General features: G+C 34.8%; 4 protein-coding genes across 4 annotated transcripts; 2 read left to right on the top strand and 2 right to left on the bottom strand.

Annotated features, from left to right (window-relative positions):
* Positions 1-2,379: 2,379 nt before the first annotated feature.
* Positions 2,380-27,070, bottom strand: Smp_089200 (putative multidrug resistance protein 1, 2, 3 (p glycoprotein 1, 2, 3); the record flags this gene model as incomplete). Its single annotated transcript, XM_018793855.1, has 17 exons — positions 2,380-2,796; positions 2,946-3,284; positions 4,068-4,299; positions 6,733-6,873; positions 7,964-8,118; positions 8,924-9,151; positions 9,260-9,337; positions 10,853-10,960; positions 12,397-12,543; positions 17,104-17,181; positions 17,729-17,860; positions 18,899-19,102; positions 20,038-20,163; positions 21,984-22,097; positions 23,114-23,220; positions 24,356-24,788; positions 26,834-27,070. 17 exons carry the CDS (start codon positions 27,068-27,070, stop codon positions 2,458-2,460), a joined length of 3,198 nt encoding a protein of 1,065 aa, XP_018648325.1. The 3' UTR covers positions 2,380-2,457.
* Positions 27,071-44,623: 17,553 nt separating this feature from the next.
* Positions 44,624-111,182, top strand: Smp_170810 (putative amiloride-sensitive sodium channel; the record flags this gene model as incomplete). The annotated part of the gene is made up of 5 exons (XM_018793852.1): positions 44,624-44,915; positions 44,997-45,160; positions 104,516-104,821; positions 107,387-107,674; positions 110,775-111,182. The coding sequence occupies 5 exons, from the start codon at positions 44,624-44,626 to the stop codon at positions 111,180-111,182; spliced, it is 1,458 nt and encodes a 485-aa protein (XP_018648323.1).
* Positions 64,960-74,215, top strand: Smp_178830 (hypothetical protein; the record flags this gene model as incomplete). The annotated part of the gene is made up of 3 exons (XM_018793853.1): positions 64,960-64,992; positions 70,884-71,336; positions 74,132-74,215. 3 exons carry the CDS (start codon positions 64,960-64,962, stop codon positions 74,213-74,215), a joined length of 570 nt encoding a protein of 189 aa, XP_018648324.1.
* Positions 111,183-113,304: 2,122 nt separating the features above from the next.
* Smp_089180 (ubiquitin-specific peptidase 7 (C19 family)) lies at positions 113,305-133,644 on the bottom strand (the record flags this gene model as incomplete). The annotated part of the gene is made up of 10 exons (XM_018793851.1): positions 113,305-114,817; positions 116,192-116,573; positions 117,798-118,229; positions 119,389-119,794; positions 121,928-122,073; positions 122,194-122,439; positions 124,757-125,986; positions 127,451-127,477; positions 128,766-128,924; positions 133,480-133,644. The coding sequence occupies 10 exons, from the start codon at positions 133,642-133,644 to the stop codon at positions 113,814-113,816; spliced, it is 4,197 nt and encodes a 1,398-aa protein (XP_018648322.1). The 3' UTR covers positions 113,305-113,813.
* Positions 133,645-144,179: the final 10,535 nt, after the last annotated feature.

Below are 144,179 nucleotides of genomic sequence, written 5' to 3'. Positions count from 1 at the left end.
TATTGTAGGACTCCTCAGCAGTGCGCATCCACGATCCCACCTCGAGAGAGTCGAACCCAGGACCTATCAGTCTCGGGCGTGAACGCTTAACCACTAGACCATTGAGCCTTCATCCTGAGTTCAAATCTCTCGAGGTAGGATCGTGGATGCGCACCGCTGAGGAGTCCTACAAGAGAACGAAACGGCCGTCGAGTGCTTCCAGGTATTCCATGGTAGTCTAGCTTCAACTGACTCATGATTTCAACTATATAAAATTACTAAAATCTTCACGAAACCCCTTCTAATAATTAATTGTACCGTTTGGCTAGTCATTATAAAATATTTCATTAGTTTTTTTATTGTAATTTTAACTTTGTTAAAAAAATATATACATATCTATACATGGAACTTTATTATGTTTAATATTAATTATAATTAGTCTCAAAGTAGGTATTCTTGTCTTATATTTGTGAGACTCATTGAGTAATAATTATATTCGTTATGTACTCATGACGTAGCAGTTCAAATCGGATCCAATTGTCCTATCAGTCAGCTGATTCATACCAATAGATTGAGTTATAAATAATAGAACAAATGTTAATGTTAACTTTATTCTATACACATATGTTCTAAACGAAAGAGTGGGAAATGATCAAAATGAATATGATTAGCAAACACTTTGTTTTTTCAATTTCATGACCTCAAAAGCTAAGTTCCAATGAGAATTGTACGCTATTTTTCAAGTGTTTCTATTTACCTATGAAAAACGGTTATTTTTGAGTAAGTGTTTATGTTTTGAGCGTCGGTATTTATTGCTGATAGACAAATCTTGAGTGGAAAGAAGCAATCGTAGTAGGTCAACATAAGTGAGATTGCGTGTTAGTAGAAACTGATCAAAAATCCTGTCGGGCTTTCAATGTTTGTTCGAGGCTTTAGAACAATTACTTCATTAACACACTGGTTCTTTGATCTATTCATAAAATTTATCCAATAATGGTAGCTGTGACCTATGGATTTCGTTACATATTGCTGTAATCCTATTGAGTCAAGAGGATTCGGTTGACGTTTTTAAAAGCAATGGAACACTTACATGAAAAAACTTACATTTACAATTTCATTCGACATTAAACATACAATTCAAAAACAGTTCATCTTTGGAGACGGTTTGTAGTGTAAATTGGCTTACCCACCAGAAAAACAAAGTTAGGCTGTAAAATGTTATAGTCGGTAAGCAAGGTATACTTTACCTAGAGAAAATATTTGTGTCACAAAAGTCTCCGCTAACATTTCTGAATCTGATTCTATTTTTGTCCTATGTTATGGGTCTTCTCAAAGCTGTCGCTTTCTCCTTGCTATCCAGAAAGACGGCGAGATACCACAACATAATTGCTTAAGTTGAAAGCGTAGTTTCATCATGACAAAAAATTCGAGTACTATACAGACCATAAGATAAGACGTAAAATGTTCAGTGAAATTCGATAAGTGTAGCATACACATACCGACAAAAAACATTATGCATCAAGATTTGAAAGCAATTCACATTGAATTCCTCGTAACCATAGCCTAAACAGATGTAGACAATCAGCGTGTTTCGACAGATATGTAGTCCAGATTTATTTTTGACCATATGTGTTTTCGACGGTTTCGATAATCTCACTGAAGCTTAGGTCCAACTGACCGGCAAAATGTTACAAACATTTAATTTTAATTCCAGAGGTTTTGTAAATATTTAATAGCTTCGATCTTTATCATTGGTATGTTTAACAATAACCATAAAATAAGAGCTGTAGAGAATGTATGATACACAACTTGCATTTTCAAAAGCACATGTACAGTTTCGTATACTGTGCTGAAACTAAACTGATAAATGTATATTTTTGTCATATAAATTACTCCTGATAACTAAAAATGTATAAGGAGATTTCAGGAAGTTGTAGGATTTTTGGAGTTTAAAGAACGTTATCTTTTTTATTAGACAGTTATTGAAAACCTGGAAGTATTGAACGGCCATTTTGTCCTAATATTTGTTTATTATATGTATACAGGAATTTATGAAGAATTAAAAATTTTCATAGTTTAAATCGTAAACAGAACTTAGATCTTGGAGACCAAATTGGTAATGAGCACTAATGAGGAGTCCCATATTAGAACAAAACAGCCATCCAGTTCTTCCAGATTTTCAAATAATGATCTGACAATGAAAATTTTGTGATTCAAATTATAAATACTGAAAATGTACTCAAAGCGATTGGGAAAATTGTTAAAATCTTGATTTTAATAAAATCATAATGTAAACAGAAGTTTTGGCTTAAAATTAGAAAATATATAACAATAATAATCCAACACACGATACTTAATTTGCCCTATTTCCTATCGAACATCAGTTTAAAAAAAAGAGATAAATTATTAAAAATAATATTATATCAAAATTAAAACACCAAAAAGATGTGTAATGATGAACGAGTTTGATGAGTTGATTTAATTCTCCATGTGGTGCAATGCATAGAAAGCTCCTTTCTTAGCGAGCAATGCTGCTGGAGGTCCAGACTCTATCTTACATCCATCCCGTAAAACTACTACCAAATCAGCATTGACAATTGTCGATAGACGATGGGCAACAACTAATGATGTTCTCGACCCCATGGCAGCATCAAGAGCTTCTTGAACTATACGCTCACTCTCATTGTCTAAAGCTGAAGTGGCTTCGTCCAACACAAGCAAAACAGGTTTACGAACTAAAGCTCGTGCAATGGCTATCCTCTGTTTCTGTCCTCCAGATAGCTTTGATCCACGTTGTCCAACTTTGGTTTCATATTGCTTAAAAACAGTGAAAGTTGTAAACAGTTATTTAGCACATCTAAAAATATTCATAACAAACTGAATAGCATAAAAGCTGACAATACAGTGAAAATATATACCTGAAGCGTAATTTTTAATGAATTTAACAAACCGAATATTTCACTTACCTCTGGAAGTGTTGTAATAAAATCATGGATGTTAGCTGCACGTGCTGCCTCAATAATCTCTTCCATTGTCACTTCTCGACTATTGTCTCCATACGCAATATTCTCTCTTATGGTGAGATCGAATAAAGTGGGTTCTTGTGAAACAAGACCAATCTGTTTTCTAACCCAACTAGGTGCAATATTTCTGATGTTGATATCATCGAAAAACACACCATTATCGGAACCGTGATACAATGGATCGTAGAATCTCAATACTAACTGAAGCAGTGTTGATTTCCCACAACCAGAAGGTCCAACTAATGCAACCGTTTGACCAGGTTTAACAGTGTGTGAAAAGTTCTGAAAAATGTAGAAAATTTCCATAAACTCATTAGATAACTAAACAACCAGAATATTACAAATAAATATTAGAAAACAGGATCACATAGTCTCGAAAATCCAAAGTTGATTATCTTTAGCGTATACAGATTTAATCAATAATCTGGCTAGTGCTTACAGTGAAACACTTTTAAAGTAAAACCTTCGACTCATTTAGTAATTTATACCAGTATCTGATGTTGGCATTTGATATAATCGTTCTCTCAAATACAGTGTTCTGTGGTGGTGCTTTGTAAACTATCAAGACTTACTGTTTCTTTGAATACAACATATTGTTTAGTACAAAGTGTGGTAATGTCAAGTACAGTAATAGTTGTATTTTATTACCGGAATTTTCATCACATACAATTCGAATCAGTGGTTCAGTCGTTTAAGAAAGCTTTTAAAATTATTAATTAAACCTATTATGAATATGAGTTAAATCTTTATACTGAGTAATTACATTAATATACAAAGATCTTTATAACATTACATTTAAGTAGTTTACTACTTAGATTTAATGTAGTGTGAACAAGCTAAGTTGTTTGCATTCAGTATGGTTGCATTTGCAAGACATCTTCTTAGTAGGTTGAGATTTTCATCTAACAAAAACTAAGAATTTATCTTATTCATATCTTTTCGTTTACATGATGATCAAGTTCGAACTAAACATGTTCAGAGCCTCTAAACAGTGATGAAAACAAATTCAACTCGGAAATAAATTTCTGTAACACTGTATTATTTTTCCCAAATTAATAAACTTACCTTAAGAACCCGTCTCTCAGTTTGAGCGGAATATTTGAAATCAACGTTCTTGAATGAAATTTTCCCTTTGAATTTTTCATGTGGTACAATCCCTATGTTAGTTGAAATAAGAGGTTTTCTGTCTAGAATTTCAAGAATACATTTCGCAGCTGAACCCGCTGCCTTAGTACCCAAAACTAGTGTAGCTGTACGACCAAGAGATTGAGCACTCAAATGGATAGTTACGAAAACCCTTTTAATTGAAATGTAATAATAAATTATAATCAAAGTGATTGCATTGAGTTTCTGAGACAAATGTTTAGTAAAATATTTATGGAATTTAACAAGGAAAACATCTGAAAACTGTGCCACATTTTCATCTACATTTACCATAGTTAGGTAATTGCCAAGTGACTGGAATATTCTAATCCGATTGTGCTATTAAAGTATCCATTTTTAAAACACTATCCACGATTTTGGGTGGTAAGGCAGTAGGATTGAAACTGTGTGAGATCATAAATAAAATACCAAACATTTCAGTTAGTTTTTTGTATACCACCCTAGTGATTGTTTATTGATGCTATTTATACTTTATCCTTGCATCGTAGTACAATTCCAACGTTTTTTATATGGTATTCTAAACTTGAAGAAATGAAAAGTCACCTTAAGGTTAATAAATTCCACTTCAAATTTTCTAAAAAATATCTTTAAATGAAGCTATGCATGTTTGGTTATCCAACTTGATGTTCTGATTTAATTCAATGTAGTTTTCTAAAAACTACATGTACTACATGAATGCTAGTGATATCATCGCAGTAGGTAGTGTACTGGTCAATAATTAAATATCGTGATGAAAATTCTTATGATTAAATCTCTTAATTGGAGCTTTTAGCATTTAAACTAAAAGCAGGCTCTAATGTACTCTTCTCTATATTTACTTAGAATCATTACCTGTGACGGTTCATAGATTTACACACACATGTGAAATTTAGACCTGTCAACATCTGTCTAGTATAATATCAGCATATCTTTTATAAATCTTATCATATGTATCAGACAGTTTATCACTTCAAAGTAGACTTTTAGTAATTATAACTAGTTTTAATTTTTTCACAAAAGATGCATCCACAAGATTTTGTTTCTAATATAAAGCACTTTTAAAGAGTAACTATTCGACAAAGTAATCATTTTGATTTCATAGCAGAAAAACACTGTAGAAACCTACAAAATTCCTAATCATATTTGGTTTGGGATTTAAAATGTCACAATTTAAATGTATGATATTTGATAGCGTGCAGTGTTTAGTCTTATGTCAAAACTATATGGGTTATTCTAGCTTCCGTCTAGACCGACTTATCCACTCTTTTCAAGTTATATTTTGACCTTGTTACCTATTCACTTATCAACTTTGACTATTTTCAAACGAGCGCATGTATGTTAATAGCTCACACTAATCATTATGTGTCTGTAACTTATTTTTATCTGACTACAAATATCGAGACACGTTTTATCAACATAAGTTGGCTTACTTGCTTCCTTCGCTCTGCAAATCAAAGATATCAGAACAACAAAGATTCACTAGAAGGACAAATATTCAAACGAAGGGATTTCCTTTGTCTATTAAAATTAATTTTATTCTCTAGAGTGATTTGTGATGTTCCTCTAACATTCGTATTATTTCTTAACCTTCTTGACATACTGAAAACTTAAAAATAGGTTGTGATCCAATCTCTTTTTATTATCAACACATATTCGTCAAATAACCACAATTATAATTCAGTAAATGGTATAGTCGGGAAGAAATATTTTCAGTCGAATTTCCTTCGTCTTTTAGACGGTATAATGGGGTCTTTTTCGTTGTTTGAAGGTCAATTAAACAAATCTTTAGTTGAGTACTAGTAGCTTAGACGCTGTTAGGTGATTCGTAGAAGTTGTAATAGTTTGTCGATGAAGTTTCTAATGCGACTAAGAATTTAAGTGGATCAGTGCTCCAGTCCAGTCTACCAGATCTCAAACATTTGAAGGTAATAAAGTAGGTATGAGGGTTCTGGCACATGTAAACAAAAATCTGAGTCTGCAGTGAACCTAAATAAATCTGTTACAGTGCCTTTCAACTGAGCGTTTACTTATTTCTGGCTTCGGGATATCATTACCGAAGTAGGTTCACAACCAATAAACCGAAGCCAAGGAGTTCATACCTGTCACCCAGTTATTTTTCTTTATTTTAAATGAATGTGAATCATGAAGTACACAGATATTAAAGCAGTAACCATAATTTCCTTTTTCTTTTCGGCAACGAGAATATTTGACTCAAGAAAGCGGATCAACTTTTGGAGTCAGTGTCAGTAATGATACATGTATACATATTTCAATGAATTAGTGAGAAAGTAGTATCATAAAACAGAATAAGGACTAATATTTATCAAGTGTCATGTATTAGGATGACCCATATCTCAAGTCTCATTTTTCACTCATTCGAATGAATAGCATCCTTTCTTGATTTCGTTGAAACTCACAATGACAAGATAACTGATGCGGTAGCTAAATAGTGGGAGGTTTTGCAATTCCTTAATGTGAGATGCACTGTTGAATTATAGTGTAAGATCAATAAATTATAAAATAATTACATTCAATACTCTCATATCCATGTGGGTAACTGATCTGAGTTGAAGATGAAACAATTTACCTGAACACTGCTAAAACCGTTATTGTTTTTGTTGAAACCAAGTGTGCACCAAGTGAATACGCAGCAGCTACTGCGAAAAACAATACACTTTCTGCGATAGCGTACATAATGGCATTGAAAAATATCGTTTTCAAGTTTTTCCTTAGTGAAAAAAGAAAAGCGAAATTTATGGATAATATCTTTACTTGAGGTTTTCTACCAGATTTCTTAACACTAACATCGGTAAACTGTAAATGCTTACGGATAAATTATGCTTTATTCCTGCCAAAGTGATTTGAATTCATTTGAACTCAGTAGTTTAGTAGGAAGTGAGTTTGAGTCAAGTACGAGTTCTCCATAGAATATACACAAGTACATTCAACTAACTGGTCTCAAATAAAAATAAACACATGTCCTTTTTTCAAGTGATAGCTACTACCCGCCTCCTCTATTTATATGTAAATTTTTGTTTACGATAATTAATAATTAGTGTAGAATAATTACTCATACACTATGTATAAATATCCCCCACCTGAACATAATACGACTTCATTTTAAGTAAATAAGACACTATAACAAAGCATCAAAACCATTACAAAAGTGATTAAATATTTCTTAAAAATCATAGTGAAATGTTTCCATTTTTTGGAAACTTGTTTGAAAAAAAAAACGTTTTCCATCCACCTGAGATTTCGTACTGTCAAGAAACCCACACAACTGTTCTTACAATAATAGACATCAATAATGCAAGTAATTTCATCCAACAATATATTCAGTAGACTAGGACTGTTTTACATACTCTGTGTGATGTTTTTTTTGTTTTCTTGGAATAATGTTGATGCAGTAAGACATTAAAAAAAACTCAATCAAACTCAACTTGAACCCTTCGATCTACAAACTTATAGTGGAAAAAACATGGAAACTAGATATTTTAGAATCTTAAATTTATCAATATTAATTCCAGAAAATGAGTGACTTATTAATTTTAAAAAAAAACTAGAATATTAATTGACTACAAGAAATACGAAAATGGTTGGATTGTAAATGTAATTGTAAAACTACATATCGATCCATACACTGATCATATGCTGATTGTAAAAACACCTTTAGCACGATTCAATATATTTAATTTTGCTGGAAAGATGTACATTTGATAAGAAAAAGCTAAATTTCCTTCTTTTCTGATACAAATGCCAATAATAAATTTTGTAATAATCCCAATATAAGTCACGAGTATTGTTTCAAAACTCACTTTACATTTTCAACTGCATGAGATTCAAAACGTTTAAAGAAGTAATCTTCTAATGTAAATGCAGTAACTGTGTAGCTTGAGCCAATCACTTCTTGAGCAATTCTCATTGATTCATTAGCATTCCGAATACTACTGCTTCCTGAAAGTGTTCGCATCTGAATAAGATGATGAAATAAATGAATTTGTGTAAATATTTTAAACTTTTATCAAGTCATATCCATACTAAAAGAACAAATGCCGATTAATTGTATATGACTTCAGCCATTTACTTTAGTCTGACAAAAATTCTATATTGAGAAAACGCACATTTAGTTTGGTAGTTGTGTGCTCAATGGATGGAGCAGGCTATCACAAACTCTCAACTTAAGTGTGATGTGGACGTATACACAGTCATCACTAAGAATGAGTAATTTTGGATGAATCTGTCACAAATATTGACGATTTGATTTTCACATTACATCTCTGAATATTGTACGTATGGTAAGTGGCATGTATGAAGAATATTTTACAAATTATATTTAACTTTCTATGATGGTAAAACCAGGTGTTATATCGTCAGTGTAATCTCAGATGAACGTCTACTTCAACGAAGATAATGAGTAATACAGAGTCCACACTTTGTAGAAGCCAATAATCAGTAAGCTATTCAGAACATGTGATGTCAGCTTGTAGCATTCGTCTAACTAACACTACATGAAATAATGCGTGTGTAAAATTGTAGATTGATGGAATATAAATTGGTCCCGCCTATCCAAAATATGTTACTTTAGCTGTAGAAGTTTTAATTAAACCATATAAATATATTTGTCGCTATTTAGTCAAAAATACAATCATAACGAAGTTTAGTCAGCTTCTCTATCAATCATGAACTAATCTCAACATTCTAGTAAACATCAATGGAAACCTCTATCAAACATTTCTTGCAAAACCTTAAAATACTGGTCAAATAGAACAAATTACCTGGAAAAATCCTCCAATGACAATAAGTGGATAGAAGACTAGTATCAGAAGAGTCAGTTGCCAACTGTAGACAAACGAAACCACAAAAGACATAGCCATCAATGCTACAGCTTCTATGATAAAACCCAATTGTGAACCTGAAATCATTGTCACTCTCATAGCATCATTAGCCAGTTTTGCAGCTAGTATTCCTGGTTGATTTTCCGGTTTATCAAACCATCCTACTTCCTAAACAAAATATTTCGAGTAATTAGAACCATTCATTTCTGACTGTTTCATTTGATTAAATTAAAATATAAGTAATTATGTAAAACAAGAAAATCACCCCTATCTTACCTGATTTAGCATGCTCTCAAAAACTTTTAATCGTATGCGACTAATTAATATACCGCCTGATTTTCCAAAAAATAAGCTCTAAATAAATTCAAAAAATACGTACATTTAAAGTTAATTTCATTTATTTTTAAAAATGAGCTTATTAACAGTTACTCTAACAATTAGTTCACTCTGATTTGGTCACTGCGAAGTATAAATTTCTTTCTAATTTCATACTATGACTAAAAATCATTATGCCAATAACATCAATGCAATCAAGACAAATTTGTTTTGGAATTTATATACAGGGTAACATATTGTCTAGTTTCAAGAGAAACAAATTTGATCAGAAGGGGTTTTTGTGGATATTTCAATATTTTCATAGTTGAAATTATGAGTCCATTGAAGCTAGACCACCATGGAACACCTGGAAGCACTGGACGGCCGTTTCTTCCTATTATGGGACTCCTCAGCAGTGCGCGTCCACGATCGCGCACCCGCGAGTTTCGAACCTAGGACCTACCAGCTTCGCGCCGGAGCACTTAACCTGCCGTCCAGTGCTTCCAGGTTTTCCATGGTGGTCTAGCTTCAATTGACTCATGATTTCAACTATGAAAATATAGAAACAAATTTCCCCAACGGAATAAGAAGCTGTAATGTTGGTAATCAGGATTCTGGAGACATAATTACTGGTTGTCTGATCCAGAAGCTTCAAAATAACTTTGGTATAGAATAAAAGGTACTATGAAAAAGTGATCTTCAGTAACTTTAGTTCAATCCTGTCAAAATTCAAAACAATTATACTGAATAACATTCAGCATGGGCGGATACAATTAAGCGATTACATTAATTTATTTGAATAAGTAAACATGGTTCCCTGACTTTTCTTAAAATTATTTAGTCTTACATATATAAAAAATTAATGAATATGGTAATACCAAATAATTTGATGAGAAGTGTAAATATTAGTCGGCCTGTCTATTTACTCATCAGTTGGTTTATATTCCACTTGAAAGAAGGGCTAAGTTACATAAATTCAGAAAGATACGTAACGCAATTTAACGAATTACTATATTATTGAACTGAAATGTGAGGCGCGTACAAGCTCAATAGAGAATTCAGTCAATTTAGACTTTACGGAACTGAGTTGTATTATAACATAATGCAGCTTTATAAAATCATGGTTAGATTTCACATCAGTTTAAAAAACACTAACTTTAATAAAACCAGAGGTATTCAAACCGAAATATGTACTCCAGTTGAGCGGTAAAGTTTTAGTAATATGAATAATTAGTATTTCATTATTTGAGTGAATAGACACCGTTTCAAAATTATAATGTCTACTGTGTTTAAAAAAAACAACATTATATTAAGGATATTATACTTGTAGAATCAATCGTATAATGGTAAGTTACCATTGAACTACTTATTGAGAAAAAACTTATTTTAATTAGATTTCTATGATTGGTAGATTCAGAAAATAAATGGTACAAAGGTGGATAAAGACATTCAACTTACAAAATAATATCAATGTCAATTTATGTTATTTAATATACATAAAAAGAAGAAACGTTTGTAATAAAACAAACTACGAATTAAAAAACCTTGAGTTACCTGACTGATGTTAGCTACGAAACGTAGAACGCCAATCACCAGCATCATCCCACATACAACAGTAAGTCGACTAAACAGCAGATCTGGATTAGATCGCAAAGGAAAAATCTAAAACGGGTAATTTCACAAGTGTTACTGTTCCACAATGCAACTGAGACTATTCTCCAGAAAAGCAATATTATACGTATATTACAAAAGGTGTACATTTTTCCTAATAAATTTATATTCGCTAAATTAATCGCAACTTTCCATTACACCGAAGACGATTTGTCTTGTAACCATGTGCTTCCATTCCATGAACAATGTCAGCTTCCTGTTACATAAGGTTTACGTTAGATCAACTTCACCTATGCCCAGTAAGCAGTTATATCCTGATGCGTTACTCTTATGCCTTAATGAGTTACTACAGTCAAAAAACATCACATTTATCCGAAAACGCATATTTTTTGACAACTGATAGTGAGATTTCTGTTGATTTCTTTAGGTTGAATCGTATTTTCGAAAGATTTAACAATGGATTTAGATCCGAATATTTTTTTATTAATCACTGAATTATTTTCTATGATAATGTGTCACCTACTACCGATTTAGTCAATTGTATTTCATCCAACCGGACTCTAATCCTTTATCCATAAGTGTTTACCGATTCTCTTAGAAATCTTCCGGATAAGATTATCCAGTTAAAAATCTACAAAGTGGAATGATTTCATTTGTATATTTATGAGGAAGAAAACTGACTGAAATTGCATCTTCTTCCTGTTAAAACGGAAACAATAACTGATGGAATGTTACGGAAACGTGTACAAAAAAGCCGTTAGGAACAATAGGTTCAAAAGAGACTCTTCAGCTCGATCTCAATCGGCAGAAAGAATAATTAATTTGTTTTTATCAGCTTCCGATAAACACATTTTTCCATTCTCGACATTAGTGCTGAAGGCCCTTCTCTTTTCAAACAAATACTAACTGGAAACGTGTTCTTATCAGTATTTGTCGGTATGAACATAAAGTCAAAACCTCCTAAAATTTATTTTGCCATTTTGAGCAATCCATTTCCATAATTATTACCTTCTATCTAGATTTCCATCACATTTTTAATTTCTTCGTTTTTTTTAACCTTTAAATACGAATAACAAATTCGAACTTTCAGGTACTTTTGTTGTTTTGTTTGACTTATTATTGTCTCGAGAATGTACACATAAATGCGATGGCACAATATGAAACAGGCAATATCAAATTAAGCTCATTGTACATTTAATGTCATCCAACCATTATATTCATTAACTAATTCATACAACATCAGATTCATTCGTTTCTAAAACCGAATCATTCCCTTAAGCCAGAAATAAGTATGCATATAAAATTAGGTTATTATGAGATAAACGGTTTGTGATGTCAATTTTACAAAACATCAACTAATTTGGCAATCACATATCTCATCATTACAACTAACAACAATCGAAATACGTTAGAGATGGAATAAAAATTTATTCACCATTTGGTTTTATTAGAACAAATATTAATCAGTGAATTCTAAGCGTACTTACGCTATACATTTCAGTATACAGAATCGCAAAAGCTGGTTGAGTGGTCCCACTAATCACACAGCAAATACACCCCAAAACTATCAGAGGTAGTTCAGGTCTATTAAGTTTTAAAATCCTTAATGTTGGGGAAATTTTGATACCTTTTTTCTGAAAAAAAAGAAAAGTTGAAGTTAGTCATGTATTAGTCATGCTTCATGACGTACAACTTATTCGTTGACAAACTGGTTACCCGAAAGCTGAGAGAAAAAACGCCAATTGAATAAGTATATTTATCTCAGCGTATTATACTGAAACCAATGAAAAATCATTATCCTTAACCACCTCAAAATTATGTTGACCTAAATTTTAGCATTGTAACTGATATAAATCTTTAAAGATGGCTTATATAGTAAGAAACGAACACGAAGGGTAAAGTATAAAGGCTATTTTCTTTGAGGTATACGTGTCCTGACTCCAGCTAAAGTCCTACTAATGTTACCACAGATCCCAAGACCGTATATAAAAGGGTTTGGAGTAGGATTTTTAACCCATTTCCCAGAAAAGAAACTCACTAGGAAAACGATCACCAGAGATAATAAATGTCCACATTTAAACCTTGTTTTAGTCGTTCAAGGGTCTTCATATAGAAGGGTTATGACGCCTCATAGTGATAACCACGACTCCTTGGAAGCCACGAGGCCGATGTATATTCTGGCAACTAGGGCAACAAATAATGTAGGGGCGTGGAGTGTCCGAATAATATAAGAGAGCTGGAGGATCAAATAACTATGTAAACTTTCAGACATATCCTGACTTTGATTAGGACAAGTGGAACTAATTGAACACAATCTGAACAGAAAAGACTAATCTCATGAGAGATGTTGTATTCTAGTCATCCGGAATAAAATGTACGACATATACAACTATTGTGCTGATACTGTCCAGGGATTTAAAAAAGGCCTATATTACAAAAACCATGTTTTCATGATAATTAAAACCTTCTTCGGACAGAAGAAGGAAAGGATTACAATGAACATCATCTGGTGTTATTTACCCAGCAACGATATTAGTAAAGATGACAAGTAACGGTCTTGTGAGATGTAGTAAACTCTAGAGAAACGCTCAAGAAAATCCTTGACTATCTTGATAAGGATGATAAACGCTGTGGATAGAAAAATCATAGAACAGAATGGAGTGAGGAGTGTGAACGAGAAAGGTAAGAGACATATAATTGTGTCTGTTTTTAACAGCATAGTCACAGGTGATGAAGATTCCTCCTCATAAATTCAAACGCAAAGCTATATCATTTTCCTCTGATCGCACGAAGTAAACATAGATCAATCACATCTGCACCGAAAAACATTCGGAAGGTCCATTTAATTTGTAAGAACACATAAAAGATTAGGTATTGCTTTAGATCATCACTTGATGGCAGCCAAGCTAAAACCAAAACAAGACATTTATTTGGACAAGCAGAACTATGAAAGTTTAGCACAATCTTCTTTTAAACAGTTAGCGAGCTCAGCAATTTTAAGTCATCTTTCAGCAACCATCCCCGAGCCTTGCAGGGTCTAGCAAAATAAAGAAAAACCACGATGGAGAAAACTGGAAATTGATTATTGAATTACTTTAAAATGCCAGGTGTTGAGCCCCGAGTTGCTACATCACAAAAAATGAATCTCTATATATAACTTAGGCAAAATTCAAAGAAAAATGAGAAGGCAGCAGTCAGCTACAGCAGAAAGAGAGCAGAGAAAGCCAAGGCATATGCTGGATATACAGAAGCAAACAAACAAATGAAGAAGAGTATGAAAGGTGACAAGAGGAAATATGCTGAAGGCCTGGAACCGACAACAAAAATGTCACGAATGTAAGAAATACGAGAGAACTATATTATACATGGAAGACCTTAGAAGGAAAATACAGTAAACCGGAATGACCGTCAAAGTAGAAAAGACAAACTAATCACTGACGTTCATGAGCAGTAGGACAGACGAATAGATTTCTATGAAGAGTTCTTGAATAGACCGGCTCCAGTGAGTCCCTGAGAAATCAAAGTAGCATGCACGGGCGTCTCTGAAAATGATATCACATTAACTATCGAAGAAATTAGCAAGGCCATCGTACAAATCAAGAGTGACAGTGCAGTAGGAGCAAACACCATATCAACTAAGAGACTAAATCATATACACAGGTAACTGCAAACATGGTCCATGTACTCTTCGGAAAGATTTGTGAGGAATAACGAGTATCAGTGGACCGGAAAATGGAATACTTCATCAAAATGAAGGAAGTAGATTACAATAATCATTAGACTTTATGGAGAGGAAATCCCTGTGAAACCCCCATTCACATTATGGAGTATCTTAAAAGGTCGCCACCACCATACGCAACTTTTTCGACGGGTTGTAGTACAAAGTTGTTCATTGGGCGTGGCTCACGGGCAAATTGCAAGTGAAGGGTGCTAATTTATTGTCCCTTCTCTTTCCTCTGGTTATTGACTGGACTATGAAGACCTCCAAATTCCGGAAAAGCACAGAATGAAGTGCATACCCTGGACGTATTTGAATGACTTGGACTTTAAAGATAAGTCTTCCTATGTCGTACACAGAGTCAACTGTAGACAGAAATAGCCAGCGTCGCAGTGGCTTCCATAATAGTAAGGCCCAGCGAACACAATTGAAAAACCAAGATCCTGAATTACGATATAGTGAGCACTAAACAAATCACATTTAATAACAAAGCTCTGGAAGAGATTGAATCCTTCACGTACCTAAGCATTATCATCAGTAAATGAGGAGAATCCGATGTAAATATCAACGTGTGAACTGACAGTACAAGGGTAACATTCCTACAACTGAATATCCAGAATTCAGAACAACTGTACCCCAGCACTAACGTAAAAACAGTTTTATTATACGTAGATTAAACCTGAAGAACTAACACCATTAACAAATAGTGAAAATATACGCAAACAGCCGCAAAATACTTTAGATCCATTCTTCAGAAACTGTCTGTAATAACCATTTTGGAAGACAACAAACCTGTCACAAGTTGAATAAAAAGTTATGAAAAATCTCCTGGATGAATGGAATACACTTGGGGGGAAACGACTAAACTGCAGCAAAAAGCAAGCCCCAAATTACAATGCACAAGGGAACAGGGAACGAGATAGAACAAAGAACACATGGTGCCGGGAATGGAGACAGGCACCAAGACGATGAATAGCATTTGGTAATATCTGGATAGAACAGCAAAGGGTAGAGTTGGTCGGAGATTTCTGGCTGCCTCATATGTCACTTGAGAAAAGTAGGCTTATGCAAATAGGTAATGTTTTCCCTGTACTGCTTTTGGTAAAATTAAGATACTCTTTGTTACCTTTCACTGCATGCAATAGGGATAAATTATAGCTACTTGGGATTCGGGAATATATAAAATACTTTGTCAATGATATTTCTACAAGTCAGATGTATCGTGATCTTAAAATGACTGTGCGATTCCTACTTATGAAGGAAGTAGACATGATAATTAGAAGTATGAGAATTAATGTGCTAAGAATTCCCCAAACAGTTAGCCTAAAACTTGTGAATAGTGATTGAATACTTTTTTATTGTAGAAGGAGTTTTATTCAGACGGTTCCCAGTTTCAAGTTAAAGCATTGTTGAGTTTTAAAAATGTATTAAGTCCAAAAACTTATTGGAAGTGACTTATTGTTGTATCTGTACCACATGGTGATTCCTTTGTATTCTTTCAACAGCTAATTCCAATTCCAAATATATAATTCGTTCACTTTTCCTCGTCGAGTTCTATCAGTTTTAAATTGAACTTTCGTGGGAATTCTTAGTTAGAACATCAGTTCGATTACTTCAAATCATCATACCTAATTGACAATTCTCGTAACATATCTGCATGAACAATAATTTAAATTATGGCAGAACTATAATAAAACGACTATCGCCTGAAATAAAATGTGATCTGTAGAGAGTTCAAAATACTGACTGAATAGCTAAACGTACTTATCACTTTTGTCTTACGTTATTCTAATAGGCGTACTGCATTAATGTCGTTAACTGAATATATTTCAGCATAGTTCCAAAACTTTCTTATTGTGATGCTTATGCAGAAAATGTCAAGACCTTGGAAACAACAATCATTCCTTTTACTAGTGTAAAATTCAACGGCCCGTAGACGATAGTGTCTAAAATCTTTCTGTACAGAAATGACAAACCTCAAACAAAAGGAACAATAACAAAACTACTTAAACAAAAAACTCGTTCGAATATGGACTTTTTATCTCTCTGAGATTTACTACACTAGTACAATAATATGAAAATAAGACTGATCTGTGTGACCGAGTTTATAATACTACTAGATTGGATACTGGTACAGTCCACTACACACAGAACAGAGACTAGACCATGTTGTATTAAATACACCATTGACGACCAAAAATAGAGAGCCAGAGTAACGATAGATAGTACTTTATTTCACACAGTTACAAGCAGTCATTCTCAGTGTGTACCACATGAAAATCAATAAGTGGGAAAAAATCACATATTTAACATCAGTATGGGAATTCGTGAAGATTACAATATTTAACGGTCAGTAATTCGAGTGCCTATTTGTCTACACTCAGTGATCAGTCACATTTGCTTTCAATACCACACATTGATATTACACTAAAGCATCCTAATTATTAATCTAAACTCTATTTAATATAAAACTTACTTGATTACGTAGGACTGAAATTGTTGAAATAAGGGAAAAATTTCCATAAGGAACATTTCCAGTTGTTTCAGATATACTCTACACAAACAAATGAAATAAATGACACACGCATGTGAAATCATTTGAACGTGATATTCTAAAGCATTGTGTTATGCTTGATTAATTATAACTATTATTCCACCAGACCACTGTTACTCAGAGGTTTGTTCATTAATTAACTGTAGTGTTTGAAAATATTAGGTTGATATAATTTTCATCAAAAACTGAGAAAAATTACACAATCATTAAAAATACACGTTCGTAATACCATGTACATGGTCGAACAGCCTCAGATCAAGAAGAAACAACTAGTACTCACTATCTTATAAGAATATATGAATTTACACTTACACCACTTTGTAACAATCTATCACATTCTGTTTAGTAAGTGCAATCTTTAAACTATACATACGTTCAGGCAATTCGTAAAAAAAAGTCAATTTTAAAGTATGTTCGCCATTCTCGTCTCAATGTAACTTTAACGAAAACAATATACTGGTTTGAATTATGTATGATTCCTGAAGAACATTTTATGGCTGAACAAACATATTAAAATAATAATTTTAATTTTTAAAACGTTACTTACTTCCTCACCATTATCCATTTTACAAATATTGTCTGATTTTGTCAACAAGTCTTTTCCACTGACGACATATTTATTTTGAGATCCTTCATCAAATAATTCACTATCATCGTTCTCAGCACTTTCCAATATTCTCTGGATGAAATATATTTAATGTTTAATTATTTATGAAAAACTATCAAATACAATAATGAAGTCCTATGGTAAACTCTTAGTTCAGTATGGTCAACTTACATAACCCACAAAAAGTTATTACTCTCTTCGTAAATATTAGCAAAGGTTGCATTTCTTAACCCCAATTTTAAAAGGCATATTCATTTCAAACTTCTTTCAGTTGCAAGTTTTAAAACAGGATAACAAAAATGGCACTAATGTAAACCAGATCATAGTTTTATGAACTATACTTTCGGGTTTCAATTCCAAACTTATGCATAGTAGCCTTAGTTAATTTAATAGTTAATTATCTTTCTGTGCAACACAAAACGTTGTGCTTAAGAAAAACACATCAGCTTACAGATAGCACTCCAATCCAAGTATAATTTAGCCTTATTAGTTTCAATTCCAAATAATAAAATGAAGTCTTCAGAATAAAACCTTTAAAAAGTACGACTTCCTAGACAAATATATAAGACGTTCCGTTATTGGTATCAACCAGTTTATCATGATAACAATCTATCGTAAAACAATTCAAGCACACTCAAAAACACTTTAAGCAACATTAGTCTGGAGAAAGTTAAACGAACCTGGTTACTAAGCATCGCAGCATAAAGACCCTTTTCAGCCACAAGTTCATCGTGTGTCCCAGATTCGCAAACTACCCCCTTATCAAGCACGACTATCAAATTTGCATTACGAACTGTTTTAAGACGATGAGCAACGACTACCACAGTCCTCCCCTCAATAGCTCTATCCAAAGCCATTTGGAAAACACGTTCTGATTTCGCGTCAAGTGAGGACGTTGCTTCATCCAACAGCAGCAACTTTGGCTTTCTAATCAGAGCTCGAGCAATTGCTATACATTGCTTCTGACCACCTGACATTCCGCCACCTCGTTCACCCACAAAAGTGTCGTATCCCTGAATTCATAAAATTATAACAGTTCAACTTTTAATTGAATAGATAATGTTACTGGTGGCAAATGGCTTAAATTTCAACACTGTTGAGATGGCTTACATCTGGGAGTTGTTGAATGAATCCGTGAGCGTTGGCAAGCTTCGCAGCTTCTTCTATCTCATCCTGAGTAGCATCAAGCTTTCCTAACCTTATATTATCACTGATAGTTCCTTCGAAAAGTACCGGTTCTTGTTGTACACAGCCTATCTGATTACGATAAGCTTTCAGGTCCACATTCTTGATGTCCTCATCCTCAATTAGTACCTAAAAAACCAAATATAATACAAAATGTTAAAATTAAAGGGTTACACCAAAATTACATACCGATAATTAAATAACGAAACAAAACAAATTTTGTGGGAAATTTTGCCCAGATCCAGAGGATTGGTTTCACAGTAGTCGGAGAAGTGTGTAGAAGAAATTACAGTGAAAATAATATTAGCAAAACTCCCAGTGGTTGAAATTTAAAATAGTTCCAGTATCTAGAACTCTAGACTGTTCAGGAGAAATTTGTATCACGTCTGTCTCTTCCTTGATCGAATAGAACGTCACAAACGATTTTGTAACTTTTAACACCTATTATCTGTTTGTTTTTCTTTACTCCCTTCCGTATATATTTTCAACTATCTGATTAGTTAAACACTTATTATTATTTAGTTTTGTTGACGTTAATCTTAAAAGCTATTCTTCCACGTCTTGACCTACAACCAATATTGAGACGCTGATTCATACTTCTTTCGAAATTACCATTCTTATTAATACTAATAAACCTATCAGCTAACCATAAATTCGTACTTTTGGCTATGTAGTCTATTTTATTTTTATAATTGGCTCATAAACTCCCTTTGTATGTATGTTGTTCAATGAAAATGGCCAACCAATTCAACTATCAATAGCTAATTTATCACAGAATATGTATTGAGATCGTTTCAGGGAGCGATTCGTGAAACTATATTACCGTGGATAAGCAGTTTTATTAGTGGAAACGCACTAGTCATTTGGATAAGTCTTTTGTCCTTTAGTTATATGTACTGATGAGATGAGTTGTGTCTTAATTTTATGGAATATTCCAGTTATGAAACTCATTGTCAGGGTGTGGAGTAACTACCCCTGTTTAGAAAGTACACATGCTGCATAGACACATCTAAGGAAACTTGTAAAAACAGATCAAAAGAAAAGTACTTCAAATTACTCCATACCTTGCCTTTCGTTGGGTCATAAAATCTTTGCAACATATGAATAACGGTACTTTTCCCTGAACCACTCGGTCCAACCAATGCCACAGTTTGCCCACTTTTGATGCTTAAATTAAAATTCTTTAAAATCTACAAAGTAGAGTTATTACACACGTGTATAGCTAATGGCGCACTCAACTTAAATAAAACTTAATTGAATTTAAAAGTAAAGGGATAAACGTTTTCTCATTGACATCCCATATGCTCTTATCGCCAACCGGTGTAAAACGATGAAAGAGAATATTTCTGGAGTTGCTCACTAATTAATACAGGACATAATCCATGCTAATTCGTGATATGAAACCTACAAATGAAACATGGGAAAAACTACTTGCGAAATGATTGTTCCTGTCACTAGTTCACTGTCATGTTAATGCAACAATATAGGTATGTGTAGAATGAGTGATGATACTTGAATCAGTTTAGTATGAAAACTTAGATATATTTTCACCTTTATCTCTATAATATTTCCTAGAAGATCATTTATAACCACAGGCTGAGAAAAATCGGTGAGACACTCAAGCATATCAATAAACTTTAGATCTGACATTGACTTAGTGAGTGATATGTTTTCAGCTGAAGAGTACCCAAGAGGGTGTACACTTATATTATTTCAAAAACATGTCCGTACATCCAACTTGCGATTTATACAAACATCTTATGAAAAAACTAATAATGTAGTTATGTTTGAGCATTTTCTGGATGTTTCAAAACAGTACGAAATCTGGACGAATATATTTTCAATATCTTTTCATCCACGACAACTTATTTCAGAAACCTTCTGAAAGTCGCAAAACTGACACATTAGCAAAGATTCTGATTTACTCACGACAGTATCTGGTCGACTTGGGTATGCGAAAGAAACATTGCTAAATGTGACGTTCCCAGAAAAGTTCGGAATGAGCCTCCCGTGACAGTTTTTGTCGATTTCTGGGGTCTGAAATAAAGTAGTGGATATACAGTAGTTAGTGACCTCTTAACAAGCTAAAACAAATCCGAATGATATGTCGGCAGTTTACCTGGAAGTAAAGCATAAAGTGATAAACATTTCAACCCAGCTGCATACTGCATGAAACTGCAAACAAGTTCATTAATCTACAACACTGTTTCATTAAGGTTCAGAAAACAATTCACTTCAAATATGGATCAACATTTCAAACAACTTAACAGAACTGCACAATCAACTATTCAGTAATCCATACTTTCATTGTAATGGGTATTAACATCAGTAACTGTTATCTAAAGACTTATGTGAAGTAACAAATGATCAACAATTGTTCTATTCATGACATACATGCTTTCGTCATTTGTCTCACTAACTTCCTGCTGTGATTTCATAAAATCTCACGCCAATTTCGTATTCGTGACACAGGATTGTAACTACATTTTCCACAAACCCTGTGTTTTAAACAGTTAGAAACGTTGAGCCTCACAAAAAAGGTTGTTTCAAAACAGATGTAGATGTCCTTAAAGTTTGAACTCCAGTTTTATCGCAATTCCAAATATGGAGTTACTGTAGGGTAGGTGACTGTTTCCGTTGTCAGATATCCAAAAGAAAATTGAATCACTTTCAGGGAACAAAGGTAGTCACAATCGACGTACATTTTACTTTCAACACTCAAAGCTGTTATTTTGATCTACTATTGTTGAATAACGTTAACAATCGGTCTGCTATTTTCCACTTTATATTATTATAAATGCGACATCATAGTAGCTTTTATCTGGAAGACTGTGCTGTGTTACCGCCATTAATTTAAGCTTGAAATTGTAGATGAGGAAGGACATCCTCAACATTTCTCAAATGAATGGCGATTAAACATGTAAGGAAATATTTCTTATGAAGCTATCATAAAATAATTGACCAATACCATCTAAACAACTTTAGGAGACAGGTCGTAGGATAAACTCACACGCTCGATAATACTATAGATTTCAGTAGCTGACGCCTGTGCGTTCATAAAATATTGAAAACTTGGTAAAGCGTTACCCAGAAAAACGCTTCCTAAAAGAACGTTCACGAAAATCTGGAAAGGCATAACAATAATGAATGAAAACTATGAAAGTTTTAATTTAATGTGGTACCAAGAAATACAGATGATGAATATATTGAGCGATCATTTTCAAATCTGAATTCTCACCCATTTCTTCTTAAAATACATGCAGTCACCTTGTAAATACAAGCTTTAAATGATTCTCTCATCACATTACAATTTAATAATTCCTTTACCGTAAATTATAAGCGTACGAGGTAAAATGTAATTTGTCGTTAAATTTCCAGCTCTGTAAAGTATAATACGTAAATCAAATATTTACTCCTTTCAGTGCAAAATTGTTAGCCGGCAAAAAAATAAAGCGTACGAATAATATATCTAAGGATATGGATGTGCCAAACAAACAAATTTATAGTACTAGTTATTTTAAACATTGGACATCACATATATTTATCATTACGAATAATATGTAAGTAGCTTGGTTTGACGTTAGTAAAGAAAGTAATTAGTGCAGATGTTTACTGTTTCGTGATTTATAACAAACAAATACATTTATTTGCTTTACAATCAACAGGTTACGTTGCTTTTATTAAACAAACACTCCCAAACTCTTTGGTGGTTTTACTCCGGACCACCTAATGAGATTCATACCACAAGTTTTCAAAGGTCATGAAATTAATTTGATACCAAAAGTGAAAAACAGTAGACCACATGAATTGTTTTATCAACGGACCAATACTTTGTGATTATTAAGGGATGATATTTACGAAATTCAGTTCACCTTGAAAACGACAACTTTTCATCTCAAATGATATTTCATAAACTTTATCAAATAAAAGCATTCCTGAGCAATGGTCTTCCATTCAATATATTGTATAGGAATCTAAAGATGTGTGAATAAAATGCCAATCACACTGCTTTAACAATGACTGGAATCGAAATTTTGTTTCAAGCAACTTGTTCTTGCAAAGCCTCCCCTTAATCTTATCAGAGTAGATTTTAGGATTTATGACAAATCACTGTTCGGCATAAAAACAAAAATAACATACCGTCACAATAGCTCCAGCATCATAATCTTCCTTTACTATTAATTTAAAGCCATACCAAAATAGTATGGCAGTAGAACAAAACACAGTCAGTCCAATGGTCCCATTGACTAAAAGTATAGAAAATCACAAGACGGTAAGTAATAGTTCATTATTGAACTGAGTAACATGTTCACATTTGCTTCTCCTCCTTATCGCAAACAATTTAAATTTAAATTTCTTCCATCAAATGTGTACGCTTGAGTGGTTTTAAAATAATTTCCTTATTCTGTATAGTTTTATCCGAACTTTTCCATAGATGTGGAGTACCTACTTTTCAATCACAAATATACGAACCTATAAAACCTCAATATACTTGAGCATCGTTCGGTTTTTGATTTGGAGTAAGTCAGAACATATTCACTTCTTACGAATTTCACTTGGATAATTATGCCGACTTTTTATGTAATTCTGATTAGAAAATGAGGGCGCTTATAATAAACTGATGAGAATGTAGTGAAAGAAACCATCAAAGGAAGTAATTGCTTGAAATAAATTGAGTCCGCGCTAGTTTGCCAAAGCTTTATTCTTGTTACTTGAACTTTGATGTAACATACGAATGACAATTGTGGTATTTGTAACAACTGATGATTCCTTTGTACTTGATTGCGTACTGAGTGTGAATTTCAAATACAATACGTTTATTTGTGTTCTTTCATCTCTACCTAACTTAAATTACACTATTTCGGGAGTTCTTAGTTAGCACATCATTTCAAATACTACCAGTTGTCATACAATGAAACTTGCATTCCGACAAAATTGATCTGTTGATGACACGCTTGATTTACACGACAGGTGAGTCAGGCTGTTCAATGAAACGTTTGACTTTTGATATTATTTCTGTGCTGCAGTTGGCAAACAGTAACACAGATAGACACCACTGCATTCTCAACAATCTAGTTATGAAGGATAGATGAAACCATAAATATTTAAGCCTGTAATGTCATCAAAACATTTTACCTAATACTTTCATCCTTTATCTAGATTATCGAATACCTGACATTTTCTGTCTGAAATACATACAAACAAGTGCACATTATCCTTCAAAAGGATGGGTTATAAACGAGAAGAGTAAGGGCAGATACTTCATCCAGATAACCGTTTCCTTCGTGAATTGAACACGGTAACTGAACAGACTAACGATTCCAAATCTTTTCAGACGATAACAAACCGAATTCTATGGTTAATACACATGCCGATACTTACCTGCACCTGATGTCACTACCTTCTTTAGCCCAGCTTCTTCTGCCGTTCCCAGCTGCTCTCGGTATCGTTTCAACTCCCTTTTCTCTCCACCAAACGCGACAACAGTGCGTATAGCTTCTAAAACTTCACTGGCAACAGCACCAGCACGTGCGTATGCAACTGTTTCCTTATGGGTGAAATATTTCATCAGAAAACCAAAACACCCAAAAACCGCACCAATGATAGGCAGTATAGCGCAAGCAACCAAGGCAAGTTTCCACCCCACTGCAAAATTAATTATAATGCCTACTATGAATCCAGACAAGTTTTTCATGAAATCAGTCAATGTTGAGCCCATCCCTAGTTGAATGTTGTTTATATTGTGAGATAGTGTGCTGATTAGTGATCCAGCTGATTGTTCATCAAACCATGCAATGTCCTGGCGTAAAATGCTCTAAAAAATAACAGTTGGAAACGCTTGTCATTAAATATAAACTGATTGGAATATCAAACAACCGAAAATTTACTTCTGTGAGAAATAACCAGAATGTTTGATGCATCGGTTATTCAAAGTATAAATCTTTACTTCGAGACAAAATAGATCTCACCTAGTTTGCATCCTGATATTTAAGTTTGTTCAGAAAAAATTACTATTATTTTCTTAATCACTTATTTTCTGCACGCCTCTACAATGTCATCGTGAGTTGTTTATAGAGCTTGAGATTATACTGACTGGTTTGAATAAGCTCAGTTTTCTTACAGATATTTTCAAATCAAACACCTGACACAAGGCTAAACAATGAGATAAAGTGTGTTCGAAATACATTTCACTTAACAATAAGCTTTTTATTATTCAATTATAAAATAGGCTATTTCGAATTGTCAACACCTAGTATATTTAAGAATTTATAACTGCAATGAGATTGAGTAAAAACAATCCCACGATTTCACAAACCTGAATTTACGTATACTCACTTTCATATGTTTATGTATAAAACACTATTTTTTGGTAAAATCTACTGATATCGTTATTTGGATCTGCTCAAACCCCATTTGTAAAATTACACAAACATAATATCAATGAATCCTATCTTCTACTAGATACGTTAGAAGACATTAACAGAGTTACAGTTTAAAAGTGTTACAGCCCAATAAGTTTACACCAAACGCCTCACATAAGCAACGAAATCCTAGGCATTTTTCAGCACATTGTTTGAACGAGAAAATGACCTACAGTTTTAATTGAACTTACCGTTAACAAAACTACTGAATGAAAAGTGGGGGAGATTCCGGAACGTAAAAACTAGATTATCACGTCTCAAGATCTTTTATATGGCCCTAACATGGCTACAATAAAAGTCTTAACACTTTGTCCTCCTGGCAATGGATTTACTGGTTTTTCAATCATCAAGAACAGTAATTTTTTCTCGAAACCATTATGAACTCCAGAACTACCCAATTTCTCCATTCTGGGGAATTTCGGGTAAATCTTGGGGTTTTTCCCAAAGTCGTGAGAGGTTTGTTAGTTTTCCTCCAAGTTTGTGGAAATTTTGGAGTTTTTCTGTCATTTCCCAAAGTTTTCTATTTCGCCCCCCCAAAATAGGGATATGGGGTATATGTAGCATTATTTAGTAATTACTTATATCAATACCTTCCTTATAAAATACCAACTCTGTGTTAGAATGCTCTGGAAAATATTTGCTGTACATTTAGCTGCTCCTTCAGTGTCGTTTAAAAACTAAAATCAACTTTCAAGAAATATTTAAGTAAACATACTTTCTTCAATCTCATAGAGATTAACATCAAAAATGAATTCGTTCTGAGTTGCATTATGGAATGAGAAATGCGATTCTAGTAGGTCTTCATCAAAACTATCATTCTTCCTTAATAATACGTTATCTAATACTAATATGTTTTATGTAAACAATAATTCCTGCAACATAATGCTCCAGAAAACGTAAATAGTAAAAACATAGCCGACTTACTGCTAGCACTGATGTAATTACAAAGTTAGATTAAATAGCTGTCGAAAAAACAATCGTGTTGTGAATTGTTATTACGATAATGGACCATGTTCATTTATTAAGCATTCACTTTCATTCGTTTTAAGTATAACATTCTCGCCAAGTAAACTATGTAGGTGAGTTAAGATAGACGTATAGTTACACAAACCAATAATATAACTCGATATTTGCTTTCACTTTATTCCATCCTCAAATGTATTGAATAAACCTAACAACGGTTGAAGCTAGTAGATGAATTTTAAACAAAGTTACGAATTGACTAACAATGGATAGTTGTAAATTATACGTTAGCATATAGCAATCTCTGAGACATAAACCTTTATGAATTCGGTTGAAAAAAGCAAACATCCGTTGATTTCAAAGTAAACGTCAACCTAGATACTAAATCAAGATCAGCTGAAACGAATAATAAACTTCAGTGAGAAAATTATTCCGAAATATTTATAATTTGGAAAGACTGGAAACAATACATTACTCTGAAATACAGCAAATGAATTCGATTAATTTGCCTGATTGTGAACAAATTGATCAAGAAGTCTTGACCGAATGCTAATAACAATGCTGTAACACCCACGAGAGCGAACCATTTCGAGTATACATAGATGCTTTCTTTTCGAAAAATTTCCTCTGTGAACTCATTCACTACATCTCTCAGTATAAGAGAATGAACAGGTATTAAAGCACCACCTATTGTGGCGAAAATAACTGCCATGAATAATGCGCAATACTCGCTTTTATTTGTATTTCTGAACTAAATGACTTTTATTAAACTACATTTTAATATGGATCCTTTACCAGTGCCCATTGTTTACTTTTCCGATACATTTGGACTTTGTAGAAGATAACTTAATCACAGTTAGCGAAATACTTTACCCTCGATCACGATATTCAATAGTACCAATCGAATAGGTGTAGATGATCTGCTTCAAACTGCGCAACTAAACAAACTTCGATATTCCACAACTGTCGAAAAACCGGATGTTTCGATACATGTAGTAATCTGGTAATATGATTTTTTCGAAGATACCAATGGAGTATGACCATATTTTTAGTTATCTATTCAATAAGTACCACTTACATTTGGTTGTATCCTAGGTAGATAAGACCAATAGCAGAAGAAAACAGATGTACGGAAAGGCTGCAGACAACGACAGATACACCAATTCATCACCAACCATCTGAGCTATACGGAAATAGTGCAACTTACTCTCTTTGTGATCATTTTGAAAGTCACGAGGAAATTTCATTTGCCACTTATGTATCCGTGGTGTTCGTGTGAGCTTGTAGTGACCTATTTTTTAAGATGGGAACGCGATTGGCGTAATGGAAACAATTATTATTACAACCAATTGTATCAGTGGTTGTTTTACTTTACTTGTTTGTTTAACTGTATCAAAAGCACTTTTCGTTCCGTTGTCCATCTTGTTCGTGCGAACGCTCCGACGCTCTGCTATTTTGCCCGTACTCTTTGGCACGTCTCGGTATTCTTTCGATACCACGAGATTGCCAATAAATATATCTTATCTGGACCAATAAGAGCCTTCTGGTCTTCGGCCTATCGAGGGATCCAAGTCGTTATCTGGCGCGTAATCTTATTGTAGTGGTGATCATAGTCAATCGCGACACGACACCATCTACAAGCTAACGATTCTTTTGTACCTGATGCGTGCCTGATTTCGAGTTCAAAATACAATATATTGGGACGGTGAAGAAGTCAGGCTACGGGTTCTCGCGCACATGTGGCATGTTGTCGAGAATTTTGGTGTCCGCTATTTATCAGCTATTAACAGAACTTTTTCCATCACATGTCACATTTCGTAATGTTTGTGCTTGTTACATAACTTCCAGTTTATCAGTAGTTTGGCGTAGTTGTCGCTCACAACCTGGGTGAATTTTTAGTCAGCCTAATGTGGTTATTTGTATTAATTCAAACTCAAGCAAATGAAAGTCACTATTTATCAAGTCAAAAATGGACCGTAGTCAGATTGTTAAGCAAAAATGAGCTCTAGAACCTTTTGTATGTGATTAACCCCCCTAATTCTGGTGGTGATGAACATGGATGTTGGTAGTTCTTTATAAGATGTAAGTTGAAGCAATTCTGTGTTGAACTATTTTCGAGCATTTTATGAGTTGCTAATATGCAGCCACGAAAAGTTCTATTCATTGTTAATATAATCGTTTTTTGACTGAGCTGACATATTATGTAAGGTATCTGACAAAGATAACTTATATGGGTGAACCTGACTTTTTCACTGTCCCAATCGTTAAATTTGAATATACATTTAATAATTCCAGAAATTTTGTTTCGGGTACCTAATGCATTCTTCATACAACCGTTATTAGGTGAATGCTTGGTCGACAAAGTTCGTACGAAATTGTGCGTGAAATCAAAGTAACATTGGATGCAGTGTACAACTGCGAAGTCATAATAAGATCAATAGCATTAATGGAGTACTACTTGCGCAAGCATTGGGGGTTATATTTTGACAATACATGAACACAACTGATCCTTTGTGGCAGTCGGTAATGGGATGAGTGTTTGCCACGTTTGCGAAATCCCTCCTTATGGCCAGTTACTTTGGATTTTACGCATTTATGTTTATTGAATGGACGAAATCGGGAATAATGTTCCTTGCACCAGTGAGAGACCTTGTAGAGCGATGTGAATTGAAATCGTCTACATTATACTGTAGACCATCAACGTTGATGATCTGTGTTGAATGATTGGAGGCCTGCTTGAGTTAGCCTGTAACGGTGTAAAAAACAAACTAACTTCGAAGTCACACCTCGCGATCAGCACCTTACGTGGATTGCCCCATCGACATATGGAGTGACCATGGATGCTCTGAAGACTGTGCAACACAAAGGAATATATTGGTTAAAGTAGATACAAGCAAAAGTAGAACCACTGCCACATGGGCCAGTCCATGGCATATGATTAACTGATGCGCGTTGATTGTCCTTGACGTTGACGGGGATCAATGATCTGTTCGATATTTAGTGACCAAACTGCCGGATGATTTGGCTAGAGTTCCGTGACATTTCACTGGCCCTACAATACATCCGATTCGGGTGAGGAAAATTTTCCGGATCATGCTTTGGACTATTAATGGTGAGATCCGAATGAGAATGTGTCATCAAACTAAATGAATTAGGATTTGGAGGTTCAATTATTTCAGTATCATTCTTCAGATTCATAATATGACTACATTTATTAGTGAAGGCAGGTAGGAGCAGATGTGCACAAATGAACGTATTATATTTGAAATTCGTAATCAGCGTGCAATCAAGTACAGAGGAATCATCAGTTAATACAGATACCACAACCACTACAACTTAAGTGGGGATTCACACTCACGTAATCTATCGTACTTCTTCTCCTTAGATCCATCATATTGTAGTGCCGTGCTTCAATAATAGTTCACTTCGATAACCGTTATTATGCCAATCTTAACGGTGTATAAAATCAGAAGGCAAAAGGAAGCGGCAACTACATTTTTATTGATGAATGATGCAGATCAGAAAGCTGTGGGCACATGAGCAAGTGTAAGCGAGCGAAGCAAATCTGACGCATAGTGGAGATGGCTGGGAAGCCAACTCGTGAGCGAAGCGAAAACAATGCTTATTGGAGATGGCTGGGAAGCCAACTCGCTATGAGCAAGCATTACTCAACATTTATAGTCAGACAAAAATGAATGACAGACATATGATGAATAGGATACGAGGGGTACACATATACGCTCATATAAAAGTATATTCAAGATCAATAAGCGAATAATTAACAAGATCAAAATATGACTCAATGTATAGGTGAATTGGCTTGGCCAGTAACTAGAATAAAGTATATGGACTTAACATATAAACCGATACTACATAGCCCCCTTGTAGAAAATAGAACATTTATAAAAAAATGTCTGTTTTCCAAATATAACACCGAAGTGGTATGTGGATAACGTCAAAATGTGGAAAAAATGGTACAATATCTGGTAAATTACAGTGTCATGTGAGGGGTGAGCGTATTAAGCGAAAGCGTCATACTTATGTAAAAAGGTACATGAATATTGTCAAAGTGCGGAAAAAAATAGGGATGCTAGCATGTGATTATGAGTAAATTAGTAAGCGTACAAAAAAATTTAACATGCATTTATGTAGTGACTGTCCGAATGATAAAATAACATGTTCGTATGAGCGATTCGAAATATCGTGAAAATAGAGTAATAAATCGTTAATGGGTATGACAGCGGAATAAATCGTGGAAATAAGTAATGTAGAATATAATAGAAATTGGTCTGCAGTGCCGATTGAACATGAGGATAAAGAATAGCGAAATATATTCCGATAAGCCGCAGTAAAGTAAATAGCGTCGATCAGCGATTAGTAGATCAGAATTCACATGCCTGAAGTTCATGTGGGATAAAAAACAATCCAGCCGTACAATGATGACCGCACCAACGGTTGATATTCATTGCTGTGCTGCTATTGATAATGATCATGAAATGCAAAGTCAGTGTACGTCGACGCTTGCGTTGAGTTATCGTTAAATATGTATTAGTAGAATGACCAGAGGAACAGGATAGTGACTGATGAGACGAGATATGCCTAGTCGTATTCCTTTATGGTCGTAAAGCCTAGAGTGGTTTGTGCAGTTAGAGAGATAGGCGCTCAACCTCGTTTGTTACGAAACCGTATTAAGGCGTGATAAAAATACCAATACATATGATTATCGATGACGGCGAGTGAGACTGACTTGAATGTGACGAACAAGAGTGTAACTTTGAGAGATTAGCTCTAAACTCTATGTTCTGGAGTACAGTGCAATGGGAATAAAATATTAATTGCAGTAATCGAATAGTATTTATGGGTAGTGGATGATGCAGCATTCAGTTATACATGTGAATGAATAGATAATATGAACATAATCATTGCTATACGGCTGGTAATGCGGCGTGGAATACTTAATTTGTGTATAGACATCAAAGTAGGGATTATCGTGAAATAAAAATTGCGGAAGTTCGGTTTAGGTTGTCGATGAAAATGTAGGAAACGACGATTGCTGCGTACCAATGAGATGAATGAACTTTAGTTGTATCGAGAACATAAGTTCCTACTATCGGGAGTATGACTCCAAACTTATGTCTATGATAGAGTGTGACATTAGACCGAAAATGACATGAAAAAATGGAACGAACTCACCTAAGCCAGGAAAAATTTACGTCATTGGCTAATAAAAATAATCCAGTGAGTTTCGAATATCCTAACGTGTAATGTCCATATAATTGTAATTTGTTCGATTAGTGATTCGACTGCGTAAATGTCATAGGTAAATGTCAATACGAACAAAAATAATAATTCCACGCTAGATGATGATATAACATTATTGTAATAATGAGCATATGATGATTATTCGAATCATAACAGAATATGTCGTCGGTGGTTCCATTTTTGGTTTGTGTTCGCTCGTTGCGGTCGCCAATTCTGTTGCGTGTTTCAAATACGGCTTGCCAATTATGTTGTGAGTTCGTACGTTGACGTTGTCGATTATGGTCCATGTTCGTTCGCCGAGGCCTCCAATTATGTTGAGTGTTCGCTAGTCGGAATTACCAATTATGTTTTCGCGTTCGTAAGTCGGGGTCGCCAATTGTGTTGCGTGTTCGTACGTTGGGATTACCAGTTATGTTGAGGCGTAAATTTGATTCCTTTTTGATCGTATGAATGATTGTTTGTTGTCAAAATATACGTACTGTCTATCCTGGTATGTAATAAATGACTTTATTCCGCGTTGGTGAACAACAGAGTTAAATACGTCAAATACGAGACTGAATTTAGAATACGTATATTTTCTATACTCATTGATCTGGCCAGAGAATCAGAGTGGTGAAGAGAACAGAAGAGAGAGAAGCGTGAATGATGCGTACTTTGGAGATGGCTGGGAAGCCAACTCGCTATGAGCAAGCATTACTCAACATTTATAGTCAGACAAAAATGAATGACAGACATATGATGAATAGGATACGAGGGGTACACATATACGCTCATATAAAAGTATATTCAAGATCAATAAGCGAATAATTAACAAGATCAAAATATGACTCAATGTATAGGTGAATTGGCTTGGCCAGTAACTAGAATAAAGTATATGGACTTAACATATAAACCGATACTACAATATATCTGTGTATTAGGTATAGTCTCTATACGATCTGGAATACACTGGAATATATCATTGGAATAACACCGGAATCTGAAAGAATCCATCTTGGTCCTTGTAACGTATTCGATTGTTGTGACTAGCCTGCATATAAACCATAGATTTATCATCCATTTTAGCAGATCCTTCTTAGACTGTGAAACATCAATATTTGGACGGTTTTTTCCAAGCGATTTCATCATTACTTTCTTTGAATAAGGCACGACAAAGCTGTACTAAAAAACCTTATCTACTCTACTCTCCCGTTCTTTAAACTTTGCAGCAGCTATAGAAATTATGTCTGTTTTAAAGGTTGTATGGATAAATGAATCACCAAAGACGATAACTCTGTATGTCTTCGACATTTGGTTCTGAACACATTAGTTTTAAAGGACTCATCCAGCTGAAGGCGCTAGGTCACGCATCCGCACCAGATCACTAGTGGAAATGACGTGCTCAACTTCTCCTGCGATCGTTAGCCAGTTTGGATCAGTCACTTCTCAATATATTGATAATCAATCAAATGTATCTTCGAACTTTTTCGCTTCTGACTTTTGATTTCTCTAGACGGGCACGTTTCGACTATAGATGTTACTGGTAAAGTGTTATCAAACTCCAAATACTTGTGACGTCTTCATTGGTGAGCCCGACGTGATTTGGTACACCAACATTTGGACTGTGAGTCTGTTGCTTTTTGGAACTCCATATAACATTGTTTAACTTTAACCTTTTATATACTGTGATATTTTTTTCCGTATTTTTGAATATTCTTTATCACTTGTTCATCCTTGTAAATTATATTCTGCATGACAGGATAGACTCCTAAAGTGCTTAAGATCAAGACCATGACACTGCCCGCACTCCAGCTAATGCCATGCTGACCGGACCACATCGCAGCCCGGTTCTGTTACCCAGAGTCTGACCGATCCACATGTGTAGTGAATGTTCTTCGGGATCTCTGAGGTCTAAGATTAGTGACTGTTCGGCATAGGTTTTATTCACAGTGTTGTTGGCCGCGACGAGAGACAATTTAGTGCACTCAGAGTGTCGTCGTCGAGAGCGATGTAGTGGGAGGATGCTGATTTCGCCTCCAGTATCGACTAAAATGTCGGGGCCAGAAATTCGATCCTTGATATGGAAGACGGCTTGGATAGTGCCCAGAAACAGGCGCCGCCATCACTGTCTGACCGGGGCGTCGTGTACAACACCGTGCTTTAATGTCGAATTTTTTGTGATACCAACAGACTTCGGACGTTTACCTAGGTAAACGAGACTGCTGTCTAGAAAAAGATCTCTATCTGGAAGAGGATCTTAGTTTTCTAGCTTGGACAGTCGCTAGTTTCGCCTGTAATGACGGTAGTTGGCTCGTCAGTTGTGTGCTTTGGAGAGAGGCTAAGGTACTGTTGTCTGCTACTCCAAATGGTTTCACAAAATTTACGCAGTGATTGTCATGGGATACTTCCATCATTTTGTCCGCCATGTCGACTAAATCATCTAGAGCGATCGATTTTTCCGAGACACTGAGCATTTGTCCAACAATTAGAATTGTAGACGCGATGCTGGCGATCCCAGAGTCTATGTGGAAACTATAGTCAGAACAAGGACAACTTGGCTTTAAACTTTATCTGTTTCTGAACATAAAAACCATTATATCAGTACAACAATTAAACAATTACAGTCATTAAGTGAAACGCACAAACATACCGACCAGTATTGTGTGTCATATGGAAATGAATAAAATTTATGAGTCACATTAATATAATAGGACAATAATGTCTTTTAATTGTTAGGTGAGATGCAACAGGGATAATTTACAGACATATCAGGCTAGATTAACGTGGTGGGAGCTTAAGCAAAGATTTGATTGGTTAGTTATAGACATAACTAACAAGGATACTGGTCGGCCTAATAATTGGAACTATGTATTTAGTTGTGGTCGATGCCAGAAATCAGCCTTGCAATGCCGCCCACGACAACTAAAACAATACAGCTTCTCTGTGAAATTTTCTTTCGAAAGGGTATACCAGATGTGATTGTATCTGACAACGGGTTGCAATGTACCTCCAGCCAATTTCAAGCTTTCTGTCAATGGCTAGCGATCAAGCACTTACGCTCGCCATCATACTACCCGCAGTCGAATGGGCAAGCAGAAAGGCTTGTGGACAGGTTTTATAGAGCGTTGTTTAGGTCCAAGGAGGAGGGGACATCAGCGGGCGCGTTACAAAATTTCTTGTCCGTTGATCAATTAACACTAAATGAGGCATTACCGGAGCAAAAGTCCCCATCAGAAATCCTGATGGGAAGAAGACCGAAAACGATCTACAGCCTGATGCATCTCAGCAATGCATCAAAACTAGTACAAATAAAGTATGAAAAGCGATCCACATACGAAGTAGGATGTCCTGTGTTTGCTCATGACTACAGAGCGACCCATGGTCAATGGATAGAAGCGCGAGTAGTCAGAAGAGTAGGCCATGCCATTTACGAAGAAGAGGTAGAAGGCGATAGACGGTTACGCCATCGAAATAAGATAGACAAACGGCTAGCACCAGATCATCCATCAACAGGAGTAAGTCTTCCCCTTGACATCCTTCTTGATACCTTCAACTTACCAGCAACATCACCACGAGAAAATGCTCGACAACCAGCTGATCTCCGTTCCAGAAGGTGGCCTCTCCGACAGCGGTGAACAACAATCAAGATGGAGATCGACCCTAAGGAAGTACGGTATTAAAAACGGGAGGTGTGTTGGGGACGTTAGATCCCCAGAACTCACTTGGAAAAGGTAGTTTGATTCTGAAATTTTGAATTTTATGTTTCCGCACCAAGAGACGCTTAGTTGACCTACAGCTTACATTTCTCACTCGGAATTCCTTGGCTGTCATTGGTTGACGGATTATTTCAGTACGCTATTTTGTGGCTCTCCCAAGGCCTTTTCTATCATTGTATAAATAAGCTTGATTTGTGTGGCCTCGTATTTTGTGGGTGCTTGTAGAATACATTCTCCACGCCTCATCAAGACTTCTTGATCTAGTTATCAGGGCCGGGGACAACGGATTACAACCAGCCTATCGTGTCACAGTATCACTGACCTTCGTTCCGTTTACCGAGTTAGGTGAACTCGTAATAGCAACGAGCATATCAATCAGTAATTTTTTAGTTGTGTTAAATAAATCTGACTAGTTCAAAAGAATATGTTTGTCCTCAATTGATAAGATTTGTGAAAGAAGAACAACAAAGTTTGGGGAATGAAGTAAATTCATTTCAGTCCATGTGATCCACCTCTTTCACAAAAAAGTAATTTATATCAATAAATATAAAATACTATACATATGAACCAGAAGAGGAGCTGATATAGCATTCGATCACCATTTGCTGGTCGCCAAGATGAAACTAAAACTTAAGAAGCACTGAACAACAGGGCAGACAACACCACAAAAGTTTAATACGGCTTTTCTTCGAGATGCTGACAAACTCAACAAATTCAACATAGCCCTCAGCAACAGGTTCGAGGCCTTTCATGACCTACTTAATGGAGAGGGAACTACCATGGAGAGCAACTGGAAATGTTTCAAGGAGGCAATCGTTTCAACATGTCAAGAGGTTCTGGGCCAAAAGAAGCACCACCACAAGAAATGGATCACTGTTGGTACACTGGATAAGATTGAAGAAAGGAGGAACAAGAAGGCAGAAATCAATACCAGCCGAACAAGAGCAGGAAAAGCCAAGGCACAAGCCGAATACACAGAGGCAAACAAGCAAGTGAAGAGGAGCATCAGAACCGACAAACGTAAATATGTGGAAGATTTAGCAATGACAGCTGAAAAGGCTGCAAGAGAGGGAAACATGAGGCAACTGTATGATACAACAAAGAAACTTGCTGGAAATTACCGTAAGCCAGAACGACCAGTGAAAAGCAAGGAAGTCAAGGTAATCAGAAATATTGAAGAACAACGAAACAGGTGGGTAGAATACTTCAAAGAACTCTTGAATCGACCAGCTGCACTGAACTCACCCAAAATCAAAGCAGCACCCACAGACCTCCCAATCGATGTTGGCCCACCAACAATTGAAGAGATCAGCATGGCCATCAGACAAATCAAAAGTGGCAAAGCAGCGGAACCAGACAACATCCCGGCAGAGGCACTGAAAGCAAATGTAGCAACAACTGCCAAGATACTCCACATCCTCTTCAGTAAGGTTTGGGACGAAGAACAAGTGCCAATAGACTGGAAAAAAGGACTTCTGATCAAGATTACCAAAGAAAGGCGATCTCAGCAAGTGCGACAACTACAGGGGCATCACTCTCCTCTCAATACCAGGAAAAGTCTTCAACAGGATGTTGTTAAACCGAATGAAGGACTCCGTAGACGCCCAACTTCGAGATCAACAGGCTGGATTCCATAAGGATCGATCGTGTACCGACCGAATCGCAACTCTACGGATCACTGTGGAATAATCAATTGAATGGAATTCGTCATTCTACATCAACTTCATTGACTACGAGAAAGCATTTGATAGTGTGGATAGAAAAACACTATGGAGGCTTCTTCGACACTCTGGCGTGCCTGAGAAGATATTCAATACCATACGGAATGGCTATGATGGATTAAACTGTAAAATCGTGCATCGAGGACAACTTACTGACTCGTTTGAAGTAAGGACCGGTGTCAGGCGAGGTTGCTTACTCCCACCCTTTCTCTTTCTCCTGGGTGATCGACTGGATCATGAAGACGTCAACATCTGGAGGAAAGCACGGCATACAATGGACAGCTAGGATGCAGCTGGATTATCTAGATTTCGCAGATGATCTGGCTCTTCTATCACACACGCAACAACAAATGCAGGAGAAGACAACCAGTGTAGCAGCAGCCTCAGCAGCAGTAAGTCTCAATATACACAAAGGGAAAAGCAAGATTCTCCGATACAACACAGCATACACTTATTGAATCACACTTGTTGGAGAAGCTTTTGAGGATTTGAAAACCTTATATATCTGGGCAGCATCATCGATGAACACAGTGGATGTGATCCAGATGTGAAGACGCGGATCGGCAAAGCAAGAGCAGCATTTTTACCATTGAAGAACATTTGGGACTCAAAACAACTGTCTGTCAACCAACACCATGATTAGAATTTTCAATACAAATGTCAAGACAGTTCTACTGTATGGGGCGGAGACGTGGAGAACTATGAAAGCCATTATCCAAAAGATACAAGTGTTTATTAACAGCTGTCTACGCAAGATACTTCGGATCAGATGGCCAGACACTATCAGCAACGAGCTACTGTGGGAGAGAACAAACCAGATTTGAGAGGAGGAAGAAATCAGGAGGAAGAGCTGGAAGTAAATTGGGCACACTTTGAGGAAATCATCCAATTGTGTCACAAGACAAGCCCTCACATGGAATCCTGAAGGTCAAAGGAGAAGAGGAAGATCAAAGAACACATTACGCCTTGAAATAGAGACAGACATGAGAAGAATGAATAAGAACTGGATCAAACTAGAAAGGAAGGGTGAGGACAGAGTGGGTTGGAGAAAGCTGGTCGGCGGCCTATGCTCCATTGGGAGTAACAGGCGTAAGTAAGTAAGTAAGTAAGCAAGTACTATACATATGAGATTTTGTGCATATTCATGAAAGGTTTTTCTACTATGAAGCTGTGTAATTTGCAGTTTTTCATCAATAAATTGTTTTCATATATGTTCTGGGACTTTTTTTAGATAAGTTCTGCACTATTTACACAAAGTACCTAATACTACGAGTATATGTAAGAAGGGGAATGCAACTGTGGGAGGTCTGCCATCTGCATTAAACTCTCTGAGTAAGCTTTCTGTGTCCGTTTAAAATTAAATTCGGATTGACTAATTTTCTGTGAGCTGGAATAATCACTTTTGAATGAAAGTTTTACTAAAACACATCCACTTTAGACGAGTTAGTATGTTGTCCGTAATACTTTGTTAACTTGAAGCTTTTATTGATAAACCTTATAAAATAACTCTATCCCTCTCTATAATTTTTGTTTCTTCATTTTTATTTATTTAAACACAAATATTGTTACAATGGGGCACCAGATATATATGCGCCATACAAATCTCATTTCATTTGTGTGAGGGCTGTGATACTGCCCAAACTGAAGCAGGTGGTTTTCTCAGGGGGCCAAACCCAGAGCATTTGACCTAATGGTCTGATCCACAAGGCAGTGGAGCATCGTGAGGAGATACAGTCCCATGGTAGCCGGTGACCAACGATTGATTCATACGCCATTTGTTCCCTCAGGATACTGGAGCCCATGTGCACCATTGGTGTGAAATCAGGGTTTTCCAACTCCCCTAGGAGGACTTTCCGTGTCCACCAACCCGGTTAAAGCGCAGGACATTCGCTTTTCATCCTCTCGATTTCGTAAACAACAGTAATTCCACGAGAAGGCAGTGAGTAGGACTTCCTTGACAGAGGCTATATATGCGTGGCCATGTGAGAGCATTCTGAGAGGGAGAGCGGAATCTACCCACTCTCGGCCATACCAGGGCATTTGAGACTGTTCAAAACTTAGTCTATTTACTCATATGAATAATATCTTAGGAAGATGTTTTCCTAGATGAAATTGGGAAAAAATCTAATACAACCCAAATATTGATACATCCATACAGATTTCATACGGTAGATTGAACATTAATTGATACATTTTCGTTTCTTATAATCTTTATTTTTAAAAAAAATTTGTTTTATTTTTATAATTTATCTTTAATTATGAATCTGACATATACATAAGACAAATTGAACTATCAAAATAAAATTGATCAGTATAAAAATGTTATTTTGGAGAATATAATGAGTTTATCAAGTACATTGGTTACTTCATTTGTATATATTCACTTAGTCAATAATATTCAGAAGGGGTTTTTTGGAGATTTCAGTATTTTCATAGTTGAAATCATGAGTCAATTGAAGCTAGACCACCATGAAAAACCTGGAAGCACTGAACGGCCGTTTCGTTGGATGCCGGCTTATTGGTCTAGATTTTAAGCGCTTGCGCACGAGACTGATAGGCCCTGGGTTCGCGAGGTGGGATCATGGATGCGCACTGCTGAGGAGTTCCACAATGGGACGAAACGTCCGTCCAGTGCTTCCAGGTTTTCCATAGTGGAGAGCTGCAATTGACTCATGAATTCATCTATGAAATTGAAAACATTGAAAGAAGATATGAATAATTCAAATTTAAGAAGAAAAAACAAACGGAATTTTTTTCACACTTTTTAAAATTCATAATTAGCGCAAAATATTTCAATGAAATTTTAGTCAGATTATTTCGTAGTGTGATTTTACTGTTTTGTATTAAGGTGGATCCCAGCAAAAGAGCTTGATCAAGATATGACAATACGCAAAGTTACCAACAGTATACCAAAAGAAATAACACTACAAATCTAAGCGTATGTCTATGAGTAACGCAAAAGATAACAAATTACAGTGTAAATGTAAAATAGTATATTGAACAACAAAATGGCAACAGTTGTTATGAAATGAATGTTACTTGTAAGCTGCTTTCTGAGATAACAACCATAAATAAGTTCACTTGATTAACAAACGCTCCTCTGCACCAACGGCAAAATGAAGAAGATTAAATCCTGTAGTATTATTTAATAATGATCCAGGCCAAAGCTCCAAAATAGTGTGAAAAGGCCTAAAAGGATGCTATAATACTATTATAATCTTCAATCAAAGGCCGTGGCCAATAAAGCAGAAGAATAGACGATAAAAAAATTCAATTGATATAAATCGTTTATCTGATGATACCTAATAACATCATTGTCAATTACTGATTACAAACTATCCACATTTAAATTCCATAGTACTGCAATGAATACAAATATATTAAATTAAAACATAAAAAGTAATGTTATACTTCCAGGTTTTCCACGGTGGTCTAGCTTCAATTGACTCATGGTTTCAACTATATATAATGTTATATTTATTAAGAAATAGGACTGTATGGATGGCTCGTTGGCAAACTCTAGGAAGCCTCAAGAAGCCCAGAAAGAGCCGAAGACATTCCATCCAATCACCACTAGGGGAACATTCTAGAACGCTCACGTGCAGCTTCCTTATTGGATGAATAAGAAGGACCCCCTATGTGCCTATTGGCTGTCCGAAATGATGATTTACTTTCAGCCAAAAAACTACAAATACATGAGATTTCTGTATCATATTTGACACTGTTTTGGGGAATAAAATTCCTACTTACTAGTCTTCTGTCTTCTCTCTTGCGGCGTTGCGGGTTCGATCGTTCAAGTAGTCTAGTAGTACGCGGCATAGTAAGAATCAAAGCTCTAGATATAACAAGGACAGTAAATTATTCAAAATACATTTCTTTCAAAAGCTGAAGGTTATACAAAATAAACAAAAAACGAACAATGACATGTCTGTTAAGTCTGGATATAAATTTTATTTCAAAAAGATTTTAATAGACGGCGTATCTTGAGAAATAATCACCAGGTCACACAATTTACCAAAAGACTTCAAATTCAAAGTTAAGATGATCAAAAGTAATCTTTACCTCTAGTATGAAGTGAAATTTATTACTATGGAAACAAGATGAACATAAGAGGTTAATAATCTACTTGACGGTGATATAGTTCATCGGAAACAATAAAAGGCTGAAGTTAATGTAATCAGATGTTGTTGAAACATGAAATGTTTAAACTTGGTGGATTTGATTATGATATTATTAAAGTAGTATTATCTTTCTTGCCTATTAAATTCATTCAGCAGATTCAATTAATAGCATCGAAATAAGATATGAAAATGTCAAGCTGTACAGTCATATATATATATATATATATATATATATATATATATATATATATATATATATATATATATAAATAAATAAAGAACTAGTTCCGTGAGGATATGTGAACGAGGAATAGACATGATAATGTAATATAAATGTTACAATACTAGATTACGTAATGTGAAAATCAAAGTTACAATTTAATTTAGAACCTCTGAACTCACGGTGATCATACACAGCATAGCCCATGTGCTTTGTACACAAAAGACATACATTTATTTATAGATCGTCACATTGACTTGAGATTCATATATTTTTGTATCAAGTTAATTTCAGTCTGAAGCCTTTAACGACATTTATTAACTTATAACTTAGTAACTTTGGCTAGCGAACATTAAGAAAACAAACAAAACTTCTGGTAGACTATTTAATATTTATTTTGACAACCACCAATTGGAACAAGAGATACTTATTATATGTTCGACGTGCATATCTCAGTCGCACTGTTAATTGATTAAATTGAATTAGAAACTCATTGAACTACTGAGTCTTGAAAGTAAAATTAGACGGCAGTGGGATCGCAATCCCTGAATAGTAATTAATTTCTAAGAGCTTGAATCTTACCGTTGTCCCTTCTGGTATATGTGCATTTTAGGCAAACTGCCTAGGTGTTAATATCAAACGCAAGGATTTTTAGGCATTTTAATGCCGTTGACGAGTCCTAAATAGGATGAAATAAGATTCCTGGATTTCATTACTAGCCACAATCCAGCTCCGCTTAAGTAGAAATATTTAAAATCCAATGAAGACCATGGATATCTTTAAACTCCAAATATCAGTTTTACGATGTTTTTATTACTTATATTATTATCCAGAAAATATACACCATAAATAAGGTAGCTACCAACTACAAAACCGATGTTTCTTCTCATTTGTAATGTTCAAAATTGCTGTTTTATTCAAGTGCAACAAGGATTTTAATCCACATGTTGTTGTTTACTTGTATCTTGTATCAGGACTCAGTAGCGAAGTGGATATTGAGAGGGCGTTTCAAGCGAACAGTACACGGTTAGAGTCCCAGAGTGAACATCAACTCTGAGATGCAGTTATATCCAGCTGACAAGTCCAAAATAGGACGAAACGCGCGTCCTGGATTCCACTGCTAGCCACTATCCATCTTTGCTTATAATAATAAAATGTCTTCAATGTAATAAGAATAAAGTGAGAATTTCTTTAATATTAGAATAGACTAAAAGTTCTAAATTAATTAAATTGATAACCGATTTTTATGATGAAAAATAGGGTACTATATTTTCCGTAGCATGAAAATTCTACTTTTTCAAGAACAATTCACATTTATTGAGATTTTAGTTATGGTATTGTGGTGTTGTTTACTTAAATCCATATAAGTAGTATATGGCGATGGTCAGACATTGAATGTATTTAGGCAGAAGACCGATAAGGAAAGAACTGAAATGAAGCGCAATTGGTAGGACAATGCATAAAAATCAAATCAGAAACGATGGATTGATATTTACAGAAGGAACAGTCAAGATTGAGACAATTGATTGATAGTTTGGAAATTAACTGTTCACTGTATGGTTACCATAATTTAGTGAGATAGTCTGTAATCTGTGCTTAAGTACATTCGATTGTCCACGCCCGTGTTCTCGTACACTAAAGTATTACGTTTTCAGATGGTTTTCATAGGTATAAAGTCTAAGAATTAATCCATAAAATTGTTTAAAATTCTCATATGTCAAAATGATTAAAGAATGACTGTGTTTATACAAATTTAGCGGTTTATCTACTTTAAGTTATGTGAAAGTTATAAAACCTGTGATGACGGATTTATGTATAAAAAAATCATTGAAATTACATTCGATATCAAAAGTTATTAAGAATTTTTCAAAACCTGAGGTTAAACTGTATATTATTTTATTACATCAGTTAAACGTCAATAGTAATGTTTTATGATGTAGAAGACTAATGAAAGTTTTAGTGTGATATTGTGGTATGGGTTACTTATATACAAATAAGTAGTATATGGTGATGGTCAGGCATTGAATATATTTCAGCAGCAGATCGATAAAGAAAGAATGGGAACGGAACGGAATCAGTATGAAAATGCATGAACAATGAAATCAGAGACGATGGATTGATGTTTACAGAAGGAACAGTCATGATTGAGACAACTGATTGATAGTTTGCAAATTAATTGTTCACTGTATGATTATCAGATTTTAGTGAGATAGTCTATAATTTTGTGCCTGAATACATTCGATTGTCCCCACTCGTGTTCTTGTTCACTACAATATATTTATCATTTCTGAGTAACTATTTTATGATCAATAAATACTTCTCTAATAAGTTTCATTTATTTCGATAAGAATGAGCCCTTAATAATATAACGATTTTGTTCTTATTACCTATTCAATGGAGATACAGATTCATTTCCCTAACCAGTAAACTTTATCAACATAATCAATCATGAGCTTATTTTTCCACTTTCATAAGCTACTGAACAATATTAATTCTTTTAAAGTTTGAAACGTATTCTAAAGTGATTCACTTTTCTAAATTATCCCTTATATGCTCATTGGTAACATAGGTCAATTTATATATTTTTTTTTTAAAAAAAAATTAAGATACGATCAGTATTCTAGTTTGACAACTATTAACCAGTAACACCTATATTCGAATCGTCTCCCACTTGATTAAAATCAGAAGTCAGATGCGAAGAGGTAGGAAAGATATATTTGATGCGTTATCATTATATCGAGAAGCGGTTGCTCTAATCTGGGTAGTGAACGTAGGAGCTGTTTCCCACGCTGAGTTGTAACGTGATCTGGTGCGGATGCATGACCAAACGCCTTCAGTTAAACAAGTTCGTTTAAACTAATGTGGTCAGCATCCAATATCGAACACTTAAAGAGCTATTGATTTTGGGGAATTATTTACAGCTACAATTATTACTGTAACCCATATGTCTTGTAAGTAATCTGTTTAAAAAATAGAAAATTTTTGCATGTTGTATGATTAGGTATAACAACAATAAAGTTTATATTCAATCTTTTTTTCTGTAAATGACTATTTATCAACCATTCTAAATTCTAATTGGTTCATTCTTGATCATCTCCCAACCATTCGAAAATGACCAATCCCATTCTAGGTATATATTTCTTATAAAATTTAGTTACGAAGGTGACGATTTCACTTAGCCTTCATATACTCATTTATCTAAATCTTTTAATATTCAATTATGTAAATACACTTTTTGTGAATATCATGACTAAAAAATCAAAAAAATTAATTACCAAAGAAGAATTACAATTAAGAAAAGGTTTAAAAAAAGAATTTTTATATTTTTGTCAAACAACAACTATACGTGGTGTAACAAGAGTTGTAAATGCTCGTAATAAAACATTACAAATATTATGGATAGGATCAGTGATATTATTTTTTGGTGGATTATTTATTTGTATGTTTATATTAACACGTCAATATTTAGAATATAATGTAATACATCCACCACAAGTATTACGTGATACACCATCACCATTTCCATCATTAACATTATGTAATTTAAGACCATTATCATCTGAAGCCAATATTATATTAAATAAATATAAATTAAAATCACCTAGACAATTTGCTATAGATTTGAATAATTTTGCAGCTAAAGCATATTATTATAGTAATGATATACATTCATATCAACAAGTTACTAGTGCAGTATCAATGGGTGGATATTTAGAAAGTTTACCTCAAATTGTTGTACCAAAACTTGGACATAATTTAAGTCATACAGTAATTCATTGTATGGTAAGTTATATTATTAATTAAATATGTCTATCAAAATCAGTATCATATTAGATATTTGCTTACCTGTAGAATATTTATGCTGCCTAAAAAACTATCATAGTATGTTTCAAATTTAACATTCATACTAATAACGAGAAGAGAATGGGGATTGCACCGATATCGTCATAATTCACAAGCATTATAAGCAGGGATAATGGATGGTAGCTAGCGGTGGAATCCAGGACATGCGTTCCGTCCTATTAGGAATTCGTCAGCTGGATATACATGCATAGCGGAGTGATTATCAACTCTTCGATGCAGGTATATCCAGCTGATTAGTCCCAAATAGAACGAAATGCGCGTCTTGGATTCCACTCCTGGCAACCATCCATCTTTGCTTATAAAGTAATTCTGTTTATTTTTCAACAATTGTATTACATTATTGTCATTTGTATAGTTGTATAAAAATGAAACAAATATGATGAATATGGTAAAAGATTTGAGAATCAGTTATCCGTTAAACACTGTTCTACCAACAAATGTCATCTTTTCATTTTTTTTTAAGTTCAACAGTTTGATTAATAAGGAAACAAGAGAGAAAAAGATTAAAATAACAATGTTGGCCTCGTATCTATATATTCTATTAATCATAGAGATACTTCACATAAGCGTAAATATACATATACTTTTTTCTAAATTTAGTTAAAAGTCTACTAATGATAGATAAGTATTTTACTTATGATTTTCATTACTGAATACTAATCATATTTTCGTCATCAACAAATGTAAGCAAAGATGGATAGTGGCTAGCAGTGGAATACAGGAAGCACGTTTCGTCTTATTTGGGACTCATCAGCTGAATATACCTGCATCTCAGAGTTGAAGTTCACTCCGGAACTCGAACCCAGCACCATTCACTTCAAACACCATCGCGTTATCCACATAGCTACTGTTGTATCCTGAAGGAAATTGTATTGTATAATTGTTAAGTAACTAACCTAATCATATTCGTGTTCCTCTTATCATTAGCTTTATTTTGACCTTTGAACTATTATTATACGATTCTTGAATTATCATCAGTTTATTGATTACTATTCACATTCACATTTGGCTAAATATTATACAAATGTTATTTTCTATTTTATGGTACGATGTGATCAGTTTGTTTGGTATATAAACCCGGTATGTTTGTGAATAATGATTCATACCACAGAGGCTGTTATTGGTGTTTTGGACTTAACTGGCTGGGCTAGGCAGAAGCAGGACCGGTTAGCGCTCCAGACTGTTCGTACAGTTTCGCGTGTCACTGTTCCAATCGATAATTCGCTGCTCTCTGATTGGCGGTCTCATCAAGTCATACATTAACTAGGCATCCACTCGGCCACTAGATATAACAGCTACTGAGTCCTGATAGCCACTTGCTTATCCAATGGGGTGATGTTTAAATTGACTTGGTGTTGTTTACTTGGATATATAGTATTCAGAAATTTCGTATTTCACTTAATTTTTTTCCTACAATCGTTTACATGTTCATTATTCAGTACAGTTAGTAAGTATACATAGTAATCGAATGATTCTAAAGTCTATGAAACATTTTGTGATACAAGTCAAGTTTTGATTTAGTGTTATTTTGAAGTTTGTTCTTTTAAAAAAATGTTTCTTTCCTCACTTTTCTGCTATTCACTTCAATTACACAGTGTTAATTTGTAGATCATACAATTGACTTATTAAACCTATACATAACTTAGGTAAGCAAAGAAAATACAACCAACTGATTCCTTAGTAATATATGCTTTAATTTTTCTTTGTTATACTAATCTGTCGTTGAAACTCTATCTGTTATTGATGTATAGCATTCAATACGATTGAGTAAAAGCGATGAAAAACTTATACCACATAAATTTCTTTTTATGTATACAAATGTTACCAACTTAGATGTTTCCATAGTTTTACATCACTAACTGGATAGCTATTTCGTCCTAGTGCAAGACTCCTTAACAGTCCGCATCTACGATTAGATCAAGTACCGAGTTCAGGACAGTTAGAGATCATGTCTAGAGCTTAATGTTAAAACCATTGATTCAACATTCAATGGTCTACACTTTTTAACTACAGTCAATTTGTTACAATGAGAGACTATCACCCATTGCCAATGATTATATTTGTCTCATGCCTAGCAATCAAAACAAAATACTGAATAAAAGGTTGTTGATGTAGTTTTTTTATTAAACTACACTCATAAAAGTGATAATCCTAAATCAGTATGAATACAATGAATATCCATGTTAATAAACAATCACTGAGGTGATAAAACGATAATTACTAGATATTACAACAAGATGGAACTTTTGATTATGAATCTTATATCCAATATTAATGAAAGGTTTGTATCCAATTGTTGTGAACAAGAACACGGGTGGGGACAATCGAATGTACTTAAGCACAAATTTAAAACTATCTTACTAAGATCTGATAACCATACAACAAACAGTTAATTTGCAAAACAACAACCAATTGTCTCAATCTTAACTGTTCCTTCTGTAAATATCAATCCATCTTCTCTAATTTCATTGTTTATGTATTGTCCTACCAATTGCGCTTCATATCAGTTCTTTCCTTATCGGTCTTCTGCCAAAATACATTCAATGTCTGACTATCATCATATACTACTTATGTGGATATAAGTAGATCACAACACATTATAAGTACTAAACAAATTATGATCAATTTCCAATGATAACACGTAGCCCTCTTTAGTTTGATAAAACCATAACTAATTATTAGAAAATGTATTACAGTCAAATCAATAAAAGACTTGTATGTAACAATAGACTGACAGTGTTTATACTGGACAATTTATTCGTTTATATTGTTTCGTTGTCGAAAGCAAAATACCTTAAATAAGATTTACCATAATTATTGAGGAGTCCCACAATAGGACGAAACGGCTGTCCAGTGCTTCCAGGTTTTCCATGGTGAACTAGCTTCAATTGATTCATAATCTCAACTATTAAGATTACTATAATATCCACAAAACCTTTTCTGATACTAAAAGATATTGTTGATATATATTTTATAGCAGCTCACTTGCTCTTCGGCACTAGTTTTTTATTCTTGCTTCATGCGCCTGAGGTTTTGGTGACTTGTGCATGGTGGAATAATAAACGTGATCAACACTTCGTATTTGCCTTCTGATTTAAACACCATTGAGAGCATTATCCAGTAACGGTTATCAGGACGAACAGTGTACGAAGTTTCTGAATAATACCGAATATCGACCACAACCATTTTTTTTAAACTTTGCATTTAAAAGACAAAATTATATCAATCATAGAAAAATACATAACATAATAGAATAAATTAGGTGACCTAAAAAAATTTGTCAGTTATGTCATCAATAAGTAAATATTTCATTTCAGTTATTGTGATTTTATTTAAGAAATGTCATTTTTCTCTAAACCTTCGGTCATATCCCGATGGGAAATATGATTGATAACTAATGGAATCTATTTGTGGAATAATACTATACCTATATTTCCTACTGTATAATTGTTAAGTAACTAAGTTATTCATATTCGTGTTCCTCTTATTATAAGCTTTATTTTGATCTATGAACTATTATTATACGATTTCCCATTTTTGAGTTATACCCAGTCTATCAATTACTGTCTCCCACATTCATAGCCACTTTTGGATAGATCTTGTACAAATGTTATTTTCTATTTTATGGTGTGATGCGGTTTTGTTGGTTTGTATAAAAACCTATTATGTTTAAAATAAATGATTCATACCACGGAGGCTGTTGTTGGTGTTCTGGATTTAACAGGTAAGGCTAGGCGGAAAGCAGTACTGATAAGTACTATAGACTGCTCGTACGGGTTTCATGAGTCATTAGTTCAGTCGATAATTCCCTGTTTTCGAATTCGCAACATCATCACGTCATATATCGATAGGAGTACAAGTTTTTGTGATTTAACAAAGCACAACATTTTGTTGTGTTAAAATTGTTTCAGCTAAATGATTTAATTATCAAGTTTACATTGTAACATTGAACACTATCATAAATGTCTACTTTTATATGAAATAAGTTCTGTACAGAATGATAATGAAAACTTTGTAATGAAATGAACCAGATTCTAAAGTATAACAATAATTGGAATCATTTCAATTCGGTACAAATCTTTTCCACCATTTCAAAAGCAGTAAAATAAAATAATAAAAAATTTGTTATATTTCAATGAATAGGAATTTGAATTGATGACGTTCCGTGACTTGACGTCAGCTACTTATTCATAGTAACAATAAAAATAATACAGTTATGAAACGTCAGAAATTGAAATTTCTACGTATTGTGATATCCTAAGTATATAGTTATTTTATTATTGGTAACTCTCTACCAATACCCAGAGTTATATGTAATTACTAAGTGGAACTCTGATACTAATACCTAATAACTTACAATTACTTACAAATTTCTATTTGTGGACATTGTGATTGTATCTGACAACGGGTTGCAATTCTCAAACTGATTAAGATCTATAGTTAAATGATTGCATTTATTTTAGAACTATATAGATATATGATAAAACTATAGTCATTTAAAATGAAGCATATCATAAGGATTAAATGAAAATACTATAATGAGAATAGGTGTTTGTGATTTTAATAGTTGAATTCATGAATCGATGTAAGCTAAACCACCATTGAAAACCTGGAGGAACTAAACGTCTGTTCATGCTAGTGTGGGACTCCTCAGCAGTGAACACCCACGATGCCGCATTCGGGGCTTGAACCTAGGGCATTTGGCTTCGTGTGAGAACACTTAACCTCTAGACCACTGGGCCAGCCGACATCCAAAGGTGTTAATGTCTGTAAACAGTAAGTGTACAATCAATATTTCTTAAAATTATATAGATAGATCAATTCAGCAATTCACCGTCAAATACCTAGTACATTCCTCTTTTCCCACTTTTTCCAAATAGTAACCTACAAACTGTTAGTACTAGAAATTGTGTACCATAGTTATATGGAGATATATACCAACAAGTGGAAGCAGACTTATCAACCGACTATTTTGTTTACATATGAAATACATAAATGATTTGATAAAATAATTAAAATACTAGAATACTTGAATTTTTCGAAAAATATGTGTTATAGCAGACTGATAATGAATCATTTATTATGGCCTTATAACACCTAATGTAAATTAAGGACATTAATCGTAAATGATCACTGGTTTGCTAAAGTTGACAAAATTGACTAAATATTTACGCAAATTAGTCTAGTGAATACCCTATACCATTCGGATGGTTAATTGATGAAAGGGTTTACTTAAGGAAGTTTATATAGTGTTTTTATTACTTGTCTAATATAGATTGTTTTCATTTTTTCTTCGATAATAATTACGTCTTACCTAAAACCCCGATTAAAACAATCAGACTGAATAAGGTTTGTCTTTTCTGATTGGTAATATTCAGGATTGAATCTAATCAATATCTTTTGGTAAGTGAACTGATAGATAGTATGTTGATTAAGAGTAGGACGCAGGAACATTCAATTAGTAGGTCTCAAATCAGGGAATCAATAAACACATTTATAATTCGAAAGTTTCAAGGATAAATATGAACATACAGATTTTTCCTACTGTCTAAAATATGAATTAATTTCTAATGAGACCTGGAATATACTTCAATATAATTTGTACCATAATTTCCAAGTTATTTCTTTTTGTGTTATTAACTTGGAATAATGTATAACTGGCATATAGATCACAGGAACTATTTTTTTATGATAGTTTTTCACTGAGTCATACTGTAGTGAACAGAACACTAATGAGGACAATCGAATGTATTGTAGCACAACATTACAGAATATCTCATTAAATCTGATAATCATACAGTAGACAGTTCATTTTCAAACTATCAATCAATTGTCTCAATCATGACTGTTCCTTCTGTAAATATCAGTCAATCGTCTCTGATTTCATTGTTCATGCATTTTCATACTGATTGCGTGCCGTTCCCATTCTCTCCTAATCGATCTTCTACTGAAATACATTCAATGCCCGACCATTACCACATACTACTTATGTGGATGTAAGTAACCCACACACAATACTACTTAATCACAAAACTTTCATTTTTATTGATAATTAAGTTCGAAATGATTATGAAACCTTGACAGTTGAACCAATAACATTAGAGAACACAACATTATCACAGACATTGACTTTATTCTAGATATCTCCTTAAACAAAATCTATTTGTTCTTCCTAATCAGCACTTAATTGGTCCATTTTTATTGAACTGATGTAAATAAGAAAGTAATTGGATCAGGCATCCTACAACTAATCAGTAAACTGTCAAAACTGAGAAATCGTATCTTTATTCTACATTGTTTTAGTAAGGAAACCAATTTCTTATCATTTGTCGTTTATCTCTTATATAAATAGAATAGAGAACGCTTTGTTTTAGCAATAGAATAAACTTGTCCAACATTATAATATGAGTTTGAATCAAATTCGCCTTTATAATATCAAAACAGAAATACTTCAACAATAACAATAACTATTCCACGATCCAATATTTTAAATCAATATATTATCATTATTACTATTATTACTTGTTATAACTTGTGACCAGTGTGCCCTGTTAATTTACAGCATAATAATACCGCCTATTAGAGAGCAGTGAATTATCGATCGGACCAATGATACACGAAGCCCGTTCGATCAGTCTAGAGTATTTATAGGTGCTGCTTTCAGCCTAGCCCAGCCAGTTAAGTTCAGGACACCAATAACAGCCTCTGCAATATGAATAATGTATTTAAAGCTGTTATGTCTCGTAGGTTGAACGCTTTATTCGGATCCTAGCTATTCGGATAACCCCAGGCTAGCACTACTCAGCGACTTGAAAGACCAGAGAGAAGACACGAGCATCAGAGAAGCACTTTACTACAAGGTTCAATTAAGGTTCAATTATGTACAGAAAAACAGGGGTTTTATAGTAATTAAAAGACCTTGAGATCCCATAGTAACAGTATGTTAACAGCCAATCAGGACCTTGTTATTTTAGTAGCATTTTAGTAGCACGAAGCCCGTTCGATCAGTCTAGAGTATTTATAGGTGCTGCTTTCAGCCTAGCCCAGCCAGTTAAGTTCAGGACACCAATAACAGCCTCTGCAATATGAATAATATATTTAAAGCATACTGAGTTAATATACCAAACAAACTGACCACATCGTACCATAAAATAGAAAATAACATTTGCACAAGATTTGGCCAAATGTGGCTGTGAATAGGGGAAACAGTAATCAATAGACTGGGTATAACTCAAGAATGGTAAATCGTATAATAATAATTAACAGATAAAAATAAAGCTCACAATAAGCGGAACATGAATATGAATAGTTTAGTTACTTACCAACATGTATCATATTGATCTATAAAATAATTCTCAAATGGTACCCCATTCATAATTCTCTTCGGGTTAGTTTATTTGTATTTTTATATTCATCTTGACAGATTCACGCAAATGGATAATTCATTAATTTTTTTTTAAAAAAAAAAAAGAAAATTTAAATTTCACAATTCACTTCATTCAATTTTTACTTCGAAAAAAAATTTGATTAATTATTTAAAAACGTGTTATTATCAGGTCAAATTAAAAACAAGATTTGTTTTACTTTAGTTAAATTGATCATAGAATCAAGGTTAATTTTAAAGGATTTAATTAATTAATCTATATTAAAGAATTGATCATATATATCCATTTCAATATATACATGAATAGAAGTGAAAAGAACAATTTATAGGATAAGATAACAGACATAATATGAAGGAATCAAAGGTGAATATATTGTTAAGATGGTTTGTCAATAATAGGTTATAAACTTAAACAATAATATTAAATATAATTCATTTAACATGTACAGATAGGCGAATTCAATTTCTAGATATATGATCTGTAGTGATACTGTAGTGAATGAGAACACAAGTGTGGACAATCGAATGTATTCGGGCACAAAATTACAGACTATCTCAGTAAAATCTGATAGCTATACAGTAAAAAGTTCATTTGTAAAATATTAATCAATTGTCTTAATCTTAACTGTTCGTTCTGCAAATAACAATCCATCGTCTCTGATTTCATTGTTCTTGTGTTTTCATACCAATTGTATTTCGCTTTCATTCTTTCCTCATCGATCTTCTAGTGAAATACATTCTCTGTCTGATCATCGTCATTTGCTAGTTATGTGTGTTTTAAGCAACCGACACCACAATACTATATCAGTGCTCGACCTGAAGTATATAGAGAAAAGTTCTCGCGTCTAACTTAGTGGTTGAAAATTATTGCTTTTATTATTAAATCATCTTAGTCACATTGAGTCTCTTTTTTTTTAGTTTAATTACAATGAGGAAACGTAACATGATAATGTAAACAAATCATGAACACGAATGACGATAAGTAAACTGAAAATCACAACTGCTAATTCTGTACACGTGAAAGGATCAAGATCACGTATGTGAGACTATTAATAGAAAGACCTAAAAAATATAGCAATACGGTAATGCCAGAATTATAAGGAATTGAAATTTTTAAAATATGTTGTGAAAAAACCTCGTATACTTAAACAATAATATTCAATACAATTCATTTACCATGTACAGAAAAGCGGATTCAATTTTGAGATATATTTTAAGTATGATCTGTAGTGATACTATCCCAATGCTCAATCTGAAGTAAGTAGAACAGAGTTCTAATGAGTAACTTAGTGGGTGAAAATTATTGCTTTTATTGTCAAATCATCTTAGTGACATTGAGTTTCTGTTTTAGTCAAATTACAATGAGGGAACTGTTATGTCCTAGTGAAGATATAAGTAAGGGTAACTCCCAGGACCTATTAATGGACTATTATTCTATATATATATATATATATATATTCTTATGGTTTAACTATTGAGTAACTAGATTGTATATATTCATATTCATCTTATTACAAGCTTCATTCTGACCTATGAATTATTATTGTACGACTTACTGTTCCCACATTCACAGCCACATATGACTTGATCTTGTACAAATATTATTTCCTATTTTATGGTGTGGTGAGGTCTACCTGTCTGTCTGGTATATAAACCAAGTATGCGTGAAATAAATGATTCGCATAGTAGGAGCTGTAATTAGTGTTCTGGACTCAGTTAGAAGGGCTAGGTGGACAAGGGACTGATAAAAACGCTAGACTGCTCAAACCGGTCGAAGTCATTGGTTAGCACAGTCCTAAGATTGGAAAAGTCGTATTCCGATTGGTGAATAATTTACGTGATAAAAAGCGGGACATAAAATCGTAAGCGAATTGACATACGGCCTATTTTTATAAAGTCATAACAGAACGTAACATAATAAAGCGAACAAATCATGAACAAAAAATGACGATAAGCAAACTGAAAATCACAGTTGGCGATTGTGTACACTTGAAACGATCAAGATCACGTATATGAGATTATTAATAGAAAGACCTAGTGATGTGGTAATGCCAGAATTATAAGGAATCAAAATTTTTAAAATATCTTGTCAAGAAAATATCGTAAAAACAGTTCAAGGGTTACCAAAAAAATGATGAGTAAAGCATTTAAAAATCACTAATTGAGCTCAAGTGTGGTCTTTGAAGTAAATCATATGTGAAATTAAGACATTATAATTATCATTAGTGATAACTTACCTACTTACGCCTGTTATTCCCAATGGAGCATAGGCCGCCGACCAGCATTCTCCAACCCACTCTGTCCTAGGCATCATTAGTGATAAACCAATAATTATATCTTTCTGAATATATTAATGAAGCCTGTAGAAATTCTGGCATTATTGATTATTTTAACAACCATGAATTCGTAGACAGTATGATTTTAATTTTAATAACTTTTGTACTTTTGAGTCACACGGTTCTTATAACATTTGAAGATATGTACTGAACCATCCACCTTGATGTTTTTAGAGTATAAATGGTAAGACAGTTGTAGGCAATATTAAAGAGGTCTAATTGACTGATTATTTGAGGTATTAGTTCGTTCAATGTAAGATGATGAACTGAGCAGCTAGATAGAAAACCTTTTGCATAAAATATATTATCTGACCTATCAAATAGATGAAATCATTATCCACAATGCTGATTTTATATAAATCAGGTTTTGTTTGTAATTGTATCACAATCGATACACTTGGTTCGTACTGTCACTTAGTTAATAATATATTTTTACGAACATTCATGGAATTTTAAATAGCTTTATAAACCTTCCGATAACTGCTTAGATATTCCTTATTTTTATGCATATTCGGACAATGTCGTATTTAGATTATACACTGATTGACATTGTACTGGGTTCGAGTCCCAGAGTGAACACCAAATCTGAGATGCAGGTACATCCAGTTGACGAGTCCCGAATTAGACGAAACAAGCGTCCTGGATTCCACTGCTAGCCACTATCCATCTTTACTTATAATGCTTGTGAACTAGAGCTATATCGAGGCAATACGCACAGTATGCACATATGTTAATAAGAGACTAACCAGTTGCATTCCTAAGCATCAATGGGAAGATTCAAACAAACAATACTAAGTGAATTGTAAATTACAGTTATTATTTCAAGTATACATGCTTGAAAGTTTTCAATTATGCAAACGATGCGATTAAGATGTTGATCAGCTGAAAATAGTTCATAAAATATAATACATTTATATTATTCTACTTTTATTATTATCTTAAACTTACTTATGCCTGTTACCCCTCGTGGAGGAGCATAGGCCTCCTATCAGCACTCTTCATACAATCCTGTTCTGAATAATCCTTTCTAGTTCTTTCCAGTTGCTATTAATCTTTTTCATATCTGTTTCCAATTCTCGACATAATGTATTCTTCAGCCTTTATTAATTTAAAGAATATTATAAATAATGTTTATATATTTCACCAGTATATGTAAACAAATAATGATTGCTTCATTATACAATTCAGCATGTCCCCTTTACTTAATAATGACATTATATTTCTTTTATGACAAAAAACAAATGAAGTACTGTTTTCTTCTTTTTTTATTATCTTATAAACATTTCATTTCTATTATAAGACCAAATTTTATAAAACCATAATAAATATCTCATTGAATTCATTGTTAATGAAAAGTGATTTAATGACTATATATATGGGGCGGTCAGACCGAAACGTGGCACAAGTCCATGAAGTCACTGACAATTGGAATGAGCCATGTTGGTAGGTGTAGACTACCTGTTTGGGATCAGCGAGATGATAGCAACCGATGGTTAGAGACCTTGAATGGAATGGCTGAAGATCGTTTTCAATGGTGAAGGTGCATTCACTATTTGTGTTCTCCCAAATTCTAGTCATCTGAATTCTCCATATTCCTTCCTTTTTTCTCTTTTCAAATTTATTTCACTGGATTATACTCCTTGAATAACATCTTCAAACCCTAATCTTTCGGATTAATGCTTATACTCTTACTACTTCTACTACTATGAGATTTGAATCGACAATTGTATTTTTGTGCTAATGTGGTATGGCAACTCAAACTGATGTACGTACGCACGAATTTCTACGTTGTGACTGACTGACTGAGTGATATATATATATACGCATGTTTCTCCTATTTTCTTGTTATTTACTTCTATGTAAGATACAATTAGACCCTTTAAAACAGTTTCAATTATATTATATATGTTTTATTTCCCTAATAGCAAATTAAAGTTTAACTAAATTAATTTATCTTAAATAAATTTGATAGTTCATAGTTCAACAATTTAAAATAGATCACTAATAGTCAATTGTGCTTTTGATAATTTTAATTTATCTAAGTGGTAAACTATTTAATTGTGAAAAGTTTTTTGTTATCCTGGAATAGCATCATCAAAGTTAACTTTAAAGTCATTCAAACATTTAATAATTCTATTATTTTCATAGTTTAAAGCATGAGTGAGCTAGACCACCATGGAAAACCTGGAAACACTGGACGGCCGTTTCGTTCTATTGTGGGACTCCTCAGCAATGCGCATCCACGATCCCACCCCGCGAGATTCGAACCCAGGACCTATCAGTCTTGCGTGCAAGTGCTTGAAATTTAGATCACTGAATTGGCCGACATCCAACGGTGTTAATATCTAACTTCAACCAATCCACGAAGTTGAGCATAACTTTGTATGGTTTGTAAGCTGTGAATTTTTTCTTTAGAAATGAATACCATAACTAAAAAATTTGTTACATAATTTCGAACTAACAATGAACTTTGAATGAATAATGCATGCATATTAATAATATTCATGTTCATAGCTTTAATAATGTACAACCATGGCTGTTAATTTCATGAAACTATCTCAGGTTTATATTATCATTATGATTATGTTTTTTTCTTGGAAAAGACCTTTGACATAACTTTTTGTGGCCATGATATTTCCATTATATGAAGACGACATCACTGATAGGACTGATTATGACAACACTGGTACAGGCCATCTGATATTTTAAAATTTAATGTACACAAATAGGTGAGCATGTGACTAATAAACTGGATATTAAACAAACGAGAAAGATATCTTGTACTGCAATGCTTCGCTAATCTTTCACCTCGATAACTGTTATAATACAAATCTCAACGGTGCATGAAACCAGAAAGCAAAGAGAAGCTGCAACTACAGTTTATTACCAAATAACTCAGGCCACAAAGCTACAAGCACATGAGTAAGTATCAGCAAGCAAGCGCGAGCAATTACATAGGCAAATTTGTAGCTAGATTGTATAAGGACGCAGCAAGACAAAGCAAAACCTGATAATAGGGTTTGAGTGCATACATATATGGAGAGGAGGATGAATCATCGAATGATATTTAAGTTATCAACATTTTGGCTAGAGCCTGTCATGTGCTCCAGTGATCATAACAGTATCATAATCGAAATTGAGCGTAGGATAATTGCTATGATCTTTATTTAAATAGTGATCTACCTAAAAGTAATATGCTTCCTTCGTAGTATTTCTTCAGTCAATCATATTCGATTTAAAAAATAATAAGATCAGTATCAATCTTTAATGCTGGCTAAACTATCAATTTAAGGGTATCACTTTGTTAATGCAATTGATTTACCTATATCCAAATTTACCTTTAATTTCATAAATTAGAACAAATATTTCTTTACCATACTCACTATAACTGTTATTTATAGCTTTATATTCAATTCGAAAGAATTTTATATTTGCGTGAGATTTTCTTTGTCAGCAATCTATAAGACCATTAGAAATGCATTCATTAAAATAATGAAATGACTCTCGTTGTTATAGTTAAGTGTTATATCTTGTGTATCTGCCTGGATGCCTTATTGATGATTAATGTGATAATACTGCCAATTAGAGAACAGTGGATTATCGATCGGACCAATAACACACGAAACTCGTACGAGCAGTCTGGAGCACTTGTCAGGATTGCTTTCTACCTAGCCCAGCCAGTTAAGTCCAGAACACCAATAACAGCCTCTGTAATATGCATCATTATTCTCGAACCTACTGGGTTTATATACCAATCAAACTGACCACATCGTGCCATAAAATGGAAAATAACATTTGTACGAGATTCATCTAACTGACACTGTGAATGTGGGAGATAGTAAATAATAGATAGAGCATAATTCAGGAATGGTCAATCGTATAATAATAGTTTATAGTTCAAAATAAAGCTTATAATAAGGAGGACACGATTATGAATAGTTTAGTTATTGAGCGATTATACGATAAAAAATATATGCATGGTATTGGTCGATAAATGGATCCCAAAGTTACCATTCATTATTGTTATCAAGACATAACATTAAGAATGAAGATTTAATGCCAAAAAAACAAACAAAGATATATTTCAGAAGGGGTTTTGTGGAGATTTAGTATTTTCATAGTTGAAAGAGTGAGTCAATTGAAGCTAGACCATCATGGAAAACCTGGAAGCACTGGACGACCGTTTCGTCTTATTGTGAGACTCCTCAGCAGTGCGCATCCACGATCCCGCCTCGCGAGATTCGAGACCAGGACCTACCAGTCTCGCACCAGTGGAGTTCAAACCACGTCTGTTGTGAGATATCAAATCACTGAAGACAATTGGTGAACGGTTGCTCAACTTCGTGGATTGGTCGGAGTTAGACATAAACACCATCTGATGCCGGTTCAGTGGTCTATCGGTTAAGTGCTCTGGAGCAAGACTGATAGGTCCAGGTTTCGAATCTCGCGAGGCGGGATCGTGAATGCGCACTGCTGAGGAGTCCCACAATAAGACAAAACTGCCTTCCAGTGCTTCCAGATTTTCCTTGGTGGTCTAGCATCAATTGATTCACACTTTTAACTATGAAAACACATATTTCATATGTAAGAAAATCTGCCAGTTATGTTAAAGAGATGAATAGAATAAAAATTAGATTATTAATCTAATTTACCTTAATCAAATATATATATACTTATTCATACAAAGGTATCTAGGCCATGTTCTCTAATCATAAAATGTTTTAATTAAAGAAAATTTAAATAAATGTCCTACAAAGCAAAAAAAAACCATTTAAATATCGTGCTGAGAATAAGGATATTATAAACTCTATAAGAATAAGCCTCTATTTTATACTTTGAACTGTATAGTTAAGAATTAGAATTAATTATAATATATAGTATTGATAGCAATAAGATAATTACAAATAATAATAAGTATTCTGAGGTAAATCTTAGTAGTGTTATCATTATTATTGTTAGCTTTATTCGATATTATACATTTAGTATTCTACTTAAGAAGAACACGAGTGGGGACAATAGAATGTAGTTGACATGGAAATTACAGAGTATCTCATTGAAATCTGACAACCATACTGTACATAGTTAATTTGCAAACTATCAATCAATTGTCTCAATCTTGACTGTTCATTCTGCAAATATCAGTTCATAGTCTTCAATTATTATTGTTCTTGCATTTTCGTACCAATTGCGTTTCGTTTCCGTTCTTTTCTTATCGGTCATCTGTCTGACCATTGTTATATACTACTTATGTGAGTATAAGCAATCCACACAACAGTATGACATAGAATTCTCAGCACAAATTATTTCAACAAGTTTCTGTTTCTTACTTCTTTATCGGTCCCGACGATAAATATTGAGTGATCACCAGTTGGAAGTCAGCATTAATGCTAACCTTCTTACTTTAACAAAAACTAATAACTCAATGGATCGAGTTGAGAATTGTATTGATATAAAGACAAAGCCCACATGAAACTGTTCTCCGCTATTTATCTCTACCTCTGTTTGAATATATTGCTAATTCAAAATCTAATCTTATTTTGTCTGTTCTCTAGTTATCGTTATTTAGAATTTTGATAGTAGCATCCTCGATTTTTGCTGGTTTCCATGACATCTTTAAACCGATACATTTCTACCGATGATTTGAATTTACAAGGTCATTGAAAGATATGAAGGTCTGCATTTTAATTTCTGATGATGTTCCAGATGTAAATTGCTGAGAATTTGTAAACCACCATGTAACATGGGAAATATACTTCATGGTTTTCAAACATTTTTCAACTAGTTTGACAATATGACAAAAAGTACTTTAAAATCTGTATTATTCTTTTCAAACTTAAGACTATTTAAACACTCATTCTTACTTACTTACTTGCGCCTGTTACCCCCAATGGAGCATAGGCCATCGACCAGCATTCTCCATTTCACTCTGTCCTGGGCCTTCCTTTCTAGTTCTATCCAATTTTTGTTCATTCTTCTCATATCTGTCTCCATTTCAAGGCGTAATGTGTTCCTTGGTCTTCCACTTCTTCTTTGGTCTTGAGGACTCTAAGTGAGGGCTTGCCTTGTGACGCAGTTAGGTGATTTCCTCAATGTGTGTCCTATCCACTTCCAGCGCTTCTTCCTGATTTCTTCCTCCACTGGAATCTGGTTTGTTCTCTCCCACAGTAGAATGTTGCTGGTAGTGTCTGGCCAACGGATTCGAAGTATTTTCTGTAGACAACTGTTAATAAACACCTGTATCTTCTAGGTGATGGTTTTCGTAGTTCTCCACGTTTCCGCCCCATACATTAGAACTGTCTTGACATCTGTATTGAAAATTTTGACTTTGGTGTTGGCTTACAATTGCTTGGAGTTCCAAATGTTCTTCAGTTGTAAATATGCTGCTCTTGCTTTGCCGATCCTCGCCCTCACATCTGCATCTGATCCACCGTATTCATCGATGATGCTGCCCAGATATGTAAAGGTTTCCACATCCTCCAAAGCTTCTCCGTAAAGTGTAATCCGATTGATGCATGTTGTATTGTATCGGAGAGTCTTGCTTTTCTCTTTGTTTATATTGAGACCTACTGCTGCTGAGGCTGCTGCTACACTGGTCGTTTTCTCCTGCATTTGTTATTGCGTTTGTGATAGAAGAGCCAGATCATCCGCGAAGTCTAAATCGTCAAGCTGCATCCTGCCTGTCCACTGTATCCCGTACTTTCCTCCAGATGTTGACGTCTTCATGATCCAGTCGATCACCCAGGAGAAAGAGAAAGGGTGAGAGTAAGCAACCTTGCCTAACACCGGTCTTTACCTCGAATGAATCGGTGAGTTTTCCTCCATGCACGATTTGGCAGTTTAGTCCATCATAGGAATTCCGTATGAAATTGACTCATTCACATCCTAAATATTCTCATTTAGAATAGAAATAAGACCATAATTAGATAATTTGAGATAATAGAAAATAAGGGAAGACGTTTTGGTTTTTTGGTTTTTAGAAAAAAATGCCAATACCATGTTTCAACAATAATTTTATTTTCATAAAAAACGGACTGAAAATTGCCAAACCAAGTTTGCAATTGTAGCGAACTAATTATCAACACACTAAGCATGGTGTTTAAATGTACTTTATTTAAATGAATGAAAGTGAATAATTGCTAATCACTTAATGAATTTCATCATTCACCTTTAATTATTATTATTATTATTAATAAAAAACAATTGGGCTTAGTGTTTTTGATTGAATATTTTATGAATAAAAAGTAGCTTCAAAACTTCTTACTACTTATAAATTTGAATAGTAATTATCTACTGGTTCTATTTGTAGGGCAAATTATGAATCAAAACATATGTTATAAAACTCTCGCGAACCTAATAGCTCGCTATTGATAATTTTATGTATGACAATTTGTAGGTCTTTCTAGAGAATAATCTGGACTTACTAACTTAGTTAGGCAGACGACCAGCATTCTCCAACCCACTCTGTCCTGGACCTAACCCTCCTTCTTTATTTGGGCTTGGGACCGGTAGTAGCCCCCGGAGGGGCTACAGGTAGAGTTAAAATAATCTAGAAGTACTAATCAATTGTTTTTTTTATGTTTTTATGAAAGGCAGGTGGTTTTTCAACTTAATACTCATCTAAGTTTAGGAATTTTTTCAAGAAATATAAAAACCCTGAAAAAGTAAAACCGTTAAGAGCTAAAGCTCAATCTTTCACTGTAGGATAGCTTTCAAACGACTTTATTAAATAACTTCTGAAATACATTTAGCCAAATATTTGTAACAATTCATGTCCATGTTAAGAGTTTGAACAGCACATGCATCACATACACTAAAATGAAATCTTTGAAAATGGCATTCTACTCTTAATTCCATAATGATCTAATTATGCGATTTTACACATAGAAACCATGTTTTAATCACCTAGTGATGAGAATTTTTATAAAAACCAAAACCTGGATAAAAGCTATTGAGTAAAGACATATTACATCGGCCCTAAAAATACTACTACTCTTTGGAATATTATTCATTCATATAATTATTTTTAAATGTTTCGGATTTATTTCTGATCTAGTGCATTATTCTAGATTTTATTCTCAACTAAATCATTAGTTGTGAAAAGATGCAACACTGATAAACAAACATTTTGTAAACTGAACTCAATTAAAACACAATAAAAGTTTAAAACCATAAGTTGTAGTCTTGTCGTGGTTTTTATACACCCACAACTTACTAATTTACGCCTGTTACTCCTTGTGGAAGAGCATAGGCCGCTCACCAACATTCTCCACACAGCTATGTCCTGGGCAATCCTTTCCAGTTGCTATCCATTCTTTTTCATGTCTGTTTCCAATTCTCAGTGTAGTGTGTTCTTTGTTCTTTCACTTTCCCGTTTCTCTTCAGAATTCCAAGTTAGCGCTTACCTCGTGATGCAGTTTGATGATTTCCGTAATATATGTCATATCCACTCCCAACTTCTCTTACTGATTTCCTCTTCATCTGAAAGCTGGTTTGTCCTCTACGACAGCGAAATGTTTCTGATGGTATCCTGCCAATGGATAATGAGTATCTTGCACAAACAACTGTCTATAAACAATTTTGTAGCAGTTCTCCACGTTTCAGATCCGTACATTAGAACTGTCTTGACGTTCGTATTGAAGATTTTCACTTCCATATGTTCCTCAATTGTAGGAAGGCTGCCCTTGCTTTTCCAATCCTCGCTCCCACACCTGCATCAGATGCCGCTGTCCATGTACCTGAAAGATTCCAACTCTTCCAGAGTTTCTCCATCAAGTGTGATTGGGTTGATATTCTCCGTGTTGTATTTGAGGACCTTGCTTTTTCCTTCGTGTATGTTGAGGCCTACTGATGCAGAGGTTGCTGCTAAACTAGTTGCCATCATCTGCATTTGTTCGTGTGTATGAAATAGAAGGACCAGGTCATCTGCGAAGTCCAAATATTATCATTGATTCTGAGTTGTCCATTGTATTCCGTGCTTTCCCCAGATATCGAGGTCTTCATAATCTAGTCAATCACCAGAAGAAAAAGGAAGGGTGAGAGTAGACAGCCTTGCTGGACTCCGGTTCTCACTTGGAAATGCATCTGTCAAGTGTCCTCCATTCACGATTTCGCACTGTAGTCCATTGTATGAGTTCTGGATAATGTTGACAATCTTCTCAGGAACTCCATAGTAACGAAGTTTCCACAATGTTCTCCGGTCCACACTGTCAAACGCCTTCTCATAGCCAATGAAGTTGACGTATAGTTATGAGTTCCACTCAACTAATTGTTCAACGATGATCCGTAGTGTCGTAATTCGGTCAGTGCGCGACCGATCCTTATGGAATCCAGATACATCAACAATTATATTATTAGCATATATATATACGGTATATATTGTTGGCACTACACTGAAGTTTGAATCAGTAGATACTGGATTTAAGTTCCCATGTATGTGTAACTTATAAATTGGTCTCTACGGGAATACAGTTGGTGAGATAATGAATGGATCTAAATGGATATTTTTGATTTCATTGCAAATCACAGTTCGAACTTCAATATCTAGGTAGTTTAAAATATTCATCCCATATCTCTTTCTTTTCTTTTGTTATACAAAATGAAAACCTGAATACAATGTTTACTTTAACATATTATATTCTATTCAGTTCATAAATAAAGAAAAAACATTGAAACATAATTATCCCTTTCCCCTTACTATTTCCTGAAATTCCTCAATTGAAAACGAATAGTCAGTAACTTTGACTAGTTAGTTACCTTATAGATGAATAATAATCATGATATGACCTAAAACTTCAAGGACAAAATTGTCTATACAATTTTAGATATCATCAGGTGAAATAAAATTTAATATTATAAAACAACAGTTATACAGTGACAAATGTTTTACATATTAAATAGGACATTAGGGTAATTCAATTTTGTTCTGTATATATGTAAATTTATATAGAGCAATAAATTTTAAAAAATGCTGGGGGGACGAGAATCTAAGTGAAATATCTATGCGATTTGGCTCAGGACAATGTACTGTTGAAGTAAGTTAAATTTTGAACATAGAAAATGATTACATATTACAGTAATGTCTATTGACATTAAGTCGATAACTTAACAACGTTTACATAATGATTTGAGCTTTCTTTCTCTTAATAAGATATGAGTATTTATGAATATATAATCATATATTCACTAGTGACTGACTTCGAGAAGTACATCCAGGAGTTCTAGTGAGAAGCAGTGACCAGTGGAGTTCAAACCACGTCTGTTGTGAGATAGGAATTCACTGAGGACAATTGGTGAATGGTTGCTCAGATTTCGTAGACTGGTTGAAGTTAGACATTAACACCGTTGGATTTCAGGCGGCTCAGTGGTCTATCGGTTAAGGGCTCTGGCTTAAGACTGGTAGGTCCTGAGTTCGAATTTTGCGAGTGCGGGCTCCTGGATGCGCACTGCTGAGGAGTCCCATAATAGGACGAAACGACCGTCCAGTGCTTCCAGGTTTTCCATGGGGATCTAGCCTCAATTGATTCACGCTTTCAACTGTGAAAATACTAAATCTCCACAAAACCCCTTCTGATAATTAATATAGAAATCGTTTAATATTTATATAGTTTGACATTCATAGCTTCATGAATTTGCTTTACGCCTGAATGTTTACTCTAGTCAGTCGACTGTATCCTTTGTCTGAGATAGATGATTACCAAACAAATAAAGACTCGTGGGTTGTACAAATGAATACATAAGCGTATATACACAGATCGAGCTGATAACCGAAGAACGTTCATAAAGTTACACAACAGTGAATAAAACCCAACACGAAAAGTTGGTAAACCAAGATCGAAACATATTTTCATTCTATTGATGTTCAAAAGTAATCATTTTGTTAGGAAAGATAATCAAATACTCAAGGCACTTATTCTTGAAAAAGTGTGTTCAAAATCTTGCTTCCTTTGGTATTTAACACATTTCCTATTCGATATTGCATAAGTGATGTAAAGTATGGTTGAAGATATTCAACAACAAACGCTGAACTTCAACAGCAGTTCTTACCCACAATTTTTATGGAGCTGATAGTCTCTTCTAGTTTTAAACTTATGTCACCTTAAGTATTTAGTATTCATATTAAAAGACAAAGTTTGAATAGACATTAACAAAAAACAATGATAACTCTGACTAAATGTCTTTCAATTGAATATTATAATAAAGTCAATATTCGGATATTTTATATATTCAAATGTATTTCTACAGAATAACATTTCATCCTATTAAGGAGGAAAAATGATGTTCACTCTGGGACTCGAACCCAGTAACATTCGCTTCAAACAATACCAAGTGAATTTAAACTTCACACCATTGTACAAGCAAATGGCTATCAGGACTAAGTAGCTAAGTGGATGACGCGATGGCGTTTGAAGCGAACGGTACTGAGTTCGAGTCCCAAAGTGAACATCAAATCTGAGATGCAGTTACATTCAGCTGACGAGTCCCAAATAGGATGAAAGGCACGTCCTGGATTCCACTGCTAGCCACTATCCATCTTTGCTTAAAATTACACTATGTTTTTATAAAATATGAAAATCATACATTAAATAAATTATTTGCACATACTTCATGATTCTTCCGATTCTGTTGTTATTCCAATTCTTCTCTTTTTCCCTTCCTGTTCTCTTCGGTTCAATCTTCTGCCGGCAGGCATTCCACATCTGATTAGTGCTACATACTACTTCTAAAGGAATTCATCAGTCTGTATCACAGCTTCTCATCAACTTGTATACAACCTAAAATTATAATTCTTAATAAATAATTAACATATATTCAGTTTGTGAATTTTAGATAAATTTTTCGGAACGTAATCAGAATCATAATAATAAGAAGAATGCCCCCAAATGACCTGGTAAGGCCGAGAGTGGGGAGAGTTCGCTCTCCCTCTCTAAATGCTCTCACATGGCCACGCGTATATAGCCTCTGTCAGGGAAGTCCTAATCACTGCCTTCTCGTGGCGAGGGTGTTTTTTACGAAATTGAGAGGATAAAAAGCGAATGCCTGGCGCTTTAACCTGGTTGGTGGACACGGAAAGTTCATCTGGGGGAGTTGGAAAACTCTCACTTCAAACCAATGGTGCACATGGACTCCAGTATCCTGAGGGAACAAATAGCATATGAATCAATCGTTGGTCATATATATTCAATATGTGAAGTTTAGATAAATGTTTGGAACGTAATCAAAATCATAATAATAAGAAGAATAGTGATATAAAATGTATGAGTAAACATAGTTAAGATCAATTTTGCTTTGCGTGTTGAATGTTGAATTGTTCTTTTTCATTTTTTATAGAAGATGAATGAAAGTGAAATACTTTTTTTTGGTAGCCATGGAATATTTGCATAGGGAAGTAAACATACCATCTAACATATAATATGTATAACTTTATTTCATGCTTCTCTTAAATTATTCATATCAAACTGCATGTATGATTATGTAGAAAAGTGAATTTGAATCAGGTATAATTCTCTTTCTCACTCTTTCTGTAAGCATTACAATCGATTTTCTGTAGTTCTCTTGGAAACAATAAGATGCCAATCTTATCTTAACTTATTTTTATTTACTTTGTCTCAACTATATATATATATTGGGCGTGTAGTTCTTTTTTCCTTGTTCTTTTATTATGTCAAAGAATTCATTTTTCAGATATTATTCAAACGAAACTTCTTAAAGTGATTCTCGAATATATTTGCAAACTGACTGTAGTTTAACAAACCTTATAAAACATTGGAGTGATGATATGCCTGAAGGTTGCGTACTTATAAACATTGGATTTGTGATATCATAAGACAGGAAGAACTAGACATTCTTAATCTCAATCTTATTTTGATGTTTCAATTGTGAGAAATCTTATTTTAGCATGATTCAACTATACGTTGCTTCTTAGTTTCCAAGGCATATCTAGCTGATGACTAATAGTGATAGACACTGTGGACCATCAACGTTGATGATCTATGTCGAATGATTGGAGGACTACTCCAGTAAGGCGGGAACGGTGTATCTAACAAGCTAACTTCGAAGGCACACCTCGCGACCAGCACCTTACGTGGATTGCCCCATCGACGTATCAAGGGACCATGGATGCTCTGAAGACTGTACAGCACAAAGGACGTTATTACAGGAATATATTAGTTAAAGGAGATACAAGCGAAAGTAGAACCACTGCCGCATGGGCCAGTCCATGGCGTATGATTAACTGATGCGCGTTGATTGTCCTTGACCTTGACAGGGATCGATGATGTGTTCGATATTCAGTGACCCAACTGCCGGATGATTTGGCTAGAGTTCAGTGACATTTCACTGGCCCTACAATACTAATCTTAACTTATTTCAAGAAAATTGTACTTCATATTACTACATACCTTTCCCTTATTTTAATACTTATTAAGTACGTAAAATGTAGTAGTAAGCAGGATAAATGTGACAAGCCAATCTATATGTATAGTTTCCTGTGGGATATTTTTTTCATTTATAGGAAAGGTGATTTATCAATTTTGACCAATAGGTGATAGTATGAACTTGAGTAATGACAAAGATAAATTGATCACTGGGAAAAAATTTGGAAGAATTCATTGTGTTTAGATGCTTATTTTTCTCATCCATCAGAATTATACCTCACACTTTTAGTATTGTCCTTATAGAAAGAATTATTTTTTTCATTTATGAGCTTCATTTATAATCTAACTAAATAGACAGTTGTATCTGATAGGATTTTTTTTTACTAATCTGAATAACTATCAAAAAATAGCTACTCAATATCAGATATACTGTGATAATGATGTCATGATTTCAAAGAATTAATTTCTATAGTGTATGATAAATATTAGAGAAAACTTGGAAGCAATGGACAGCTTTTTCATCCTAGTATGAGACTCCTCAGCAGTGAGCATCCATGATCCTGCATGTGAGACCCGAAACCAGGACCTTCAGTGTTGCGCGCAAACACTTAACCTCTAGACCATTGAGACGATTCATGAATTAAACTATTTTTGAAAAATTACTACAATCTCCACAAACTCCATTCTGAAAATATCAGAGTGTCATTTTGTTTTCTGTGAACAACCTCTTCATTAATGTATTCAGACAGTATTTTCTAGAAATCGTTTTTGTTTTGTTTTTTTCATTTTTTTAGATTGTATAATTCAAAATGTATGAAACAATTTTCAAGTTGTCATTGACTAGTTAAAAACTATTTCTGGCGCTTCGTGAATTAATGTTAGCCGAAATAGCCGAAATAAAATTAATACATATTTAAACCGATGTCAATTTTATCTCAGTTATTTATTTACTCTGAAGAAATGGCTTACATTAAGTCACGAAACATCAGAAATACAATTTTTCTACTCATTGGGATATAACAACCAAAGATATATTTATAAGAAAAGATGGATAGTGGCTAGCAGTGGAATCCAGGACGCGCGTCATCCAGCTGACGACTCCCAAATGAGACGAGACGCGCGTCCTGGATTCTACTGCTAGCCACTATTCATCTTTGTTTATAATGCTTGTGAATTAAGGCAATATCGAGACAATATGCACAGTATGCACATACGCCAATAAGATACTGATCAACTGCAGTCCTAAACATCAATGGGAAGATTCAAATAAACAATACTATGTGAATTCAATACATTCATTGGTTGTGAATTTCAATGTTATGGATGACTTGAATTAGTAGAGTTTAGTTTAGTCAATAGAAATATATCGATAATATAGTAAAATATAAGATGTGTATTCGTTAATATTTTGTCGAAACTATTTCTTTAATCAACCCAACTGAAAAGATTCAGCATTAGTTATAAAAAGTCTTTTCTAATAAAATATAAGGAAATAACTATAGTAAACGGCGAGACTATAATTTATGGATGAACCAATCAGGAATGAGATAACAGGTCTCAGATATTGGCGCGAAATTCACTTGTCAATTTGGCAAAATAGAGTTTTGGCATTATAGCCTATGTCAGTTCATGATGAAAACCCTAAATTTAATTTCTAACCTTAATCATCAACTGTAAGTCATAATTTTCATACCTCACATCGGTTTATAACCGTCGTTTGGTACTGTTTATTAAGTGAACACTTTCAAGGTCAGTCTAAAGTTGTTCAAAAATCGTCCATAAATTATAGTCTCACCGAACAAACAGTTATCTGTATGAATTGTTTGTAAACAAAGATTTGCATAAATAAATGATTTCAGTAAAACGTTAAAACTTTCAATTAGAAAATAACATTTCAGCTATGTAATATGATGTACAAATGGTCTACAGATCATTACTAAAGATGATAAAGTGTATAAAACTCCTCCAATTTTAGTTTTTTTCCATTAACATATTTTCCTAGTGAATACTTTTAAAATAAAAATCACTTTTGTATGATTTTAACCCAGGTGATCCATCAGAGGATAAAGCTATGCTGTACAGATTGTAAGCAGAATGAAGAATCTAGAACCACTTTCTTGAAGAATCCTCAGCAGAGGATATAGATGACCCCACCGGTGTTTGAAGACATCAAATCTAGGTTATGTACATGAGGGCTTAACTTTTAGGCTTCCAAGCTGATATCCAGTGATGTAGTGTAATTTAAACTCTAAACGTTCGTTTCATGACCTGGAATTCCGGGTTTCAATATCTGATGGGATCATCAATGAGTGATGTTAAGAAATATCACACTAGCACAGAACACCTATTCAGTGCCTCATGGATTTTAGCTATTGTCAAATTAATATCAGTTGATGATCCCAATTTATGAGAATTCGATAATCTCCATAAACCTTATTAGCAAAATTGAATATATAATTATCTATATGGATAATAATCATTCATAGACTATTCTTGTATTGATAAACTGACAATTCGAGTTTTTTTCTATTTGTTTAATTATACATTAGGTAATTCATGCCGAAGGTAGTAAACGTGTTATGAATGAATGTATACAAGTTGGAAGATGGCGTCGTTTTGTTCATGCACAATATTTAAATTGTTATACATATGATATACATGAAATCTATCGTAATCATGTACGTACCATAGAATTATTTGTTTATTTAGATGAATCAATGAATATTACATCATGTTCTGATTGTTTTAGTTCAGAAATTAAATCACAATTAAGTGGAGCTGTAGTTACTGTACATAATGCAGAAACTTATCCAGATATAAATCAAGAGGGAATAAATATTCAACCGGGTAGTTTAACTGAAATAAAAGTTAAAACTATTAAACATACACAAAAAACACCACCATATGGACGTTGTTCACCTGATACTCCAACAAAAATAAATCTTTACGGTTCGGAAGTGTATGCATATTCAGAACATGCATGTCGAATGAGTACTATACAAGTAAGTTGGTAGTTTAACCAGTTCTTTGTTAATTTTTTCATTGAAGGTTAGATTTGCTATAATATGCTGTTTTTTTATTACGTCTAGAAAAGTGTTATACAGAATTTGATTTTGTATTTGTTCCAATGTTTCAAGTGGGTCTCAGAAAAAGTAATTAAAGCTAAGTGTTCGCGCACGAGACTGAAATTATTGAGTTCGAATCCTACGTGCAGGATTTTGCATGCACACTGTTAAGGAGTACCGTACTAGGACGAAACAGCCGTTCAGTGCTCTCAGGTTTCCAATGGTGATCTAACATCTATCGATTTATGGTATCAATCAAAAATTAGCAATCGCCACAACCTCATATTAATAATTAAGAAAATATTTTAATAGATCATTATCAGATATTTTGATCTAGCGAAAAATGTAGTTGATTCTTTGTGATACAATACTTACTTGAAATAAATGGTGCAGGTAAATGACTTTCATCTAGACTAGTTCAACTTAGTTATATATCAGAAATACGAACAATATTATAGGGAATGTCTAATTGATGAAGCGTCACGTTAAAGTGATATGGATTTGATTCGACAATAAAGTATCATTAATGTGGGGTTGTAGAGATTGTTAAGTTCTTGATTGAGATCATTAATTGATGAATGTTAGACAACCATTCAAAAACCTGGAAGCACTGGAATTACAAAAGTATTGTGTAGATGAATCCAAACAAGCATGAAGTCCAAATCATGTATTTCCTGGAAATTTTCAGAACTTTAACGTACTACAGAGTTGTATAACATAATAACTTTGATGTCCAAAATGTTGTTAACCAAGAATCCGTTTGAATTCAGCTTTCTGTTAGGTCAAATTGATTAATTTTCAAAATTCCTTATATTGAAGATCATAAAAAGAATTTCACTGACTATCGAATTCCCAAAATATTCAATTTTCATACCTAAATGGTCAGAATACATCACCATCATTTTATATAACACAGTTTGTGATGTCATCAGGTATACATTTGCATACAAAGAATTGGATACTTAAGGTGAACATAATTAAAAACATGGAAGATTGTAAAAATATGGGTTTCTGTTAGTCAACTACAAGCTAATGATTTTCAAACTTAATTAATACACTTAATAATCTGTTTTATTGAATCCCCAGAGGTTAATTATGGTTCAAATCATCAGAAAAATGTAAGAGTCTGAGTCCAAACAACTGTGAAACTTTAGTCAACTAGGGATTGATGATGTACATCTTATTTTTAAGTAAAAAAATGGGTGACATAATAGGAGTTAGATTTTTAGTTCTGTATTGATAAATAGCCTAATGCAATGTTTTAAACAGTAAACAAACGTACGTGGTCTAATAAATAAGTGTAGTGAACGAGAACACAAGTGGGAACAATCAAATGTATTTGAACACACAAATTACAGAATCTCTTAATAAAATTTGAGAACCATACAGTAAATACTTCATTTACAAAATGTCAATCAATCGTCTCAGACTTCATTGTTCTTTCGTTTCCACACCAATCATTTTTCTGTTCTCGTTCTCTTTCTTTCGATCTTCTTAACCTTCTGTCACCAGGTATTTCCCTTTCTATTGATGATACATACTACTTCAGTAGCACATCAGTAGCACACATCACATAAGGACTGATAAACTATGAATTTTAGGTATAAATAAAACAGTTCAGAATGACAAACTGAATTATACTTAATTATTTACTGCTTTAACTTAATTTGATTTCGGTGCTGTCTGTATTCAACTACTATTTGAGTCATTCTGGCAAATATCCATCACAAAACGACACTGAGCATGCACACTGAATAGTAAGTGAACATGAGTAACTGAAAGGTATTTTTGAAACTATGCTAGATTGTTCATCTACTTATGAGATAGTCTAGTATTATTTATTTTTGTCTCAGAAATGAAAATTAGACAATGTAGAGAAAATAACACATAGGACAAAACCTGAGAACTTCCAAGGAGTGTTTTAAAAACAGAAAAATCAGAGATGGCAAAAGTGAACTGATACAATTAGGAAGGATTTTGAAAAGAATAAGCTTAGTATTTTCTAAATTTGTTTGTCATAGCTCCTCATTTATATTACAAGAAACGATTATAATTCAAAAAGAGAATGATCATTTGAGAGGATATTCTGAGAAAGTTCAAAAACCGAGATCAAATCGTCTGCATCTGGAGTTCTGTTTCTCGCACTGAGTAATGAATTACTGGAATTCTTTACCAGAACACTTAATATCAGCACCTTGTTTTCATGTATTCAAAACGAGATTGGAGATCCACAGTGTTACAAACTGCAAGGATTAACACAGGTCGATAGACCTCCAATCCTTACTACTGAAGACTGAATTCACTCACCTGTAAATGAACTTTCATACAGTATTGTTGGTATTTAGTGTCAATAACATTTCTGGTGTAATTTATGTAGCCAATAAAAAAATATGAATAAGAACAAACAGAAGATTGAATGTAAAATATAAATTCAAGAATAACTCATAGCATAACATTTTTGTTCACTGACCTGTATGTTTTTACAAAGGGATACTTTATTAAGATACTTACTTACTTACGCCTGTTACCCCTCGTGGAGGAGCATAGGCCGCCCACCAGCATTCTCCATCCAACCCTGTACTGGGCAATCCTTCCCAGTACTTCCCAGTTAACTTTATTAAGATAACAACCTATATTTGCTAAAAAATTGAAAATTTCTTCTTCATAACCTGTCTACCGTATTGTAAATATCTTTATTACTTTGTATCACCATATTTCAACTACTTTTGAAGATTCTAAGAAAACAAAAACAGGTGGATATAATTGACACTTCGAATAAAATGACCAATAGAAATCGATCGAATATGACTAAATGATGACTTCAAAAATTTTAAAAATTCCCATCTTCTGAATTTGAACAACATATATAGGCAAACAATATATTGGTAAGCAAAGATGGATAGTGGCTAGCAGTGGAATCCAGGACGCGCGTTTCGTCCTATTTCGGACTCGTCAGCTGGATGTACCTGCATCTCAGTGGGAAGATTCAAACAAATAATACTAAGTAAATTTAAACAATATATTGTTTTCAATTAGATCCTCATCAGGCTTTACTCTAATATACAGTAATACATTTATATGCATATACGAAATTATTTAACCAATCGAAGCAGTATACGAGTCAATAATAACAGTGGAATAGATTACATAAGTAAAGAGTACAAATTGATAGTGTGATAACAAGTTCATTAGTCGTAATAAGAATAATAAAGACTTGAATCAATGTTTTATGGTGGGAATTAGGTCAATGATTAGAAAAATATAGACACTAAAATAACAATCATAAAAATTATAAGATTACGTAATAAGAAATGTTCAGATAATTGGGCAATGAAGCGTATATTTGATAAAAGAAAAGGGTGGAAGGGAGTGGAGAAAAATAAAAGAAGAAAAAGTATGGTAAATATTAATAAATAAAATCATTTATTAAAGTCAAGGGAGAGATAAAGGTGTTACACGTTTCTTATGAACAGTATGACTTGGATTGTTAGCTCGAATTCCTGCAGCTTCTGCTATGGGTAAGAGATGAGATTGAACCCCCTGAAGGAAAACTAGTAGGAATACGATAACTCACTTTAAATAACTTATTTCTATCTACTACATGACCGCTATCGACCAAGAGTGATCCAATAGTGCTGAGTATTGTTTTGGCGGTACCCTTTCCTAACCACGAAAGGAAGTGTTCACTAACTCGTTGACTCAGTTGTCTGGTAGTGTACTTAATATAGCTTTCTCCACAGGAGCAGTTGAAATCTTAGATACACATAGACGTAGTAGTACCACGTAACTTATCTTTTAGTTGAGGAATCACCACAGATCAGGTTGAGTATGATAGACAGAGGTTTGTGGTATTAAAAGTTCCTTTAACTGCTCTAATCAGTCTATCCCGTAGCATATCGCCAGCTACATCTCCATTGAATTGCAGCGTAAGAATGAGATATTTCTTACTAGCCGTTTATGTCGCTACTTGCTTGTTTGTCACGTGCGAATGTTCCTTCAGGAAACCTTGTAGATAATCTATCTCAACCAACATATTATTCATAAGCTATAGTTCCTTGTCTATAATATCGACCGAGAATATATTCGTAGCTCTATTTGCAAGACATCTAACTAGGTTTCTCTTATAATGAATGGGTACAAAGCTCAAAAAATGTGTGTACTGGCTTGTCGAAGAACTTTTATTATACACACTTCTACTGTTAGAGTCACTTTCTTTTCTGTTTAACAGAATGTCAAAAAATGTAGTTTATTATCAAGTTTCTCTTCACACGTAAATTTGATTGCTAAGTGTTTATTGTTAAATATCTCTAAGAGTTCTCTTTTCCAATGTTCTGATCGATGATAATGAAAGTATCATCAATGTAACGATAACAGAAGTCAATCTTATCGATAACCTCTTTGAGAGGTCCATTTTCTAGTTTCATTGGAGAAAAAATTAGCAAGGATAGGACCTAGAGGTGAACCCCATAGCTATTCCCTAAATTTCTCTATAATACGTGCGATTAAAGACAAAATGGACATTCGTTGTACATTTAAAAAGTAATTTTTTGAGTCTAACCTCGGGAATCCCGATATTGGTCTATTTTTCAAGTAGTTGTTGGCACAAAAAGTCAAATAGCTTCAGTTAATAGTACACTATGAACAAGGTAGCAACATCTGGCAATATCATCCGTTTCCCATTTAAGTTCTCATGTTCCACCTTGGAAATGAAATCGAAAACGTCTTTAACGCTTCTGTGGACGACCAGTTTGTGTACGTTTTACTTATTATGTTGATTTATGTAATCTATTCCACTGTTATTATTGACTCATAAACTGCTTTGATTGGTTAAATAATTTCATCTATGCATATAAATGTATTACTGTATATTAGAGTAAAGCCTGATGAGGATCTAATTGAAAACAATATTGTTTGTTTATATATGTTCTTCTAAATGATGACTTTTTATAAATCCCAATTAATTAAATGGGAAAAGCAGAACACCTGATCACTAATTGTAAATTGAATTATATAAATAATTACCAATGAAATATGAACCAGAAACAGAAATACGTAAAAGAATATAAAGGTAGAAACATCTCTGACAGAGGGAGGGATGAAAGTGTCCACTGTGAACAATACATAACGAATGATGGAAAACATCGTCATTTAGTGCACTTGTTTTCTTTATTCATGATTTTGTAATAATATATATATTCATTGAATGTTCATTATCTAGATCAAAATATATCTTAACATTGTTATCCAGTGAATAATCAGACTTGTTACTTACAGTCATTCTTTATTGACTAACTGATACTATTCAAATCAAATTAATGTAACGAATATAAAAGAAAGGAAATTACTTCTTGGAACATATGTTTTCCTTTCTCATCCAGTTTTTAATGAATTATCATAAGAAAAATAAAAGATCATACCATACTGTCGTGAATGAGATCACGAGTGAGGACAGTTCAATGTATTTAAGCATAACATTACAGAATATCTCATTAAAATATGAAAATCATATGATGAACAGTTAATATGCAAACTATTAATCAGTTGCCTCAATCTTAACTGTTCCTTCTGTAAATATCAATCCATCTTCTCTAATTTCATTGTTTATGCATTTTATCACTAATTACGCTTCATTTCACTTTTTTCCCTATCGGTCTTCTGCCAAAATACATTCTATTTCTGACTATCACCATATACTACTTATGTGGATGTAAGTAGACCACACCACAATACGACTTTCGAGTTAAGTAGTTATTCGATTACTTTATATAAATATCAGAAGGGGTTTTGTGGATATTATAGTAATTTTAATAATTGAGATCATGAATCAATTGAAGCTAGACCATATTGAAAACCTGGAAGCACTGAACGGCCGTTTCGTCCTCTTCTAGGATTCCTCAGCAGTGAGCATCCATGATCTTTTCATCAGAATGATTTGTAATTATTTGAATGAATCAATCCAATGGAGGTTTTTTTATAACACCAAATAGCTTTAATAAAAGATTTATTTGAAAATCAAGAAGGACTGAACTGTGAAAGTGTATTAAAAGGACGAGTTAATTAGAATAGAGAGAAATTTAAAAGTGATTCAGCTTTATCTAATATCATTTAAAATAAACAATGGAAATACATTTTTATAGTGTTTAGGATGTTTAAATCTTGGTTTGTCGCTGTAAATTAAAAGGGACAGTAGTAAAAGTATCAAATATTCTCTTTTTTTTTATCTAGATTTTATGTAATAAGCAAATGAATCCCGTACCTAGATTTTAGCGCTAAACCCTTAGACCTAATTATCAACAATCTTAAGTGAGAACAATCGAATGTATTCAAACACATAAATTACAGAATCTCTTAATGAAATCTGAGAACCATATGGTAAATACTTCATTTACAAAATGTCAATCAATCATCTCAGACTTCATTGTTACTTCGCTTCCACACCAATTATTCTCTGTTTTCGTCCTCTTTCTTTCAAGCTTTTTAACTTTCTGTCACCAGGTATTTCACTTTCTATTTATGATACACACTAATTATATCTGTCGACATCAGTAGCATACACAACAATACAAGCCATTTTAACTAATTATGTATTGGAATTCAAATGATCACATCTAAATTCATTATCTTTCAGTAGACTATATATATACTTCTTACAATATAGTCATATTATATGTTGATATTTTGTGATTAAAGCAGTCATTTCAAGGATAAAAAAATAGACAAATGAACCGTTCGAACTCAATCCAATGAATAACATGTCATACATTGTTACTTATCAGTAATAAATACTGAATAAAATAAATATCAACATAATGAAAACCATTATTACTATAATGATAAGAAACTAATTCATCATAGTATTTTTAAATAAAAATGTAGACATTTTGAAAAGGATTCATAGCATCAAATTTACTAGATTATCTGATAAAATCCATGGAGAATTTCAAATTAATAAAATGGTTTGGTTAAAGTTAGACATTTACACTGTTGGATGTCAGCCAGCTCGGTGGTTCAGAAATTAAGCGTCCTCATACGAGACCGAAAGTCCTCGGTTCCAGTCCTTCAAACAAGATCATGGATGTGCACTGCTGAGAAGTCCCATACTATGACAAAACAACTGTCCAATTCTTCCAGGTTTTTCATACTGATCTAGCTTTAATTGACTCATGAATTCAATTATTAAAAAATAATAATTAATAAATATTTAGAAGGGGTTTTGTGGAGATTCAGTATTTTCATAGTTGAAAGCGTGAGCCAATTGAAGCTAGACCACCGCGGAAAACCTGGAAGCACTGGAAGGCCGTTTCGTCCTAATGTGGGACTCCTCAGCAGTGCCTATCCACGATCCCGCACTCGCGAGATCCGCACCCAGGATTTACCTCTCGAAGTCACTCACTAGTGAGCATATGATTATAATCAGAAGGGGTTTTGTAAAGATTTAATATTTCCATAGTCGTGGATGCGCACTACTGGGGAGTCCCACAATAGGACGAAACGGCCGTCAAGCAGTACTTCCAGGTTTTCCATGATGGTCTAGCTTCAATTGACTTACGCTTTCAACTATGAAAATAAATATTTATTTTTCAAAATCTTTTTAAAATAAATTTGACCTTAAACTCAAAAATATTTTAATAATCATAAAATCACTAATTACATTACATGAATAGATCTTTTAATTTTTCATTTATAATGTAAATGTTACGTTTGCTACAGTTTTCAATATTTCGAAAAAAAAATTTATCAGATTATATTTCAAAGCTGATAAGTTTATTTATTGGTAACTCATCATTATTAATGTGAATAAACCAGTAAATTTCAGTTCAATAACAAAATATTTATGTGAATACTCGAACAAAATAGTTCAGTTAGCTGATTATACACGTTATATGTATTGAAATGCTCAATGTAGTATAGTAGTAAGGGTAGTTGATGTGTGGGCGAGAATGACAGTGATTGGTTGTCTTGATGAGTCAGACATTAGATAGGATGACAGGTGTTATGTGTTATATATATTCCCCTATCCTTATTATGTATTAACTGTTCCTTGTTGATGGACACTTATTGATTGACTGTTCTTTGTGTCGGATTTGGTGTGGAAATATATTGACGTTATAGTCAGGCTCATCTCGTGTTCTTGATCTGAGTTCTGTTGAAGTCCTGTAGAATAGACACTGGGTGGGAATCTAGTGTGGATATTCGTCTAAGGTAAATTAACGTCCCACATACATGTAAAAAGTGAAAGGACTGTTATAACAGAAACCCCCAAGTTATAACAAGCATCCCCTCTCTCCTACGTTTATAACAATTGGCGACAGCATCTTATCGTTTATAACAGTAGTGAAACAATATTAGATGATTATAAGCAAAGATGGATAGTGGCTAGCAGTGGAATCTATCAATGGGAAAATTCAAACAAACAATACTAAGTGAATTTAAAATATTAGATGAAACCCAGCCTAAAACTCTTCGGTGACAAAAGCTGTCACGGTAATAATTACTTTTTTAAGATGGGAGTTCTAGCTTCAATTCTGCAGGAATTCTATGATACTTTAAATCTTTTATTATAAATTAAATAGTCACTCACTAATCACTAGTCATTATATATCATTTTATAATCAAGACATTCGTAGATGGAACGTGACTAACAGTAGATTAAAGTACATTCGCTTTGTCCTATTTGGGATCACTACTAAGTCACAATTCATCTATTCTATACAAACTTGTGATATAATGAATATATCAGATTAGTTTATTGCAGATCCAAAAATGTCGACCAAGACTAATCAAGATTCAATCAAGAATACCAAAAATAAAATAGTCTTAGTACTACAAAATGAATTAATAAATAAATTGTTTCGTTTTTCCAGGCTTAATTCTGAATAATTTCGCTTGCATTTCATTTAGAAAATAATTATCACTGGTTTAGCAAATTTTCTGTAAACTATCTATCATTATGTATTTTCAATTATTAAATAATTTAGGATAATATATGGGTACTGCACTGTTTGTAGAGAGAGATGGAAATAAATGCTTAAATATAATAGTCAAATTATGAGTCAATCTAAGATAGACCATCATTAAAAATCTGGAAGCATTAGACGTCTGTTTCATCCTAGTATGGGACTCCTCGGTGGTGCGCATCCGCGATCCAACATTCGCGACTCAGAACCCAGGACCTTCAGTCTCCAACATGAACGCTTAACTTCTAGACCAATGAGTCGACATCCAACGATGTTAATGTCTACCTTTAATCAATCTGTGATCTTGCGCAACCCTTCATCAATTGTCTGAAGTGGATAACTGTCTCCACTCGACACGGATCGGACTCCACTGGTCAAGGTTTCTCACTAGAACTCCAGCAAAGCTAACTTGAAGCTAGTCACTAGTGAGCACATGATTATTATCAGAATGGGAAATATAAACAATGGATGGTGGCTAGCAGTGGAATCCAGGACGTGTCTTTCATTCTATTTAGGGACTTATCAGCTGGATGTGCCAGTATCTCAGAGTTGATGTTAGTTAGTTTATTCATTCAAAATATATTTTATTGCATATTTAATCAGTCTGTAAAGAAGAAAATAACATTGTTTTTTTCGGCATATCAACCAACTTCAATAAGTCAATCAAAATTTTCCAACGTTTATCATTATGAGGGTAAGTAATTAGACAATGAATTATTGATTTAAAAAAATTAACTCTATTGACATTTATGTTGGTACTTCATTTGTTAGTATGGAATTGTTTGAAAGAGGAAAACTTTGGTTAGCTACTTTTGCTTTTTATTATGATTTATTCATGAATAACCTGTCTGAATATCAACATGATCATTGATTTTGAGTAATGTAGTTCCATTGATATCTACTCATTAATTATCTATGTGGTGTGTTTGATTTAGATTTTAAGTTGATTGTCTTGTTCAATTTCAGTTGATCATGTAGATTAGAATTCGTTTTATCTTAATATAAACTGATAAAACTTATTAATCAACTTCACTATGCGGTGTATGTTACTTATGTCTGTCGACATAAATGGTATGCAACACTAATCAGAAGTGTAATTACTGTTAAAAGAAGGTTAAATAGATTGAGCTGAAAAAACAGCAATGGATATAAAGGCATTAAGAACTGAGAGAATCATGAAGGATGTAAAGTAGAATTGATGGAAGATTTGTAAATAAAGTATTTAATGTATGTAAGCAAAGATGGATAGTGGCTAGCAGTGGAATCCAAGACACGTGTTTTGTCATATTTCGGACTCGTCAGCTGGATATACCTGCATCTCAGAGTTGATGTATACTCTGGGACTCGAACCCAGTGCCTTTTGCGATGGCATTTGAAGCGAAAGGTATTGGGTTCGAGTCCCAGAATGAACATTAACTCTGAGATCCAGTTACATCCAGCTGACGAGCCCTGAATTGGACGAAACACGCGTCCTAGATTCCACTGCTAACCACTATCCATCTTTGCTTATAATGCTTGTGAATTAAGGCTTTATCGAGGCAATATGCACAGTGTGCATATATGGCCAATAAGAGACTGACCAGTTGCAGTCCTAAACATCAATCGGAAGATTCAAACAAGTAATACTCAGTGTATTTAATGTGTGGTTGTTACATTTTATCAAAGAACTCTGTAATTTGAAATCAATAAATAGATTAGTTGTCCCTACCTTGGTTTTTATTCACTAAAACTCAATAAATTGAAAAAATTCCTACAGTCTAGCTACATGTTCATCTCATAAAATAATTCATCATTCCATAATAATAACTATGCCTTGACAAGTGACTATAATACAATAGTACAATTTAATATTCCATTATTATGAGAGAGGTTTGCCTATATTGTTGAATTTTATTGTTGACTCTGGAAACTGACCTTAGTTAAGCAACTGATTTCCAAGGGTAAATGCTGAAATTCTATCCAGAAGCCGTAAACAGCGGGGCTTAACTATGCAAAATGTAAGACAGTTACCCACCAATGACACTGGAAGACAAGGAGTATCGTAAATTGATCGAAATTAAATACGTAAACCATTTGATGCAAACTCAATGAACTGAATGTTGAGTATTAACTATGAAAATTGTAGGTTCTGGGTTTAATCTTCACTAACCGTGTACTGCTGAGGAACTACATACTTGGAAGAAGCAGCTTTCCAGTACCTTCTGGTTCATAATGGTTATCTGACTAAGACTAGTACATGACATTAACAATAAAAATATTTCACCATTTAACGAATACGAACATCTTGATATATGTCAACATCTGCATTCGTTTCAGCTGCTGATTAAGTAATGATTCAATTTTAGAAGGATCCATGTTTCCAAAACCGCCGTTGCCCAATGAAATGCTTGATGCCATTACAAGTTCACCTAACACGTTAAACGGAATGACGGTCAATGACACAGTGACACAGTAAGCTGATTCTAATCCGTTGTCCGCGGCCCTGATAACTAGATCAAGAAGTCTTGATGAGGCGTAGAGAATGTATTCTACAAGCACCCACAAAATAAGAGGTCACTAAGCACACGAATTAAGCTTATTTATACAATGATAGAAACGGCATTGGGAGAGCCACAAAATAGCATACTAAAAAAATCCGTCAACCAATGACAGTCAAGGTATTCCGAGTGGGAAATGTAAGCTGCAGGTCAACATGAAATTCAAATTTTCAGAATCAAACTACAAAATTAGGACCTTTCCCAAGTGAGTTCTGAAGATCTAACATCCCCAACAAAAGTAAAATGTGTTCTGGACAAATGAAACCTCCTTTTTTGAATAAATTTGTTTCTTCACAAGTTCAATTTCATGTTACTTAACGTTTCTACGGAGATTACATAAAACCCTGTTTTTCTTAAGAAAAAAACAGACATTTTCTATAGCGTTTTTCCTTCATTTGTGTATGTTGGCTCTTTTTAGTAAAAAAGAAAACAATACTGTTCTTCTGTTAGCTATTAACTGAGGCGATAGATTTTATAACAAGAACAGTATTTTTTACAATTGATTTATGTAGTGAATTTTGATTTTATTCAGATAACGACTGAAAACTGAGATTTACAGAACATATATCATGTTCTAGTTTGGAATATTTCAACTGTAAGCATTCAGTAATCCTTTAGGGGCTTATATATATTATCTTTTAATGATTGTCTAGCTATTATCAATTTGTGATATAGACTGAACAGTTTTTACGAACATATAATTCTAATAAAAACATATATTTTTATATATAGTTGAAATCATGAATCAATTGAAGCTAGACCACCATGGAAAACCTAGAAGCACTTCTTGACGGCCGTTTCGTCCTATTATGGGACTCCACACAGATATTTTTTAATTTTCAGATATAATAAATTTATTTATTTGGTGTTATTACACAGGAAATATACCTTTTCTTTAACTGACTTTTTTTATGAGTAATGTAAGTAAATGTACATCTTGTCTAGGTTGTCTTGATAAAGCCATTTTGCTACCAGTTAATCAGAAAAAATGGATAGCAACTAGCAATGGAATCCAGGATGCGACCTCTGACACCCACTTATGTATTTTCTATACATCCAAGTGATGTAAGCTGGAAAAATAAGTTTTTGAAAATCAATCCAATTGTTTATGACGCCTTTATTGTCTCTACAGTGATGAATATTAAAGACAAAATGAATACTATAAAGTCCCCAAGAAATGAACACCTTTTTAGCATCTTTAAAAATAGAAAATTTCATTTCCATCGTGTATAATCCTGTTCTGTTGTCAAAAAGACCTTAATATTAGAACGAATAGGTTGACAAAAATTGGGCGCCGAGTATAAAGAAGTCATTATATATGAAAATTATATTTGAAATAATCTCAGCGAATGAAATTTAAAATAATTCCAACATTTCATCCCAGAAAACTGACTGGAAGAGTACCAACAAGTTTGCTGACGAACGCGTGCGGCTATTTATAATTTCAATCGCTGAGATATTTTCAAATATCATTTTCAAATATGATGAGATAGTATGTTCTACTGTTTGAGGCTATTAGGGGAATATATAATCTCATAAATAGATTCATTCTTATTATTGTTTGGTTGTAAATCATTTTATAGAACAATGGCATTGCATGCAATAGCTTAAGATTAATGAATAATCTTTTTTAAATCCGATTAACTTCAAAGAACTGACGAGTTTATAATTGATGAAATTGATTAAGAGGTCAAATAACTGTTAGCTGATGGAAATATAGCTAACCAAAAATATCCTTGGTGGATACTTGTTTAAGGAATTCAAAAACAAAGTTTATTTTCACAAGCATTATAAGTAAATATGGATAGTGGCTAGTAATGGAACCCAGAATGAGCGTTTCATTTCATTTGGGGCTCGTCAACTGGATGTACCTACATCTTAGAGTTGATGTTCACTCTGAGACTCGAACCCAGTACCGTTCGCTTCAAACGTCATCGCGTCATCCACTTAGCTACTTAGTCCTGATAGCCATTTGCTTGTACAATGGGGTGAAGTTTAAATTCACTTAGTATTGTTAGTCTGAATCTTTCCATTGACGTTTAGTACTACAATTGATCAGTCTCTTATTGGCCATATGTACATACTGTGCGTATTGCCTCGATATAGCCTTAATTCACAAGCATTATAAGCAAAGATACAGTAAATTATCTTGCACTCAAAGTACTGACATTAATGTTATTTGGAAGTTCAATTAAATTTAAGACTAAATTAATTATCTAACAGTATAACCTAATCAGTTGAAATATGGTCTGATATCTTTGTGTAAAATTTGTATTTTAGTCAGGCACACGCACATACAAATAATATGATATAAAAAATAGACAACGTCATTTCATTATAATAATAAGGAAACTCATTTATCAAGTATGCATTTATTTTTTGGAGGTTTTATGTTCTCTGGGTCTAAAAAGAACAAGCTGTCAGTCAGTGATAGAGAAATTTTAATAGTTCATTTCTCTTTCAAGTACATGTTTATGTTGTTATCCATAAGCAGGATGGAAAATTAACTAAACCATCCATTTTCGACAACTAAACACCTCCAACATCATCTTGAGTAACAAAGATTTTTCACCACATGTTTATTTACTCGACCTTGTGCCACACACAGTTGTATGTGGGCTAATGATACACTCCAGCTGTAAGTACATCTGAATCGATACGTCAGAATAAACTTTATTCTATTTATAACATTGAAAATATTGAACAAAACGCGCGTCCTAGATTCCACTGCTAGCCACCATCTATCTTTGCTCATAAAAAACTTGTGACTTAAGGAATATCGAGACAGTTTGTACAGGATGCACAATGTCAACAAGAGACTGATCAATTGCAGTCCTAACCAACAATGGGAAGATACAAGCAAACAATACGAAGTGAATTTAAACAACTGTGTGTACCTAAAGTAATATTTAGTAAGCTGTATCCCAAAAAGAAACAGATCAACATTAAGAACAAAAATATTCACATTTTTACAAATACAGGATAAACATCATACACATATTAAACAAACTTAGAACTATCTAGACTCAGTAACTCAACGAATAATTTGTTTTATTTTTGAGAAGAAAAGTAATGGGTTCAAGGCCGACTGTAAAAACCAACACTTGGACCTAAATACATCAAAATAACAAATCTCAAATAGGATAATCCAAGTTTCTTAGATTCCACTGTCAACAGTATACTACTTAATACGAATAAAAATAATAATATCTCAAATGATTTTTTAATATATTATTTATGATTTAGAATACACCAAGAATAGGTGAGTATTTTCATTAATTTTTTATAAAAAACATGATGGAGTTCTTTGAATTTAACCATAATATTCATAATAATGGTAACCAGAAGGGGGTTGGTGGAGATTTTAGTAATTTTACAGTTGAAATCATGAGTCAATTGAAGTTAGACCACCATGGAAAACCTGGGAGCACTGCTTGACGGCCGTTTCGTCATATTGTGGGACTCCTCAGCAGTGCGCATACACGATCCCGCCTCGCTTGCGCGCTTAACTGATAGGTCCTGGGTTTGAATTTCGCGAGGCGAGATTGTGGATGCGCACTGCTGAGGAATCCCACAATAAGAAGAAACGACCATCCAGTGTGTCCAGGTTTTCCATGGTGGTCTAGCTTCAATTGACTCATGATTTCAACTATAAAATAATAATAATAATCTGTAACAGTATAGTAAATTTTGTATACAGTTAACATGCAAGGTAATATTATCATTTATTTCGAATATATGTCATTATCATTTGAAATATAAAACTCTAGTCTATGCGTGTTCATAATACTTTTTCTTCACGTATACAATTAAACCTGTTGGCAGAATTTTTCAGTTTATCACATTCACATTATGTTGATAGATAGATATCTATTGCATAATTTAATGATTACTTATCATCAAGTATTGTCATGTATAAATTGGTAGATAAAATTAGATTATGTAACGAGTTTTTTTTTTCTTTTTCGAAAGATGAATGCCTTCTCAAGGTATTTTTTCCATGAAATTTCAATATATGCTGACATTTCTACTTAGAGTAGTGATATTTTTTAATAATACGTTTGCATTATTACGCTTGTCATAATAATAATAATCGCTTTATTTACTAACATCACTAGCAGGGTAGCAAATCGTGACATAACGAACGAGAGATATAACCACAGCAAAACATACTTACTTACTTACGCCTGTTACCCCCAATGGAGCATAGACCGCCCACCAGCATTCTCCAAACCACTCTGTCTTGCGCCTTTCCTTTCACTTCTATCCAGTTTTTGTTCATTCTTCTCATGTCTGTCTCCATTTGTCGGTGAAATGTGTTCTTTGGTCTTCCTCTTCTCCTTTGGCTTTCAGGACTTCATGTCATGGCTTGTCTTGTGACGCAGTTAGGTGATTTCCTCAATGTATGTCCTATCCACTTCCAGCGCTTCTTCCTGATTTCTTTCTCCACTGAAATCTGGTTTGTTGTCTCCCACAGCAGGTTGTTGCTGATAGTGTCTGGCCAATAGATCCGAAGTATCTTGAGTAGACAGCTGTTAATAAACACCTGTATCTTCTGAATGATGGCTTTCGTAGTTCTCCAGGTTTCCGCCCCATACAGTAGAACTGTCTTGACATTTGTATTGAAAATTCTGATCTTGGTGTTGGTTGACAATTGTTTTGAGTTCAAGATGTTTTTCAGTTTTAAATATGCTGCTCTTGTTTTGCCGATCCTCGCTCTCACATCTGCATCAGATCCATCGTGTTTATCAATGATGCTGTCCAGATATGTAAAGGTTTTTACATCCTCCAAACCTTCTCCTTCAAGTGTAATTCGATCGGTGCACGCTGTATTGTATCGGAGAGTCTTGCTTTTACCTTGTGTATATTGAGACCTACTTCTGCTGAGGCTACTGCTACACTGGTCGTCTCCTGCATTTGTTGTTGCGTATGTGATAAAAGAGCCAGATCAACAGCAAAACATATGAAGTCAAAATGAAACTCCCTAATCATTCACAACTCAATCAATGGAAAAATAGCTGAAAGTACTGAGTAAAAAAATTTGATAAACGATCAGTAAAATACACGATTGTGACTTTCTGTATTCACCTCTTTAATAGATCGACAGAGGGATACTATAGGAAAAGTAAATGTATTATATTTGGCAAAAGTCTTCTACACTATTGTAACAAATCCCTGTCTTAAATACTTTTGACTTGTGAATATTGAAAATAATACGTACAAAATAAGTTTATGATATTAATTTCTTCGTTGCAAACTGCACAATACGAAAATTCTTTATAACTGTTTAATATTTTTAGAATGGGAGTTTATGGAAATCGTAGTGATTTTAATAGTTGAATTCATGAGTCAATCTAAGCTAGACCACCATCGAAAACTTGGAAGCACTAGACGACCGTTTCATACTAGTATTGGACTCCTCATTTGAACGTATCCATGATCCGTCATGCGGGACTCGAACCCAGGACTTTCGGTCGCTCTTAAATGTTACAGTAGTTAACTTTACAACATATGGTTACTATTTTTATAGAAACTTATGCTTAAATCAGTTCAATATATAATAACCGTCAATTGAAATATTTTTACAGTTAACAAGATAGTAACATTAAAAAGTTTGTTTTGATTAAAATCAAACCCAAAATTCATTAGATTCAATGATAAAAAAGAATAAAATGATCTACTATTTAGATAAGAAAAATACTTTGAATAGAGCAATATCATTACCATATTCAAATAGCTTCTATGATTGGATAGATGCAAGTGAACAGACATTTTTCAAAGTAGATTATCCTCCTATCATAGTGAAAAATAACTTTTTATTAAAGAATTCAAATAAACCTTGCCTTTTGTATACATCTTATTACCTTACATTATTAACAGTTCTGTCATAAATGCTTTGGTAAAGTAATTAATTATTTATTAGATGTCACCTTGTAGTGAACCAGAACACAGTTGGGGACAATCGAATGTATTTAGGCACCAATCACAAACTATCTTACTAAAATGTGATAATCATACAGTAAATAGTTACTTTGCAAATTATCCATCAATTGACTCAATCTTGACCATCCTTTCTGTAGATATCAGTCCATCGTCTCCGATTATTATTTTCCATGCATTTTCACACCAATTGCGCTTCGTTCCCGGTCTTTCCTTATCGATCTTCTACGGAAATACATTTAATGTCCGACCACCGTAATATACTACTTAATTGAATACAAGTAACCCACACCACAACCTCACCATTTTTTTAATATCAACTTGATTATGTTTATAAATTGATGTATATTCTGAGATCATTTTCAGAATCTTATATTATGATCATATCTTTCAAAGTATAACTTTAAAGAATTGAATTTTTACTTAAGTACTTGAAAAATTTGAAAATTTTAAAGTTTGAAACAAGAGTACACAAAGTTATTAACAACGAGTTCTAATAATAATGATAAGTTTGTTACTAAGGCGATAAGCTTATAAATCATATTACACTACCTGAACTGGATGTTTTGTCGTGTGGCTTTCATCGTTCTTCTGAACGATATCATCAGCACAAACTTCGGGCACTGATGATGTCGTTCAGGAGAACAATGAAAGCTTCACGACCAAACCATCCAGTTCAGAGAACAAAACTCCATCAAAATCATCCACCTGAGCTACAAATCTTCTCCAATACCTAAACTCTGATACTAACCGATAAAGTGTTATATTATTATGTGTGAATTTATCATTTAGTGTCTAAGACCAGAAAAATTATTAACTAATAACCGTGATAATTTAAATATTATGTCTTTGTGGAAATTGTTGATTTTTATACTTTAGTTAGGCAATTACTGAAAACCCAGAGTTATTGGACAGCTTTTTTGTCCTAATATGAGAATCTCTCGAAACATGAATCCACAATTCCATCACGGTTTCAATGCAAAACATAAAATCCTCGTGATGAGCGATTATTCTTCAGACTAGTGAATCGGTTGACATTTCTAACTTCAATGAAATTGTGATATTCCCAAAAACAATATACACTACTAATAATCATGTGCTCACCGATATTTGAATTCGAGACTTAATTTCTGAAATTCTAGTAAGAAGCTTTAATCAGTAGAGCTCAACTATGTTGAATGTGAAATAATATCTCACAATCAGTACCTAATAATGATTATACAATATTGTAAGTTTGTTGAACTTAAAAATGTAAATCATTGGAAATCAATTAAGTATTTTAAAGAAAAAGCTATCACTCGAGTCCTAAATGTTATGGATTTAATTCCTGGTATTGTTTAAGAGTTTCATAATTAAGCAAAACAACTGTTGAACGCTTCCTGGTTTTCAGTCATTGACTAACCAGATGTAAAGAATATCATAATTTTTCTTCCAATAAATTGATTAATCTCAATCTAATTAAAGTGAACAAGACACGAGTGGTGGAGCAGACTATCTCACTAAATTCTGATAACCATACAACAAACAGTTAATTTGCAAAATAACAACCAGTTGTCTCAATCTTCACGGTTCCTTCTGCAAATATCCGTCCATCATCTCTGATTTCATTATTCATGCATTTTCTCACCAATTGCGCTTCATTTCAGTTATTTCCTTATCGGTCTTCTGCCAAAATACATTCTATATCTGACCATCACCATATACTACTTATATGGATATAAGTAGACCACACTACATAATAACAGGTACTGAAACATATATGGTAATTAAATATTCATTTCAGAAATGAATTCAATCAAATTTGTCTACAGTTAGCTGAATATATCAAGAAAACTTATGTTTGATTGATAGAATTACAATAATGAAATAAATAATTTGAAATAATCTTCAAACCAATCAAGTTCATTTGTCCTGATATGATAAGACCGAATTATTGAAAGCTGAATAAAGATACAAACTAGAAATGAGTTACAGGATTATTGAAATTGTCATAATCTGTTTACAAACCAAGAAAGAAAAATAAAAAAGAGACATTATTATCGTAATGTCTTAGTTACAATATACAAAATACCTATGAACTAGAAGAAAAACTCTAATACCCTGTTGTAAATAACAAATACTAAGTTTACATTTCAATGGAAACTATGATGCTAATTCATCCAGCTGGCATGATGTAAGTTGGACAAATAACAAATCTTAAATCTCACTAACTAAAAGAAAAAAAACACAACATAGAATTATGATAATAAAATATTTAAAACATTGTCAATTTGAAGAATTAATATGAACTCGAAATGTCTAGATTCTGTAGAGACCTCATGTAAACTGGGAACATAACCAATAATTATAAGCAAAGATGGATAGTGGATAGCAGTGAAATCCAGAACGCGCGTTTCGTCCTATTTGGGACTCGTCAGCTGGATATAACTGCATCTCAGATTTGATGTTCACTCTAGGACTCGAACTCAGTACCTTTCGCTTCAAACGTCATCGAAACTGACCAGTTGTGGTTTTAAACATCTATGGGAAGATACAAACAAACAATACTAGGTGAATTTAAACTTCACTTCATTGCACAAGCAAGTGGCTATCAGGACTCAGTAGCTGAGTGGATAATACGATAGCGTTTGAAGCGAACAGTACTGGGTTCGAGTCCCAGTGTGAACATCAACTCTGAGATGCAGGTACACCCAGCTGACGAGTCTCAAATAGGACGAAACGCGCGTCAAACTGGATTTCACTGCTATCCACTATCTATCTTTGCCTACCATGCTCGTGAATTTAGGCTATATCGAGGCAATGAGCACAGTATGCACATATGCCAATTAGAGACTGATCAGTTGCAGTCCTAAATATCAATGAGAGGATTCAAACAAACAATACTAAGTGAATTATAACCAATTATTAATCGAATTCACAATCGTATCATGAATTAATACGACAGATTGAATTTATCTAACCTTTAGATGTATAATTGTAACTTTATTAATTATTTTTCAAGTGTTCATTTATAATTTACCTTTACATTTGATCTGAGTACACTTTTATATATACATACTTGTCTGTCTTCATTCTTTTTACATTATCCTTATTCATTTAAATTACATAACCTGTGACACAGAATGAAATAAAAGATTCCATGAAAGTTATTATCATAAGCTTGAATAGCTATCTACTATTATAATTCTAATACTACTAGCAAATGAGTCAGTGAAAAACATGATACTCATATATAGAACAAATGGACTCAATTCTATAGATTTTATAATGACTTTTTCATTGTCCCAAATTTCCATCTAATTTAGAACAGCACAAATACTGGTTAGAGTTTGACAAGAAGTATGGAATAAAATGGTAAACATCATAGATGAACTATAACATGGTCATATAATCATTTGATTTTAAAGATAGAAGCGAGTTACAGATATTTTGATGTTGCTTACATCAACAACTGTAATATAATAAATATGACCTATAAACAAATGAAGTAACCTTCATTTATATTCTTGGTTTTATGAACTGAAAAAAAAACGAGATCGGACTGATTGTTGTTGTTAATATCAGTTCACCAAAATAATTTGCCATTTAAATGTATTATTTTTCCCATAATGTTGAAATATAGAGTATGATCTCTATAAAATCTCCACAAAACACCCTTCTGATAATGATCATATGCTCACTAGTGACTGGCTCCATGAGGTATTTCCTGGAGTTCTAGTGAGAAGCAGTAACCAGTGTAGTTCAACCAGGTCTCTTGTGAGATATAAACTCATGAAGACATTAGTGAATAGTTGCTCAATTTCGTGGATTGGTTGAATTTAGACATTAACACTGTTGGATTTCAGCCGGCTCAGTGGTCTACCGGTTAAGTGCTCGCGCGCGAGACTGATAGGTCCTGGGTCCGAATCTCGCGAGTGTGGGATCGTGGATGCGCACTGCTGTGGAGTCCCACAATAGGACGAAACGGCCATCCAGTGCTTCCAGGTTTTCAATGATGGTCTAACATCTATCGATTCATGATCTCAATCAAAAAAATGTAGTTATTGGCTTTCTCATAAATTAATATTACAACCTACTAATTGAACAGCTATTATTTTAAGACAGAGTTTACATTCTAACTGATGGAAAACTTAAACATCATTATTTTTAATCTACCTGATTTAGCCAAATACGTCATTTCACTTTATCCTAATAGAAATTTCTCTTTCGTAGTGATTTACTAATGAATAAGTAATCATTTTCGAAACTATTCCGTACATTTATCTTTTGAACCTCAAAATAAGTATATCATTTATTGAACTAAGGAATAGTATGTATATGAATAAACTATCTTATTTAAGTTTCTGAATCCTGTGAAACTCTTAAACGGAATAATGTAGTGTATAAACAAGGTTTCTAAATGAAAATAAATTAGACATAAATAAAATCCAAGCCTTCAGTGTAAGTCGACAATAATTATCAAAGTATATTCTCCACTTCATGATAAAAACACAAACACACATGAGCAGAGATGGATGGTGACTAAGATTGGAATCCAGGACGAGTGTTTCTTCCTCTTCAGGACTTGTCAGTTGGATGTAACGGCATCCCAGAGTTGATGTTCAATCTGAGACTCAAACCTAATACCACTCACTTTATATCACAAGTGGATAACGCGATGGTGTTTGACAATTAATTTGGACTCTTATTACTGTGAAAAATTTTTAAAGGTTGTGAGTGCTACATGGACGATAAAACCACACATCAATAAGGACAAAGTTGTTTGATTCAACTGACGTTTGAATTCGATAAAACACACCTAATATGATTAAAATGTGATCCTATAACAACTTTTTCACGCCACATTATAAATACCATACGGGCTAATTCAAACGGTGGGTTGAAAGTAGGAAACGATTGCCATCGAGAAAGCAACCTCAGTATCATGGTAATTCAAACAGATATTGCTACTCGTAATACACTGAGGGATAGGGACCAAAAAACCACCATGGTTATCCTGGCAAACCTATCAGTATAAATTTGAATTAAAATTGCTAAGGAGTAAATTACCCCACAGTTTTAATAGTCACTAAGTGAATATACACCAAGAACGTTGAAAACAATCGATGCCATTTGGAAAACTATCTACGACCATGTAAAGGTTGCTAAGGAAAGACAGTTTGGAGTTATATGAGTGAATTTCTTTGTCTCGTTCAAGACATAAAAACCAAAAGCCAGTCTGGAAAAATTTATTAACAATAGATATTTTGTGGTTAACTTAGCTTTACATAAGAAATTACTCATCTATATCACCTATTTTTGATTGACTGAAACTACTACAAACTTTACCAAGGTCATTTTCATATGTTGCTCAAGTTCGTTATCATAGTTAAACTAACCCAGTCTTGACCAGTGGAATCCAGTCATATCCGATGAGAGAGAGCGTTATCAACCGAAGACAGAGAAGGATAGTCGCTAGATATTGTGAATTAATCAGTTAGATGTTAATAGCATTGAATGACGGCCCAGTACTCTAGAGATTAGATGTTCGCGTGCAAGACCGCAGGTCTTAGCTTCGATTCCCTGTGTTGTGATCTTGAATGTACACTTCTGAGGATTAACTAGAATCATTTTGGGATGTAAGGTCTATGACAATAAGATATCCGCAAATCAGACGGATAAATCCAAAGTTACTTAGTCGTCCTTAAGTAGTATGATTTGTATGTCAAAACAAAACTCTTATTATTGATATTGTAAATTGTCATATGACATATGTCATATGGTCCGTCATACATTAAATCTGTATCTAAAATTCCCAAATCCCCATATGATAAACCTTATGAATCAGTGTTCATATCATTTGAAAATAGAATACAATTTAACTAATTTACCAGATACTCTAGATTGGTAGAACAAAATGACATTAAAATGAAGATAAACTGAAAACCATAGAACACTTTGTAGAAATCACGTTAAAAGTATTGGCTCTCTATTTCATAAACAGTTAAACTTAAAGTATTTTAATCAAATGACTAGTCCATTATCATTTGACTATTTAGAAAGAGCCCAATGGATGTTAATTTTTAATTTCTTACGTAAAAAAACTATTATTAATTGGTATTCAATTATGAGTTTGTTATACTAGTGAGTAATGTCCACTACAGAGGAGCTAACATCTACTTAATGAAAGTCTTTTGTATTATTATTTGTACCTTTACAGATTTGTTTAATAAAGCACATCTTATTGAGTGCATAAAGAGAGAATAACAGAAAATGTGATGAAAATACTTCTATAAGAACATTCGTTCAAGTTTAAACAAACAGTTTGATAGAAACTAGACTTCAAGTGTGTAGAAAACGTGATATGTAAAAGTCATGTTTGAAGTGATCTTACCAATTGAAATTCAAAAAATTCCAATGTTTCCTCCTGACTTTCTTTAGGGATGTAGTCGAATTTAAAATTACCAAAGATTGATAAGGTTTAAATTAAATCTATGGTAAACATTTGTCTGATCATATCAAAACGTTGATTTATTGTTTTATTTATTTATTTATTTAAACACATAAATATTGGTACAAACGGGTAACCGGATATATATGCACCGCACAAGTCTCATTTGATTTGTGTGAGGGCTGTGATACTGCCCAGGTGCCCAAACTGAAGCAGGTGGTTTTCTTTGGAGGCCACACCCGAGAACTTTGACATAAAGGTCTGATCCACAAGGCAGTGGAGCATCGTGAGGAGATGAAGTCCCATGGTAGCCGGTGACCAACGATTGGTTCATACGCTATTTGTCCCCTCAGGATACTGGAGCCATTGGTTTGGAATCAGTGCTTTCAAACCCCCCTAGGTGGACTTTCCATGTTCACCAACCCAGTTAAAGCGCCGGACATTCGTTTTTCGTCCTTTCAGTTTCGTAAACAATATCCCCGCCACGAGAAGGCAGTGAGTGGGACTTCCGTGGCAGAGGCTATATATGAGTGGTTATGTGAGAGTATTTCGAGAGGGAGAGCGGACTTTCTCCACTCTCTGCTGTACCAGGGCATTTAGGGGCTGATTTATTGTGCAGTAAACAAATGAAGCATTTGATTTAGAGATGTTCGGATCAGTTTTCAGACAGAAATGTTGAAATTCTTTAAATTTCAATCATTAAGATTACTTCATACAAAGCTTTTAAAAATACAACTCTTATATTAGTCAACTTATTTACTGTATACTACTGACTTTGCGAAATAACTCAATAATGAATTGAAGTAATCAAATTATCCACATGATGAGAACTTATATTCCAAAAGATGAAAGTCAATTCAAACAACAAATTTATCTTAAATCTTTAACCACTTAAGAAAATAGCTAAATATGAAGATGTTTCTGAAATAGTGGTACATAATTACTTATTTCTCCAAATAAAATATAATCTAATAATGAAAGTAACCCATATTATCATTGACGAAAAGTCAAGACAATTCAGCAAAGAAGCTTTTCTTTTCAACGATAGTATTTATTCAAGTTGTACAATAGTATTGATAGTTAATTTATAAATAAAATAGTCTCTTTAACAAACTAACCATGATTATCACAAGGGAGTTTTGTGGAGATTTCAGTAATTTTATATAGGTTAAGATCATGAGTCAATTGAAGCTAGACCACCATGGAAAACCTGGAAGCACCAAACGGCCGCTTCGTCCTATTGTGTGACTCCTCAGCAGTGTGCATCCACGATCCCGCCTCGGGGGATTCGAACTCAAGACCTACCGGTTTCGCGCCAGAGCACTTAACCGATAAACCAATGAGCCGGCGCGAGACTGGTAGGTCCTGGGTTCGAATCCCCCGAGGCGGGATCGTGGATTTGCACTGCTGAGGAGTCTCACAACAGGACGAAGCGGCCGTTCAATGCTTCCAGGTTTTCCTTGGTTGTCTAGCTACAATTGACTCATGATCTTAACTATATAACCTTGATTATAACTAATAAGATAGTAAGTTTTATTCAAAGACATATGAACAATTGGCAATATCTAGAATATCCGTACACCGTGCAAATACGCAAACAGATTATTAGATTGGAGTATTTCGTAACTACACAAGAAAACTACAAACCATCATAAACAAAATTAAATTTATATCCTTTAAAATAGTTAGTGGTTCTCCAAATTCAGTAGCACAGTGGATAACGCATTTGACATATAAAACAAAAATGGTACTGGATTTGAGTCTCTGAGTGGAACTCAGTCCAGAGATCTTGGTATATCAAGTTGGTGAGTCCCAAATAGGATGAGATAGGCTCCTGTGATTCCACTTCTAGCCATTTTACAGTTTTAATTAAAAGGTTGTGACAGTTTTTTTGAAAGAAATCTAGTTATAAGGAAAATTGTGACGATTGGGATTTCACATTCATTTAACAGATCAATCATTAAAAAAACCAAAATGTAATAGTTTTTTTACTTTTGAATTGACATATAAATGTTCATGATCTTCAGATACAATTTCTGAATTATTTTCCAATATATACATTACTAAAAAGATAGTGGATTAAACATCAGTAGATAGATCAAAGAAATTATGAACAAACGCACTTCAGAAATGAAAAACTCAAAGGAACAGAAAGACAGAAAATGTTTGGTTAACAAAATAAAATGATGAAATTAGTTACTTACTTACTTACGCCTGTTACCCCTCGTCGAGGAGCATAGGCCGCTCACCAGCATTCTCCATCCAACTCTGTCCTGAGCCTTCCTTTCCAGTTCTCTCCAGTTTCTGTTCATCCTTTTCATATCGGCTTCTATTTCCCGGCGTAGTGTGTTCTTCGGCCTTCCTCTTTTCCGCTTCCCTTCCGAATTTCAAGTTAGGGATTGCCTTGTAATGCACATTGGTGATTTCCTTAATGTATGTCCTATCCACTTCCAATGTCTTTTCCCAATTTCCTCTTCAACTGGAAGCTGGTTTGTTCTATCCCATAAAACGCTGTTGATGATAGTATCCGGCCAGTGAATGTTGAGTATTTTGCGTAAACAACTGTTTATAAATACTCGTACCTTCTTGACGATGGTTGTAGTAGTTCTCCACGTTTCAGCTCCATACAGTAGGACTGTCTTGACTTTCGTATTGAAGATTCTGACCTTGAAATTGGTTGAGAGTTGTTTTGAGTTCCATGTGTTCTTCAATTGTAGAAATGCTTCCCTTGCTTTGACAATCCTCACATTCACATCTGCATCCGATTCTCCTTGTTTATCAATGATACTTCCCAGGTACGTGAATGTTTCCACCTCTTCCAGAGTTTCTCCATCAAGTGTGATTGACTTGGTGTTCTCCATGTTGTATTTAAGGATGAAATGAGTGGAAATCACTATATTTATGTGATTCCGGAGAAAAACTAAGCAACTAATAAGAAGAGAATCCAATTATACAGAAATATCTTATTCCATAATTAGGATGTTAACTCAGGTCAATAAGCAATAAACAAGCACATTGAAATCAATCCAATTTATCAATCAATCAAGAAAATTATGCAGAAACATAGGAACAAAAATCAAACCAATGGAAGGTACAACCAAAACAAAAAAGTAAACAATGAGAGATTTAAGGTCAATAAGAACCAATCAACATTGAGGTGCACAGGGCAAGCTGCGAATCACATGTAGAGAAATTCAAACACTTCACTTCTACCCGAAGTTTGTGCTGATGATGTCGTTCAGAAGGATGATGAAAGCTCCACGACCAAAACATCCAGCTCAGAGAACAAAACTCCATCAAAATCACCCACCTGAGCTATAAATCTTCTCCATCATCTCAAAATCATAATTTGAAATTGTATTAGAATGTCAAGGTCATAATATTGTTAGTAATAAGTGATTATGAAGAAATCTCTAACATTATATATTTGTATGTTCAATAAGTATAGTTTTTTTCCCGTCATTTTTGAACAAATTAAGAATTTACTTTGTATTGAATAAGAAAAACATTGTTATTGTTTATTTATTTGTTTATTTACTTAAACACATACATATTGGTACAAAGGGGCACCAGATATATATGCTTCACACAAAACAATGAGAGTGGAAAGAGAGAAGGGGGAAGATGCATATATTAAAAAAAATAAGAGTAATTATGGGGAAACTGAAATGTAAAACCAGAAGAACTCTCTCAGTTAAGGAAGTTATGACCACTCTTTATGAAGAAAGTAAAAGAAGGTTACAGCAGGATCATCATTGGCTTCTATTCTGAGCCATATCTGATAGCGTCTCTAGCCGCTGTGTTGCACCGTCTCTCGGACCCCAGCCAGGGAGCCGTGAGGGACCAACATAAGCCAGCCCTTTGCAGCTTTCTTTCATACCATGACACCATGTCATACACTGACCACCTCTCCGCTTTTTCCAACCAGTCACAGCGTCGGCAATTACGTTGCTATTGCCTTAAACACTTTTAGCTCATTCAAACAAATAATTACACGATTAAAACTTGAACAAATTGAATAAATTTTTTTCCTTACGGAATTACTAATTACATTTAGACAATTTTAAATGCTACAATATTTGAAAAAAGACAAACATAATATTTGTGAATATCTTGAATGTTTTTTTAAATCTACAACTGTACTCTACAATTAGCCAGATAAGCAAAAAATAAACTGTGTACAGGAGAAGAATAATGAAAATTCTGAATCTAATCAAGAGTATTATATTTCAGTAGTTGAGATCGTGAGTCAATTGAGGCTAGACCACCAGGGAAAACCTGGAAGCACTGGACGGCCGTTTTGTCCTACTATGGGGCTCCTCAGCATCCACGATCCCGCCTCGCGAGATTCGAATCCAGAACCGATCAGTCTCGCGCGTGGGCGCTTAACCTCTAGACCACTGAGCTGGCATCCGATGGTGTTAATGTCTAACTTCAACCAATCCACGAAATTGAGCGACAGATCCCCCAATTTCTTCAGTGAGTTACTATCTCCCAACAGACCCGGTTGAACTCCACTGGTCATTAGCTTCAATTGACTCATGATCTCAACTATTGAAATTAATATTATATCCACAAAACCCCTTCTGATATTAAAAGTATTATATGTTCAAATGTTTGTCAAAGAAAAAGTTTAATTGACTGTAAAATACGAAGTGAAGTTGCTAAGAGTATAATTTATGGACAAGCTTTCAGTAACGCTAGAGTAGTGACCTTGGAAGTGTACACATAATAACTAGGACCAAATGAAAGTTATAAACCAATGTAAGGAATTAGAATTATAACTTACAGTTGATGGTTAAGGTTACAAATTAGATTTAGGGTTTTCATCATGAACTGACATAAGTTATAATCCCAAAACGGTATTTAGGCAAATGGATAAGTGAATTTCATTCCGAAATCCAAGATCTGTTATCCTATTCCTAATTGGTTCGTCCATAGTCTGGTAGAGAAGTTACCTATACAATTATGGAAATTGTAAAAAGAACTCTATTGTAAAGGAAGTTAATTTTCTGCGATTGTAAAATTAGTTAAATTAAAAAAATAAAATACGATTTAAAAAGTTATTCATATAGACCATATTTTATGTCAAGTATCAATTGTAAAGCTTACTTACTTACTTACGCCCGTAACCCCTCGTGGAGGAGCATAGACCGCCCACTAGAATTCTCCATCCAACCCTGTCCTGGAAATATATTTTGATTCATTGAAAGTAATCCATTAGTGTATAACAGTTGAAAACTATACAACCCATTAAACCACCAAACGTAAACAGATTGATAAATATTTAAAAACGAAAACTAGTATTTCTTTGTTTTATATTCTCTATACATTAATTTTCATGCATGTATTTATTTATTTATTTAAACACAAACATTGATACAAGGAGGCACCAAATATATGTGCGCCACATTTCATTATTTGATATGTGTGACAGATTGGATACTGTCTAAGTGCTCAAACCGAAGCAGGTGATTTTCTTAGGAGGCTACAAGCGGAGCCTTTGACCTAGAAGTCCTAATCCGCAAAGCAGTTGAGCAACGTCAGGAGATGCAGTCCCATGGTAGCCGGTGGCCAACATTTGGTTCATACACCTTTTGTCTCCTCGTGATCCTGAAGCCCATGTGCACCATTGGTTTGGAATCAGGGTTTTCCAACTCCCCTAGGTGGATCCTCCGTATCCACCATTCCAGTTAAAGCACCAAATATTCCTTTATCGTCCTCTCAATTTTGTAAACAACACCCGCAACTCGAGAATTCAGTGTGTAGGACTTTCCTGGCAGTAGTTGTACGCGTGTGGCCATGTGAAAGTAATTCGAGAGGGAGAACAGATTTTCCCCACTTTTGACCGTACCATAGCATTCAGGATTTAATTTCATAGAGTCCGAAATCTGGCAATGATACACTGTATGCTATTCGCTAAACCCCCAACTGACTACGTGAGCGAAAACACATGAGTGAGCGAGAAAGTGTATTGAACTACCGAATGAAATGTATGAATACTTATTCATATATATACTACTCTATCCTTAGGATATGATCCATTGACCCTAATGAAATGCACTTGACCTTTGGATCACTTCTGATTGCCATCGATTAACCTTTTGCTAATTCTGATTGGCTCTACGTATCCATTCTTACTTTAGAAAATGAAAATTTTTAAACAATTAAAATTTTACTGACGTTGCTCAGTATAAGTATTATGTTTATTGATAGATGCTAGATCAGATTTATTTTTAATTAAAGATGGTTATTACTAAAAGTAAGTAATTAGACAATCAAAACGAGCATATACACAATGAACATACACCTTATCGCACTAAAATCACTAAGTCTGCAAGTATAGGGTAATTATTTTCAATAAAAACTTTGAATCGTCCATCTTCTCGTTACGGTTTATTGTTTCAGTCAACTTGAAGTATGTTAGAATAAAGCTAAGGATGGTCAAACCAAGGCGTGCCATCAGTCTCACTAGTCATTGACGTTTAAACTGAGATACGTCTGTAGGTACGGACTACCTAGTTGAAGTTCGTGTGAATATTTTAATCGATGGATAGAAAAATTGGGTGACATATTTAGTAGTCTGTCACGTAGATCCGTTCACTCTTTTCTAAAATACATATACTTTTTATTCCGTAGATTTAATCTTTCTTCTCGAATCATATTGTACAAACTTAATCTTATAAATGACTGTTGACGCCAATTACAACTTCTATTTATCTCGACAAATTCAATTAGCTGAGTTGATGTGATACGAAAACCGTAGCCAATTCAAACCTGTCTTAAGTTCAATGTTCCTTATAACTGAAGAAGTGTATAGCTTATTATTACTGTTATAAATTAGGAAATTTATGAACGAATGAATGAATAAAAAGGGCGATCGACACGTGATACTATATAGACTCATGATAACCACACACGATACCGAATTATTGATAAATGTAAAGATTAATAAAAAGACAAGACAAAAACCAAAAGAATACGCTTTTTTCAACAGTAATATAAACATAAGTATGATTATAAATCGATTAAAAAAGATGACTTTTGAAAGTGATTAACACTTCAATGAAACCAAAACCTGACTATAAGGTTGAAATCATTACAGACATCCCAATACCTCATAATACATTATTTCTAATGTTTTATACTTTCCGTGTACACCAACCCGGTTAAACCGCCAAACATTCGCTTTTCGTCCTCTCACTTTCGTGAACAACACCCCCTCTGAGAGAAGGCAGTGAGTAGGCCTTCCCTGGTAGAGGCTATATATGAGTGACCATGTCAGATCATTTCGAGAGGGAGAGCGGACTCTCCCCACTTTCAGCCGTACCAGGGTATTTGGGAGCCATTCAACTTAAACATATAGTTTACTATCATATTAAATAACAAACAAATGAATCTTAAGTTTTAAAACATTAAATAAATTTAGATAATTACTGAAATGTTTTGTATTATTCATGATTAATTATTTTAATCGAATAACTAAATTTTTATAATAGAAGTAACGAACAGTTCAACTTGGCAACAATATAGTGTTTTATTGGTTTCGAATATTTTACACTCTAATTTATTTGAATTCATTTAGTATTAATTGTTTGAATCTTCTCATTGATGTTTAGGAATGCAATTGATCAGTCTCTTATTGGTATGTGTGTATACTGTGCGTATTGCCTCGATGTAGCCTTAATTCACAAGCATGGTAAGCAAAGATAGATAGTGGCTAGCAGTGGAATCTAGGACGTGCGTGTCGTCCTATTTGAGACTCGTCAGCTGGATGTACCTACATCTCAGAGTTGATGTTCATTCTGGGACTCGAACCCAGTACCTTTCTCTTCAAACGCCATCACGTTATCCACTCAGCTACTGAGTCCTGATAGCCACTTGCTTGTGCAAGTCGACATTAGTAGCATACACCCATTGTTTATTCATCATTAAAATTTAGTTGAATGACTGACAAATGAAATTATTCACAACAAGATATAACTTCTAATTTAATATATTTTTTTCATTAGTAATAAAATCTGCTTACAAACACTAGTGTTATTCTATGTACAGATTTATAAATTACCGTATTTTAGACAATATTCAATGTCAGTGAGAACTACGGGTTAAGAAGTGAATAGACGCTTAACAGGGTAATCTATTTTGCGGTCATACTAAACACCGCTCTTAATTGCCTACTAACTGCTGTTATTTTACAGATTATCCAGTATATCTATATTCTCATATGTAAGTTGCTAAATACTATGGTGTTTTGTATCATGAAATTCGTACAAGTGTCCGTAATGCATAGCACAAGTCACTGTATCCAAGATGAAACTTTGTCAATAACCTATTTGATCTATATCTTTCAAACGAGTGAGTAACATGTACTCAACACATTCAACTATGCATCTTCTACACATGAGAGATATTAATAGAAAGAAGTATTGTAGTGATAGATATACAAACGCAAACTGATCATGTTTATCTTCTTTTGATATTTCTTTTGTAGGTCTAAATACATGTTTTTACTCAGCCTTATTTTCACTTATTGTAAGGATATAATTCTTATTTCTCTTAAGCTGGAAGTCAACCGTGATAACTTTCAGTGTATTAAAACCCTTAGAATAGTTTTCAGCCAAAGTAATCAACAGTCAAGAATAATTAAAGAACACCTTCCAGATTATTTAATAGACTACATAAAAAAGGCTAAGTGATAAATCCATTCATATATAAACGAAATGCATGACTGAATTATTTGGTGATGACAGAATTTCCATAACTTTTAAATCACGAACTGATCTTAGCTGGACCACCATTAAAAGTCATGAAGCACTGAACAACTATTGCGTCCTAGAACGGGACTCCCAAGTAGTGAGCATCTACAGCCCCACAACAGGGACTCAAGCCCAGGGCCCTGTTCGGTAAGACAAGTATCAACCTAAGACAACGGAAAATGATAGCATAACATCGCGAATTGATTTAAGTTAGATTTAAATACTGTCAGATGCCGACTCAATGGTATAGACGTTAAGCATTCGCGTGAGACACGGAAAGCTCTGGGTCCGATTCCTGCATGCAAATTTATGAGTGGGCACTGCTGAGGAGTTCCATAATATGACAAAACAGCTATCCAACGCATCATGGATTTCACTAGTACTTTAGCTAAGATCAATTCGTGATTTCGACACCATGGTTAAATCATAGTCCATGTAAAATTTCCAAAATACCTCATTTCTTTTATTTCCAATATTATTTTGCTTATTTCAGGCTAAAATTAATTCACTTTGTGGATGTAATGCTATTGAATTCCCATATATAAATGAAAGTCTACCATTTTGTCTTGAAATGAGTTCATTTGTTAAAATAGGAAATTGTGATATTCAACATCCAATCATACAAAATTACACTATTCATAATTCTCCTTCCAATCAGAATTACACTTTATTATCTTCGGTTAATCAAAATCAAAAGACAAAACCACATGAAATGCCTTTTAATTTTGAATGTTTATCTGAATTAGAAGCTGTGAAAAATCGTGTACTATGTAAATCAGAAGTTACTAAACATTACCAGGTGAGCGTTTACTGTGGAATTCCTTCCAACCAATTATTAGGCATAGAAATCTTTTTTATACAATAACGGTAAATGTGCTGGTTACTAACATTTACGACGGTATCCATTTAGACATATAATACAGTAGTATTTATATTGTCTTCGAGTGATAGAATATTCACCTGTCTAGAAAATTTTATATATGTGCATTTTTGTGATGTTGATATTAAGGACGCCCCCAAATGACCTGGTAAGGCCGAGAGTGGGGAAAGTCCGATCTCCCTCTCGAAATGCTCTCATATGGCCACGCGTATATAGCTTCTGCCAGAGAAGTCCTACTCACTGCCTTCTCGTGACATTACTGTTGTTTACGAAATTCAGAGGACGAAAACCGAATGTCCGGCGCTTTAACCGGGTTAGTGGACACGGAAAGTTCATCTGGGGGAGTTGGAAAACCCTGATTCCAAACCAATGGTGCACATGGGCTCCAGTATCCTGATGGAACAAATGGCGTATGAATCAATCGTTGGTCACCGGCTACCATGGGACTGTATCTCCTCACGATGATCCACTGCCTTGTGGGTTAGACCTTTAGGTCAAAGGCTCCGGGTGTGGTCCCCTAAGAAAACCACCTACTTCGGTTTGGGCACATGGGCAGTATCACAGCCCTCACACAAATCGAATGAGATTTGTGCGGCACATATGTATCTGGTGCTTCTTTGTACCAATATTTATGCGTTTAAATAAATAAATAACAATAAATGATATTAAGGACAGTTAGCTAAACAGCCGAAGATAAACACTGTAAGTGCTGAACAATTTAGAGATCATCTGAACTCAACAACTTAGTAAATAATGGGATGACGATTGAGATAACAGACACCATGATCGTGTGTCAATGTGAATATCAACAATGAGATCCAGACAGATCTGACTGACCAGTAGCAAAGAAAACGGAACGCGAGTTCTGAATAATGCTGTCAACAATGATCTTAATATAATTAATCTGGGTAAATAGTTCCGATTAAACATTAAGATAAGTATAATTACCTACACAATCGATTTGAAAATAGCCTTAAAGAAATATTCTATTAGGAAAGTCTGTAAAAATTTAATTAAAATGCAGCTTTTACCTAAAACTATGCACTGGAATGCAATTTATTTACTGATATATATTACTTTTTTGTATACTTTCCGCTTAAATTTTTAATATATATACGTATATGATATAAAAACTAGTTTAGTGGCCCTGAACCTGGCTCCAGTTTGATCGTTTCTGATTACTTGTTATTGAAATATACATTTAGCCAATCCTCGTGTATAATCATCGACTTAACTCACGCTAGTGTATAACGGGATTAAATAAGTCAAATACGAGGATGAATTTCGAATATATGTATCATGTACATTCATCGATCTGGACAGACATTCAGATGGACAAAGCAAAGAGAGAGAAGCGAAATGACGCGTGGTGAAGAAGGCGAGTGAGCCAGCTCCATTTAACCAAGCGTTAATTGATATTTATAGTCACACAAAAATAAGCTACAGACATGTGATGAATATGATGATGTACAAACACATATGCTCATATAAAAACAGTCAGGGTTGATAAGTGAATATTAACAAGGTCAAAACATGACTCAGGAAGAATAAATAGATTGACCTATTCAGAAGCTAGAATAAGATACATGGTCTTGACATAGTAACTGACAATACACTAGATATATACTATTCTAATAAACAAAACAAACTTCTAATTATCATCTTACTAGTATTAACTAACTAAAGAATACCCAATTATCTCCTGTTACGACATCCATAGTAAGAAACTGAAGAAATATATCAACTACAGTATTTTGTACTTAAAAGTATACACTTAAAACCAAATTAGTATGTGTGTACGAAGTATATTTGGTAACGTATAAATGTAAGGGCGGAAAACCACAACTTGGATGTGGGAAAAATACAAATGAGAGTTAAAATGTAAGTGTTCAGGATTGTCATGATTATATGATTCATAGCCAAAGACAGTTTGAATACACAAGAAGGATTGAATTTCATGACTGGATTAATGCTAGTTTAAATTTTCATTCATTATGACTATCAAACAATTTATAAGTACTACGCTCGTATGATTTTGAGATGGTGGAGAAGATTTGTAGCTCAATCTCAGTGATTTTCATATAGGTTTGTTCTCTCAGCTTGATGGAAGGACGTTGAAAGCTCCACGACCAAACCATCCAGCTCTGAGAACAAACCTATATCAAATTTATGAGTACTTCTATAATTACTAAGGAATTAGTAGTTACCAGTATGTGTGAACAGTTTTAAATTCATTTAATTAAATAATTACTTGGTCAAAAGATTTTATCATATCTAATAACATATTGGTATATTGTATTGAAGTAATTAGCTCAACAAGGGATATGAAGAGTTGTTAACTAAGTATTATGTACCTCATTACACTTAGAAAAATAAGTTGGAGTATACGAAATTAATGAGTATTGCAGAACTACAATTTCGAATAGCTTGAAGATATGCTAAATAGTACAGAAAAGTAACATATTCATATTTATATCTTCACAGGGTGATGTGGTACTATCTTGCACACTACCATGTGCTTTCTTCGCTTATGAAACAGACAGATCAACATCGACTTGGCCAACGAAATCATGGCAGTTAAGTTGGCTATCAACAAGAGCTGGAAAAAAAGTGGCCAACAGACCCGACTTAGTAGGATATCGGTTGGCGAAAGAAAAGTTAGATTCATCTGAAGGTGAAAAAGAAGCGGAAGAGTTCTTATCAAAAAGCAACGTTTTAGAAAGGAATTTACTAGCAATCATGCTTATCCGACCGAATTTTAACGTCCATAAGGTAAGTTGTCAACTTATCATTTATAATTCTTAACGTTACAGTAGATTGTCCAAATAATTAATCAGTTTTATTATAGTTCCTTTCATACGATTTAGGTTTGATAAAGAATATTCATTTACCAAGGACAGATTCACGCACTCGGCTTCAATTCACACTCCAAGCGTGTATGTTAGAGATAATTGCCGAAGCTAAAGTGGAATGAAGTTCAGACTGGCGACTTAGTGTTTAAGAATAGAACAATTCTAACCATATCCACGGCTTTGGCGAAAGATTGACGTTATAATCATGTTACTACAGAAAAGTTTCACAATATTATCCCACTGACTTGCGACTGAACACTTTTATCACGAATCACAATCAATGTATTTTAGTCTGTTTTAACTGTCGAAAATTTTGAAGCAGTGGATTGTAATGGTATTTCTTATGATATTCAGAAACTGATAATAAACAAAGGATTTATGGCTACATAACTACTAATCTTAAAGTATCCAATTGTTTAAGGATAGTTTTCATTAGAAGGGAATCTGAATTGTCATGATCTGAAAAGAAATTCAGAAATCAAGATACATTCAAATACCTGAGATGGAATATGCCCAGTCGGATTTTATTAAAACTTATCGATTAGCAGACATTTATTAATGAAATCTGAGACCAATCTCCAAAAACGGCGCATGTGAACGTGACTTTAGCTAACTAGTTTAATCTCAAGACATCCAAGGCAATTAGCTACGAGTATACATTTGATAAAAATTAGATTTGTTAAAAGAATGTGTTAGAAAATCTAACATGCTACAATAATTAATGCAAGAATAACTCAGAAACACTAAACAGTAGTACAAAGACCGAACAGTTAGTTGCAAATCTCAGATGAAACGATTCCTTCGAGCAAAACGAATCAGTCATAAATTTGGATGGACAAATATTACTTACTTACTAACGCCTGTTACCCCTCGTGGAAGAGCATAAGCCGCCCACCAACATTCTCCATCGAACTACATCCTGGAAAATCCTTTCCAGTTGCTATTCATCCTTTTCATGTCTGCTTCCAATTCTTGACACAATGTGTTCTTTGGTTTTTCTCTTTTCCATTTATCATTCCAAGTTAGCGCTTGTCTCGTGAAGCTGTTTGATGCTTTCTGCAATTTACGTCCACCTCTTCCAGAGTTTCTCCATTAAGTGTGATTAGGCTGGTGTTCTCCGTGTTGTATTTGAGGATCTTGCTTTTTCCCTTGTGTATGTTGAAACCTACTGATGCAGAGGCTGCTGTTACACTGATTGTCTTGACCTGCATTTGTTGATGCGCAGGTTATAGAAGAGTTAGGTCATCTGCGAAATCCTAATCGTCCAGCTGCATCCAAGCTGTCCATTGTATTCTGAGCTTTCCCTCAAATGTCGAAGTTAATCACCAGAAGAAAGGGGAAGGGTGAGAGTAGAAAGCCTTCTCTAACTCCGGTCCTCACTTGGAATGCGTCTGTCAGCTATCCTCCATGCACCACTTTGCACTGTTGTCCGTCGTATGAGTTACGGATAATGTTGACAATCTTTTCATGACCTCCATAGCATCGAAGAAGTCTCCGTAATGTTCACCCATCCATACTGTTAAACGCTTTCTTATAGTCAATGAAGTTGATGTATAGTGACGAATTCCACTCAACTGATTGTTCACCGATGATCCGTAGTGTCGCAATTCGGTCTGTGCGCGACCGATCCTTACGGAATCTAGCCTGTTGATCTCGAAGTTAGATGTCTACTGAGTCTTTCATCTGGTTCAGTAACTCCATTGAAAACTTTTCGTGGTACTGACAGTAGTGTGATGCTTCTGTGGTTCTCACATTTACTCAGATCTCCTTTCTTTGATACCTTGATGCGGTGTCTTTCTTTCCAGTTCTTCGACACTTCTTCCTCCTCCAAAATTTTCCTGAATAGAGTGTGAAGCATGTTTGCAGTTATTTTATTTTATTTATTTAAACACATAAATATTGGCACAAGGAAGCACCAGATAAATATGCGCCTCACAAATCTCATTTGATTTGTGTGAGGGCTGTGATACTGCTCAGGTGCCCAGACTGAAGCAGGTGGTTTTCTTAGGGGACCACACCCGGAGCCTTTGACCTAAAGGTCTAGTCCACAAGGCAGTGGAGCATCGTAAGGAGATGCAGTCTCATGGTAGCCGGTGACCAACAGTTGGTTCATACGCCATTCGTTCCTTCAGGATACTGGAGCCCATGTGCACCATTGGTTTGGAATCAGGGTTTTCCAACTCCCCTAGGTGGATCCTCCACATCCACCAACCCGGTTAAAGCGCCGGACATTCGCTTTTCGTCTTCTCACTTTTGTGAACAACACCCCCGCCGCGAGAAGGCAGTGAGTAGGACTTCCCTGGCAGAGGCTATATATTCGCGTGGCCATATGAGAGCATTTCGAGAGAGAGAGCAGACTCTCCCCACTCTCGGCCGTACCAGGGCATTTGGGGCATTTGTATGTCTGACTTTAGTGCTTCAGCTGATATATTGTCAGGTCCTGCTGCTTTCCCACTCTTGATTCGTCTGATAGACATCTTGACTTCTTCGATCATTGATGGAGTGATATCTATTGAAAGGTCAGTAGGTACTGCTCCGATATCCGGTGGATTCAATGGAACTGGTCTATCCAAGGGTTCCTCGAAGTACTTCACCCATCTGCTCTTCTGTTCTTGAATCTGACTGGCTTGCCTTCTTTGTCTACGACGGGTCGATCTGGTTTACTATATTTTCCTGCCAGTTTCTTTGTTGTGTCATATAGTTGTTTCATATTTCCTACTCTTGCAACTTTTTCCGCTGTCGTTGCTGCAGCCATGTGTCATTCGCTTAGTTCATTTTCCTCAAATAAATTAAGATGACATTAGGAAGTAAAAGTACCTCGAAACAGAGCTAGGTACCATATTTCGCCAAATATGTCGATTTACATCGGAAACATGTCACTCTTACCCTACCCTATAAAACAAATTTAACTATTACTAGCTACTTATATGACAAATCTTCGAGTAAGCACACTATTGAATGACACAGCATAATAAAATAACTACTAGTAAACACCTTGACATGTAATATTCTATTTACAGGTAGATGAAAAAGAAGTCCTCTCTCTCACAAGTCTCTTATCTCAGTCTGGTGGTTTATTCTCCATTTGGATTGGACTTAACATGATGTCAGTCATAGAAGTGGTGGAATTGATTTTTCATCTTATTACAAGATGTAGACAATTTTCAAAGCGAAAACGACTTCGCCGAACTCAAAAAAAGCAAACTACATGCGATACACCAAAATCACTAACCAATACAAATAGTGAGACAGGAGTGGTACAAGATCAGATAACAAATCAAGGAGTCGTAAAACAAACTGAAAAGTATAGAAAAGACGACATGACTATAAACAATGGTCCAATACAAATACACCCCAGAAAACGATCTCCAAGTGCCCCCAATCAGATGGTATCTGGAAATGTATCATTATATTTACCCCAAATTTGACACATCTCACAACTATTCACGACCAAGCTTAACCTGTGTTGATTTTTTAAAATTCTAATATAACATTTCATTCAGTTTGAAAATGCTTCTAGTTGTATATATTATACGTCTAACCTAAACAGCGAAAGAATTATGAGCATTAAGGTTGAAAGGTACGTTTCTAAGATTGCGACAAGAATAATTTTGTATGAACATAATTAGCCAAGTGGGAAAAAAGGAAGCCAAAATATCCGGTAAAGCGCACTTTCAGAGACTAATAACCAATTCAGAACATATTAAGCAAATAACAATAACTTTAATAGCTGAAATCATGAATCGATCTTAGCGACCTGCTTAAACATCTAGGTTACCTGTCATCTAGATATTGCAACAACTTATCTAGTTTTGTTTGTTTTAATACATTATTATGGCTATTAACCGCACAATCTATTCGGTTGTTTCTGGAAAGTGTACAACCTTTCGTTGTAGAGGTTACAAAAGGTTTAATCACAGATATCGTGGTTGCTGACAGGGAAAAGAACGTACAGTATTCAGATGCCGATTGACTGGACTGCTAACTTCGAAATGGTGATCACTCAATATTTATCATCAGGATCGACGAAAAAGTAAGAAACGGAAACCTGTTGAAATACTTTGTGCTGAGAATTCTATATTGTACCCAAAATACAATATTGAATAAAGCTAATAATAATAGACACCCAGTGCCTCCAGGTTTTCAACGGTGGTCCAGCTTAGATCGATTCATGAATTCAACTATTAAAATTACTACAACCTCCACAAACCCCCATGCCGAAAATAACAATACGTATTTATTAAATATTATTGCGTGAAACTATATGCACACGCATGTATATCCTTAGACTAATAAGACCAATGTAGGATTTGTATACCAGCCCCACGCTGTTACATAATATACCACCAAAGCAAACGGGGACCGAATATAGTAAATAATGAAATATATTGTAGGCTAAAGCAGATATTCACTTCTTAATTGTTGGTATTAGCTTCGCTGATACCAAACACGAATTGTACAAACCATCTAGTAGTATTTTCACGAACAAACATCACATTTAGTCGGTTCATATCAACTTTCTACTGAATTACCAATCATTCCGAGGATTGGCAAATGATGAGTTAGTTCCGTTAGCTTCAATACTGTGAAATACGATTTACAATCTCGGACGAGTAAAATTTAGAAAGCTATGTCAATCCGTCGCAGATTTATGAATTGTTTATCCACAAATCGATCTGAATGGTTAGAATCACTCCGTTAATATTATGACATAAAGTTGTTATGTTTTGGTAGGTTTCCCGTGAGGATCAGCCCGATATAACCACCATGTGGATAATGCGATGGCGTTTGAAGCGAACGGTACCGAGTTCGAGTACCGAAGTGGGTATCAACTCTGTAATACAGGTACATCCAGTTGACGAGTCCCGAATAGGACGAGACGTGAGTCCTGGATTCTGTTGCCATTCACATTCTATCTATTCTATGTTATCCGATTACAAGTTTAATGATATAACATACCAGAGGCTCGACTAATAACAGCGACAATAATGAGAAATTATTACCACAAAGTAAACGAGTGTCAAGAAAGAGATTCTGTCTAATCAACACATATGATTTCTGTAAAACATAATTAGATCATTTTGCCTAAGGTCTACAACCTTCTTATCATTTATCTTGAGATAAAAATTATCACAAAAATAACAATTAATTCAACATTCAAATGATATCAATCAGAATTCCAACATTTTTTAGAATGTTATTTTAAACCAAAGCGAACCCACATCACCTATTGTGGTCAAACACTTTTACTTTACTAGAAGTAGATTAGATGCTGAAGTCAAATAGCTTTTAGTATTAATAAAACGATACACCTAGAATTTCTATGCTATACATCTGTACGCAAACCAGATGTAGCAACAATAAAACTAATTCCCAATGAAACAAACCATTGCCTATTAGTATATGCAGATAAGCTGGAGAAATTAGGGGATAATAAGTCAGAGCTATGAACTGACTGGCTGAGAAACACTTAACGTATGTAGCTCAAAAACTAACTGAAGGATATGAAAATGATTAGTTCAAACAAAGCAAACAAGTACAAATAAATAATATCAGATTTTCTGTGCAGATAAATTTTATTCAATACAATTGATCTAAAATGCTTCGAAGTAATTCATAAATTTGGTTGACAGTTAGACAACAACACTTTACGGCATAATTAGTGTTGTAGACGGTGGACAAGCTCAACTTAATTCAAAATAGGTACGAAGAATCTTGAGCATTTGAGAGCATCACATTTGTCTCATATGCACAATACAAACAGCAAAGCTAAGAAATTACATGAATATTGCCACAGTGAAAGTGACAAACACAAGCACTGAAGAGTACTAGATAATTATTCAAAGTACTGACAATGTGAAAAAGATAATCCATCGAACCTATAAATATGTTAACGAAGCTTATGAAAGTCATCCACAACTGGCAATATGAAAAGCTGGTTAAAAGTCACTGGTTTTACAGTTAGCCTGCAAATAACTGAAGGAAAGAGTATCCTCAAAACTAAGTCGCTCAAGAAACGAAGTGAAGATATATTTCGAACAAATCAATGAATGAATTTTTTAATTATGAATCTTGATAGGTTTCTCATTTGGAGCATAACGAGGACGTTTAGATGGCTTATGATCAATTCCCAACCATGGGCGACTTTCAGGAAGACAATAGTGAGTAAACCTTTTTATCTGCACTGTGGGATCCCCTTCATTCGGGATGTAAGCGCCCTCGGTTGGGTAAATTACAGCGAATCGCCAACGGTCAAACTCCTTCTCAGGTACTTCTAGTCGCTTACGTATACGCTCACGCACTGCAGTGTAATTCTCTCCATCTCGAATGCGTACAGTGAACGGCACCCCGAAGGTTTCTGTGAAAGCTTTGTCAAAATGAGAAACGTACACTACAGTTTCGTCAGGCTTCAAGTTTATTTCGTCAAGAGGAATTTCTTCAATCCGAAGACTATGAATGGGAGACGACCCTGCATATGTTTGAGGGAACACAGCAGATTCAGGTATGAGTGAAAGTTTTTGTGTTGGAGGATACTCTTGTATAATTCGATTACGAGAGATTTTGAGTAAACGCAGTTGGCCAGAACCACCAGGAGGCAAGACTAAATGACGAGCAGCTTCTTTTAAAAGATCTAAGACTAAACCATTCTGGGGTACTGAAAGAATTAATTCTGCCTTTTCAGATAATTTTTGCCCAACATAAATCACACGAACTTGACGCATTGTTTCGAGTTCATCAATTCGGATAGCCAGATGTGCGTAGTACACACGACGAGGTGGGGAAGAAGTAACAGGACCCAAAGGAGAACGACTAACAGTCACAGCACCACAGTAACGATTAAGCGGTATTGGGAAGCGATCTGGAGTGGGAGTATTTCCACCAGTTCCTGACAATGTATTTCCGCTGTTAACCAAACCTGGCCCAATACCACCAACATCAGAAGCCCACGAAGTATTCGTAGGTGCAACAGTAAACGGAAGGAAAAATTCTTGCAATGTACCAGAATATGATGAGCTGATTGCGGGGCCGGGAGGTTCTCGCATCAAACCCTGAGCGGCTGCGGCTGCCACAAGTGAATTTAAGTAGGGTGACGACGTTGGGAAACTTGAAACAAACAAGAAAAACAATAAATCACGTTACCCATTGTAATGGCTGAAGTACTTGTGTAACGTTAACTATATTATTCAAACTGTTTTAGTAACGAAAACAGTCCAAGATAGAATTTTGAAAAAGAGTTTGTCTGTATAACTTACACACATACATAAGCTACCACATGGACTAATTTTCTGCATACACAGTGAAATACGAAAAGCTAACAATATCAAACTTTTCCTGAAAGAAAATCCATATTCTATAGAAGCGAAAATCGAGTTCAGTTCTCTTACTACAGTATGGTTGGGTGAGGTATAATGTACATGGACGGTTGGAGAAAAACTATTGAGCGCTAAAACTTCATTGGCTCAGACGAATACGTCTTTTTTATATTTAACAAAATTTAATAATACATTATATGTAATTCCAATACATTTCAAATATCAACAAGATAACAGGAGAATGAGGACCAAAACCACTGTGTCCTCTTTTCTCCCTAAATTGAGAACCACAAGTCGACAACAGTAATTTAATGACCTGGCACCATGTGTAGTTGACAACATAGAAAGGATAGTAGATGAAATCTCGAAAACCTTGGTTTCAAAAACCGACTAGTCTGGATAAGGCATCTTAGAAACCAGGTGGGTATTTGTCCAAAGAGCAAACAATTCCGTAAATATAAGCTTAAAAACCGGGCATCTTTCCTACAAATTACAGTATAAGTTGTAAGAGCTAAATGTTCAATGTGTATCAAAAGTTATCATTTATGATCTCCACAATAATGTTGGTGATTTGATCTTTGCCTAAATAATTCGCTCATTCATTAGGTACTTTACTTAGATATGAGATTCATTCAGAGGGTAAAGGCTAATGATATTACATGGTTTTTTAAACCGAAGTATCGCGGGGTCCTAATATGGTACTTAATAGCTGAAAGTCAGACGTCCTAACCACCAAGACACTATGCATGCTAATAGCCAAAACTATAAATTTAGTAGAACAGTACCTAATATGTCAATCAGAAACAACGTAAAGCCAGGTATAAATTCATGTTTTCTACAATTCGGATAAGTAAACGTGTCATGTTGAAAGCTACCAGGCTTCAGGAGTCACTATAACATATACTGTGACTTTAAGTAAATAATCACTATCCGATTTTGAAGACAGCGACTCAACGTAAAAAGAAGTGGAACGGATAGTGTGAAACAAGAGCAACAATGAGAAACATCTGTGGTAGAAACAAGTGTTGTATTTACAGAAAATGATGCATGAATTCAGGATAAACCATCGAGACATATTAAAAAATAAAAATGATTATCTTGTACTGACGTTTCCCCTAACTTACCAGATGATTTGGCTGTTAACAAATGAGGATGAATTGGTGATCCACGGGTTCCTGTAACTCCTACACCCCCACTCTCTACAGAACAGACGTTGTTATTGCCACAATTATTCTCTGTAGTTTCTGAATTGATAGGTGGAGATGCAAGTTCACTTCCAGCGACACCAGTCCCAGTGGAGACGGGTGAGACATAAATTGGTGCATTAACAGCATCTGTCGCATTCCCAAATCCTTGTTGTGAACGGAAAAATTGAAGACGGTTACTTTGCGTTGATAAGTAAGCTGCAGCAACATTGGCGAATTCCCAATACGTAAGGTCAGCTGACACCTGAATGAGAATCCCAGCGTCCTGAGGTCTAAGCTTATCCACCAACAATATTTCGAACTACAAGAAAAAGGGATACTTAGAGTTTTACCCTTAAAGAATAAGCGTCATTACGTTTATGTTAACTTATTTGGTAATCCTTATAGAATGTTAGAAAAATGAAGAGTACTTCGCCGAAGAATCGCCTTCGATTACTTGTTTAGGCGTTACAGTTACGAACTAATAAGTAATGTTATAATACCCTGTATATAGATTTCGTAACACTTTAAATTCAAGTTAACCGGGTTTGTGAAAGATAAGTCAAATTTGAAGATAGTCATTGTCACGGACTGCCATCAGATGCGAAACCACTGGAAAGCAAAGAGTGCTGAGAAGTTGCTTCGTTCCAGTCTAGGGCTCCTGGAGAGGCTGTTGATGAGCAATACTGAAGAGATCTAAACTAGAACGAAACATTCGTTCGTGTATTTCACACTCCTCCATTACGTTCAGAATAGTGCTTTAAATACTTCAATTTAATCAGCTAAAATTTAAGTGAGTTTCCAATTAAAACGATGGAAACTAGCACATTTCATGATGATATATATGAATGTATATGGATTTGCATACAAAATTAATTTTAACTCTACAATAAAATGATTAAGAACTAGAAAGTCAATTTTTTAAGAATTTCATTATAGCATACAGAATTTACAATCGTACAGGTAATAAGAATAATTGGGAACCTAAATAATAACAAAAGTATATACTTAACCCTGAAACAACGTCTTTTCTTAAATACACCATTCTGCTACAACCTATTACGATGAATAATGAATTATTTCAAATCAACACATAAAAAACATATAGAAACATCTGATAAACATTACCTAGAAGATTTTATGTAACATTTATGGTAGGTTTCCCTACTATATGTAACACAAACAGGCGAATTTCAAGACTGACTTAGAATATATGCATTCAATGATGTAATGGTCACGATTATCATGGTTGATGTAGAATAATAAACATCTTATTGGATATGTTACGTTAATGGTTAAAACTTGAGTTTGAATTTTTCAAAAATTCTTGAAATCATCAATAATGATGCGTATGTTGAAGCAAATGTTACAGTTTTAAATCATGTACTACGAACTAATTATCCAACCAGATTGCTATTTTAATTCTGGACAACTTACACAAAAAACAAGACCATTGAAATGTAATAAAATGATTACTTACTAGTAAATTATTTATAACTAAAATACTATTTGTAAAAATCTTAAACATAAAATCTATTAAGCACACCTGACGTATATAACTGCTGAAGTAATCAAAAATCGTCAATTTTTCTGCAGATGAGATTGTTTGTGTTTGTAAATCTGCCGCAATCGGTTGACCCATTAGATTCATACAAGATCGAGATTTATTGCCAGCTACTGCTGGGAAAGTAGCCATTTTATGCAAAGTAATAGAATCAATATTCGATAACGAGACAACAGAAGACTCTGAAATATCTCTGCAAACATCTGCGTTACCACTAACGTTATCGTCCACGATATGTGAAGGAGTGACTATACCATTCATCCCAGTAACCTGGCTGTTTTCAGTAAGAAGAGGACTTTCAACAGATGACAAAACATTCGCATCATCTACTAAACTGCTCAACGCTTCTTTCCCCACCTCAGTAGTTTCCATCAATCCAAAGGGTAATGGGATTGAGCAGTTCATTGATTTAGCCTAAAAAAAAGACGATTAGAAAGTTTCTGAAAAATAATATGTCCATCCCACTGAATATAATGAATCCAATAAACATAACAATACAAAGCAAGCTATGTAACTTTATTTCAGTATCGCTACAAATAGTTACTCTGGTAAATTATAAGATACTACTTTTGAGTCACGAATTCCCAGGGTAAACGAACAAATGAAAAACACTGCACTCAGCTGATACTGTGACGTACACAGAAAACAGATGAAAAAGACATCTTTGTTAGAATTTGCACACTGAAAGTACATTTTGAAGTGGATTATCAGGGGTTTCTAATAAGTTGGATGAGCAGTTTTACGTTTGGTTTATAAAAAACAATGCAAATATGTATGACTTTTTCAGTGATTCAATGCGCATATTCTATATATTTAAGACATGAGATTCACAAAAATTCATCGTCAGTACTTGGTCATAATAAGTAGCTTTAATAAGTAGAGAACTCAACTTATTATCAATTAATTAATTAATATGACGCTGTACCCGACTATTAGTTTGCAATTTCATTTTGGTGTGATAGCCATGGTATTCTTTGACTAATGAGTACTTTATTTGGTAAATTGTGGCTGTAATGGTAACTAGCATATGAGTTTGGTAATACGTCATTTAGTCTCAGTTGTGACAGTTTATAAATAATGTTTATCATTAATGCCGTGAGATAATGTAATTGAAACTCGCAAGTTAGTGAACTAAATTTAATCTAAAATACTATCTAAAAGCCTAAACAAGAAGTAAGGTTCAATCTGGTGCTAAATGCATTAAACAAAAAGCTGAGTAAGATTATATTGTAACACAGAGATCTTGGTTAACGTTGTTCATATAAAGTACACATTTTCAATCTAGTTTCTTGATTTTTTTCTAAACTAATGCAAATATGTGGAAAGATTCAGAAAGATCTGCAACTGTAAACAGATCACCGTTCTAAATGTTCGTAAACGTTTGGATATTCAACAGAACTATGAACAATAGATTTACAACAAATTACACCAAGATCACTTGAGCTAGCGACTGGGAAATAAAAGCAAGGTTTCATTATTCGTTTCCTCATGCATTTGAACGGAATCACAAAACCATACAATGAGCATTGAAATGTAGGTATATGCAAAAGATTGAACAATAAAGGTAACTAACTTGAAAGTACAAAATTTGTCCTTGGATATCGCGTTTATACATTTTAGATATTGGGATATCAAGTTGTGTAATTTCAGATATCAAAGATTTCGCATCATCTTGGAAAAACATTAATTTACAATTAGAAGGTAATCCAACCCGTTCTCGAGCTATTGGTTCAATAATCCTCAACGACTCGTCTCTGCGAATTTCCACGTGGCCACAAAAGGTTGACGTCCAAGTGAATGGATCGAAATATTTGAGGAAAAACAAGTGTCGATCTATCACAGTTTGTTCTTTATCCAGACGAGGAATAACTGAATTAGTCGAAGTATCAGACTGAACAAAAAATATGAGAGCATCTTTCATAGCGCATAATGGTTGATTATCACAAAGTTCAATTAGGTGAGTAGGCATGTTCTTACGTCTAATGGTGAAAAAAATAGAAGCAAACTACATAACTTTCGGTGAACATAGAAACGTGTAAAAATGTTTTTTGATATTTGCTTTAGCATTTCCGTTTATAAACATCAACTACGTTATGGAATTTTGCTTGTGGATATACGCTGTTCACCAAGAAGATACAAAATATCATATGAATAATCCTATCAAAAACTAAGTATTTTTACTAAATTTTAAAAACAGAAATGCAATTTTGAAAAAAAAACCCATTGATTCATTAAAAAGGATGAAGACTTTTCAGCGACGACATCATTTTCTGAAGCTGTATAATCGTATTTATAGGTAGTTTTTAAATGCAGTAGTGCATAGTAAAATAGAGGAGTGTTACAAAATTATCAAAGACAATCAAACTTATTCAAGTATCGGATGTGAAAATCAATGAAAATGTAGTTATGTTGTATAACATAATCAAGAATTTTTAGGTATAGAATAAAACGAGTATTTCATTATTTAGCAAAGTTGTTATGTCCTAAGCTCCGTCAAATATCACGTGACTAAATAGCCAATTAGAAACATAGACTTATATAACCTTGACACTGTGCTAAACCAACGGCGTGTTAAGCTGTACGAATAGTCTAAAATCAACTCAGAGTCCTTAAAGGTTTTTCTTGCCCAGCCCCGTCCGTTAGAGACCAAAACACAATTTCAAATTCCACTGAATGAATCGAATATTTCAGACATACTTGGTTTATACACAAGCAAACCACACCGCATCATACCATAAAATAGAAAATAACAATTGTACAAGATCAGGCCAAAAGTGGCTGTGAGTGTGATACTGTAACTAATAAATTAGGAATAACTTAAGAATATTAAGTCATATAATAGTAGCCAATAGGTCAGATGAAAGCTTATAGTAAGAGAAATTTAAATGTATATAATCTAGTTACTTAATAGTTATATATATATATAAATAACAGTCCATAAATAGTTCCCAGAAGTGACCCATAATCTCCCGCGGACACAGCAAAAGCTGAAGTTATGTAAAAGTTTGTAGAATAAAAGCAAAAGATAACTAACTACTTCGTAAATGAGAAGAGTAAGGTAATAATTTCTATTTCTATTTATTTGAACACATAAATATTGGTACAAGGGGGCACCAGATATACATGCGCCACACAAGATAATAATTATCACTTACGATTTGTAAAATTTGGAGCGATGCTAAGAATACAAAAGAATAAGGGATAGAACATGACTTTTTTAAACACAGAGGTCAAGTTCGAAGTGTTCAATAGCTATAGTCTTAGCTGTGAACAAATTTCTGACCCAAACCTATGTTGAGCCAGTTCTCTTCACCAGACAGATGATTTTTGAACGACGATTTTCGTGGTGAGCTATGACCAGGATTGACCTAGTGTTTAAAAATCGAACTATTGATTGATTTGCATTTCCTTTAAGATAACCATCCAAGATAGAGCTGGATATTCATTAACCAAGTGCACGCTCTGTGCGCCTAATGTAACCTGCTCCACAGAAGCAAGCAAATTTTATTTTTTCGAGAAATAAATGAATGATATCTTTATCATCTGTGACGAAGATAGTGACCTTAATATAAGAGTTCAATGACTGCCATCACTTGATTACGTTTATAACACAATCGGAGTCGAATTCGGAATTCCACTTTTTCGATGTTCTGTTAAAACAAAGGTTAGATGGATTTCCATTGTATTCAAGAATAAAATTATTTTTGAAAGTGCAGTACTTTAAACTTTACGTTTCGGTTTTAAATTACTACCAACCAACCTCAACGAGAAACCATTATCCAAAAGTATTTTTCGAATTATATTCAACTCATAGTTAAATGTGTTTTCAGTGCACATTTGTCTGACTCTTGAGAACAAAGAATGGGCTAAATTTATCTTCCTCGGTGGCGCCAAACTCTTGAAATCTGTATACTGCTCGTCCCCGGTAGGTTTTTGCATATCGACCGTTGTAGAGATCCACCCCATAATTTTGACTTTGATAATTTACTATGTACTACTACATGTAAAAATTACCTATAAATACGATTATACAGCTTCAGAAAATGATGTCATCGAAAGTAATATTTGCCTCGCTGAAAATGCAGTTTGATTAGTAACAAAAACGGACCTACCGAGGTTGAAACCGCCACAAACGTATTCCTTCAGGCTGATAATGCAACACACTAGCCACATCTTCCAATAATTTTGGACGAATAGTTTGTTTTTGGACGCGTAACATCCGACTTGGCAATAACTCCTGACTACACAAATCTGGACCCTAAAATTCGAAACAATACCATGGATTAGTTTTATTGAAAGTGCTAAAAACAAATGAAAGATAGTGAAAGTGAAATACATCTGAAATTAAGAAATATACAATCAAATTTAGCTGACGTACTTGCCAACCATAAAAGTCCTCTTCAAGTATTAACTGAATAGCGACATACAAATGAACCTTTTCTTTTTGTTTTCTTTTAGCCTCATCCATTTTTTGTTCATCCATGAATCGCTCGCGTAATGTCTCAGGAATGTCTATCTCGGAAACAGGGCATAGAACATCATCTTTAGCGGAATCTGCGATATACACAAGCATATAAGCGTTCGTGCAAAGACGCATATCAGGATCATCACTACCTCCAAAATTCTGGAATAAAATAAGTATGATTATAATCAATCAAAAGTGTGAGTATATATAATTCTATAAAAAAGCACATGCAGTTCAGACGTATATCAATAACTAAGTTATTCATATAAATGAAACGTTCGTGTACACTTTAGAACAATGCACTATGAACCCAATGAATGAAAATATGAAATAATCGACAAAATGCCATCTTTAAAACCTAGTTGTTTCAGCAATTATCAACAAATGAGAAAATTACCGAATTCTGTTAAGTGATGTGATCATGATTTGATACTAAAATACTTTAATAAAGCTAACATAACTCAGCTAGGATGTTAATTGAGCCCCAAAACCAAATACGTGGAAACAAAATCACAGAGCAATACTGTGCTACTAGACACAAGAACAGTAAACTATGTTGTTGGGTGAATAGAAAAAGTCTATCCTAATATTAGGGCAAGTTCAAAACTTCCTAACTCGATTATTTATTTGACAACTGAACAATACTCCACTTTACTAACATTCCCGACCGTTGCCGCTAACTTGACGTATTGGTCGTCTTTGCCTATCGTAATGAACCAATCGAGCTATACTGGCTAGAACAAGGTTCCCCCCCCCTACATAAGTGGGGATAATCGAATGTATTTGAACACAAAATTACAGAACATTTTAGTAAAATCTGAGAACGATATAGTAAATACTTCATTTACAAATTGTCAATCAATCATCTCAGACTTCATTGTTCTTTTGCCCCCAAATGCCCTGGTACGGCCGAGAGTGGGGAGAGTCTACTCTCCCTCTCGAAATGCTCGCACATGGCCAGCGAATATATAGCCTCTGCCAGGGAAGTCCTACTCACTGCCTTCTCGTGGCGGGGGTGTTGTTTACGAAAGTGAGAGGACGAAAAGCGAATGTCCGGCGCTTTAACCGGGTTGGTGGACACGGAGGGTCCACCTAGGGGAGTTGGAAAACCCTCATTCCAAACCAATGGTGCACATGGGCTCCAGTATCCTGATGGAACGAATGGCGGACGAACCTGTCATTGGTCAACGGCTACCATGGGACTGCATCTCCTCACGATGCTCCACTGCCTTGTGGATCAGACCTTTTGGTCAAAGGCTCGGGGTGTGGCCCCCTAAGAAAACCACCTGCTTCGGTTTGGGCACCCGGGCAGTATCACAGCCCACACACACAAATAGTGTGGCGCATATGTACCTGGTGCCCTTTTGTACCAATATATATGTGTTTAAATAAATAAATAAATAATCTTTTGTTTCCACACCAATCATTCTTTGTTCTCGTTCTCTTTTTTTTGATCTTCTTAACCTTCTGACGCCAGGCATTTTACTTTTGATTGACGATACATATTACTTATATCTATCGACATCAATAGCACACACTACACTAGCATCCCAGAAAGGTCAGTTGAAGAGTGGTAAGACTAAAAGCAGCAAATCCAAGGTCCGAAGGTGTAGTCGTACTGCTGACTGTACAGAGCTGTGACAGCAGTAAGGTGTTTCCTTCAGACAACCAGCATAATAGCGATGCTACTTACCCACAAGGAGGGGTGGGGTTAGAAAGGTCGACCCTAAAAATGCACACCTCGCCATATCCCACGGACATGCGTCTCCGGTGGTAAGGTCCCAACAAGTAAGGAGCTAACACAAAAACTACCCACAAAAAGGTCGTGTGTGACCGACCTCAAGCAGTTGTCCCTTGGGCACTGCGGTCACGCTCTCAGGTCACTAAGACAACTTCTAATCCAATTTTCCTTTTCACGTACCTCTAGAAGAAACCTTTCACAATGTGGGCGACTGGGAAGTGATAACCACCCTCATACCTCTAACAGCACTCAAGATCATTGTTTTCATAACAGACAACATGAATGCATGTGTCATAAGCCTTATGTGAATCTTACATAATTATCCAGATGCAAGGTAGACAAACGGCATTAAACCTAAGTATCACATACACTTGAAACATATATCCACAGTAAACTAAGAGTAAGATTTCGGGATCAGTTAGCCAAGACGAATACTTTGAATCTATTACTGTTTTGGAGTCAGACAATGATTTAAATTACTTTCACTACCAATAGTATAAGCATTGAAAAGAGAACACTTGAATACTAAATAAGCAAAAAGATGAATACATGTTCAACTAAAATCGATTGCATTTCTCAAAGGAAAAAGACTGGATTAAAATCGTCTATATTTATATGGGGTTTTTTCAATAAACAGGTTGTTTTCGAACCTAGTAGCAGTGGCTACAAACAGCAAACCAAAACTAAACCATCATGAGAGTTAATGCCAAATGAATAAAACGTTACAAAACTTACCATATCGATAGCATCACGGGGTGAGCAACGTGAAACAACATCATCGTCAAACTGATACCATATGCCATTTAGCGCTGGATTTATATATACAACATAATGACCACCATGATTATCACCAGAGTGCACAAGTACAGCGTGAAGTTTGTAAGTAGATGGCTTTGGTTCAGCCAAAAACTGATCCAGCTTAAGAATAGGTGGAAATTCAAACCGATCATTTAGTTTGATATTTGTGTCAGCAACGAAGTCATACTGAAAACGCATTAGTTGTAGATACAATACCGGCGGAAATCGTGTGAATATAACACCTTTTTCAGCTTCTTGGAGCCCATAGGCACCAGCATCATATTTATTATCTTGAGAGAGGGTTTCTTTGGCAATATATTCATTGAAAGCGTCATAAACAGAACGATTTCCGTTAACTTTAAGTTGGATATCATAGAAATTTTCTTCTCTCTTAGAAGAATAAGGAACGTTGATACAATTTATATAAGAAAGCATTTTCCCACAAAATAGTCCGGGTATAACATCCTCGACTGAAGTGCCTTTCATTTTGTTTTCCAAGTTGTCCAGTAAAACCCGACATAATTCTTGAGCATCATGTTGCATAAATGAGTCTAAAGTAGCCCAACCAAAGCTGCGAGTCAACTTTTTAGTGCCTACAGCACGACTACTAAACTGTAATTCATAAAATACTCGCTGCAGAGCCAGAGGTACACTTGTTTGGGCATCATCACTTTCCGTTGGCATTAAAAATACTGCACGTCGTAATTTATTTGTGCAATACAATGCTTGAAGGAGAGAATTTAGGTAGCAAGTAGCGCCCTGATTTTTCAGCCCAACAAATCCAGTGTGGCGTTTGGAATCCCAGTCAGCACCGTGAGGAGCATCAGCTTTAATATGAGCTCGGATAATAATTGTATCTTTCGGTTCTGTTGGAGATAAGAAACCTCTCTCTGGATTAAGCAACTCGTCATAACTAATAAATTGTTGGAAACCCCAGTCGTTTTCCTTATGCGTGAAAGTATGCTGAATTTTCATTTCTTTATTCTTGCAATTCGGTCTCTGAGCAACTAACTGAATAGTTGCTTTGGCAGTACAACTCCAGGTTAGAGATTCGCTGTCTGCATTACACTGTACAAAAACACCAATTGTCGACTGGCCGTCCGCTGGATGAAAAATCACAAGTATTTTCCACGGGAGACAACGAATCATTCCTGATCCTCGAACCACCTTAAAAAAGGGGGATTAAAATTACAGAGATCTTGCAGTTACTAAAATTCATTTGACAGAAGTAAATATTTACAAAAGATTGTTTTGTAAGACTGAGAAACTCCACTTTGATATTCATTTACTAGAATTAGTATTCATAGACTGTCATATTTTCATAATAATCACAGAAACTACTACAGGTGAAAAACGAAGGGTTATAACATATACCTTCTAACATAATGAAAATCTTTAAATACATATACATGTATTTACTTGCAAAACACATAAGTTCAGTGGCGACAGTTATACACTATTCTGGTGAAAGATGAAAACTATGCTGTTACATTTAAGTGTAAACAATAAAAATCAGTGGGTATAACCAGTTCTAAAATTTATATCACATAATGAAGTACTGTATAATAATGATTACTCATTATTATTCTTCAATTTATATGTACAAGCCTAATTTCTGTGGTTAATGAATATAGAGTTGCTATTCTATTTGAAACGAAGTGGTAAGTAGGTGAATCGGTACTTCTGTATGTCTTTGTCTTAGTAACTGCAATTTTACTTTGCTTCTATTGGTCTGTACCACTTTAAACTCCAGTTGGACTGTTGTTCTGCCTTAAGATTTCCAAACTTGTATCTTTTTAACTTGGTAGTGTATGCTCACTGACCGAAAATTACTCTTTACTTCACATGCCGAACTTGTTAATTAGGTAGTCTAATACCGATCTTTATTGATTATCAATATTAATATCAGCGCGCTATCAAAATACAATCGTGTCTTTCCAGAGGTTAGGTCCACTATGTAAGCGGGAGCATTTTAGGTAATATCGTATTATATACTCCGCTGTGAAAACACCAGGAAAAACTTATCCTAATATAGCACATCGGAGAATATCATCATTTCTGTACGACGGCTAATACAACTTTGGCCTCTCAGAAGTATAAGAGAGAATAAAAAATAGGCTTACAAGTCATAAATGATACGATAACTAGATAAACTAGTGGAATCAGACATCGTGTTCTGTGCACTTATACACACTGTCACATATTGCTAGCACCCTTAGTAGCCACATGCTACCCGGTTGGAGTTCGCTCAGTTATCATAGCCAACGACCAGAGACGCTGGGCAACATGGCTCAGAACCGGTTAAAATAGTACAGATGTATTCACTCTGTCTCCTCATCGATCATAAGTTTTAAAATTATCTTTTGTTCTGTGAATTCATTCTTTTTATCTTCAGTGATATTGTTTGTGTCTAATTTTTCCTATTACTGCTGATACTATTACTACTTCTAATTTAGCATATACCTAGACAGTTTTATCTTGCTTTGATGAATCAGTTTGGCGAATTGAGCCGACAGATAGATGTACCAAGTTCCGAACGGCGGGCAACTGACTGTTTTTTTCTATATTGTTCAAAAATAATCAAAAATTAATGAGAAAAGCCAAAACATGTCGAACATAGAAAACACTTACGCGAACATCTCCACGTGCGGCACTTTGCTGAAAACATTTGAAAAGGAAATTTCTTAATCAGGACGTAAGAAAGAAAATATAAATACTACCTAGAATCAATGTTTCAAACCAAAGAGCAGACAGAAGCACTTAGTATTATGAATGAATACTGAATAATACCTTCGCAATTACTTAGGGGGGACCCTATTTATAGATGAAGGTCGGACAAGTGAAACCTCATTTAGAAACACCCATAAGCCTTAATAGTTGATAAACGGCCAATTTGAACGTCGTTTTTTATGGTACAGTAAGCTTGAGCAAATAAGTGGTTAGTTAGTTTCTTCTAACACAACAATAGGACTTTTGTATTTTAACCTCTAGTTCTCGTTTTTTTAACAAATGATTTTAGCTATCAAGATTTCTTGCAAATATTTTAGGCTGACAGAGAAAAACCTTCATCAGTCTTTAAGTAAAATGCGAGAAGCTAACTTCGTACACAGGAAATTCCGTAATGGTTAAACGATTATTACGATAAATAGATTATGAACCCAACTATCAACACATACCGATTGTACCAATATAATAGTATTGGACTCCCCAACGGTGAGCACCTAAGACCCCACAGGCGGGGATCGAACCCGGGACCTCCGGTCCCAGGCTGAATGCCTAACATCTAGACTGCCCAGCCTCCATCCAACAGTACTGATGCTTAACTTCAAGCAATTCACAACCTTATACTGAAAACTATCATGTACTGACTAGTGAATGGCTTCACAAGGGAAATGCAGACATCGTAAATGTGGGTTTTATTCAAGAACACACCTGTGGCTGTCCATCATTCCACGAAAAAAAAAGTCAATGTAGACAATCCATCTAAAAGATATATGAGATGGTTGAAGTAGTCGGTCATGACAGGATGCTTGAAAACGCTTAAGGTGTATTTTGGCTTATAAACTGAAGTTATGAAGGTAAAATGACATCACAGATCATTTACACCTTTTAGCAGTATCTTTATCTATGGTTTCAGTTCATATTAAACTCATTTTAGCTAGTGGGTTTCCAAGACTTTCATTCGTGATCAACGTAAATACAATAAAAACGGAATAGTCTATCACCAATTTTTTACCACGCAACACTAATTATAACTATTAGTTAAACAGATATTACTTGTACGTTTAAGTAGTTTAGGGTCCCTTGCGTACATCGTAACTTTCGGTGATGAGTTTGTAGAAGTGTACTACGTAGAAATCATAGGACACCAATATAATCTGTCAAACACTGGATCAGGGTACAAACATAATGAACAAAACATTCAGTCAAAATGAAATAAACATACTTTTTGATGTAAAATGTTTTCGAAGACACCTTCAATAACTCCTGAAGCTCTTGCTTCGTCATTTTCGTCAAAGGCATCAACCGAAGCATCTGTTTGTTCACAAGTTGTCCCGCAGCATCCTTTGACACTAGCATTATAAAACCAAGGGTGTTGTTCATCCTATAAATGGAAATCAACATAAGGAGATTAGGAACAGTTCCCTCCAAAACATTGAGTTAAGTATCAGACAAGAGTGGGATAACCTGTACAAAGGAGTTTCTATGATTAAATTGAAAGATATGCAACTACCTTAATGTTATTATACATTTACTTAATACATAAAATATGGTACAACTGGACACTAAAGATAGAATGTGACATACAAAAATCATTACAAAGGTGAAAATGAGAGAAAGAGAGCAGTCTAAGAGGAAAAATAAGTAAACACGAACAGTTAACAGCATAATCAAGAAAAAGTATTTCCAATCAAGGAAATTTCTTTTAGTTCTACGAAGAATGTATAGGAAAACTAAGGCAGAATTCTCAGTAGCATCTATTTTGAGCCATGTTTGATAACGTACCAAATGCCCAGGTACGGCCAAGGGTGTAGAAAGTCCGCTCTTCCTCTTCAAATGCTCTCACATGGTCACGCGTGTACAGCCACTATTAAGCAAAGTTTTACTTATTGCCTTCTCGAGGTGGGGTGTTGTTTACGAAATTGAGAGGACGAAAAGCAAATGTCCGGAGCTCCAACCGGGTTGGTGGATATGGAGTATCCAACTTGGGGAGTTAGAAAACCCTGATCCCAAACTAATGGTGCACATGAGCTCCAGTATTCTGAGCGGACTGCATCTTTTCACGTTGCTCCACTGCCTTTCGGGTCAGACCTTTAGATTGAAGGCTCGGGATGTGGCCTCCTATCTGCTTCTGTTTGGGCAATCGAGCGGCATCACAACCCACACACAAATCAAGTGACTGTTGTGGTGCACATGTATTCGGTGCCCCTTTGTACCAATATTTGTGTTTAAATAAATCAAATAAATAAACGTATCAAGCGGATGAGTCGCACTATTTCTATAATCACAACCAAGAAGTCATGATGGACCAACGAACACCGGTCTTGTACAACTTTCATACCATGGCACCATGCCACACAACGACCACCCTTGCTTTTTCAAACTACCCCCAGAGTCACCAAATAATGAACGATATGGAATTTGCTGGGACGACATTCGCAGTTTATGTCCAATCCACCAAAGTCGGTGTTTCAAGATGGCAAAACCAACTGAATTACAGTCACTGTGTCCGAACACATGTTGCTAAACTTCCGCATCACTATCTTGGTGTTGTCACTGAATCCTTCGGAGATGACGGCGATTGAAGAGTCGTCGAACAATCTTAACCTGGAGGCTAGGTTTTGCAGAGACAGTAAAAAAATGCTTGCACCACGAGTTGTAGACATAACCTTATATAGCCAGACATCACGACATCGCCAAAGAGGGTCCGGATAGGTATAAACCGCTCTGGATTTGATTATACGTTGGTTGATTTCATTTTCCACGTCGCCATCAAAACAAATAACTAATTAGATACACAAGTTTTCGAAAACTTCTAGTGGGTTCCCAACAGGAATTAGTGCTGGCACAGTTTTCTGCCAGTCTTGTAGAAGTACTTTCTATTTAGGTGAATAGTACGCATCACGTGGATACCCGAAAGACTAAATGTGATTAGTATGGATGTATATCATCGCATAATGAGACAAAATCATCCACATGTCCAAAGTAGAAAAGTCATTCTTCAGGTAATAGATCCACACCGCTATCATCGCAATTTAATTCCAACAGAGATGTTTCTAGAACGTCAACGACGATAAAGTTGAGTAAAAACAGTGAGGTTATGTAGTCTCCACAGTTGAGGTGGAACAATGGAGAGAGGTGGGTACATGTTCTCATTCTGTCTAAAATTTTTGTGAACAGACCCTGTGGGATGTTGATAAACTTCTCAAGTAAACCCTTCAACAGAAAATCTCAGAGCATGGTGGTGCTCTAACATTTAGCGGAGGGTGAAGATATAACCAGTGTATGCAAGACCTGAGAATGGTAACTTGCAGCGCCTCAGAAGTAAGAGTTACTTTCCGACATCCGCAGCGTTAAATGAATCAATCGTCACCGACTATGGAGGACAGAACAATCTAATCGACCTTACTGGGGTAACAGATCAGATAAATTGTCTGTCGAAGAGCGATATTTATCGTCCATGAAGTAGTTGTACCTTAATAATTAGCGCTTCATCAACCTCAGAAATCCTTAAACTCACAACAGACTTTTAGCTGCCAGAGTTTAGGATGCGCTGAAACATCTTCCGGAAGTTAGCAGATGCAGCTGCTGTTCCCAACTAAGAATCACACTCTGACTACTAGGTTTCTCGGTGCTTACACAGATGTTCTTACGTAGGAGCCTATCTTTATCGTTAAACTCCCGATTCGCCGGAGTAGACTGGCATCCTTGCTACACAATTCAAACCGAAACTCGACTTAACCAGATCATGATTAATTGCCGTTTGCATGGTTGTGTACAGGACTGTCGCTCCTTGTGGAGTACTTATTTGAACCACGATCATTCCTTAATCCGCGAAGTTTATCCTACGTTTCAGTAGCCAACAAATCGTTCTAAATGGATTGATGTAGGCGAACTGACTGCAGCTTCCATTGCAGCCAAACCGAACTAGGCTCAAGGCTAGCTACCGACCCACTGAAAATCGTAAATAAGAATCAACTGTATTTGCATGTCATGGAAATGGCAGGTAAATTCGCCTGCGTGTTTGCGAAAGATCCTAACTAATAAGAACTGAGTTTCTGCAGACCCCTTGAAACTCCTTGAGGCACTCCGGTCTACTCCGGAGAACCGGGAGTTTGACGATAAATATAGGCTCTTACGTAAGAATATCTCCATGTAAGCACCGAAAAACCTAGTAGTCAGAGTGTGATTCCTAGTTGGAAACAACAGCTGCATCTGGTAACTGCTGGAAGATGCTTTAACACATCCGAATCACTACCCTAATGTGAAATAAAAGCATGTTAGTCAAGTAGATGCTAGATCGAGTCTATCAGCATGGAAAAACGTAATATCGACGCAGCGTTTCCTCCAGAAGAATGTGATCCAATAAGACGGAGCTACTGGAGAGGGAACTGCTCAATAAAAATGGCAAAAACAATCTTGTAAACTATTTCAGAGCGAACAGAACAATCCAAAGCTAATTTGATGGCCAAGAGCGAGAACTGTTTATGACTCTCACACTAAGACAAGACAATTCTGTATCACGTAACGGTTCTCCAGTTAATGCCAACTTATCACGTAAACACTTTTAGAAGTATACAAGATCATCAAAAACAAAAATAACAGTTGTTGTGTAACATGGAAGTAGCTCAGTGACCAAATACAGTAGTCATCAAGCCATCGTCCCACAGTAATTATGGGCTAGCTAGCAACTAGTTTTGAAACGGAATTTGTGAGGTTCTGGTAATGAACTATGACATATGGAGTTGAATAATCTGGAAATATGACGGTTTAACGCTAAATGAAGAATGACTGAAACATGAAAACGAAAACAAACGGATATTGATTCGGCAGCTCAGTGGTATTGTACTCACTGTAACATGGAGAACCTGAATTCAATTTCGTATAGGCTTGTGAGTACACCATTGAATATCAAGTTAGAGAATGAACGTTCAGTGTTTTCATTTCTTTAAGGTTTTTTACTCAACCATTCTGTTACGAGAATTAATTTTAAATTATGCGACATATCCACGAGATCTCTGAAGTAGATATGACAGCTGCTAAGCAGGTCAAAATAATAGATATCGGTACTAAGCACCGGATTGTTAGAACCCAGCCAGCATTAATTCTGGTGTCGTGGATACAAGAAGATTATTATACGAAAACCACACTTAAGTTAGTCACTGCTAGTAACGAATCCGGGTTATTTAGCATGTTTCGAGGTTCAAAAGTGAAATCTTGTAAGAAAATAGGTGACTCATGCAATTAATCTCGCAGTATCAAGGGATCAAAGTAACTTTTCGTAACAATATTACACTCCGTATTTGTTGTGACGGCTTAACTAACTGATGACATATTGGAATGAATGAAATTGCTTCTATAAGAATTTAGCCACGAAACCGCTCCTCAAATCCAAGTGAGACTTATGAAGGCTAAACCACTAGTTGATTGATTATTAAAACATACCGAAAAATCGAAGTCATTACTTATAAAGTATTCAATCAAAAAATTATGACCATGGGTTATTTGTGTATTTACAAATGAATGAAAGACTAACACTGTCATAAAAACAACCAACAATTACTTTTTCCATATCAAGCAAGAGGAAATTTCCTTATAACAACTTATCACTAGAGTTTTAATGAGCCTTTAGACAGCTGCCGACTATCAATTTTGTTGGCTTATCATTCGAACTAAGTGCGAACGATGTTCGCGACAGAAAGTATGCATAAAGGATATTTTGCTATTCAGTTTTATTAGGAAGTTCAAGCCCTTACAACAGCGAACTCGAGATTCGACTATAAAGGTTGCAATATGGGTAATTGATACTTACGTTGTAAACAAAGAAATAAAACTTAAAGTCCGTGTACGTATAACTATCAAATAAACTGTAATGTTATGGATAAATTAGTGATAGCACGGAAGCATATGATTTAAAAAGTTAATTTGTGATCAATCACCTGACTTGCATCTGAGGATGGATCGTGTTCTGAAGTATCACTCAAGGGTTGTTCGACTTCCATAGCTTCTTCATATTCCAGTGCATGCAGGCCCGCATTACGGTCAATAGCATTTGGGTTCGTTTGGGGAGTATTAGGACTCAATTTCCCTTGTTTGTGAGACATTCAAGTGGTCCTTGGAAAGCACCAACAGTGAACTGAAATAATCTGAAAATGAAAGTAACATCGGTCTTTAAAATATTTAGTATTCAGTAGAAGCCAGACCTGATACTTTTAAAACAATAAGTTAACATAGATCACTACTTAACCAATAATTCAGCGACAGATACTTCGAAAAATTCACCGAAAAGGGGGAAACGACAGACAATAACAGTAATACAGAATTTAGTGGGAGATAAAAATCAATAAGGTGGTTCAGCCACACCAATGTCTAAGCACATTTAAACACAAAACTTGGTATACGGTTATCCCAGGTGCTCGCTGACAGGCTGTTTATGGTTTCGATTGTGCTACATGGTGAATTCGCAACGAGATTTTGTATCGTTAAATTAACAGTCCTAATGTATGTACTCAAACAAAATGGCCAACGACTTCAAACCAATTCCCCAGACTGGTAATTAAACGGAATTTCGCATTTAGAAAACGACTCTAGATAATCAGCACGCTAAAAGCCAAGGAGAAAAGAACTCCGAGCTAAGGTCTTAACTTTATAGATAGCGCCTGACTGAAGTCTGTATGATAAAAAGCGGTTATGATATATATATATATATACATTCTTTTTACTGTCTTTCGTGCTAAAATTCATAACTCCTGTCGGGGGCCCATTTCATTTATTCTGAGATGCAGACCACTATTAAGCTGTACAAGATCCTACGTTATATCTGAATCAAGCCAAAATCTTATGATCTGTTAACCTGATGTGTGGGCGAGAATGATGACGATTGGTTGTTTGCTTAGTCAGACTTGTAGATAGCTTGACATGGATTAGATGAGTTATATATTCTCCTACCATTATTAATTGACGGATTGTTGTCGGTTGTTGATATGGAAATATATTTACGTCCTAGTCAGGCTAAACACGTGTTTTCGATTAATTGTGTTGAAGTCCTGTAGAATAAACATTGGGAGGAAATCTAGTGTACATATTCGTCTAACACAAACTAACGTCCCGTTCGTGTAGACGTGGGAATCCGAGCGTTATAACATAGCCATTGAAGTCACTGGTTAGTAGTAGATCACTGCCAGGGAAGTCCTACTCACTGCCTTCTCGTGGCGGGGGTGTTGTTCACAAAAGTGAGAAGACGAAAAGCGAATGTCCGGCGCTTTAACCGGGTTGGTGGACATGGAAAGTTCACCTAGGGGAGTTGGAAAACCCTCATTCCAAACCAATGGTGCACATGGGCTCCAGTATCCTGAAGGAACGAATGGCGTATGAACCAACTGTTGGTCACCGGCTACCATGGGACTGCATCTCCTCACGATGCTCCACTGCCTTGTGGACTAGACCTTTAGGTCAAAGGCTCCGGGTGTGGTCCCCTAAGAAAACCACCTGCTTCAGTTTGGGCACCTGGGCAGTATCACAGCCCTCACACAAATCGAATGAGATTTGTGAGGCGCGTATTTATCTGGTGCTTCCTTGTACCAATATTTATGTGTTTAAATAAATAAATAATAAATAAGATCACTGAAAACCAATACCATTGAAATACGGTGCATTACAGCCCCCAAATGCCCTGGTACGGCCGAGAGTGGGGAGAGTCACCTCTCCCTCTCGAAATGCTCTCATATGGCCAGCGAATATATAGCCTCTGCCAGGGAAGTCCTACTCACTGCCTTCTCGTGGCGGGGGTGTGGTTTACGAAAGTGAGAGGACGAAAAGCGAATGTCCGGCGCTTTAACCGGGTTGGTGGACATGGAAAGTTCACCTAGGGGAGTTGGAAAACCCTCATTCCAAACCAATGGTGCACATGGGCTCCAGTATCCTGATGGAACAAATGGCGTACGAATCAACCGTTGATCACCGGCTACCATGGGACTGCATCTCCTTACGATGCTCCACTGCCTTGTGGATCAGACATTCAGGTCAAAGGCTCCGGGTGTGGTCCCCTAAGAAAACCACCTGCTTCAGTCTGGGCACCTGAGCAGTATCACAGCCCTCACACAAATCAAATGAGATTTGTGAGGCGCATATTTATCTGGTGCTTCCTTGTACCAATATTTATGTGTTTAAATAAAATAAAATAAAACGGTGCATTACTAATTGGTTTTGTAATGTACGGTCTACACAAACACTGCCGGAATTTCTGAAGCAACTACAAAGGATCAAATAAACATTTGTAGCAGGTATATGATAACTTGAAGATAATAATAATAACTCTTTAAATCCCTCACGTTGGTGCGAAGACTGAGAGGTAACTTCGAGTGCAACACATACACAAGCCTTTTAGAGACATACTGATGGACATCTAGGTATAAGTTGAATTTTAAACATAATGAATGGTTTTGATTGGTGCTGTCACCAATAAGTACACAACACTATCCGAATTTAATATTTCCTGTTAGTTTATTACCTTCAGAGGGGATCTGTTTTCAACTATGCCATATTTTTTAAATTTCGCTTTCTTCAAGTCTAGGATGTCATCAAGTCACTATATTGAGAATGCATGATTGGCTCACAAAAATACTATAAAATAATGACATCAAATGCAGTCTTCTAGTCACTTTGGGTAACAGTGAAAGCATATTTAGGATGCTATCCTATCCTCAAATGCAAGGTGTTGTCTCAAAATTGGCCTGCGTCAGCGCCTGAATCAATGAGAGTGAAGTAGCTGGGTGTACCAACTTTCCACTTATATTGGCATTTTGCATAGCTAACTACGGCTAATGTTATCTGTTGCTACCATAAGATGATCTACAACATCTAGGACACGATAACCAGAAACTTAATTGTTTACTTATGGTTTATTGGATTTTTATATTCTGGAATTCACCCGAATAACCGGGTATTTTCAGAGTGTAAAATTTTACAGTACAAATGTCATAACGGTAGCTATTAGGTGCATCACTCATCTTAGTTTGTCACAACCACAGGTTTCATCACCATATAAGGCTAATAATCATTTTAGCCTTTAGCTAGAGAGGATGTTTCAAATACTAAGCCAACCGAGAAGTAGGGAAAGAAACCATCTTAGGAAACCTAACAGTGGAACGATATGCTAGCAGCTAAATGAGTCTCAATTCCGAATAGCTTTAGTGCAGGTACCCCAGAAGTACAACCAAGCCGCACTATGACCCGAGGCCGAGCACATAAATCTATACTAGTCAAATTAAGGTTTACCAACCCAAGTGATGAGAAACTGGTATTAGGAATCATCGACGAGACTACAATATACGGACGAATCGATCAGATATAAGATAACAGGTCTTGCATTTTGTCGTAAAATCTACTCATCCATTTGGCTAAATAGCATTTTGGTATTATCGCTGATGTCAGTTCGTGGTGAAAACCCTAAATCTAGTCCCCAACTTTAACCGTCAACTGTAAATCCTAATCCTAATTTTCTACATAGGTTTATAACCCGCTTTTAGTCCTAGTTATTAGGTGGACTCTCAAGGTCATCTTGGTGTCACCCAAAGGTCTTCCATGAATCATAGTCCCACTGAATCTTATTGAGATAGTGGAAAAGAGTTTGAACGTCATTAGCTATTAGTAGGTTTTCTATGCCTTACATTTATATTCGGATTCTGCCTCAATCTCGCCATTTTTCGGACGTTTTCCCGACTTCATGCTATTCCATGTATTCGACTAACAGAACGCAACGACCGCTATACCACGTTCATATTATTCAATCCCCGTTTTGTTACAGTAGCAGAAGTAGATTAAGCACTTTATGGGTCTTTGTAGTATAACAACGGCAACTGAATGGGAAAGCCCATAATCGGGTAAGTTGACACTATTCATGAAGTTTAGATTAAGAACATCAATACTCTGAGACATTGTGAGCTGTTCTGGAAGAAGCAGAAGCCTGGCAAAATATCCACTACAAGAATATTATAAAAGGTGTTTGAAACCACTCAGAATATCTCATACGCCTAATGAAAGTTTAAGTAATGTTATCTGTATTGGTGCAAGCTATTTTAGGAGTACGACAATGAGACGTTTCCATCAGCATTATGCCGGAAAACACACAAACACAAAGTCTTCAATTGAAAAGCACGATAATCTAGAAGCTGTGAGTGAATTCATACACAAAACATTAAGGAGTATCAGCTTTATATCCAAGCTGGAACTAAAGTCTTAGCTGATAAAATGTCCAGATAATGTGTCAAACAAAACTAAAACCTTGTCTGGACATAACACTAGACCATTCGGAAGCATATGACGAAGAGTAAACGAACCTTATTCCACAGATTCTCAAGAAACTACGGGATTTCCACGAAGTCCAGGATTATTAGACCACGCGCCTAACGCTGCAGCATCGCCTACTTAACAAAACTGAGGCCGTTCAATATGATGTTTCACTGGCAAATAATTTTAATTATTATTTGTGAACGACATTATGTTAAGTAATGAATGCTACATCCAAATGGGTCACCTTCTGGATGACCAGAACTAAATTGACTATAATTAAAAGTGATCATGAGTATTAGAAACATATGGGTAAAGATCTCTTTGGTGGTAAATAACTCCTCAAAATAAATAGTTCTGTGGGTCTTCAACGTTGACGCCAACGTCAGTAGTTCGACTGGACACACCTCAGCTAATGACACTACGTCAAGCATCAACACCAGGCCACCGTTTGGTACACCTTACAAAGCATGTATCATAGTGACGGTACATATACTACTCGGTATACAGATCATCTTCCCAATCCATCCTCAAACACCTTCCTTCCTGACCGATGGCTCTATTGACTTTAGGATCTCCGATTATAATACTGATACAAAAACTTTCAACCTATCTGAAACTATAAAAAATTACTTGGATAATAATAAATGTCATATTCAATATCTAATGAATTTGGTGAGGCTATAATTCATGGATGATCTTTGAGTGGTGCTGGTGTGACCTTCAGAATCTCCACCTACTCACTAGGGTTAAATGAATGTTATAAACTGGTAAAAGCAATTAGAATTAAGGCTTAGAGTGGGACGTTAGGGTTAGGAATTACAGTTAGAGCTCCCATCACGAAATGACATCAGCTGTAATGCCAACATGTGATTTAACTGTACGGTGAATGAATTTTCCGTCCAAGTTCACGACGCGCTATCCTTAGTCCGCCTGAGTCATTTATAAATCATATCTCTCCGTGGATTTTTTGATCGTCTCAGAGGTGGAATAAGTTGTCTAATGAGATTATATAGACTACATCACATGGATCGATGGTGGGATAAGTATTTCTTATTTGTTGATGACGGATAAATGATATCGACTCACAATCATGTCGCCTGTTATCATGTCGAATGAACTGCCTTTGACATACAAGAGAATAAGCAAACGGGTCTTCGTAATGAGAGAGTATCCATAAAAGTGATGAAAATTAATTTTTGGTGGTAGGCCTGTCACCTAAATAACAAATTTTGTACTTGAGTGGACAAGATAAACTCTTTTAAGACAGAGTCAGTATCCAGGTCATCACAAGACGATGTTTTTCGCCTGCTTGCATTCTTCATAACCGTTGGCGGCCTTCAAGTGAATGTTCTCTGGTTCATAATTACTCGGGCTGCATAAAAAACAAGTCAAATTAATCAGTTAGGTGGTAAGGAATCAGTCAAAAACTGAGATGGTGTCAATTAAGATTGAGCTTTATTTCATACAAAACTGAAAAAAGCAGTAAAAACGTAACAAATAAAGTGATACATTTAAGTAACACAAAATGGTAAGTGAAATAAATAACAATATCCTCCGGAACCAAGACGGACAGAAAACCTAAGAAACAAAACTATCAAGGATAGCAACCTTACATCTAGGGAGAAACGAAAGGCTGTTGTCTTGCGTAAAAGATACATGGGGATTTTCATACACATTCACATAAACACAAGGAATCGACCATGTAGAAATTCCCAAAGATAATCCAGGCAAGCGCCTCTAGTCCACCAGATGATACACTATGCTTACAGTACTTTATAACATGCATCATTTTATTTAAAATAGTCACATATATATTTTCATAAAAACATCACGTCCAAACTACTTGAAATAAGATATATATAATCGTTGTCAAGGAAGATGAAATGTTGGACCATTTCTCTTGTATGGTCGTGTTGACATTCCGTTTACTGGAGCCAGTAGCACTTTGTTGTTACCTCGTTCGTGATTGTATCATGCAGAGTCTGCAGTTCGCAATTGAAATCCAGAATCAGCGAGGGTATCCAAAGAAAGTATAATTAATTTCATTCGTATTATTGTTCTTTAGACAGTCTCAATTGACATACTGTTAGTATTGTTATACCAGTGAATAACTTGTTGTAACTGTTCACCAAAAATTTTATGTATCATTGTTCGTTTACTAGTTCTGCTTTGGCAGTTGGGGTTAGTTATTTACAGTGCATTTCACTCTGTATGGGGACGTCAGCATTCCTACCATGACAATTGCTTCATATGACAATATATCATTGTAAAAAAGCGGGTTGTTTTTGAACGAACCATTTTAGATTAAACAGTAATACAAAACATGTAAGTTGTTCTCATTGTCATTATTACATACTTGTGAATATCATGCATCAAGTCAACGAGTACTCCTGCACCATGATTTGTAACACGATCAAGTAATTCACACTCATTGACGTTGTTTAAACCAACATTTTTAATTGCCAACATCACTAAATCAACAAACGAAGACGTGTTCTAAACCATCAAAAGTACTCGGGATGCAAAACAACACTACCTAATTTTAGGTGGCTAATGCCTAATCAAAACTATAGGTAGCTATTCATAGTGGTTTCTCGACATCGCCACAAAGCACGGTTACGAATTAACAATTAGGTAATGTGGCTGATATGAGCGATGAAGCTAAGGACATAGTCAATAAACTGACTGATAATAATTATCACAAACAAAGTGATGTTTTCCCACTGTTATATTTATCTGACACTGATTGTTTCGGGAAATTCTCTTATCAGTTGATTTCTTAGTAAGTACCATAAGACTTCATAAATCTGATTGGAAGTTCAACGACAAACATTTGTATAAATCACAGTTGCAAGAAACCGGTTGAATCTTCTACAAACTAAAAGCATCACTATCATAATTATACAAACACTGACAAACGGGTTGAAAGTTATACTTCTGTATGCTCTAACCTACACTATCCCTGATAATTACACAAATATCACTCAGCTTATCAACTTATGAGCATTTAGATAAATGAGAATATCATATAATCACTCATTTTTAATGGTAGTATCTAAACCGTATTGATTATGAAACGCGATTCAAGACTGATTCCTTTATAGCTTTTGTTTAATTTAAAGACGCCACAGGTATATAGAGTTCGACAACGCCTTTACATGTAACACCATTATGGTCGAAGTATGCTTATCCAGTCAAATCAGAAGTCAGAAATGAAGAGGTTCGAAGACATGGTTGAAAGGCGATCGATATGTCGGTGTAACCACTCGTGATCTAGTGCGGATGCGTGGCCGAGCGCCTTCAGCCAGGTGTGTCCAGTAAAGCCAATGAGGTCAGCATCAAATTTCGAAGACTCACAGAACTATTTATTTTAAGGATTTATTTATAGCTAAAAACTTAATGCTGACGACCAGCTTGTGTGTCCTGTAATTTCCAATCAACCATCTGTAAGCATTAACATGAATAACTGTTTCAATATATGATCGGATCGATCTCTCACTGCTACAATCGTGTCGAACGAATCATTGTCTATCGTTTGTACGAAATTCATGAAATTAAAATCATTGTCACGTGACAAAATTTTTTATTTAATAATTACATCTATTTTTGGCCTCAAATAACTAATGGATCAATTATTTTATTACGCGTCCTGAGAGCACATCTATGTTTTTTGGGCTTAGCTGGCCTTATCTATCTTTAAAACGCAGATTCCTTTTTTAAACTTTTGGATGTCTAAAGGGAAAATCGAGCAAACACATGATAGCCAGACGGAACATAGAAAAATCGTACTTCACCAAAGTGGTGTTGAGAAGCTTTCTAGCAGCACTTCCGCACATATTCTCATTTCATTATCTTACCTTCAATTTTCCTACTAGCTCTGAATACCGTGTGAAGGGCACGTGCAACAAATCATGTGCGGTAACCTGTAGAGAGAAGATAAATGCTACCAAGAAAAAAACAAATTAAAACATTTATGGTTTATCCCTGAATTTTAGTTTGGCAGTGGTCGACATTAATAATAATGTATTTCTGCAAGGACAGGTACACGCCAATTTTACAGGCATGATCTACAAGTTACAACATATACTGGTTCACAGTATGCATCCCAAGCATGGTTGTTTGTTAAACATCTATAAAAGTTGATAGCAGTTCATTCATTCAGATACAATGTATTTTCATCAAAATATTTTCCGAAGGGGCATCGCGTCCACGTTACACACCAGATCCAATCTCGGCAAAATTGTGTTAGGATTTTGGTCGTGCTAAGTGTTTATGCAATGCAAATTTTAAGTCTATAGTTGTTATAAAGTAGACTTGGGTAGCGCCTGGTGTGAATTATGACCTTGGGGCAGCGCGTTCCAGTTGTCAGAAGTTACATAGCTTCACCCCCAGAGCAAGATTCTGAAGGGAAAAAAAAAAAGAAACAGAGGAGCAGCAAGGCATTTGGATGTGAACGATAAGCAAGACTTAACATTTAGTAGTGGAACAAACGGAGGTATGATAAATTATTAGATCAGATTGATACTAGTTCAAGTTGTTAGAGTGAAATGTGATCAGGGACTCCAGATGAAAGAATGCAGTAATAAACATCAATGAGTTGTGATATTTACCAAGGTAGAGTAGGTTCGAATGAAAGAAGGGAAGTCAAGATTCGAATGAGAAAGACTTTATTAGAACAGAAAGTGCATGTAGAGAGTAGAGTGTTAAGTAAAATAGCAACCATATCCTTTATAGTCTGTCGTTTTTCGTCATCCGATGCCTGCCGCAGAGTTCTCATGTAAAAGTCCGAGTTAGTATGTTATAGGTTGTCTTAGTAAAATAGTTAATCCAGCATAGAAATTAAAAACACATGAGTCTGAATGGTGAGTGTAGGAGAACAACCTCAATATCACAGATTGATTGACTTGTTCTCATCCATAAAGAGCCTGATACAAACAAAATGTTCTGCCCCACAAACACGGGTGGATTGAAGTCATCGTCCTCACCATCAATGCTTGCTGGTCAGTAACTCCACCCTCCCTCCTTTTGTGATGTTAGGCTCATTTAAGCTTTTTTTGGATATATATCATACCTCATACAATGCTCTATGTTTCACATCCTGTTGGAAAACACTATTTCGATAAGTACCATTTTACAAGCTTATCAGACAGTTACAAATTATGGACTGTGGGTAAGGCTTCGATGAATTGCTTTAATTGAATATAGTGTGAAGTATAGGCATCAGAAGTGCATAATGTAGGATAGTTGCCCACCAAAGTAGGCGGAAAAGTGTCGATTCATATTAGTTACAGATAAGGTAAGATAACGAGTGGTTAAATAATATTAATGGCAAGGCAATATGGCGTACAGAAGAGTAAAAAGCTGATAAAGAATAGACAAGAGGGAACTCACACTAAATTCGTACTGACGTTCTTTTGTTCTATCGTAACCGGTTGATGGGCAACAGGTTCTATAGATGTACGACCACTGGTAGAAGGTAGTCGACTGTGCGTTTCTTTGGACGTTTTAGGGTATTTGTAAGCGTCGTTTAGCGACCGAGTGTCGATAGGTCCAGTGAGTTGCCTGTCTACTTCAAGTTAAAAAAATTAGGGAGTGGAAAGTATCTAATTCAACTACAAAATGGGGAAATAAGGCAATTTAGTCTATATGTGTAGAGAGCCTATGATGTCTGTGTGAGACGCGGATGTGTTCGCTTGCGCTAGATCTGTGCAGGTGAGGGCTTGATCGATATGTCTTACAAACGTATGCAATTTATCTGCCATGCGTATTACAGAAGGAAGACTGTTCCATATAATTAAGTACTTGATAAAGAAGTTTTCCCGAGTTTTTGATCTGTATTTTTCGATTTTGACTGTGAATACTTTGTCTCGAAGGTTGTATCCATGTGAGTCTTGGAAGAGAAACATATTCCATGTGGAATAAGTAAGGTTTTTAAGGAGTTTGAAATAGAGAATCGAGTTAGACTCAAGCCTTCTTTTCCAGAGAAGTTCTAGTCCTAAGACATGGCATCCGGATCTGTAGTCAATAAGTTGGTCGTTCTTAAGTATTTCGAGAGTAAAGTCTCGCTGTATTCCTTCCACCTTAAGTATATCGGATAGGCGTAGGTTGGAAAATAAGAACGACCAGTAATTGACGATGGGTCTTACGCAGACTTTATAAAGAATGATTTTAGTTTCGTTTTGAAAGAAATTACGAAGAATGAAGCCAATCAATCTCCCCATTTGAGATGCTTTAGTTGAGATATGTTCAGAGAAGTTAAGACTGTCTGAGTAATGTACCCCTAGGTCAGTTACTGATGTCAGTCTGGGTAGTGGGTTTTTTGTCAAGCTCTAGTTTTATTTTAAGAGAC

This window comes from Schistosoma mansoni, chromosome 1 (genome assembly GCF_000237925.1).
Source record: "Schistosoma mansoni strain Puerto Rico chromosome 1, complete genome".
NCBI classification, from domain to species: Eukaryota; Metazoa; Platyhelminthes; class Trematoda; order Strigeidida; family Schistosomatidae; genus Schistosoma; species Schistosoma mansoni.
Note: the sequence above shows the minus strand (reverse complement) of the source record. Positions and strands in the feature narration are given on the sequence as shown.